Source organism: Zophobas morio, unplaced genomic scaffold (genome assembly GCF_036711695.1).
Source record: "Zophobas morio isolate AGI-343-1 ecotype UQ-CSIRO unplaced genomic scaffold, CSIRO_AGI_Zmor_V1 ptg000021l, whole genome shotgun sequence".
Classification (NCBI taxonomy): Eukaryota; Metazoa; Arthropoda; class Insecta; order Coleoptera; family Tenebrionidae; genus Zophobas; species Zophobas morio.
In genome coordinates, this window is record NW_026972126.1 from 2,347,425 (window position 1) to 2,491,603 (window position 144,179).

General features: G+C 32.4%; 3 protein-coding genes and 3 long non-coding RNA genes across 7 annotated transcripts; 4 read left to right on the top strand and 2 right to left on the bottom strand.

Annotated features, from left to right (window-relative positions):
• The first annotated feature begins 2,795 nt into the window (after positions 1 to 2,795).
• LOC135132607 (uncharacterized) lies at positions 2,796 to 3,997 on the top strand. The gene is made up of 2 exons (XR_010281057.1): positions 2,796 to 3,321; positions 3,371 to 3,997. It is a non-coding gene; the product is annotated as an uncharacterized LOC135132607 (long non-coding RNA).
• A 5,237-nt stretch (positions 3,998 to 9,234) lies between these two features.
• Positions 9,235 to 10,659, bottom strand: LOC135131983 (uncharacterized). Its single transcript, XR_010280961.1, has 3 exons — positions 10,487 to 10,659; positions 10,029 to 10,175; positions 9,235 to 9,316 (listed from the first exon to the last, which is right to left on the bottom strand). It is a non-coding gene; the product is annotated as an uncharacterized LOC135131983 (long non-coding RNA).
• Positions 10,660 to 34,193: 23,534 nt separating this feature from the next.
• Positions 34,194 to 36,093, top strand: LOC135132890 (uncharacterized). The gene is made up of 4 exons (XR_010281104.1): positions 34,194 to 34,591; positions 34,642 to 34,780; positions 34,832 to 35,266; positions 35,317 to 36,093. It is a non-coding gene; the product is annotated as an uncharacterized LOC135132890 (long non-coding RNA).
• A 10,454-nt stretch (positions 36,094 to 46,547) lies between these two features.
• Positions 46,548 to 49,693, bottom strand: LOC135132208 (general vesicular transport factor p115). Its single transcript, XM_064060218.1, has 3 exons — positions 49,541 to 49,693; positions 47,504 to 49,486; positions 46,548 to 46,918 (listed from the first exon to the last, which is right to left on the bottom strand). Exons 1-3 carry the CDS (start codon positions 49,616 to 49,618, stop codon positions 46,598 to 46,600), a joined length of 2,382 nt encoding a protein of 793 aa, XP_063916288.1. The 5' UTR covers positions 49,619 to 49,693; the 3' UTR covers positions 46,548 to 46,597.
• Positions 49,550 to 51,414, top strand: LOC135132209 (uncharacterized). The gene is made up of 3 exons (XM_064060219.1): positions 49,550 to 49,772; positions 49,883 to 50,400; positions 50,453 to 51,414. Exons 2-3 carry the CDS (start codon positions 49,983 to 49,985, stop codon positions 50,983 to 50,985), a joined length of 951 nt encoding a protein of 316 aa, XP_063916289.1. The 5' UTR covers positions 49,550 to 49,772; positions 49,883 to 49,982; the 3' UTR covers positions 50,986 to 51,414.
• A 9,885-nt stretch (positions 51,415 to 61,299) lies between these two features.
• Positions 61,300 to 95,105, top strand: LOC135133284 (protein bowel-like). Of its 2 annotated transcripts, none has more exons than XM_064061636.1 (3): positions 61,300 to 61,651; positions 71,527 to 72,310; positions 91,914 to 95,105. In XM_064061636.1, exons 2-3 carry the CDS (start codon positions 71,532 to 71,534, stop codon positions 92,869 to 92,871), a joined length of 1,737 nt encoding a protein of 578 aa, XP_063917706.1. In that variant the 5' UTR covers positions 61,300 to 61,651; positions 71,527 to 71,531; the 3' UTR covers positions 92,872 to 95,105. The 2 variants fall into 2 exon arrangements, with proteins under 2 accessions (XP_063917706.1, XP_063917707.1); XM_064061637.1 differs by lacking the exon at positions 61,300 to 61,651 and adding an exon at positions 67,146 to 67,282.
• The last annotated feature ends 49,074 nt before the right edge of the window (positions 95,106 to 144,179 follow it).

Below are 144,179 nucleotides of genomic sequence, written 5' to 3' on the forward strand. Positions count from 1 at the left end.
ATTTTTTACAGGCTATAGCCAGTTAAGTGACATTTTCATGGTGAATACAGTGACTTGGTAAATTGATGTTTACAAGTGAGGAACAAGTAAAAGAAAATTAAAGTGATTTTTTCTTTTCAAAGCAGAAGAGAGGACTGATTAATTAATTAATCACATTCAGTTTTTTCCCAAAAACACTCATAAATTTGAAAAACATTTATCCTGCAAGATTATAAGATCATGGACAAAGTCTGATTGACGATAACCATGCTTCCAATAAACTTAAGATATTTGCAAGATTTCACAGCATTCAGCTTTTACAATTTGGAAGTTAATTTGTATAATATTGTTAGACAATTTTGATTTATTTTTTCAAATATCTAGGTAAATCAAGGGTAAAGACTCAACACAGATTTATAAATAACACATGCAGCTGTATGTCATTTTAGGTGATAAATAAGTAAATTTTGAGTAATCATTTATTAGGCTTTTTATAACCTTAAAACGTTTGCAAGTTTTCAGCGCATTCGGTTTTGCAATTTCAAAGTTAAACTGTAAAATACAATTTTTAATTTTTCACAAAAATGTGGAGCGTAAAAAGTCAACATGGATTCTTAAATTACACATGCAGGAATATGTCTCTGCCTGGTGTCCCGATTTTTATTAGACAGGTAATCTCCGAAAGTACTGGGCCAATTGTTGTCAAATTTTGTATTTACATTAGGAAATCATGTGGATGGTAAAACGCTAACCAAAATCATCCCCACCACAATTGTGTGATGACGTCGTTTCAAAATTGCACATAGTAAATGGGTTTTAAATTGTATTAAATAACAATGGTTTATGACTTCGTCCTGAATTTTTATCCAAAACGTCCAGATTTTTGGAAAAAAAATCACAATTATAAGACAACATTTTGCAATTTAATTTTGAATTTGCAAAACCGAATGCTTTGAAATCTTGCAGATGTTTTAAAGTTATGATAAGCATAATAAACTTTGTAATTGATGACGTCGGCTCAAGATTTTGCTGAATAAATTCTATCTAAAATGTCCAAATATAATGAGTCTATACTTGTGATTTATCATTCCATTAATATTTTTTGGATTTGATTATACAGGCTAACTGAAAATATGATAAGCATGATAAATATAATACATAGTATATATAAACAAAATCTATTTATTATCCCCTGAAAAAAATGATGTCAGCTCAAAATTTTGCCGAATAAATACTATCTAAATTGTACAAAATATGATGAGTCTGTCATTGTAATTTATCATTTCTGGCATATTTTTTGGATTTGCGGATACAGGGTGACTCAAAAGAATTAATGAATGCATGAATTTATTTTATTGATTTAATCAGGAACTGCTAAACCCAATCCTTTGAAATCTTGGAGATATTTTAAAGTTATCAACAGCATGGTAATTTTTTATCAAAATGTATTTGCTCATCACCCCGAAAAAATTTATGACGTCACCTCAAAATAGTGTTGAATAAATCCTTCTTAGATGTGGAAAATATACTATATCTTGTGATTTATGACTGCATGAATATTTTTTAGACTTGCTTAAGCGGGGTGTCTCAAAAAAATTAATGAATGAGTCAGTTTATTTTATTGATTAAATCAGGAACGGCTCACTCCATTTTCTCAGAAAATTTTAGGAATTCAATACAGTTTTTTTTTAGTATTACATTCCACCAATCCAAGTTGATGTACGTCTCGCTGTTTTTTCTTGCACTGGTAATACGCTGTGACTACTTTTCTTTTGTGCTGTGACAAGTATTATCCATGTTAATGACTTCATTACAAATTTTTATTGGTCAAATTAAGAACCAGTCATCCCATTTCCTCGAAAATTTGAAAAACATGTCTTTATAATAATAATAATAATAATAATAATGTTAAAATAAGAATTATACGGAATGTTATTGAAAGGTACATACAAAATAAAATCGGCAATTGGTCTGGACGGATGAATCGATTAGGCACTAATTTGAACAGGTACAGGTAGAAAAGTTCACTATGACAGAGAAACGATGACGGACGCCTCTGAGGGTGCGCCCATTCGAATATGCTCGATATGTTTCATTGTACTTCAGGAGCAAGGGACGTTCTGTCGAAAAAACTTTTGACCAATTTTTTTATAGGATTTTAAATGTCTTTCCTTTTGAAATCATGCTTAAAATTAAAACTATGCTGAATTAAAAAAACTATATCAACGCAGGCATGCTGTTTTACACAACCTGTTTCTCATATTATTTTTCGCAATTTAATTAAGATTTGCTTATCAAATTTTTATGCCAGCATTAGACAATTGTCAACAATAGTCTCTTACGGTAAAATGTACTAAATTTACGATAAGTGGGTACGAAGCACCTAAGGTATTGGAATATGTTTGTTTGGATGAACATAAAAAAGTGGCAACAACGCAAGGTGCCACAAAAGCATTGATTGTCTCAATTTATATACAGATGGGTGCCTTATTACTATTGATTTTGATTGTGCTTCTTTTACATTATTTATCAAATCAGTATATACACCGGGCGTCACAATTACATTCATCCTACAGGGTGCCACTTAATACAAAACTTATGTATATATATATACAAACTTTGCTCGTTTAATAGTATTAGAACACAGAACACCCTAAATTAAGAACACTGGCTCATTGAAAAATTACGAATTGTAAAACGTGGCGCCATCTCGTTTCGACGGATGAACTAATTACACTATATCGAGGTTGGGGGAGGGGGATCCAGGGATCATTGACATCGACACATTGATTTGATTTGTAGGTTAATGGTACCGAAATTCACTTAAATAAATAATTTAACAAGAAAAACAACATTGTGCTATAAAAATTTATTTTATTGTTAAGAAGCCTACTAACAATATAACTGAAGTGAAAACATCAGTTTGTTAATAACTAATCAATGCACAAAATCTGAAAATTCTAACAATTTTAAAAACAGTCAGAGGAGAAAATTACATAATAATTTTCGTTGATACATGCAGTTAAATGTGTATATAGGGTAACATAATAGAAACGAATTCATGTTTTTACAGCTACAATGGTTACGATTATAAACAGAGCCCAGGCAGGAGTTGGTAACTTGCAATTGATTCCTTACTGCATATAGTAAGGATTTGCGTGCAGACTGAAAAACTAATTCAGAGTTAAGGGTTTATGCGTTAACCAAATTTGTGGTGGTGTAAAACTGAGTTTGTAATGGAGTGATCGTTGCCTTTTGTCCCCAATTGGACACCCGTGAATTTGAATGAAAACTACAAATTTTTGCTTGTTCAGTCATTCCTGTTTAGACTCTGGTTATGCGGTATGTGTCAATAAACAAATGTTCATAATACAAATAATATAAGTTACAGGTAATGTGAGTAAGTGTAAAAGGAGACAGGAAAAAAGGAAACTGAGAATGATTTGGAGTTAAAGTGTGCAACTTTTTCAAAAGATAACATCGAATCCTGTGTGAGCACAAACTCAACAGCATAATTGTCATAATTAAGATAATGTAGTACTGTATTAAAATGAGGTAAATGCAGTGGTATTATTAGTATTACCTATTGGGAAGAATTACTATATCAATGTTGTATCATACAATACCTAGGGATTTGAATTTTCCCTGTAACAACAAATTTATAATTGAATGCAAGTATTTTAGTCAACTGTGCATATAGAAACTATATGCACAGTTATATATTGCATATATAAAAATATATATTAACAATTTAAACCTGTACTTCACCAAACTAAACAGAGTAAAAACTGTGCCAAACAACAAGTTTTAAATTTGATACAAAAAAAAAGTAACGCTATTTGGAAAGACCTTCATATGTATAGCGCCATTAAGGTAGTCCAGTTCCTTACATTTCAAAAGTTGGTGTTGCCAATTGAATTTTTTTATATTGTTATATGTATATTAAAATAAGAAATTAAGCTCTGGTCTTCCCATTTTGTTAAAATTAAATAAATCATTTTTTATTTTATTAATGCAATTGAATGATTTATTAATTCTTTTACACATGGTGTATCAACATTTCTAAAAAATGAAAATTTACTACTAAAGCGGAAACAACGATGCATCTCGATGAGGAATTTTTAATAAATAAAATTAATAGCATATACTTGTGTAAAGTCGTTAGCTCCAGTATGACTACAGTGATTAAATGCTGTGCGCTTTTAAAGGCAAACGGTGATGCATTGAATGATGAAGTTTTAGATGGGTGACTTTTTGAACAAAAATATAATTAAACAAACACAACCGGACCTTTGACGAAATATAACAGTATGAATGGCGGTATGAATTCCCCCAGAAAGGAGAAAAAAAGTACACAAATGTATACTAGTGATTCATATCATAAAGAGTTTTGGATGAGAGCAGAGCATATATTTAAATCTATGGAATCTAAGAAAACGTCTCGCAGTTTTAACAGGTTGGATAACAACTATAAACGGTTTCCTTCAAGTTGCTAGTACTTTACAAAACCTAGGTTATGACAAATTTCCAACCAGGCCATTTAATCAGGATAATTGAAAATTTTTTGGTCAATTGAGACAGTATGGTGGTAGAACTAATAATCCTATGTGTGTTGCTTTCGTGCCATATTTCAAATTATCGATAAAAAAAATCTAAAAACATTTGTAGTAGTTCCAACTGTAAGCACGATAGTGATGAAGTACTGTTAATTAACATTAAATCACTTTTTAAAACCAAACAAAAAAAATAGACAACCGGACATTTAGCAATATAGTGAGATACCAGATGTAGATACATTAGAAACACTGACAATTAATGAAGTTCAAACACTGGTGCAATTTTAAATAGCATTGTGCCCGAATGTGAATAATATTGTGAGAATCTGTTGCACAAAGGTGAGGCGACAGATATACTGAATAAACTAGAACGAGGTGTAAAATGTTCCTACTAAAAATAGTTATTTGATGCAAAAGAAGAATTTAGAAACTATTGATGCGTTTATAAAAACGAAAACATTTTTAGTTTTTCACTTGAGATGCATGTTGTTTGTGCTTCGGCAATAATTCTATTTTTTAGAACACTTCATATTGAATATCTAATTAGAATTACTGAATAAAATGATTTATTGTAGGACTGAAATCATAAGCGCCTTAATTGATTTTTTTGGGGACCGATATAAAAAGAGCTACTTTACGATTCGATTTGCGGCCCTAAAGTTTTATTTTTTCAGACTGAACTGTCAAAATTACTTTTTTGGACGGAAGTGTCATATTTACTAACTTTTCTTTGAAGTCCTTGCATGTTTACCTTACATATTTTTTAATCAAGCACTTTTAGCTAATGGAATTTTTCTTGTATCTTACCAAATTACCTTAACAATAAGATGAGATCTATTTCTATTTATTATATTATAAAAATCACTGAAGCATGAGGGATCAAATATTTGAAACATTTATGAAGTGAGATGAGATTGGTTCCCAAATGTTTGTTGCAAAATAGCCTTTCTTCTCTTAATTGAAAGGAAAAGTAGGCTTCCGATTTTGTTGCAAATCCTTCAAGGTTTTTGTCCAACAAGAAAAGCAACAGTTTTCTAATCTCAAAAACGTAAATAACTATATACCTACGAAACAAGTACCATTACAGCAGTGGGGTGTAAGTAATACAACTTACATTTTTGTTGATGAGTACGTGATTGCCGTTGATTAGAAGTTGTATTATTAATTCCGCAAAAATTAGCAAATATTAAAATATGGAAATCCTTCTGTGTATGCTAGCAAAAATACATAGGTACATGCCAAGCGTGGTTTAGATTTGAAATTCTAGTGTATTTTGCTTGTTTCTATAAACTTGTTTTTCAAATTTAACTAGGAATTTTTACATGTGGTGTTCTAAAAAATGTTGCATACACCACGTCCAAAGAGAACTTTTTCAAACTTTAGATGGGCCGAAAAACTTCCTCTTTATAGCCTTGGTACATAAATAACTAAAATCTTGAGATGACGTTCTAAAATTTTTGGTGGCGATGATTAGACATATTTTGGCTAGCATTTTACACAATATTCTTAAAATACATTTAAAATTCCATAACAATTAGTTGAGTATTATCTATTAAAAAAAAAAAACGACGACGGCAACCGACAGTTGGATTCTGAATACCTACCTTTATAAATTCTGAAAGGTATGAGAAAAACCTTGAAATCAACAGTTCATCAAATAGACCCCTCTCTTGTTTGCTGTTGGAAAGTAAAAGTATATATAATTAGATTAGATTAAATTTTATGTTGTAAGCGTCAAAAATAAACAATGTGGAGTCACATTTAGTGATGAAGCCAAATATTGAAAACCTGATGACTTTGGGAGGTAAATGTTATGATGTATTCACATCTGACAAGGAATAGAACCACAGATTCATTTTAAAGTGAAACTTTTTGTTTATAAAATTCAATTCTATCCTTATTTTTGTATTATTAATAATAATAATAATTGTTTTGTTAATCTAATCAATGCATATCATTACTTGGTCTTAGTACCCGTAATGATAGAAGTCTTGCTTGAATGCCGGTCATTTCCGGGTCAGTGGTGGGTCTTAATAATATTATTCTTTTTAGCAACATTAAAGTGGCACTTTTTAAGCAAACAGTTGTTATTGCTTTCAGTGTTAAGTGATAGAAATTGATCTAATGTTATTTAAATAGAATCAGTAAAATTAACTGATCTATTCATTTTTTTTAAGGTTCCTTGAAACAGTTCTAAGAGCGTATGAATAAATAAATTTAATTGTTCAGTATCTTGCCAAAAACTCAAAATGGTTCGCAATTTTTTTTACAAATTTATTTTTTAATTCCCGAGCGTAAGCTAAGGAAGTATAGTAATCGCGTCCATCGGCCGAATTGCCACTTTTTTTACGGTAACATTTATCATTAAATATACAGTAATACATTATTAAACTACACAGAAAGGAGCATGTCGTAATAAATTTCACGAAAGATTTACCTAATAAAACTTTAGATAAAATTAAATTGAATAAAATTTATCAAAAACAATAATAAGAAAAAATGTTTTTATGGATGCTTCAATTAATTCTTTTTCTTTCGCATCGAGTAAATATTTTTGGTACATTTTGCTGCGCGTTCCAGTTTATTTAGTGAATCGTCTGGTAGTTGCAATTTCCCGTTCATGATGTTAACTAGTTTTTTTGTGTATGTAAACAAGAATAATTCTGTAAATTTTGTGATAATGCTGTCCGATATTGTTTCAGAATGTGGACATTTTTTAAATTTAAAGTTAACCCATAGTTTCAACACTTGAGTGATTCTATTTTGTAAATTATTTTTATAGAAAACACTTTCTATAATTTTGTTCAAAATGTAATAAGTTATTATTAAGTTATTTATTAGGTCAGTATTTGCATAGCACAAACTTTTCTTGGTGTCAGTATATTCTTTTAATAAATTGTACTTGTGGTGTATATCTGTCGCCTCACCTTGATGCAACAGATTCGCACAACACGATTCACATTCGGGAACTTCAATGCTATTTAAAATTGCACCGGCAACATAACCAATAGCAGTGGTTTCTACATGAGAAATATTTGTTTGAACTTCGTTAATTGTCAGTGTTTCGAATGTATCTACATCTGGTATCTCACTATATCGCCAAATGTCCGGTTGTCTTTTTTTAATTAAATTTTTGTTTGGTTTTAAAAAGTGATTTAATGTTAACAGTACTTCATCACTATCGTGCTCACAGTTGGAACTACTACTAATGTTTTTAGAGAAATTTTTTATTAGTAATGATTTGAAATATGGCACGAAAGCAACACATGTAGGGTTATTATTTCTACCACCATACTGCCTCAATTGGCCAAAAAAATTTTCAATTGGATCCTGATTAAATGCCCTGGTTGGAAATTTGTCATAACCTAGGTTTTGTAGAGTACTAGCAATTTGAAGGAAACCGTTTATAGTTGTTATCCAACCTGTTAAAACTGGAGGACGTTTTCTTTGATTCGCTTTTTTTGGAATAAATTCCATAGATTTAAAAATATGCTTTGCTCTCATCCAAAACTCTTTATGATATGAATCACTAGTATACATTTGTCTACTTTTTTTCTCCTTTCTGGGGGAATTCATACCGCCATTCATACTGTCAAATAATTTATCAAAAAATTTTATAATAGTTACCGTATCTAAAGCTTCGTCATTCAGTGCATAATCACCGTTTTTGCTGTTTGCGTTAAAAAGTGCACAGCATTTAATTGCTGCAGCAGTGCTAGAACTAAAGACTTTTACACAATTTGAGACTTTCATTTTTTTCACTTTTGAGGGATTGACGTGATGTTCAGTTATACCTTTTAGCAACCCAATATTATGACTTTTACAGATATTATAAGCACTCCATATGTGATCCCACTTAGCTACTTGAGACTTACTACACATTGAAAATTTTAAATCTTTATCTAATAGATTATTTCTTATACTTTTCAACAGATGAGGAGGGTCGTAAATATGAATTACATGGATTTTTTTGTTAATTACTATAACTTCTTCTTCAATGTCAGGATTTTCCTCTTTGCTTTTTTTTAATAATGTGTTTATGGCACGAACATTTGTTGTCCCTTGATCGCAAATAGATGCAATCACTTTTAAGCCTATTGCTTCAGCGCGTACTACAATATCTTTGTAAAAACTGACAATTTTATCTGCTGACATTGAGTCTTTACAGAATGAAAATGCAACGGGCTGTTTCCATCTTTTGAAAATGCCACGCAACATAAATACCATTACATGGTCGGCAATTTTCTCAGTTCTTTGGCTGCCGTCATCCTCTAAACCTACCACGTAGTCCTGGTGTTTATTATAATCTAAATGAGGCTGAATAGCCATTTCATCAAATATCAAAGTACAAAGCTTATCTCTATGTTCAAAATTTTCAATTTTCTTTTCCAAAGCGTGAAATATGGTGTCATTAATACCAGGTTCAATACTAACAGCGCTTAACACTTGTTGCAGCGTACTTACAGAGGGAAGACATAGCAGTTTATACAGTAGGCGATACAATTTGGGACTAGTCTTCCACATAATAATACAATTAATTTTTTCTTCGTCTGTGAAGGTCCTGCCGTACTTCTTCTTCCCGTAGTTTCGAAATTGACACTTTAAAAGAGTCTGCTGAAATGGTGTCATATTATTCAGCATTTCTTCAAGTTTTCTGTTTTCTTTCAAAATTTTGGAAGTTTCTTTCACCAACTTCTTACTTGTCAAAATTTTTTTTTCCAAACCACGCACCTTTCTTTTCAAACGTTTAACTTCATTCTTTAATTCATTGCTCTGAAGAGCTATCAAAAAAAAAAGATGTTTAAAAAAAATGTTCGCTCGACATGAAAAAATTAAATATTGGTACCTACTAAGGTTGGGTATAATAACACTAACAAAATTATTTTTAATCTTTATTCTTTTTTAAAGAAAACTATTTATAAATAATGTAAATATGTACTACCAACGAAAGGAATCAGGTATCTAATGTGTCTACCAAAAATTTGGTAAACTACTAGGTAATGGAAGCAGTTATGAAAGGAATAGTTTAAAGAAACTCAAAAAATAAATAAGGGTGGATGTTTAAAGAGAAAAGAATAATATCAGCATTCAAATGAACATCACAGTGAGTTAACAAGAAAATTGGAAAACAAGATGAAAACAGGAATTTGAGAGCATGTTTTCAACACACTGCTGGGTTTATTGCAGGAAATTTAGGAGAAAACAAACATCTGCAGGAGATTCTAAGTTAAAAAAAATTGCATGCTGATTTTATAATCTACATAATATTTACACGTAAGTTGTGAAGGTAGAATCTTCTTTTAACTTACAGACAGTAGCCATCTTTACCTATGGTGAAGGATGAGACAAAAAAGTGTATGAACCTATCTGAAACTTATCAACAAAAGTAAGAAAAACCACCAGACGCAATCGTAGTCATTAATAGTACCTAAATGTAGTTTGGTGTGTTTAAATTTCTTATAAAAAAAAAAGAAACAATAATTGCAAACGTACCAATAATTTGCCTTTCATGTGGTGCCTCGTCTTTTTCTAAAATGTCCACATCATCTTCTTTATCAAAATCATCAGTGACGTCATGTTCCCGTTCTTCGCAAGGATCATTTGCAACAATTGTAGGTGTTTTTGCCACGATGCGAGCAACTAAAAAATAATACAGTATATAAGTCAGTGTCATATTTAAGAGTTTTAACGTATATAGCCATATTTTTTTGTATGTGCATAGTAGACAGTATAATCAAAATAATAATACTCGATGCCCTTTTTCATTTTTCAACCACAAGACCACAGATTTGTGATCTTGAAATGTTATATTATGTTGATATAGTCCAAAAGAAAAATATATTTATACTCAAACTATCACCGCGACAGCACGGGATGTAGCGTATGAGATACAATTCCGGGCGTTGCTAATAAGTATAAAATAAATTAAGGGAGTAAAGATATATCATCACCTTTAACATTTCTATCAGAGTCATGATCGAGTGTACCAGAACGTTTCCTTTCAAATGTGTGAAGTCCACTTGTAGAGGGTACTTCCTGCAAATCTTGGTAAAAGTCGAGCTCAATTGTAGTACTTGTCTCATAATTATTTGGGCAATCAATCAAGTTGAGATCGCAGTCATTGTTTGAAGCAACCGCTAGAAAATTGTTACCTTATTAGAATTATTGTAAAAATGTTCACAGAGTAATGCGAATAAGTCGTTTTTAATGTTTCTCAATATCATGCAACATGCAACCCAAATTGTGACCCTGTGTGTAATGTATAGTAATACCGTATCATAACAAAATAGCAATTTAAATAGCTCTACAAAAGTTTATTTATACCTGTAGGTAAACCCAAAGATGGTAAGATATCCTTCTTTAGACGATGGTTTATTAGGATATTCTCTGGAAAATGTCTTCCACAGATTCTAAAGTGTTTATGAACATCTTCCGGTTTGCGATTTTTCAAATGTTCGTTTCCGCAAAGGTTTATCCATTTTTTAAAACGTGTGATTTCCTTTTTTGGATCCGGAAAGCGCAACACGGGCACTCCTTTGGGGATTCTACCACAAAGTGGAACACAGCAGCTAACGTGTTGATATTCCATTATTACCTGTTAAAAAAGTGTTGTAAATAATGTAACGCATTTAACTAATATAGGCTTCTATAATATGTATTTTTAAATTTGAAACTTCAAAATTGTCAGAGTTCAAACAATATTTTCTTCATTTAAAAACATTTCACATTGATAAGCTAAGGAAAAACAATATTTTGAAATTATATCCAAAAGTTTTATAACTACAGAAATGCCTATAAATATCGGAGCTTAGCCCTTATGACTTTCTTAGGAAGTCTGCAAGGCACTAGAGCCTCACGATTCTAAAACATATATGAATGTGACTTGGAGTAAACTATTTCTGCCAACAAAGCCACAGAAGAAACATTCTAAACATATAAACTACCGCCCTTACCTGCTGCACTTTAAAGGCAAACTGCTTTCTAGTAACAAAAAAGTCTCTTAAAATGGTGAAAAGTTTCTAAACTAATAAACAAAAATGCGAAAGAACGGAACGAGAACACAAAAACGAACAGTAACACAAACGCAAACAATAACACTATAAACTACAACGAAGAACGAAAACGAGGAACGAAGAACGAAAACGAGGAACGAAGAACGAAAACGAGGAACAAATAACTCAAAATAACAACAAAACGCAAAAGGAAACCACTAAAACACCAGAAAAAATCACTTCGATACGCTAAACGAGCTCGCTCAGAAAATCAAATAAATTGACATAAAAAACACACTCTTGATTCAAATTTCAATTTTCATTGCGCTGCAGTAGCGCCATCTGCTTTCGACGGAGTGAACTATCTGTCAGTTTATGAATGAAATCTTTTTACTACGATTTTTACAAATGACATGACAAAACCCACTGAGCTGAAGGGCCCTGGTATTAGAATATCTGGTTGACCGAGCTTCACTCGGCTCGTTTGGTAGTATTAGATCAGATTAGGACAGATAAATATGCGTATAGTATGCATTTTGAAGTACACGCGCTAGTTAAAAATACACATTAAAAAAGAAATTCCATAAGCAGTCTTTGTTTTAAATAGTGATGAGTGACATGTAGAGATTAAAGAATGGAAAACTGGAATTATTGCTTGACATTTTTATTAAAATCTCATTTGTTACCCAAGTTCTCTCTCTGTCGTTCTCTTTTTTTCCTAGTTCTCTCTCTCGACTCTAGAAAAAGGTCACAACCACTTTCTTACTGCCAGAATGGTTTCGCCTCTGGTGTGATTAACATACTGAGTTACCGTGCTCTTTTGCGTTATTCCTAATTTCTCAATCTCAACCCTGCTCCCGAAGATGCCACTTACGAAAGTGTGCGAAAAGTTGAGCCCAAAAACTGAAATAATACGGTCCCATCCCGGAAAACGATCACATATTGACCCTGACCGTCGAACCTCTGAAATGAATGCTTGACAACATAACCTTAACTCAACGCACTTTCGTGTGCCTTTTATCCGCTCACTGTTTAGTTTTCCGTAAATTTTGTCACCTCAGAGGGTGAATTTTAACGTCCTCTATACAGTGGAGTATGTTTCGGTACGTACAATTGAAGATAAAAAGGTACGTCAAACGTACTGTCAGACTGTCACCCAAACTTCTCTTATAAAACAATCTCGTGTTCGTGTAGTGTCATCCGATGTTACCTAGCAACGAATATAATTCACTGCCTGAAAATTGCTGAAAATGTATGAAGCTGTAATTTTCAGAAGTTAAAACTATGATGAATCGATTTCTTGACCCAAAAAAACCCCAACCTGTAAATTTCATCGAAATCGTTAGAGCCGTTTTCGAGAAACCCATTATATATATAGATATATATTTATATATATGTTAATGATAACTTTCGACCTCAAATTCTCTCACGTATATATACTTTTGGGCTCAAATTGGAAGTTTCGGCCTCGCCGTAGCTTTTGAGGCCGAAGTGACTCACACATTCAACGTAACATTTGGACTCACGCACATCCAGTGACATCTTTTAACAGTAATTTTAACAATTTTGGTTTGAGAAAAGATTGTTAAGTATAAAAGTTGGTTGCATAGATGATTTACTTAACAAAGCTAATATTATGACTAGGTTTTATATAAATACGGGAAGTTGTTTGAAGGTAGTAATTTCCAGAAGAATGTTGGAAATTTATCTAAAATTAAAGAAAATATAAAGCAACTGAAAACAATTGGACAGTAGAAGAGCCAAAAATTCAGAAAGAAGTTAGAGAGTAAGAAAGAAAAAAAAAGATACACAACAGCTATAGAATGTAAGAAACGGAAAGTTGAGGACATGGAATGAAGACAGGGAAATTTGGATGAAAAATTTTACAAAGAGAGTTGGAATTAACTGAGCAAGGAAGCATAAAGAGAAGGGGTAATAATTATAAAAAAAAATAGAGAGGGAATGGAAAAGAAAAGCGGGGAGGACAAATGGGGTTTAAAATTGCTTGTTTGAAATATTGCATTATTAAGAAAAATAAACAGAATTTATTTAATGAGTACATAAAATTTTGATTTTGTGTGATTAACAGAAACATGGATACTAAAGAGTAAGGGGAATAAATTGAACAAGGAAAAAGGAAAAGTTGAGGGTGAAGCAAGTGGGGGATCCATAACAGGGGTGACAAAAGATATAAAACAAATCGAAGAGCGGGTAATAGAAGTGGAACGCATAGTGGAAAGAAAGATAAAAGAAAAAAAGAATTTGCATATTGTATTGCATTGCAATTAAAAAAAAATTTGAAGAAAAAAATTTAAGAAAAAATTGAAGAGTCTAACGAAGAATTTCTTCTGATAGGAGATGGTTTTAACGCCAAAATAGGCAACAAAAGCAGGGAATATAGCGGAGAACGCACAGAAAAATCTAAAGATAAAATTTTAAATAAAGACAGAAAATTTCTATGGAAATTAATTGAAGAAGCCGAAACATTTAAATTAGGAGAAAGAATTGATTCCGACCACATGCTATAAGAAGTAAAATTGAGGGATAGAAGTAAGGAAGTAGATAAAAAGGAGAAGGGAACTGAGCATTATAAAAGATGTTGGAAATTGAATTCAAAAGAAGTAAGCTAAAATAAAATAGAAGAATTAAAAACAACAACTGAAAAAGCAGCAATAAGAAAAGGATTTATAACGAAGAAATCAGAAAAGAGAAACAAATGGCGGGTTAATAGATGCAGAGATTTAAAAACATAAGAAAGAAAATGTTTACGAAGGTGTAAAAAGGGAAAGATAAAAAAGAAGAGTACTGTCCAGCAAGAAATAATAACAGGTCGGTGTGAAGAAAAAAAAGAAGAGATTCCGAAAGAAGAAATAAAATAAAAGCCATAAAATCAGAGCAAGAACCAAAATAAGGAAAAACAAAAACATGATCAGTGAAGAAATGCTAATAATACAATGGAAGTACCATTTCATGAAACTAATGAGTGGAAATGAGAGTATTGTAGCGCAAAAGAGTTAAACCGAGAATGCTGAGAGAGAAAGAATGGCCGAACATTACAGTGGAAAAAATATGGAAACAAGTTGGAGGGTCGAAAAGAGGGAAAAGACCAGGGAGGAATGGATTGGTAAATGATGTATGGACGTTTAGAACGGATGATTTGATTGAAAGACTGTGTGAAATAATGAATGAGATGTGGAAAAGTAAAGGTCTCCTCGAAAGTGGCGACAAGGACAAATACGTCCAATGGCGAGTATAAAGGAACCTAGGTACAATGGGGGTTATACTCGTCTAAAGATAATATCAGAAACAACGCCAAGGTACCTAGAGAGAGAAAGAACGAAGGAGAAAAAGTAATTGCTAGACAGAGGGGTGGACATGAAGAAAGAAACAATAACTTTTGCTTAAGCGAAAGCAGAAGAATATATAGGATGTGTGGAGAAGTGCAAGAGACTTTAGAATACATGCTACAAGACTAGGGCGAAATTAAAGAAAAAAGGAAAGTATAACAGAAATATTGAATGAAGATGGAAGAGAAGCTGGGTGGATGAAAGGAGTGGAAAAGAGCGGAGTAAGGCTGGAGCAAAGGGGATGCGATAAAGGAAGTAAATTGTAAAATCCTTGATTGTTGACCATTATTATTGCTATACCACACCAAAATAGTATAAATAAAAATAAATAATTGGCAGAGTGGTGAACTATCTAGCCTAAAATTATTTTCATCTTTTGTACAATTCGGCCTCACAGAATCGTAGAAAACAACTTTCAAACTTACAACCCAAGCTAAAATTAACTTAATAGCAGTTATTTTAATAACAAATAAGAGAAATAAACCTACAAGAAAAAGTCATAATTGTGTTATTAATTATGAAGTGACTATTAAAAAAATCTAAAGATTGTGATGCCAAAAGTTACTTTAAATCAAATAATGGCTTTCATCCATAGAAACTTTTGGCCTCATAATTACATGACGAATGACTTTCGGACTCATGTGCTAACATACATTAAAGTATAAGGTACATGAATAAATCTAAAATCGGAAACCCAAAATTTGGTCAAATCGAGGCAGAAAAATTCATGTGAATCAATATTCGGTGCTATATATTCAGGCACACCCCCAAGTGTAAAGATTCAGATTATTTCCATAATACGAAACATTTTGTATGAAGTTAAAACAAAATTAGACTGTGGATGGTAGAAGTATCTGTAGACGCATTCATAAAAATATTTTTTATTCAAAGTTAAAGTGATAATTTAAATTTTTTAAATACTTGCTACTTAACCAAATATAAAGGAAGATAGGTCCAAAGTTGCTATAAATGAGCTAATTATTTTGATATGTTTGTTTCCATATTAGCGTGGGTATAAATTTGGGTTAGGTAGTTCTGCAATCAACCAATTATTTATTTTTATTTATACTATTTTGGTGATACCAGTTTCAGGGTTCATCCCCTTTCTCAGCCACCTCGTCAGTAAACCTATGACACTTTAAAAAAGTCAATATTTGGTTAGATTTTTGGACTTATTAGTGTTAATATTATCTGGAAATTGATGTGCCGTTTTTTGATCCTAAAATACTTGATTTTTGACCATTATTCTTGCTATACCACACGAAAATATTATAAATAAAAATAAATAATTGGCTGAATGTTGAACTATCTAACCTAAAATTATTTTCATATTTTGTAGACTTTGGCCTCACAGAATCGTAGAGAACAACTTTCAAACATACAACCCAAGCTAAAATTAACTTAATAGCAGTTATTTTAATAACAAATAAGAGAAATAAACCTACAAGAAAAAGTCATAATTGTGTTATTAATTATGAAGTAACTATTAAAAAAATCTAAAGATTGTGATGCCAAAAGTTACTTTAAATCAAATAATGGCTTTCATCCATAGAAACTTTTGGCCTCATAATTACATGACGAATAACTTTCGGACTCATGTGCTAACATACATTAAAGTACAAGGTACATGAATAAATCTAAAATCGGAAACCCAAAATTTGGTCAAATCGAGGCAGTAAAATTCATGTGAATCAATATTCGGTGCTATATATTCAGGCACACCCCCAAGTGTAAAGATTCAGATTTTTTCCATTATACGAAACATTTTGTATGAAGTTAAAACAAAATTAGACTGTGAATGGTAGAAGTATCTGTAGACGCATTCATAAAAATATTTTTTATTCAAAGTTAAAGTGATAATTTACATTTTTTAAGTACTTGCTACTTAGACAAATATAAAATACGAGAGTTCGAAAGTTGCTATAAATGAGCTAATTATTTTGATATTTGTGTTTCCATATTAGCGTGGGTATAAAGTTGGGTTATGTAGTTCTGCAATCAACCAATTATTTATTTTTATTTATACTATTTTGGTGATACCAGTTTCAGGGTTCATCCCCTTCCTCAGCCACCTCGTCAGTAAACCTATAACACTTTAAAAAGTCAATATTTGGTTAAATTTTTAGACTTATTAGTGTTAATATTATCAGGAATTTGATCTGCCGTTTTTTGAGCCTAAAATACTTGATTGTTGACCATTATTCTTGCTAAACCACACGAAAATAGTTTAAATAAAAATAAATAATTGGCAGAGTGTTGAACTATCTAACCTAAAATTATTTTCATCTTTTGTAGACTTTGGCCTCACAGAATCGTAGAAAACAACTTTCAAACTTACAACCCAAGCTAAAATTAACTTAACAGCAGTTATTTTAATAACAAATAAGAGAAATAAACCTACAAGAAAAAGTCATAATTGTATTATTAATTGTGAAGTGACTATTAAAAAAATCTAAAGATTGTGATGCCAAAAGTTACTTTAAATCAAATAATGGCTTTCATCCATAGAAACTTTTGGCCTCATAATTACATGACGAATGACTTTCGGACTCATGTGCTAACATACATTAAAGTATAAGGTACATGAATAAATCTAAAATCGGAAACCCAAAATTTGGTCAAATCGAGGCAGAAAAATTCATGTGAATCAATATTCGGTGCTATATATTCAGGCACACCCCCAAGTGTAAAGATTCAGATTATTTCCATAATACGAAACATTTTGTATGAAGTTAAAACAAAATTAGACTGTGGATGGTAGAAGTATCTGTAGACGCATTCATAAAAATATTTTTTATTCAAAGTTAAAGTGATAATTTAAATTTTTTAAATACTTGCTACTTAGCCAAATATAAAGGAAGATAGGTCCAAAGTTGCTATAAATGAGCTAATTATTTTGATATGTTTGTTTCCATATTAGCGTGGGTATAAATTTGGGTTAGGTAGTTCTGCAACCAACCAATTATTTATTTTTATTTATACTATTTTGGTGATACCAGTTTCAGGGTTCATCCCCTTTCTCAGCCACCTCGACAGTAAACTTATGACACTTTAAAAAAGTCAATATTTGGTTAGATTTTTAGACTTATTAGTGTTAATATTATCTGGAAATTGATGTGCCGTTTGTTGATCCTAAAATACTTGATTTTTGACCATTATTCTTGCTATACCACACGAAAATAGTATAAATAAAAATAAATAATTGGCTGAATGTTGAACTATCTAACCTAAAATTATTTTTATCTTTTGTAGATTTTGGCCTCACAGAATCGTAGAGAACAACTTTCAAACATACAACCCAAGCTAAAATTAACTTAATAGCAGTTATTTTAATAACAAATAAGAGAAATAAACCTACAAGAAAAAGTCATAATTGTGTTATTAATTATGAAGTAACTATTAAAAAAATCTAAAGATTGTGATGCCAAAAGTTACTTTAAATCAAATAATGGCTTTCATCCATAGAAACTTTTGGCCTCATAATTACATGACGAATAACTTTCGGACTCATGTGCTAACATACCATAAAGTACAAGGTACATGAATAAATCTAAAATCGGAAACCCAAAATTTGGTCAAATCGAGGCAGTAAAATTCATGTGAATCAATATTCGGTGCTATATATTCAGGCACACCCCCAAGTGTAAAGATTCAGATTTTTTCCATAATACGAAACATTGTGTATGAAGTTAAAAAAAAATTAGACTGTGAATGGTAGAAGTATCTGTAGACGCATTCATAAAAATATTTTTTATTCAAAGTTAAAGTGATAATTTACATTTTTTAAGTACTTGCTACTTAGACAAATATAAAATACGAGAGTTCGAAAGTTGCTATAAATGAGCTAATTATTTTGATATTTGTGTTTCCATATTAGCGTGGGTATAAAGTTGGGTTATGTAGTTCTGCAATCAACCAATTATTTATTTTTATTTATACTATTTTGGTGATACCAGTTTCAGGGTTCATCCCCTTCCTCAGCCACCTCGTCAGTAAACCTATAACACTTTAAAAAGTCAATATTTGGTTAAATTTTTAGACTTATTAGTGTTAATATTATCAGGAATTTGATCTGCCGTTTTTTGATCCTAAAATACTTGATTGTTGACCATTATTCTTGTTAAACCACACGAAAATAGTATAAATAAAAATAAATAATTGGCAGAGTGTTGAACTATCTAACCTAAAATTATTTTCATCTTTTGTAGACTTTGGCCTCACAGAATCGTAGAAAACAACTTTCAAACTAACAACCCAAGCTAAAATTAACTTAACAGAAGTTATTTTAATAACAATGTAATAACCCAAACCTCCCGCCTTTTATTTGACATTGAACAAAATTTGAAAAAGCCCGCTAAAATTTAAAATTTGACCTTGGCTGTGATCGTCTACAAAAGTGGGACCCTACATTGTGTTTTGAAAACTGGCGGGAGGCGTTCGTTCATACAAATTGGCGCACTGCGGAGCGGGAAGAGTGACGGATTTAAAAAACTTATATTTGGAAAAAAAAAACTATGAAAAATAAATCCAATAAGAGCTCAAGAGACCTTGGCCAAGGGCCCCAGAAGAGCTTAAAGAATTTATTCCTCAGAGAAAAAAAAACCTTTATTTTCACTCGAACCTGAGAACATAGAATAAATATTAGCAACCTTACAAGTACAACAAAAAAAAAGCAAAATAAAAAGTCGCGGAACTCTCAGAAAGTAAATGGATGGCAACGTTACAGATATTATGGCAGTGTGGCCTCTACAAACAAAATGGGGGGCGCACAGCGGGGGCAGGGCGAAGGCCCCACACCCCGTGAAGGTCCACATAGTCCTACCTCACCACTTCACGCGCGTGGTCTTACGCACCCACCTGACATAGGTTGACCTTCCTGTTTCCCGCGTACAAGGTAATTCGGTAAAACTCCGAGTCCGCTAGGGCCGGAAGTCTAGCAAGACCCGCAGACACTCGCACGGAGACGCCGACGCCACCGCGTCCACGCCACACGACCCCCGAGTTAACTAGCGTTATCAAAATGAGTATTTGGATTTCAGACAAGCAATAAGCGTAATTTAATTGGCCACACTCCATCAACACTTGTTTTAAATAACAAAGAAATTGAAATGAGATTAAATTATGCACGTGTGATCAACAATCTTATGCAATAAAGAAAATGAAGTGAGAAATTATTCATGTTTTTATCAATAACTTTAAAGAACAAGAATTTTTGAAAGAGATTAAATTATTCACATTTTGGCAATGATTTTAATGAAATATTTATCTGACATTAAACAACGAAGTTACGACTGCATTAAAATGATCTGGGCAAAGTTACGTTATTGACCGAATTAAACAAACAAACCCCCCTCCCTTCAACACATCCCCAAACAAAAGACACATAAATAAAAACACATACGAAATAAACAGAACAACACATAAAAATGCGACACATAAAATATGCAAAATAAATAAAATATAGGTAATCGTAGGTGCACATTCAATTTGAATTGTACCTTTCTTTCAATAACATTCATTTTCAAATTCATCAACAGTTTTCGGTCAACAACAAATCCCCAATGACTAATACAAAAATTCACAAAGGTTGCCCTTGAAATTCCCCGGTCAACACCCCGTACCTGCACCCTACCACTTTCTCTTTCTATTTTGAACGGCTGAATATTTGAAAACTACATGAAATTTTCAGGCATTAGAGTTTACAACAACCGGATAATAAATCGAGGAAAAGCCATTCAAATATCTTAGATCTTATAATGTCAGCCAAATTGATGTGCCTAATTAATCCATGTTATTAACACAAAGGAAAAAAAATCCCCCGTCCCCCAGACTCTAATATTATTAATTTTCTAATGCCTTTCTCAGCGTTAATTTTAGTTAAAGATTCGCTTGTTCAGATCATGTTTGAATTTACTTTACTCACACGTGCTCAAATTATGCAACGCAAAATAATAACTCGAAAATCGCCATCCAACTTTCCGCATAACATTCGCTAAATAAAACTGCCCTAGCTAACGTAATTCCCTGAAAGGCCCTACTAAAACGGATTGAAATTATGTTGAAAAGATTAGTACGAAAATTATCGGCCATGGCGTCATCCGGAAGTGCCGCCATTTTTGGTAGCGTCCGTTCGCGTATGTGACGCCCGCGAAGCTCACAGGTGTGGTTCCCGCGTCTCACCTACTCCGTAACCATCGAGAAGCAACGCCGCTTCTTCCACCAGCACACACGGAATCACGTGGAAAACATACCTCTCGGATCTTCAAACCAAATACGTGCTCACCACCGAAATAACCTCTCTGTGTTCGAACGTAGCAGAGAATTCTTACGTTCGCTGGTTCGTCAGGGGGGTGGAACTCCGTTAGAAGAAACCAGCACTAGAACAGGAAACAAACAGCGCACAGACATTTGAAAAAAACACAGAGAGCACCAACCTGACGTCTTACTCGAAAGAAAGACCAAGTCGAACTGACCGCGACTCACCCCGCTCAAACACACCCTTCTGCGCATCTCTCTCTTAGTGGTTTTCGTTTCTTTCCATTTCCATCCCTTTTCTTACCAAAAGTTTGGCGCGCGGAAATTTGGTTCGAAACGGCTTACTACAGACGTCCCCCAGCGTCTTCGGAGTGGAGTGTCAGCGCAACGAGCGGAGACGCTTACTTAAATGGTAGGCCGTTGAGATTTGGATGCGTCCCCCCGTTTCTTGTGTACCTGTTGGTAGGAAGCGGCAGTGCCACTGGTGGCTAGCTGGTTACCACCTATTGGATGAGAAAAAAAACAAATAAGTACATATACAACAGAAAATACACTCTTCCGGGGCAGTGCATCGACATTGCATGCTGGTCACGCGGCACCAATTCTGTAATAACCCAAACCTCCCGCCTTTTATTTGACATTGAACAAAATTTGAAAAAGCCCGCTAAAATTTAAAATTTGACCTTGGCTGTGATCGTCTACAAAAGTGGGACCCTACATTGTGTTTTGAAAACTGGCGGGAGGCGTTCGTTCATACAAATTGGCGCACTGCGGAGCGGGAAGAGTGACGGATTTAAAAAACTTATATTTGGAAAAAAAAAACTATGAAAAATAAATCCAATAAGAGCTCAAGAGACCTTGGCCAAGGGCCCCAGAAGAGCTTAAAGAATTTATTCCTCAGAGAAAAAAAAACCTTTATTTTCACTCGAACCTGAGAACATAGAATAAATATTAGCAACCTTACAAGTACAACAAAAAAAAAGCAAAATAAAAAGTCGCGGAACTCTCAGAAAGTAAATGGATGGCAACGTTACAGATATTATGGCAGTGTGGCCTCTACAAACAAAATGGGGGGCGCACAGCGGGGGCAGGGCGAAGGCCCCACACCCCGTGAAGGTCCACATAGTCCTACCTCACCACTTCACGCGCGTGGTCTTACGCACCCACCTGACATAGGTTGACCTTCCTGTTTCCCGCGTACAAGGTAATTCGGTAAAACTCCGAGTCCGCTAGGGCCGGAAGTCTAGCAAGACCCGCAGACACTCGCACGGAGACGCCGACGCCACCGCGTCCACGCCACACGACCCCCGAGTTAACTAGCGTTATCAAAATGAGTATTTGGATTTCAGACAAGCAATAAGCGTAATTTAATTGGCCACACTCCATCAACACTTGTTTTAAATAACAAAGAAATTGAAATGAGATTAAATTATGCACGTGTGATCAACAATCTTATGCAATAAAGAAAATGAAGTGAGAAATTATTCATGTTTTTATCAATAACTTTAAAGAACAAGAATTTTTGAAAGAGATTAAATTATTCACATTTTGGCAATGATTTTAATGAAATATTTATCTGACATTAAACAACGAAGTTACGACTGCATTAAAATGATCTGGGCAAAGTTACGTTATTGACCGAATTAAACAAACAAACCCCCCTCCCTTCAACACATCCCCAAACAAAAGACACATAAATAAAAACACATACGAAATAAACAGAACAACACATAAAAATGCGACACATAAAATATGCAAAATAAATAAAATATAGGTAATCGTAGGTGCACATTCAATTTGAATTGTACCTTTCTTTCAATAACATTCATTTTCAAATTCATCAACAGTTTTCGGTCAACAACAAATCCCCAATGACTAATACAAAAATTCACAAAGGTTGCCCTTGAAATTCCCCGGTCAACACCCCGTACCTGCACCCTACCACTTTCTCTTTCTATTTTGAACGGCTGAATATTTGAAAACTACATGAAATTTTCAGGCATTAGAGTTTACAACAACCGGATAATAAATCGAGGAAAAGCCATTCAAATATCTTAGATCTTATAATGTCAGCCAAATTGATGTGCCTAATTAATCCATGTTATTAACACAAAGGAAAAAAAATCCCCCGTCCCCCAGACTCTAATATTATTAATTTTCTAATGCCTTTCTCAGCGTTAATTTTAGTTAAAGATTCGCTTGTTCAGATCATGTTTGAATTTACTTTACTCACACGTGCTCAAATTATGCAACGCAAAATAATAACTCGAAAATCGCCATCCAACTTTCCGCATAACATTCGCTAAATAAAACTGCCCTAGCTAACGTAATTCCCTGAAAGGCCCTACTAAAACGGATTGAAATTATGTTGAAAAGATTAGTACGAAAATTATCGGCCATGGCGTCATCCGGAAGTGCCGCCATTTTTGGTAGCGTCCGTTCGCGTATGTGACGCCCGCGAAGCTCACAGGTGTGGTTCCCGCGTCTCACCTACTCCGTAACCATCGAGAAGCAACGCCGCTTCTTCCACCAGCACACACGGAATCACGTGGAAAACATACCTCTCGGATCTTCAAACCAAATACGTGCTCACCACCGAAATAACCTCTCTGTGTTCGAACGTAGCAGAGAATTCTTACGTTCGCTGGTTCGTCAGGGGGGTGGAACTCCGTTAGAAGAAACCAGCACTAGAACAGGAAACAAACAGCGCACAGACATTTGAAAAAAACACAGAGAGCACCAACCTGACGTCTTACTCGAAAGAAAGACCAAGTCGAACTGACCGCGACTCACCCCGCTCAAACACACCCTTCTGCGCATCTCTCTCTTAGTGGTTTTCGTTTCTTTCCATTTCCATCCCTTTTCTTACCAAAAGTTTGGCGCGCGGAAATTTGGTTCGAAACGGCTTACTACAACAAATAAGAGAAATAAACTTACAAGAAAAAGTCATAATTGTATTATTAATTGTGAAGTGACTATTAAAAAAATCTAAAGATTGTGATGCCAAAAGTTATTTTAAATCAAATAATGGCTTTCATCCATAGAAACTTTTGGCCTCAAAATTACATGACGAATGACTTTCGGACTCATGTGCTAACATACATTAAAGTATAAGGTACATGAATAAATCTAAAATCGGAAACCCAAAATTTGGTCAAATCGAGGCAGAAAAATTCATGTGAATCAATATTCGGTGCTATATATTCAGGCACACCCCCAAGTGTAAAGAATCAGATTATTTCCATAATACGAAACATTTTGTATGAAGTTAAAACCAAATTAGACTGTGGATGGTAGAAGTATCTGTAGACGCATTCATAAAAATATTTTTTTATTCAAAGTTAAAGTGATTATTTAAATTTTTTAAGTACTTCCTACTTAGACAAATATAAAATACGAGAGTTCGAAAGTTGCTATAAATGGGCTAATTATTTTGATATGTGTGTTTCCATATTAGCGCGGGTATAAAGTTGGGTTAGGTAGTTCTGCAATCAACCAATTATTTATTTTTATTTATACTATTTTGGTGATACCAGTTTCAGGGTTCATCCCCTTTCTCAGCCACCTCGTCAGTAAACTTATGACACTTTAAAAAAGTCAATATTTGGTTAGATTTTTAGACTTATTAGTGTTAATATTATCTGGAAATTGATGTGCCGTCTTTTGATCCTGAAATACTTGATTTTTGACCATTATTCTTGCTATACCACACGAAAATATTATAAATAAAAATAAATAATTGGCTGAATGTTGAACTATCTAACCTAAAATTATTTTCATCTTTTGTAGACTTTGGCCTCACAGAATCGTAGAGAACAACTTTCAAACTTACAACCCAAGCTAAAATTAACTTAATAGCAGTTATTTTAATAACAAATAAGAGAAATAAACCTACAAGAAAAAGTCATAATTGTGTTATTAATTATGAAGTAACTATTAAAAAAATCTAAAGATTGTGATGCCAAAAGTTACTTTAAATCAAATAATGGCTTTCATCCACAGAAACTTTTGGCCTCATAATTACATGACGAATAACTTTCGGACTCATGTGCTAACATATATTAAAGTACAAGGTACATGAATAAATCTAAAATCGGAAACCCAAAATTTGGTCAAATCGAGGCAGTAAAATTCATGTGAATCAATATTCGGTGCTATATATTCAGGCACACCCCCAAGTGTAAAGATTCAGATTTTTTCCATAATACGAAACATTTTGTATGAAGTTAAAACAAAATTAGACTGTGGATGGTAGAAGAATCTGTAGACGCATACATAAAAATATTTTTTATTCAAAGTTAAAGTGATAATTAAAATTTTTTAAATACTTGCTACTTAGCCAAATATAAAGGACGACAGGTCCAAAGTTGCTATAAATGAGCTAATTATTTTGAAATGTTTGTTTCCATATTAGCGTGGGTATAAATTTGGGTTAGGTAGTTCTGCAATCAACCAATTATTTATTTTTATTTATACTATTTTGGTGATACCAGTTTCAGGGTTCATCCCCTTCCTCAGCCACCTCGTCAGTAAACCTATGACACTTTAAAAAAGTCAATATTTGGTTAAATTTTTAGACTTATTAGTGTTAATATTATCAGGAATTTGATCTGCCGTTTTTTGAGCCTAAAATACTTGATTGTTGACCATTATTCTTGCTAAACCACACGAAAATAGTATAAATAAAAATAAATAATTGGCAGAGTGTTGAACTATCTAACCTAAAATTATTTTCATCTTTTGTAGACTTTGGCCTCACAGAATCGTAGAACACAACTTTCAAACTTACAACCCAAGCTAAAATTAACTTAACAGCAGTTATTTTAATAACAAATAAGAGAAATAAACCTACAAGAAAAAGTCATAATTGTATTATTAATTGTGAAGTGACTATTAAAAAAATCTAAAGATTGTGATGCCAAAAGTTACTTTAAATCAAATAATGGCTTTCATCCATAGAAACTTTTGGCCTCATAATTACATGACGAATGACTTTCGGACTCATGTGCTAACATACATTAAAGTATAAGGTACATGAATAAACCTAAAATCGGAAACCCAAAATTTGGTCAAATCGAGGCAGAAAAATTCATGTGAATCAATATTCGGTGCTATATATTCAGGCACACCCCCAAGTGTAAAGATTCAGATTATTTCCATAATACGAAACATTTTGTATGAAGTTAAAACAAAATTAGACTGTGGATGGTAGAAGTATCTGTAGACGCATTCATAAAAATATTTTTTATTCAAAGTTAAAGTGATAATTTAAATTTTTTAAATACTTGCTACTTAGCCAAATATAAAGGAAGATAGGTCCAAAGTTGCTATAAATGAGCTAATTATTTTGATATGTTTGTTTCCATATTAGCGTGGGTATAAATTTGGGTTAGGTAGTACTGCAATCAACCAATTATTTATTTTTATTTATACTATTTTGGTGATACCAGTTTCAGGGTTCATCCCCTTTCTCAGCCACCTCGTCAGTAAACCTATGACACTTTAAAAAAGTCAATATTTGGTTAGATTTTTAGACTTATTAGTGTTAATATTTTCTGGAAATTGATGTGCCGTTTTTTGATCCTAAAATACTTGATTTTTGACCATTATTCTTGCTATACCACACGAAAATAGTATAAATAAAAATAAATAATTGGCTGAATGTTGAACTATCTAACCTAAAATTATTTTCATCTTTTGTAGACTTTGGCCTCACAGAATCGTAGAGAACAACTTTCAAACATACAACCCAAGCTAAAATTAACTTAATAGCAGTTATTTTAATAACAAATAAGAGAAATAAACCTACAAGCAAAAGTCATAATTGTGTTATTAATTATGAAGTACGAGGTAAGCGCCAAATATTCTCGGCCTAACAAAGAAAGAGACCTGATAGAAAAAAATTAAATATTTATATTTCAACATAGTCTTTGTTAACTTCAATACATTCAAAACTACGTTTAACTAACTGCTCTATCCGTTTAAAAAAATTATTTGAATCTTTATCACTAAAATGATGTAGTACTGCCGTTTGCACTTCTTTATCCGTCCCAAACGTTTTCCCTGCAAGTCGTTTTTTAACTTAGAGAACAGTTAATAATCGTTCGAAGCTAAGTCAGTACTGTAGGGTGGGTGCTCAAGTTACTCGAAGTCACAGGCCCCTATAGCAGCTTGAGAAAGACATGCGGTATGAACGGGCGCGTTGTCATGAAGCAATCGAACGCCTCTTGCTAATTTTCTCGGCCTTTTTTCCCAAATACGTTCTCCTAATTTATGCAATAAGTAACACTAATATGTAGCGTTGACAGTGGTATTTCATCCTTTAAAATTAATCAACAACATGCCTTTACAGTCCCAAAAAATTGTGGCCATGATTTTTTTGGAAGATTGATTCGTCTTCAAGGGTTTCTTACCCCATGCGAAATAACTGTAATCATTTTTTTTAGTAAAATGTGAAGGGCAAGCTTCAGCAAACACAAAAACCATCCTGCCCTTAATACCTTTTAGAGCAATTCCATCTTTTGCTAAGAATTTTATTGCCGTTCGATTTTCAATTTTAAACAGGCATGATGAGTCCATAATTTTTCAAAGATTACTCCTCAAATGTGTCAAAACTGATGGGCAGTAGGGCTTGAAATTTTACACACATACTGCGGGGACCCTCTAGTCTTCTATGGGTTGTACAAATTTCCCGATGAGCAATCGCAAATATATCAGGCCGAGAATATTTGGCGCTTACCTCGTAACTATTAAAAAAATCTAAAGATTGTGATGCCAAAAGTTACTTTAAATCAAATAATGGCTTTCATCCATAGAAACTTTTGGCCTCATAATTACATGACGAGTAACTTTCGGACTCATGTGCTAACATACATTAAAGTACAAGGTACATGAATAAATCTAAAATCGGAAACCCAAAATTTGGTCAAATTGAGGCAGTAAAATTCATGTGAATCAATATTCGGTGCTATATATTCAGGCACACCCCCAAGTGTAAAGATTCAGATTTTTTCCATAATACGAAACATTTTGTATGGAGTTAAAACAAAATTAGACTGTGGATGGTAGAAGTATCTGTAGACGCATTCATAAAAATATTTTTTATTCAAAGTTAAAGTGATAATTTACATTTTTTAAATACTTGCTACTTAGCCAAATATAAAGGACGATAGGTCCAAAGTTGCTATTAATGAGCCAATTATTTTGATATGTTTGTTTCCATATTAGCGCGGGTATAAAGTTGGGTTAGGTAGTTCTGCAATCAACCAATTATTTATTTTTATTTATACTATTTTGGTGATACCAGTTTCAGGGTTCATCCCCTTTCTCAGCCACCTCGTCAGTAAACTTATAACACTTTAAAAAAGTCAATATTTGGTTAGATTTTTAGACTTTTTAGTGTTAATATTATCTGGAAATTGATGTGCCGTTTTTTGATCCTAAAATACTTGATTTTTGACCATTATTCTTGCTATACCACACGAAAATATTATAAATAAAAATAAATAATTGGCTGAATGTTGAACTATCTAACCTAAAATTATTTTCATATTTTGTAGACTTTGGCCTCACAGAATCGTAGAGAACAACTTTCAAACATACAACCCAAGCTAAAATTAACTTAATAGCAGTTATTTTAATAACAAATAAGAGAAATAAACCTACAAGAAAAAGTCATAATTGTGTTATTAATTATGAAGTAACTATTAAAAAAATCTAAAGATTGTGATGCCAAAAGTTACTTTAAATCAAATAATGGCTTTCATCCATAGAAACTTTTGGCCTCATAATTACATGACGAATAACTTTCGGACTCATGTGCTAACATACATTAAAGTACAAGGTACATGAATAAATCTAAAATCGGAAACCCAAAATTTGGTCAAATCGAGGCAGTAAAATTCATGTGAATCAATATTCGGTGCTATATATTCAGGCACACCCCCAAGTGTAAAGATTCAGATTTTTTCCATAATACGAAACATTGTGTATGAAGTTAAAAAAAAATTAGACTGTGAATGGTAGAAGTATCTGTAGACGCATTCATAAAAATATTTTTTATTCAAAGTTAAAGTGATAATTTACATTTTTTAAGTACTTGCTACTTAGACAAATATAAAATACGAGAGTTCGAAAGTTGCTATAAATGAGCTAATTATTTTGATATTTGTGTTTCCATATTAGCGTGGGTATAAAGTTGGGTTATGTAGTTCTGCAATCAACCAATTATTTATTTTTATTTATACTATTTTGGTGATACCAGTTTCAGGGTTCATCCCCTTCCTCAGCCACCTCGTCAGTAAACCTATAACACTTTAAAAAGTCAATATTTGGTTAAATTTTTAGACTTATTAGTGTTAATATTATCAGGAATTTGATCTGCCGTTTTTTGATCCTAAAATACTTGATTGTTGACCATTATTCTTGCTAAACCACACGAAAATAGTATAAATAAAAATAAATAATTGGCAGAGTGTTGAACTATCTAACCTAAAATTATTTTCATCTTTTGTAGACTTTGGCCTCACAGAATCGTAGAAAACAACTTTCAAACTAACAACCCAAGCTAAAATTAACTTAACAGCAGTTATTTTAATAACAAATAAGAGAAATAAACCTACAAGAAAAAGTCATAATTGTATTATTAATTGTGAAGTTACTATTAAAAAAATCTAAAAATTGTGATGCCAAAAGTTACTTTAAATCAAATAATGGCTTTCATCCATAGAAACTTTTGGCCTCATAATTACATGACGAATGACTTTCGGACTCATGTGCTAACATACATTAAAGTATAAGGTACATGAATGAATCTAAAATCGGAAACCCAAAATTTGGTCAAATCGAGGCAGAAAAATTCATGTGAATCAATATTCGGTGCTATATATTCAGGCACACCCCCAAGTGTAAAGATTCAGATTATTTCCATAATACGAAACATTTTGTATGAAGTTAAAACCAAATTAGACTGTGGATGGTAGAAGTATCTGTAGACGCATTCATAAAAATATTTTTTTATTCAAAGTTAAAGTGATAATTTAAATTTTTTAAGTACTTCCTACTTAGACAAATATAAAATACGAGAGTTCGAAAGTTGCTATAAATGGGCTAATTATTTTGATATGTGTGTTTCCATATTAGCGCGGGTATAAAGTTGGGTTAGGTAGTTCTGCAATCAACCAATTATTTATTTTTATTTATACTATTTTGGTGATACCAGTTTCAGGGTTCATCCCCTTTCTCAGCCACCTCGTCAGTAAACTTATAACACTTTAAAAAAGTCAATATTTGGTTAGATTTTTAGACTTATTAGTGTTAATATTATCAGGAATTTGATCTGCCGTTTTTTGATCCTAAAATACTTGATTGTTGACCATTATTCTTGCTAAACCACACGAAAATAGTATAAATAAAAATAAATAATTGGCAGAGTGTTGAACTATCTAACCTAAAATTATTTTCATCTTTTGTAGACTTTGGCCTCACAGAATCGTAGAAAACAACTTTCAAACTAACAACCCAAGCTAAAATTAACTTAACAGCAGTTATTTTAATAACAAATAAGAGAAATAAACCTACAAGAAAAAGTCATAATTGTATTATTAATTGTGAAGTGACTATTAGAAAAATCTAAAGATTGTGATGCCAAAAGTTACTTTAAATCAAATAATGGCTTTCATCCATAGAAACTTTTGGCCTCATAATTACATGACGAATGACTTTCGGACTCATGTGCTAACATACATTAAAGTATAAGGTACATGAATAAATCTAAAATCGGAAACCCAAAATTTGGTCAAATCGAGGCAGAAAAATTCATGTGAATCAATATTCGGTGCTATATATTCAGGCACACCCCCAAGTGTAAAGATTCAGATTTTTTCAATAATACGAAACATTTTGTATGAAGTTAAGGCAAAATTAGACTGTGAATGGTAGAAGTATCTGTAGACGCATTCATAAAAATATTTTTTATTCAAAGTTAAAGTGATAATTTAAATTTTTTAAGTACTTGCTACTTAGCCAAATATAAAATACCAGAGTTCGAAAGTTGCTATAAATGAGCTAACTATTTTGATATGTGTGTTTCCATATTAGCGTGGGTATAAAGTTGGGTTAGGTAGTTCTGCAAACAACCAATTATTTATTTTTATTTATACTATTTTGGTGATACCAGTTTCAGGGTTCATCCCCTTTCTCAGCCACCTCGTCAGTAAACTTATAACACTTTAAAAAAGTCAATATTTGGTTAGATTTTTAGACTTATTAGTGTTAATATTATCTGGAAAATGATGTGCCGTTTTTTGATCCTAAAATACTTGATTTTTGACCATTATTCTTGCTATACCACACGAAAATAGTATAAATAAAAATAAATAATTGGCTGAGTGTTGAACTATCTGGCCTAAAATTATTTTCATCTTTTGTAGACTTTGGCCTCACAGAATCGTAGAAAACAACTTTCAAACTTACAACCCAGGCTAAAATTAACTTAATAGCAGTTATTTTAATAACAGATAAGAGAAATAAACCTAAAAGAAAAAGTCATAATTATGTTATTAATTGTGAAGTAACTATTAAAAAAATCTAAAGAATGTGATGCCAAAAGTTACTTTAAATCAAATAATGGCTTTCATCCATAGAAACTTTTGGCCTCATAATTTCGTACTCATGTGCTAACATATCTTAAAGTACTAGGTACATGATTAAATCTAAAATCGGAAACCCAAAATTTGGTCAAATCGAGGCAGTAAAATTCATGTGAGGCAATATTCGGTGCTATATATTCAGGCACACCCCCAAGTGTAAAGATTCAGATTTTTTCCATAAGACGAAACATTTTCTATGAGGTTAAGACAAATATTGGTGGATTGAGAAATAAATCTAAGAAATAAATTCATAATGATGTTGTTAAGTGTAAAATACCTATGAAAAAAGATCTAAAGACTGTGATGCCAAAAGTTACTTTAATTCAAATAATTGTTTTCATCCATAGCAACATTTAGCCTCATAATTGCATGTTAGGTAACTTTGGGACTCGTGCGCTTCGTATATGTGAAAACAGGTAATTAACCCATCATTCCGGGCACAATTTTGTTTTTGGAACGAAGTACTAGATTAATAAATTTAAAATTGGAAACCCGAAATTTCAACACAAGCCAGTGAAATTCATGAGGTGTATTATTTCACGATATGGATTCGTAAAATTTAAGGCACAATCTCAACATTCAAATTGTAATTGATAGACTCCGGCTTTATCTAGTTAAGTAATTTTATCTTTGTTGTTCAGTAACTGATTTCTGGTTGAATTAATTTTTCTAAATGAAATATTAACATTTTTATTCACTCTATTTAGTATGTTTTTAATTTTGTAAGATAATGTTTCAATAAAATCCAGAAAATAATATCTACCTATGTCTTCCTTAGTATCATGGTCCGTTTTGAACAACGAGCAACATTGTTTTTTTTTTTTAATTTTGTATCTTATTTTGTCAATTAGATTGTGGATTAATTTTACTTTAAAGTCATTATTTATTGCAATTTGTTTTATGGACTGAAGTTCTTTATTATAGTTTTCATGGTTTAGATTAGAATTGAACAATATTTCAATTAAAGATGCAAAAGTTGATATTTTATGAATTCATAGGTGGTTGAAAGAATTGCAAATAATGTTGTCGGTGTATGTTTTATTGGCCCAATATCTTACAAAATTAAAAACATTCTTGGAGAAATATTAAACACGAGAGGCCAAAAGTTGCTATAAACGAAGTCATTCTTTTCATCTTTAGTACACTTTGACCCCATATGGATTCATACAAAACAACTTTCAGGCTCACAGTCCAAGGAAACATTAAATTAGTAACCCTTGTTTTAAGAATACCAAATCGTCTTTCAAATATCGGCGGATTGAGAAATTAATAAATCAAAGGGACAGATTTATAATTATGTTGTTTACTGTGGAGTATCTACGAAAAAAATCCAAAGACTGTGATTCCAAAAGTTAATTTAAGTCAAATAATAGTTTTTATCCATAGCAACATTTGGGTTCATAATTACTGCTCCATTAAAATATTAAACTGGTTTTTCAAATTTCGCTTGTTTCTTGGATAAAATAATATAAAATACGAGAGGCCAAAAATTGCTACAAATGTAATTAATGATTATAAAAGAGTATAAGTAATTATTTTCATCTTTAGTACACTTTTGTCACACAAATTCATACAAAACAACTTTCAGGTTCACAACTCAAGCTAAAGTTAAATTAATTGTCGTTGTTTTAAGATTATCAAATTGTGATTCAAATACCGGAAGAAAGAAAAACAAATCTAAGAGACAATTTCATGGTGATACTATTAACTGTAAAGTACCCATGAAAAAAATCTAAAGAATGCGATATCAAAAGTTACTTTATATCAAATAATACATTTCATGCATAGTAACATTTGATCTTATAATTACATGTTTCGGAATAATGAGCTTCATATCTATCATTTCAAGTACAATTTTTGTTTTTGGAAATGAAATTCCAAGTGATTAGAAAATAAAACAGAAGCTCAAAAATGTATGGAAACGATGCATGACGTTCCAAGATATTAATTCCTAAAATTTAAAGCACACCCTTAAGCAAATATCCAGATTGGCTCCATAAGTAGAAAAATAATTTAAGAGATTAACAAAAACTTGTACTGCTAATTGTAGAAGTGCCTGTACACACAACCATAAAAGTAAATTTCTTACTCCAACTTAAACTGGTATTTTAAAATTGACATGTACGCCTTTCTTGGAGAAATATAAAAAGAGAGGTTAAAAGCTGCTAAAAAATAGTAATGTTTCTTTTTTCGAAATCGCGCAGTAATGTGCTTTTTCTATGTTCAAAAATCGGCACAGAAATTAAATGCGGTGTTGTCATATTAGTATTATCTACCTCCACAATTACATTTTACAAGGTTATAAATTGTTTTTCGGTTTAGCAGTAATTCTATACTCTTTGTTAACCCTTTTTATTAGTTATTAGAAACACATCCGGTTTATTAATTTTATAAATATAATTTATTAACTAAATTTGCGCGTAATCTCGCAACGTCGCAACCTTGCATGGCAACAGTGGATTTCTTGAAGTGCAGCGACATTCTATGGCAGCGAACAATGTGTATCCACATAACCTGTAATAAGTTTTTGTTCGGTGCAGAAACAACCATGGAAAACATTATATGGAGAATATCTCATTTTGCATACGAGTATTTCGCTGAAAAAGAAAATTCTGTGAAATCAACATTTTGGGCTACATAGTCGTTGTTAAAGTCAACTCTGTTAATATAAAACAGCATAGATATAATCTAAGTACACCAAGTTCTCAAGCAAAAAATATAGGTTATGTTTCCCAGAAATCAAATATATTTACAAGAGAAAACTTACGAAAATTTTTAACAGAGGCCCGTGATTAATGTACCTAATGTCAAAGGTAATCTCAAAGAAGGTCAATCACATTGTCTATAAAACATAATGTTTTAGGTATATTTTTTATTCGAAGTTGTAGGAGTATGCGGAATGGAAGAATTTGAACAATTTTCTTGTATCTACATAACCTATAATAAGCTTTTATTATTATTACAGAACAGATTATTAGCTTACATGCCCATTTTAAATGAAAGTATGAAGCATACCTCTTATTTTTCGGCACTTTTAATATTTTTGCTTGCAGAAAGATCTGTAGCAATTGCAAAATAGAGATGGATAGCAATAATAACAAGCAGTTTACATGCATTCGACCGAACTTGCAAAAACTGGCAGATAATATATCAAATTTATTACCTAAAAACTCAGCCACAGTTTATGAAAAGCGGTATGAATTTTTTTTTTGCGCAGAAACAACCATGCAAAATATATGGAGAACACCTCATTGCATACGAGTATTTCGCTGAAAAAGCAAATTCTGTGAAATCTTTAACACTTTGGGCTGCATAGTCGTAGTTAAAGTCAACTCTGTTAATAAGAAACAGCATAGATATATCTAAGTACACCAAGTTTTCAAGCAAAAAATATAGGTTACATTGCCAAGAAATCAAATATATTTACAAGAGAAGACTTACCAAAATTTTTAACAGAAGCCCGTGATTAAATGTACCTGATGTTAAAGGTGATCTCAAACAAGGTCAATCACATTGTCTATAAATCATTATGTTTTAGGTTTATTTTTTATTAGAAGTTGTAGGAGCATGTGGAATGGATAAATTGAAAAATAATGACGGCATTCAAGACAAAAACGATACGCTAATAATTAAAATTCCAACGTCTAAAACTGGCAAAGCACGAGAATTTACAAATATGTGTAAAAATATTTATCCAATTGAAATATAGTAAAAATACCTAATTTTAAGACTGCACCATACACCAGACAAATCATTATTTATACATTACATTTGGATAGTCAATGCAGCAGCTGCTGCATTGTACAAATATACCTGCAAACACACTGTAACAAATTATGCAGACACCTCTTTTGACTAAAAGATATATATTTAACTTTATCCATACGTTGTCAACTTTGTTAATAATTGCAATCTCTAACTTCATAAGAAATATGAATAATCTACTTTGGTGTTTTATAGTAGTATTAAATGTTCATAGAATATAATTGCACTTACTACGAAGTAAGCTTTCCTAGTTTTAAGTTGTTTTCTTTTCTCTTTGATTATCTTAATTTCTTCAGCCTCTATGTGGCTGTTTTAATTCCAAAAAATTATTTCTGAATAAACTGATTCATACCACCTTTTCTTTCTTTTACTCGAAAACAGTTTAAACTATAACTCCAAATATTTACCTACTTTAAAACGTGTCAAGCATTCGCTTGTTGTAAATGATGCAACCATAAATACAAATTTGAACACTGATATGACAGGTTTGAGGCTAGGATGTGGTTTTCATATTCTCCCATTACTTGTTGCCTAAATCTGGCGCGAGGCCAAAAGTTATTATTGACGTATATATATATATATATATATACAAACTTTGCTCGTTTAATAGTATAAGATATTTAATATGTAAACGAATCATGCTAATTAAAAATGAATACAGCTATAAAATAAATTGCATATTTGCATATATGCAATTTTGTGTTGCATATTTCACGTAACGGGTGCATATTTTGCATTTTTATCAATTTTTGTGATAATTTGAAAAAAAAAGATTGCCATTCTATCCACATTTATCTAGAAAGACGAAATTTCATGAATCATATTTATTGTCCTGAGCTTCAAATAACTAGGAAAGATTTGGGTTTTATGGTAGTTTGGAGGAACCACTGGGTGTTAAGCCATCCTTCCAGGTAAATTCGGGTTCTAATTACTTTTGGAAATACCGTTCATTCCCAATACTTTTGTTCGTTATTTAAGTGTGTTAATGGTATGTTTTATGGTGGTCGAAGGGACGTTATACAATTGTTTTTCATCGTGTGTTTGCATTCAAAGCATTTATTAAAGCGACACAGGTGTGTCAATATGTAGATAACTCAAATTAATTTATGGATTAAACCTTTTCCTGAACTTATTCTTCAAGAAGAAACTGTGTTTTGTCGGGCCTGCTCTAAACCGGTAAGTATTTTCACATCTGTGGACGCAGTACCCAGTTTTTCTATTTACAAATACATACTTTAGAATCACTGGAAAAACTTTTTGTTAGAATATTTCGAAAAATATTCAAAATTAATTGTTATCAAAATAGTAATTAAATAGTCGATTACTACTATTTTTTAATTCATTCTGTTTACCCATATTTATTTTTTAATATAAGAATTTTTTTTTTTTTTTTTGTAATAAAAGGTAAGTACGGGAAACCTGTTGGGTTATTAAGTTTTTTTTAATTTTTGGAGCATATGCAACTGCATATATGCGCGAAAAAAAGTGTACCATCCGCGCGAAATTTAAAATTTCAAAATCATTCTAATCTTAAGCGCTACAAAACATAAGTGTAAGTACGTGTCCACTGGAGAGCAACTCTCACGAGAGTTCTGGTTTTGATTTTATACCATCTTTAGTCTTAAGTTGTCATTTCAAATTTCAGAAGTCTATTATTGCAATAAATTAAGTTATTACCAAAAAAATATACGTAAAATAGACTTATCGGAGATCATTGTCGTACTACGAAACGTGTTCGTATTGTGCGAGTCGCTCACAAACTCGGAGAAACCAGGTAGAAACCCTGGGCAAGCGATACGCTTACTCAGTTGAGGGCCGGCCCGAGCATGGCCTTACGAGCTGATCTTGGAATTATTTTTCGCAAGCGCCCTCTCAAATGGACACGTATGTACTTTAAAGAAGCACTGGAGATGAGAGTCAGAAAAGTGGCCTAACCTTAGTAATGGAACTTTCAGTAGCTTTACATTTGTAACAGAGAGAGTGACAGCCAGCTGTGAGTGACAGCGTAGGAATTTCAGTGTATTTTATAGTATTAGGTTGCTGCCAACTTACATGTCAACTGTCAAAATATCCTAATCTCTCGCCGGAACCACTATATCTGCATATATTAAGAAAATTACTGCATATTTGCATAAATTTGATGCATATCATATGATCATATTTTCCAAAATTTTGCTGCATATTTTCCGGTCTCTAGTAATATGCTATTGAAATCGTATTTGCTTTAAAATATTAAAAATTGAAAAAAATTACTAATATATTTACATATTTATTTCTATATTTTTATTTTATATACCTACTGATTCATTACAATTGTATGTTTGTTAATAAAAAGTAAATATGTCTCTACAAAAATACGAGTATGTTATTACAAAATTTTATTAGTTTTTTTTTTACTATAATTTTTTACAGGGCGTTGAGCAGTAAGTTGCATCGGGGCACCTGGTTCCTTAGAGCCGGCCCTGGTCCCAACCCTGGTAATTGGTTTGAAACCACGTAGGTATATCAAATTTATTTCCAGACTTAGGCACATGAGAGATTTGAGATTTTGCCATTTTAGTAGGTATATGTTACAATAAATAAATTAAAGATATACAGTAAATGTACAACAAAACAACTAATACATCGGTCCACAATATTTAATGCTGGTATATTATCCGGATCACATATGCACTTCGCTTTGATCATCTTAACAAAACATAAGATTTACAAAAATCACACTGCATTCGGTTAGCTTCCTTAATATATAGTTCCATTACATACAAGGTACAAGGTATTATTATGCATTATTACGATCACTACTTCACTCAAAAATGACACTATCACACAATTAACACAATTATTATGATTATGACTATTAACACGGAGGACTATGCACACCACAATTATGGGAGTTGTTTTCAAGACATCAAGTGATGCTCTGATACGTGCTTTGGAAATGGAGGCTGTTTACAATGCCACAAATACTTACAAAATCAGCGTAGCATAACTAGAGAACGAAGAAAACAGCAAGATAGAAACTTGTTGAACAAATTGTTACGGGAAACGGAATGCATTGAACCAAAAAGAACGTTTCAAGCTGATGGTAGGCCGTGAAGCACAAGTACGGTGGAAACTGAGGAACAAGTTATTGACTACATGGAAAAATCTCCTCCTATTAGAGGTATTGCCCTAATAATTAGAATGAATTCAACACAGTATACGAAATAATTAAAGAAAATATATATTACCCCTGGCGATACACAAAGATTCAATTCAGGCTTGACAAGAAGGTGACCATGCACCAATAGTAATTTACACAACTTGTTCGGCATAGCCTCCTTCATGCATGAACGTAATGTGTACAATAATTTTTGCAACGAATAAACTTTTAAACTGAAGAGATTCACTGTGAGTTATTGGTTGTTGACGCTTCTCGGCGACTTTAAGGTTACCGTGGCAACGGAAAGCAAAAAGCACACGTGCGGGAAGTTCGACCTCCCGCACCTGATGAATGCGCGAAAGTCGTCTAAAAAGGTCATGAATATATTTCTGTCGATTGGTAGATTTGAGCAGGGATCATACTTTACCCAACATGTACCTATTATGAATGATACAAGACGAGAATTTCAACAACAATTTTCAAACCAAACCGGGTAAGCCATAACACAATTTTGAACTTGTTTCAAAATCAAGTGCAAGATGTGTTGGGTCTATCAGAATATGTGGTTACGGTTGGACGGTGCGTCAGTATATATGTATTTTGCGGGTCTAGTCAGAGGTTGGAGGAACATTATCCTAAAAAATGAATTGGCCTGCCAGGTTCCCAGATTTAACTCCTGGACATCCTTAATCATAAATACTAACATTCTATAATGATTAATGGTACACTACATAATCTATATACCTAACTTACACTTATTCTGGATTTGAATTTCGTTCTATTACAATCAAGTAATAAAAATATTGAATTTTCTGCCATCCTATTCGTTGTTTCCATCATGGTTCTTCTATTTACTATTTGAAGGAAGTATTAGAAATGTTAATCGATTTAATAAGTTGCGATTATGTATATAATATAACTATTAACGAGTCCATGAAGAACAAAAAAAAACAAACATCATACATTTTTTGTTGATTTGTTGACGGCAATATCATAAAATTGTACCTACATAATCCAGCAAATTTGTATCATTATAAAAGGTCTATGCGATGGCAACCTCACATTTTTATTATTACTTCTAGTAGAACCGGAAATGACGTCAACTTTATTTTTTTTAATGGAACACTAGGTATATCTTTTCATAAATAGAAGGATTATTTTTTTCTAAAAAATCAAAAGCAAGCAATATTCGAAAACCAATACTTAAAAAAGTTATTCAATAAAATAGACGAAAAATTCACATTTTTAGTGATGACAATCTATTAGCTTGTAAAATTGACACTCATGTCATATATTTACATTAGCGATCTTTTAAAATGATACAAATTTGCTGAAAGAACTATATGTTTACTAGAGATGTACCGACTGTAGGTCTGGCCGGCTAACCGACTAGCCGATTGTTCGGCCAGTAAAAACCGACTAGTCGGCCGACTGTTCGGCTTTGCTAAAACCGGTTTATAAATGCCACAGACAGTGTGTTTTTTTTCTATTTCTCTGACTATCTAGAAAATTTGTTTTATTTTAATAAAAGGAATCACTAAAGTTCCTTTGTTTTCCAAAAAATGTATTAAATTTGTTTAAATAATTTTAACATTTAATTTTTTTGTAGTAACTCAGTACAAAACTTGAAAAATTGGAAAATCACAACGTTAAAAAACCTAAAAATTGAAAAAATAAAGAAACTAAAAACTCAAAACGAAAAATTCAAAAATTAAAAATCGAAAAATTCAAAAATGGAAAAATTCTAGCATCGTAGAATTGAAAAAGTGAAAAATTTTAAGTCATAATTATTATTATTATGCAAATCAAAAATTGAAGAAATAAAAATTGAAAATCGAGAAACTGAAAAATCTAAGGGCCACTTTATACAATATTTTAACTGAGATTAAGTTGATCGCGCATTTAACAAGGCCATTAGCGACGTTTGATTGGCGTCGAGTCGGTCACATGGTAGTTTAACGCGGTGTTAAAAATTAAATCGCAATTAAATATTTAATTGAGGTTCTGTAAACCGGGCTTAATTGTTTTATACTCGTATACTATTTTAATTTTAATAAAAAAAGCCGACCGATCGGCTGTTTAGCCGACCAGTCGCCGACTGCCAGCCGACGATGAAAAACGGCCGAATAGTCGGCTTATCCGACCGGTCGGCCACTAATCGGTACATCCCTAATGTTTACCTTTAAAAATAAAAAAATTACAGAGGTTGTATCAAATAAAAGAAACACATGATATACGACACTAACGCCAGTAAGTCTAGCATGCTTGATTTATTAAAAATATAATAAAAATGCTCCTTGAACATAAGTTTTGAGTCAAAAATCTTTCCTAAATTTTTTACTTCACTTACACGAATTACTGATGATTTCTCTAATCAAAATACAAGACCGATTTGATATATATTAAAAAATCGGGACAGCAGATGGACAGACGGACGGACGGAAAGAGGGACAGACGGACAGACGGTAACGGAACGTATTTTAGGAGTCGCAGAAGGTCGAGAAAACGTAAAAGTAGAGAGTCGACCGACGGACTCGATTACAATACTTCCTTCGCTTAGACATTTTTTAAAATTCAACAGAAAGAAATTGCTCACTAATCATTTATATAAAGTGTCTAGGTCTAGTTGAAATTCTAAATCATCATCAACAGATTGAATAGTCTTGACTAATTTCAGATCGTCAACATAAAGTAAGAAAGTAGAGTGCTGAAATCCAAATATCAAATCGTTAATGAAAATTCGAGGTAAGTCTGCAGTCTGGGCCTTGTGATACACTGGAAAATGCAAAGTATTGAGAAGACAATAAATGATTAGTGATTACTTATTTAAACCTGCTGAGATCTATTAGATAAAATCGATATTAACGAATTGATAGTCTAGCCGCTGAAACAATTTACTGAAACTCATCTTAAAAATAAGTAACTTACGGTTGACTTTGTAGAATAGCTTCGAGAAATCTGTGTAAAGTGAATCAATTTTTAGTTTTTGAGATTTTGAGGGAAAGCTTCATTCGGATGACAGTAGTAATTCATCAAATTATCTGTTCTTATAAAAACCATTCTGTTTTTCAGAAACAACAGACGAAGAAATCCACTGTAATTGTTTGGCAACAGTAAAATTTAATATTTTTCGTATCACTGATTCATTACACCTGCCCCTATAATAATTATCAATTTTACTCCGATCGCCTGAAATGAAGAAGACATGGTTGTTTTTGCAAATTGTTGGAAATTTGCCTACAGATAATGAATTCTTAAATAACAGAAACAATGGTAATTAGAGACCCTAGATATACTTTGGAAAAGAGTTGTGACACGGACATTTTCTGTCTCTATCTTTATTACATGACGGTCAGTTATGAAATAGCTATAGTGATTGCTGTCTTTATCTAATTTAGTGATTTAGTTTCAGAAACTTCAAAAGAAATTTATAGGTTAAGTTACATTTTCAAGCAGTGGCGTAGTGCTCCAAATAGTTTCTTTGAAATTTTGTTAACAGTACTGACACTGACAGTACCTTATATTTAAGAAGAAGTGTTATGCGGTTAAGTACTTCTTACAATTTGCAACCGGCATCGCTGGTAAAACAGAAAAATGCGGAATACCTAATCATACTGATTAGGTAATCTTTATAAGATTACTTATATCACAATTTGCAGTTAAGTTTAAACACCATTCTGTACTTAGGTACTATCGTTGTTCCCAGCTAAGATTTGGAGAGTGTATCACATTGTCAGTATCTAATCGTTTTGCTTCTGGTCAAAACAACATTTTGTAATTTAACGAACGGCACCGTGGTAAGAAATTTGAAGCATGTTTAGTAGGTTCTCTATCTACTACTCTATGATAAACAGTGTTTTTACAACGTCCTCACATTTCCATCATGAATATTTGCTCTGATATGTAGAAAAATCTCAGTAGAAATATATAGATTCATGTACCTCTATATTAAATAAAACTTACAAGTTAAAATTTGTTACATCTTTTAATTAAAATAACAATGAAAAAAAAATACAAAAACAAGCATGGTCATCGAATTTCTGTAACTCGAAATAATTAAGAAATGTTCCACAAACAATTAATTAAATTGCCGAAGAACACATGAGGTTGGATTGAACATTTTTAGATAAAGGTGGAGCGTTAGCAGCAAAATCAACATTCCTACTTTTGTTATTTGGGTTAACTATTGAATTTTGGAACTGCGTTTTTGTACTTTTGATTTTAATTTCTTTTGCAATTCTAGATAATGTGTCTCCGCGTGTGGAATTCCCAGTAAAATGATAACATACGATTTGCTTCCATCGTAAGCTTACACCTCCTAACATAAAAAACAAAACATAGATAGCGACTTCATTTAAATTTGTTAATGTTGTTTCCCAAAAGTAATGAGGAACGTCGACAGTATTCTTTACCTGGATTGATTGCTGCTTCGCCTAAAAATAAACAATAATCTCTTTCCTAATCGTTAAAATTTTGAATTTTGATTGTTAAATAGGTAAAAATTTCATGTAAAATTCCTGGTAAAAACGGTATGTGCTGAATTTTACGGCATAGGGTTCCACTTTGAAGGTATCGGAAAATTTATATTCAAAAGATATACTTATGTCCTGATGTTCCACAGACAAATTTTTGTTTTAATGGCTTCTTCTATTGTTTTATTGTTCCAGCGTTTTGGTAGTTTACATTTCACACTTCAATTTTGAATTTGCTTTTCGTTGAGAATCCCTTTTATAGTTCTGTTTTATGCATCGTCCTTATTTTTGTAATTTATTACTTGCCCTTCTAAACTTGAAATTTTTGCTTTCAAAACATTAATTTCTTCTTCAGCACCCCGCGTTATTTTTTCTTGTAACATTTTTTCATTTGCAGTTTTTTGATGAAGTTGTCTTTTTAGAAAATAGTCTGCTGAACTTCATCAATAACATTTTTTTTTTGCCAAGTCATTTTGAGGTAAATACAGCCACATTATAAATTGTTGGAATTGCGTTCTCACATAGGTATTTTGCATTCACTTGAAATATAAAATTCTCTTTTTTGAAGTGAACCTGTTGACCAAGGATTAGATGGAAAATACAATTTCGGACAACAACCTCGCAAATGTAAGCCCTTTTGCCAATTTTTCAAGATGGATATTGCATCTCTTCTTTCCATTTGTTAAGTAATATCTTGTTTTCGGGGCCTTTAAACAATGAGAAACCATTTGCTTCTGTATTTCTACAGTTTCGTACACAACAGACGACGACTATTCTCTTCCACGTCTATGTACTAAATGACAATTACAAACTGTCAAAACATGACTCAAAAAAGGCATCCGTAGCCAGCATAGTAAAATAAAATTTACCATTAATTTTGACGTTTCGTGTCACAACTCTTTTCCAAAGTATATCTAGGGTCTCTAATGGTAATGAGTATGACCAATAACTTAATGAGATTGAAAAAACACAGTTCTTTAGTACAATACTCGGCACTCTGTCAGGTCAGGATTGCAAGAAAACTTTAACTGAAAAATATATCAAATATTTCAGCAAGTTTTACATTTAATCCGATATCGTTTACTTCTCCGTAGACGGTGTAGATCAGAAAAAAATCTTTAAAAACTGAATACGTGAACAATTAACTGATTAAGTATACAAGTTCTGTTTCCGATTTTGTGCACATGAATTTTCGGAAAAGAATTAAAAATAGTGTACACAATAGTAACATTAACATTTTGCAGTTGATCTTAGAAACCACACAATCTGTTATTAAATATAAATGTTAAATAAGTAATGAATGTAAAAATTAAAACTATTTATCGAGAAAAGTTCTGATCAGATAATTTTTTGTTACGTGCTATAATATATTTGTATAGTGTGTTCCTTATTTTTATATTTAATTTTACCACAACAATAGAATTATATACGTTTTCATTATTTATTTCATAATCGCCGTTGTTGTCTGTTTGCGATGAATTTTTATACAAAAAAGGTGTTATGTGTATGCCAATCTTTTCCGAGAATTCCACAAACAAGATAGAAAAAAGGGGTACCCTGTTGAAATTCAGATTTAGCTCCGCTTCTTGGATGAGTTTTATTAATTTATTTTTTACGTCTAAATGGCCGTAAAATTCGCCGTTGTTAGAAAACGCTAACACATATTTTTTTTACAAAAAACTAAAAAATAGTAAGCAATGGTCTCATCAAAACATGAAATAGTTATTATTTTTGCAACTAGATTGCGAAATGCTACATTTCCATTCGAGAATAATTTTTTTCTGCGAGCATCGCGAGCAAAAAAAAACATTCGAGAATGCAAATTTATTTTATTTTTTATTTATTTATATATACCTATTTATTATTTTATTTGATACATTACCTAATTAATAACAATCACCATTTATTACAAGGTTGGTAGAGCTGAGCTCGATTCCCAAATTGTAATGTTGTATCCCATTCTCACTTTATTACTTACCACCAATGGAAGACAAAATTTCTCTATTAGTATAAACGCTGGGAAGCATGAATGATTCCAACAAAACATAAACCAAGTAATAAATTGTAAATTTACTCATGGGTGTGGTAATTGAACCTATTACCAAAATTTTGTTCTTCGTGCAGTTTCGAAGCGTCGTTTTTTTTTTCTTGGCGCAAAATTTAAGTTTGAACTGCGACACCTCAATTTATCACAAATAAGGCAGTCGAAGAATTTTAGAAAAATTTCTCGTTACAAGCATTCTGAAAATGTATTCTGAAAGGTTATTTTGTGCTGAATAACTATCTAATAAGACATTATGCCTACGTCGCCAAAAAAATTTTTTTTTTGAGATTGTTCACAGATAATTCCAGTTAAAGGTGTACTATTGCATAATAGGAATAAATATCTAGTACTGCCGACTGCATACTCCATACAAACTGCAGAAACATATGAGAATATTCAACACTTGTTAAACTGTATTAACGACAAAAAGTTTTAGTGCAATTTGATAGGCGATTTAAAAATTGTAGCTTTAGTAACTGGCTTCCAATCTGGATATACCAAGCATAGGTATATGCTTCTTATGCAAGTGAAATACAAGAGAGAAAGCATTTCAACATCTGAAAACAGTATTTCCTAAGCTTTCTGTTGCTAACATAAACCAAGGTAAAAACTAAAATATTACAGTGAATTTCCGTTTTCATATTATCTACGTTTTCTATATTTAGGAATTTTCATTCGAATTTCAGGCCATATCATTTTTCCCTATCATTCAAATACAATGATAGGGAAAAATTTACTTGGGAATCAATTAGCTTAGTGATCAGTGAATTTTTAGGAAACAAACGTTCCACAAATTATGTCTCATTTAAATTTCTTTGTTGATAATCTTTTCATCGAGAAATCAAGAAAGTCGAAGAAAGATTTAAGAGAAAGACCCAAGTACACATTCTTTCCGAATACATGAGGCTTTTATAAAGAGTTAGATCCTTCAACATATTCTAGGTAGGTTAAATATTCGTAGACGTAATTAAATATCTGTCGACAGAAATCTGTGGAACATTTTTTTAGTGCTTCTTGCGCGTTTTTCTATGTAAAATTAAATTCACTTCATTTCTTCTAATTGTTCACTGGACGACAATAAAAATTTGAATATTTTTTTTTTTGACGACATGGGTATATTAGGCACAAAATTACCTTTCTGACCATGTTTAGAAAATATATGTAACAAAAACACTGTTCTACTGTGTAATCAGACTATTGGATACGAATAAAACAAAGATACTAGTACCTTTCTCGTACTTTTGTTAGTAGGACGTTTGTTGATGAATTGCACAACAGTGAAAAACTGTATTTTTATATTACAATGGGTTTATTAGTTTTCCATTCAATTAAATAAAAAATGATACTACCAATGCAATTCTTTTTATATCTTAATAAATAAGTGCAGTTTAAATATTTACATTTCATTATCCGAACCAAGCGAATTATTATCCTCAGAATCAGCATCTTCAATGGTTTCACCCAACTCCTTTAGCCTATTCTTAAATGCATTTAATTTAGTGTCTTGATCTGTCAATAATTCTAATAAATCATCTTGATCTTTTCTTATCCTCTCCAATTCTGCATCCTTGTCAAGTAATTCAGCTTCGAGCTGTTTAACTTTATCTGGTGATTCAGTTAGTGGAGCTGTACCCGCGGATAACTGCATCTGTGCTTTCAATAGCGTGTTTTGATCATGAAGTTGTGAATTAGTTTGGCGAAGTTCCTCAATCTGTGCCTGTAAACAAATACGTATTACCCCTTAAACTACCTCAAAATAACACATTCTTTTATTGACATATCGAAAAAACTAATGCACCGATTTTTTAGGCAAATCGTATCAGGTGATTCATTTTGACATTAGCACCTGTAAAACTACTAATACAAATATCTCTATCAAATTTTTCCAAGACTTTATCAACCTCATAAAAATATCTTTAGCATTATTTCGCTATACATACTTTGAAAATTATTAAAAAATTCATGCTCTTTCACGTCCACCTGCTTTTTTCAATTTCAACCTCATATGAAAATTTGAAACTTACAACACTGTAAAGACAAAAAACAGTTGCTAATACGCTACTCCACAGAAAAAAAAATATATTGTCACCGGAAAAACTTTGTAGTTGCAATAATTTTTATACATCTGAGTAGATATGGTTTTTAAATCATTTATTAATATGACGTTTTTGTGTTGATAGTTATAGAGATAAATGGGTGTGAATACCTAACTGAATCATCTGGTACATAAAAAAATTAAAATTAAAACATCAAAAATGATCACGATTTTTTTAATGTAATATTTATATATAAAGTTAATTACCTTCAAATCCTGATTTTCCCTGTGCAGGTTATTAATGTTCTTCTGCAAATCTTGCAATTTTTTATCTTGATCCCTAATCAATTCTTTATACTGCAGCAGTAAAGCATTTTCATGTTCACTCAAACTAAGCTCTGACATGCCATTTGATAAATCCCTCTGCACACCCAGTGCCTTTATAATAACTGGTTCCAAAGCCTTGAACAATTTACAAAATTCAAATTCTAGTAGTAATTCACTGGAATGTTTGGCTCTGATTTGGGGTTGTTTTGCCGCTTTTGCATAAACTTCATGTCTGGAAATCTCTCCTAATTTTTTACAATAGGTCTCTGTTCCCACTCTCTTCTCAATTAATTGAGACAAATTTTCTTTAGAATAATTCTGAACCGAATTATCATTAAAAGCTACACATAAACCCATAAGAAAGGCACATAATCCTTGTAATATTTCTTCATTGTTATCATATTCACTTGCACTGGTTTGCGCTGTTAAAAATGCCATTGCTCCAGGAACGTTAAGAAAGACTTGAACAGCTTGAGGGCAGTGACTCATCCACATGGCGAGTAGCATTAAAATTCCGATTTTGGCTTGCAATTTTGAAGTCTGTTGCAAATATACTGCACACTGATGAAGTAAACTAACAGGTTGGGTGCCTAAATTTGTTGAAAGTAATACTCTTAATAACTGCTCTCTTTGTGCAGGATTTTCTATCAAAGTGTGAGAAAGAGCAACAGATGAAAACCAGTTACTTAGCGAGTCACTGCTAAATAGACCACCACATAGAAGTTGGCCTGTCGTCAGTGTAGAATTTGTAGAACTGGGCAATAAAGTCTGCACCACTTGCTCCTGTCCAATTTCATTTTTAAACAAAAAACATTGAAAGCAATATAAAACAGCGCATCTGAGTGAAAATGGTTGTTTTTCATTTACCATTGACATCAGTAAAACCACAATTGCTGGTCTTGGAGGATTGGAAGGTGCCATGACGTTCGCAAAATACTCCTGGTTTGTCAAATTCCCACGAATTACTTCCCCTACTGTATTAATTGTTTCTGTTAAAATGTCAACAGGAACCCCACTAGCCATTAAAATATTGCACAAAGCTTCCAATAAATTCGCATTTCTCATGGTTTTTTGGCATGAAGTTACTATCTGAACAGGATTATTTGGAGATACCAACGTACGGACTAGCTGAAGAACACAGTGCATATTTGAAACCTTTTGGGGACTCCACCCAATTTCCTCAATATTTTCTGGGAGGATGAACATTGGTGCCAATTTCTGAACATACGAACCTTCTTTGAAAAAATTTATGTTGCTTGTGTTATTTTTCAATAAATTCAGCATCAACAGCATGCAATCTTCAACAACTATGCCGCCATCAGTAAACCCCTCTTCTTTGATAACATCAAACAGACGATCAAACGCGTTTTCAAATGCTACGATTTTCTGAATGTTGGCATTAGATTTAGTCAAATTGATCAACAACAAAAGAGCATCATTTCTGATCACCTCACGACTCTCTACTAACAAATCCATAAGTTTCGAGACCCCCATGGGGCTCACTAAAATTATGTCTTGTATTTCTTTAGGCTTACTAGCTAGTAATGAAGTCAACAATTTAACAGCGGGCCACCTTACTCGAAAATCATACTCTTCGAGAAAACTTAGAACCAAAGTAACATTCTCAGTATTTTTTATAAACATCTCTGTAAACTGTTCACCGACGTTCACTTTTATATTAATATTAGACTCATTTTCCTCTTCAAAAACTTCTTTAGAAGTAATGTTGCACAAGGTATCCAAGCAATAACCAATTATTTCACAGTCTGATCGATCCAATTCTAGGACTTGTCGTAATACATCCATACCTTGTGCCCCCACTTCAAGACGGTACTTTCGCGATAACGCTTTAAGGGCGCGGCAAGCATCTCTACGATCTTCTAGCAATGTTGATGTACTGACTCTGCTAACAAGTCTCTCCACCTTAAAAATTGAGGTTAGAACAGATGTTTTGGATTTTTAATGAAATTAACACACAGTTTCAGCTCCTGTAGGTTGAGTTCCAGGCGCTGGAGCGCCTAAAACCGATTTTAAGCCACTACGGAAGTATTCCATGGCACAAACAGATAAAAAGGTAATAAATAAAATTTAAATTATCGACATTTCTTTGACATGTATACAAATACACGTCATACGTCAATTGGAAAATAAATGATGCGATGAGCGCTAGATGGCACTGTAGATTTTGCAACCAGTTCTAAAATTTAAGGTATTTATTATCAACATAGCACTAATTGTTTAGTTATAAGATTTATGCACTTGTTAGTTAACTCATTTAAAAATTCATTAAACTATTAAAAATTTAATTCATCTTTACAGGTTTCTCTATCTGTGGCAAACATTTTTTTTAATGTGGTTAGATAGCGCTTGTTACATTGCCGCTGTTAGTAACGTCAAATTTTAAAAATTTGAAGCGGGAATGGCAAAAGGTAAAAAAAGTAGCAGTACTAAGAAAAGCAAGAAAAGCAAAAATAATCAACGCGAAGCATTAAAAGAGGGTGAATGGGAATTCGTATTTCCCAACCAAGACAAATACGAAGGACACTATTCTGCTCATGTCAGTGGATTGGCTTGGAGGCAAGGTGCTGGTGTATATACAACCCATGATGGGCAAGTGTATGAAAGTCAGTGGAAGGATGATAAACTAAATGAAGCTGAAAACGTTAAAATCACTTTTCCGGACAAAGAAGAATACTGTGGAATAATCCATAAATACAAATACGACGGTCCGGGAACATACTCATTTCCAAATTCAAGTCGTTTAACATGCAATTTTAGCAACAATAAACCTGTTGGGGATGTAATATATATTGATTGTTATGATGACCTCTGGTATGGTTAGTTCAAAATCAGTTTAAAAAATATCTGAAGACTAAACACACTTTTTAGGTAAAGCTGAGGAGGAAAGTGCATTGCTTTCCAGAGAGCACGTGTTTTCATCCGAGCTGGACAGTGAAAGAGGGAAAGGTAAACCAAAATACAACGTAGAAGGAAACGAAGAGGAAGAAATTGCTGAAAAAACCAGTGAAGAAGAATCTGTCGATATGAAAGAACTCGAAAGAGTGATTTTTGCTAAGAGCTTCCAAACTCCTTCTGGGGTTGACTTTGGGGAATCTAAATGGATTAAAGAATTTGAACAATACGAACAAAGAAAGGAAACAATTCTTAAAAAATTAGGGTCTCGTAGCTCCGGTAAACTAACGGAAAACGAAAAGATTTGGTATCAACAATATTGTGAAAACATGAAATCCTTAAAAAAGGTTAAAAAACCGAAGGTCCATCCACTTCTTTTGAAGCAACACTTTGATGAAGAGGCGAAGAATACTTGTCCTCCAGTCAGTGTATTTTACGCAAGGCCGTATGAAATAGTTGAAGGAGAAGGAGAAGGAGAAGGAGAACTGTATAAAATGTTAACTGCTTAAATGCGTATTTCTCATCACGCAGATAGATATCTTAGTACATATATCTATTCAGATGTTCTAACAAGTAGTACAAATATTACCAGAAGGTAATAATAAACTATTCAGTAATATTTTTTTTTAATTAGGAGAAATTAATTTGGCTGATCTGCATCGAATGTCACTAATCTTGAAACACCTGCATTGATAGTTAAGTCTGGCACCTATAAACATATATATACAATCATGCACGCAAGACATACCTACCTTAAATGTCTTGTCTGAAAACGTCAATTAAAATTTCAACTTTTTCTTATCTCTTTATGAGATGCGCGTGGTTAAAGTTATTCTCTCGGATTCTTTTTCGAGACACTAAGATTTTAGACACAGATAGAATAAACTATTTAATAATTATTATGTTGTTGAGTCTATTAATATTTAGTTACACCATTATCATGATGATTTGGAAAGAACATATCTTCCTATAAAATTACATTGTGTTTATTCGATAATTTGCAGCAAATACATATCGTGCGTAACAACTGTTATTACTTATTATTATGTTGTATACATTTATTTTCTACAAAATGTTAAATATTATTGACATCTGCGACATAGGGTGTTTCATTTCAATCCATTGTAACAAAAAAATCTATAAACTAGTGTCAACTTACAACACAATCTTACTTTTTTTGTTGAAAACATTATTGTTTTGTTAGTAAGATGGTATCATCACATAATTACATAAGATTTTTTTTTTTTAATAAATTGTTAACTATAGGCACATAAAATTAATAATTTTTATCCAGGTCTCTATCCTGGATAGATTAAAACACAGATTAAGATGCAGCGATAAAATACATTGATCTGAAAAAACTGAAATATCGATATTTAATTTCCAACACTGTCCCAGTGTTTTATTTCATTTAACTTTCATTTCTGTCTAATAAAAATCGACATGCACGGTGGACAGATAGATAGATAGATAGACAGACGGAAACAGGTGACCTATTATTTTGTATTCTAGGGGTCAGGACAAGTTCGGAAAACACGGAAGTAACCATTTGTGCTAAGTGTTACAATATTTAATTAGTTTAAGCTCGGGAAGTAAAAAACAACCAGCTTAAGCCAAGGAAGTATTGTAATAGAGTCCATTGGACGAATGGTTATTTTCATGTTTTTTGAATGTTTCATGACCCCTAAAAAAATTGATCTCCCGTTTACTTCTGTCTGTATGTCTGTCTGTCCGCCGACTCTGTCGATTTTTATTACACAGATCATCTCCGAAATTACTGGACCGATTCTTGTCAGATCTTATATGAATGTTGGGAATATCTTGTAAATGGTAAAACGTTAACCAAAATTTGTCTGATCATTTCCCCCAACAGTGAGATCACGTTATCTCCAAAATTTACAATAGTAAATAAGTATTATTGAAATTTTATAGAATAACATACTCCTGTACTTGTCGCTTATGAATCAGTATTGCGTTTTCCGTTAGACGTCCAGATTTGTGAAAAAAATCAAAATTTTATGTAACAACAATTTACAATTTTATTTTGAATCTACTAAACCGAATGCTTTGAAATCTTGCAACTTTTTAAGGTTATCAGTGTTATCACAAATACTGTAAATCATTAATAAAAATTTATCCGTTTATTTCCTCCCAAAAAATTGATGACGCCATCGCAAAATTTTTCCCAAAAAATCCTATTTAAAATATGCAAAATATTGTGACTCTATAGCTGCATAGTTTTTAAAATTACTTACACAGGGTGATTAAAAAAATTGTGAATGACGCAATCTATTTTATTCATCAAATCCAAAACGACTCACCCCATTTCCCCAAAAATTTGTTTTTTGTCTAAAGTTTTCGATTAAATTTACGCCACCCGTGTTCTTGTAAAATGTTGATGATGTTATCACAAAATTTTGTTGTGTCTCTAGGGTTAAAACTCAACACGGATTCATACATAACAGGAGCAGGAGTATCTTATTATATGTATAAAATTTAAAAGATATTTACTATTGTGGCGATTCGTCCTATCACAATACTTTTTTAGCTTATTAGTCGTGCCAATGAAGCGTTAAAGCCCCATAACTCTCAGAAACAAATGCGATTTTGATGAAACTTTTTTAAAATGTTTGTATTGTAATACCGGGTGTCTGGAAAATTAGCTCTTCAGTACGTTATGTACGGGGATTTCGGAAGTCCCAAAAAAATAATAAAAAAAGTCTTTATGATGTAGATTACGAAAAAACGTAATTTTACGAGTATAAAAGTAAAATTGGCAACACTGCACGTACCTAATGCGTCAATACCTCCGGCTTACTTTTTGATTTCTTAATAACGATGGTGACTGAAATCCACGTTTTACTTTGTTTAGGACAAAAACCATACCAGTCAGTAGTCATCAATTGTTGTGCATTATTATTAATAAAACAAGCTGTTATTTTTCATTAATAAATAAACCAAAAAAAAACAATTAATAAAATATATATAAATTACAAACGGAAACAAAACCAACAAAAGAAAAATCCATTAGCATAACCAACTAAACACTAGAGATGTTCAAAATTCCTGCCTTGTGCATATAAGTAAGCTCGTAATGTTTCCAAATTTTTATCATGTTTTGTAAAAGTTAGTCATTACTACTTGCTAAGATAAAACTGATTTTGGCAATGACATACCCTCCAAGAAAAGAGAGGGTGGGTGGGCGGTTGGGCAGGGCTAGTACCTGCTAAGATAAGACTGATTTTGGCAAATGACATACCCTACAAGAAAAGAGAGGGCGGGTGGGCGGGGCTAGTACCTGCTAAAATAAGACCGATTTTGGCAAATGACATACCCTCTAAGAAAATAGAGGGCGGTCGGCTGGGTCTAGTACCTGTTAAGATAAGGCTAATTTTAGCAAATGACGTATCCTCTATGAAATTTAATTGAATTATTATAAGAAAAAGACATTAGAGGCTCGAAAGCACTATAACATTCTTTCCAAACAGGAATACCTGGAACCTCAAGATTGTTTTAAATATTTCCAAAAAAAAAAAACGGAGTCCCAAAATTAACTGAAAAACAAGTCAGGCCAAAATTTTCCAAAAACAAAACATCAAAGTCCCCTAAAATTGTTTTAAATAATATACAAAAAAAATCTCCATGGGTTCCCAAAATTATACACCATGGGTACCCAAGAGTCTCTCGAATTAAAAAAACAGCACTACGGCACTCAAAACTTTCAAATTCATAAAAAATAAAACACTAAAAGTTCAAAAGATTTTTTCAAGTTCATCTAGCAACAAAACATCAGATTCCTTGAAACTTGTTAATAACACACCAGGGGACCTAAAATTAACTGCGAACATTTTAAACGTAGGGTTCTGAAAACTTTTTGACAATTTTTGATACGTCAAATGTTTTTAACTGCTTGCTCGATTTTTGCTGATTTGTACCTTCGCTTTATATCAGACAAACATTGTTGTCACACATGGAATTTTATCAAATTATTACAAAAATAACGCAACCAAATTTTTGTACATTCTAACTGAAATGGTAATTAAACATCGTCATGGGCAAAAGAAATATTAACTGAAAGTTTTTTGTGATAGTGAACGTGTTGTTTCTGTCTGTCGGCCTGTCCGTCCATCCGTCGGTCCGTCCGCCGTCTGTGTCGATATTTGTTCAACAGATACCTAATCTTCGAAACTGACGGAGCGATTGTTGTGAAATTTTATATGTGCATCGTGTAGATGGCATAACGCTAACCAAACTTTGTCTAATCATCCCCACCAACAATATGATAACGTCACCTCAATTATTATTTTTTTTTTGTTAATTGTACCTTGCTATATACAGCTTGTTTTAATATGTATTTAGTTTAATACACAATGTTCGCATCGACTACATTCTCTCAAAATTATTTACAATTTAGTTTGACGAGTATGCTGCATAAACTGTCGACTACATTTACAACGTACATAAAGACGTTATACATTAGGTACATGAAAGAATAATATGCTAACTGGCAATTTGTATTCATAAAACTATTTTGAGTTTAATTGTTAAATATAAATAATGGTTTTAAAGTAAAACATGTTCTTGTTTGTTGCATTTTATCTTAGGTTCACTATTTAAATGAAATTACATTTACAAGCGGTATTTGAGCAGGACAAAGAAAAGAAAAATAATAAATGACGAAATCGTTAATAATGTGTAAATAAATAAAGAATGATCCGACAAAGGAATACATAGTTTTTAAATTAATTACTGGAAGTGTAAATCTAACAAACCCACTTAAAACGACGCCGCTTTATAATCCGACTCGTCATTTCATCCAATTTACTAAATATTATTGTTTACTTACGAGTGTTTTACGGTATAAATGAGAACAAACTTAAATGTACACAGCACTATAATGCTTAAGTAACAGGAGCATTTCTTACTAAGGAAAAAATGTTTTTAATTTATTACACAACAGTTGCATGTAACCCCCTATAACCTTATTTTAAGCATAAAGAAATAGAAAGTACAAAATCATTAATTGGTGTTTTAATACCACTCGTTTTATTGTATAATATTACTGTGCAAATTCAAAATTTCGTCAATTTGTTTAGAATTTTTGGAAAATGATAAAATAAGTATTTGTAAGGCAATAAATAAAATAAATCTGTTTATGGAATAAACTTTTAGAGGCAACGATATAACCACTTCTATAACCAAAGCACAAACCAAGCAATGCCGCATTTCTGCGGAATTCTTTTGGTAAAGATTTATGTTCTAATATTTCTGTAAAATCAAATTTTCAGTGATAAATATTATCCTTTGTACTAATTATTCGACTAATTATAAATTAAAAATTAAAATGGACAGAAAATGTACAAGATTTTTACCGTTGTAGAAACTTTAACAGTAACCTCGAAGTTTGAAACTAAAACAAATTAATGTGCGAATGAAATTTAAAGCTTAGAATATTAATATAACAAACCAGCAATTACAAACCAATTACGAGGAAAATTTGTTACTACTATTACGTGTTATAATATGTTATTGATTAAATTAACGAATACAATAATTTTGAATAGGTACAAAATGTCAGTTATATGGAGTAAGTAGACGATTTGTTCAATAGGATGGCCTATATTTTGGACACATCAGAGTAATATCATACAACACAGTGAAATGAATTTTATTTTTTCCATACTCCTAGATAACTATCCAGTTAAATAATCATGATTAAATCAGAAGGGATTAGAAAATCTATGAAGCTTTTAGTATTTATGTTACTTCATAAACAATCATTTTTGAAAATTAAATACATACATATATCACAGTTTGGCAAAGGGTTAGTACCGTCAAAACGCAAATTATTAACAATTAGAAAAAAAACTCGTAACTAATATTTAAGTATGCTAAAAAGCCATTGATGTTGCAAAGACTACACAAAAGTGCCATTTTTAGTTTTCAGTTTTGAAACACGAAAGCAAAATCATGAACCTTATAAAAACAAGTCACCAGTAGAGAGCTTCATTAATCCTGCTGGAGTTGATTTGATATTGAGAAAATCAGGAAATAAATAAGATTCGTTTTACCTTATTGCTCAGACTCCGTTTACTTATCTTGTTACTACTTATAATCAAAAGAGTTTTCAAAGAATATGCAATAACGTTTATTGTCCAAAACTTCGAAAACACAAACATGTTGTCGACGCGTTTTGCCAACGACGTCGACATTATCCAGATAAAACTAAATTGAAAAATTAAAGATTATTAAAGATTAAACTTTGACCAATCTTACAGAACGATTTTTTTACTATATTCAAAACGGCTCCAAAATTTAATAATATGGATCGGATTTCAGTTGTACTGGACGCCAAAAATCTTTAGCAGTAAACTGTGTACTAGGCTGTAGACTAACTTTATCATAAATGATATGTTTTGAACAGATTTGGTGTTACTTTGGCTACATGAATATGAACAATATTCACAGTTACGAAGTACATTATGTAGTTATGTACTATAGAATAAGAGAAAAATAAACTGCGAAACAGAAATATGCTACATATATTCTTATTTTATGATGGAGGAAATAACTTCAGATAATACCTTTAATTCTAATATTTACGATAGCAAAGTAAACAAGCAACTGACAAAAAATCATGTTAAAAAATAAAATGTTGTTTTGCATATAGTCAAAGAGAACGTATAAAGTTAATCAGTCAGTAGTGGCATGGACATCGACCAACTTGTATTTTCATTGGTAGAAGTCATATTTGTCGTAGCTTGGTCTCTTGAAATCAGAAAAAGTGGATTTTTAAAATGTTCAATGGACGTTAACTGTGGCCGGAAAATAAAAAAAATGCTTTAATATCTTACTAATATGTATTTATAAACGTACATACATATTTTTACTTCAACATACATTGTCAAAACAAATCTTGTTACATCATAAAACTTTACACCCTTGATAAATGTAGTTAGCAATAACGCAATCTTTTCTGACAAATAAGAGTTAACTTTATCGAAGTTTTACTGTATCTTTTTTTAAAAGATATATTATTTATACTTTTCCAGGGTAAGCTAAGGTAGTTTTGTAAAACGGTCCATCGGACGAATGACCACATTCACGTTTTCTCGACATTTCATGACTCCTAGAGTACGAAAAATGTGGTCCCCCGTTTCAGTCTGTCTGTTGTCTGTCGTATGTTTCAATTTTTATTATACAGATTATCTCCAAAACTACTCGACCGATTAATTATTGTAAGATTTGATAGGTAAATTTGGAATATCACGTGTCAAATTTTGCTAATATCCCACCACCAATGGAATGACCTCATCTCCAAGATTTACAATAATAAATCTGTACCTGAGACAGGCGCGGATACAGGATTTCGTTCAGGGGGGGGCATTTTTTGTGCAATTTTACCTATCTACCAGAAATTCGTTTTAAACAAAAAAATTTATAAAATTTTAGCTAGTATACTCTTTTTCACATAACATGGGTGACATTTAGTTCTTTTCATTACACGTATAGTGTACAGTAATAATCCTAATTAATTGGGAAAAAAGTGTGTTCGGATTAACGATTTGTTCGGATCAGCAATTTTTCCAAAAATCTGAAAGGGAATTGAATAACAACTTCATACACAACTGAAAACAAACTTCAAGAAATAAACCAAAATTTTATTAAACAAAAATTAAAGAATTCTTAAGCAACAATGGATAATAATAGATACATTCTAAAAAAATATTACTCTGTGACCATAAACACGCTATCTTTTGGAATAAACACCCCGGGATCTATACCCTGAAATTTTTCAGAATTTTTAGATGAATTTTTCAAAAATGAAATTTTATGTATTCGTATTACCTCCATTATGCAAATTTCGACCCGTTCTCGACGATTTTCGAAATTTAGCTAAATATTTTCTTGTAGATTTTGGACCTCAGAAGTCACTTCTGGCTTCATTTCTTCGATAACTTAAACCATTTTTCCAGAATCGTTGAAATATCGCAATTTTTAAAAATTTCGAAAAATTCGAATTTCACAGCGAATTTTCCGAAAATATTGCTCCGTTACCATAAACATGGTATATTTTTGGAATCAGCACGTCGGGATTATATCTCTGAATTTTTTCAGAATTTTTAGGAAATTTTTTCGAAAATTAAATTTTTCTCATGCAAATTTCGACCCATTTTCGACGATTTTCGAAATTTAACCAAATACTTTCTCTTGTAGATTTTGGGTCTCCGATAACTTCATCCGTTTTTCCAGAATTAGTTAATTAATTCAGTGCTTTGAAATATCGCAATTTTAAAAAAATTCAAAATATCCCATACAACATATGCAGAAAGATCTTGCGTCATTTTTGGAAGTAGATACATGTTTTCAAGTTCAGGTCGGATTGCAAAGTTTTTGTTCGGATTAAAGAGGCATCGACTTCAAATAGCCTCTGTCCGGATTGTTGGATGTTGAGACAATCGTGAGTTCGGATTACAGAGGTTGTACTGTATTTACAAAATGAAATATGATTTCAAAATTTTGAAATTGGTCAAAATAAAGTACCTCGGTCGTGTGTCAGGGGGGGGGCAATTGCACCCATTGCCCCCCCTCCCCCTGGATCCGCGCCTGACCTGAGAGCGCAAAGTGCATAACTCCATTTTTACATAAAATTGGATAAACGGGTATTTTTTACTAAAAAATGTTGGCGCTTCTTTGTCTAATTCAGGTATTTACAGTTTTTTTATTTGTTATATTCAATATTTTGTATTATATATTTAGAATAAGCTAATAATTTGTCTGGTATGTAAAACGAGCCACAAATAATTGCTCTCACTGAAAACTGACAATTTGGAGTTACGCACTTTGCGCTCGCAGGTACAGAAATGTTATTTAAATTTCATAAAATAAGATACTCCTGCATTTGCGGTGTACCTATAGGTAAGTCTGTGTATTCACCCTACACATCCAATTTTTGGAAAAAAATCAAAATTGTATAACAACATTTTCCACTTTAACTTTGAAACTGCAAAACCGAGTATCTACTTTCAAAATTTTGTTTTTTAAGCTTATTGTAGTCATGGTAAATTGTTAATAAAAATGTATGCATTTATCCCCTCCTAAAAAAGTGATGACGTGTGATCTCAAACTTTTACTGAATAAATCCTCTGTGATATTAGATTATAACTCTATAGTTGTGTTGTATCAATGCACTCATATTTTTTGAAATTTTTGAACGAGGCAATTTATTTTATTGATTAAATCAAAAACAACTCACGCCATTTACCCGTAAATTTGGGATTACAGTACTGTTATTATTAGTATGATGTATGTATCCTTGCAAAAATGTTGATGACGTCATTACAAAATTTTGTAATGGCAAAACTCACTTGAAACATACGCTTCTTTACCGTTACTTTAACATTACATACATATTTATATTTTAACTTATAAGAGTTGTCATAAAAAAATAAAATTCGCAAACTGAAATCTTATCATTTTTCAAAAAAGCAGCATCTGTTGTACTGGACTTCAGGGGAGACGTAAGTTGTGTCGAAATAACATTAGACCAATTGTTAGTCACGTGTGGTGCACTATATATATTACATACATAATGCATACTTTTGATTTTTCAAACAGATATTCAATAAAACCTTTAATAATTAGAATTTTTACGTTTGCGTATAGAATTAGATATAGTACGAAGAATATTACGGACCGTATTTTTTAATTAGTCTACTTACGTACTTACTAATCATTGAATTTACTACCATAATTACTAGAATAATACATTTTTATTCAATGTACTCAGTTTACGAAATTACGATTACTGCTGAAACCTCGCTTTTGAGCAGTGGTTTTATTATAAAATTCTACTTTAAAGATTGTTGTCGTAGTAACGAAACACTAATGTAATAAAAAAAAGTTTACATCACCTCTGGTGAAAATAGAAGTGGTGTAAAAAGTTCTATAATGTCTTTAGATCACACTCGAATTTTTGCAAAAACGCAGTTTGGCGCCTGGGCTGTGAGATGTCATCCAGAGGACCACAAGCCTATTTTATACAAAAACTTATTTGCTTAACGAATGGGAATGGATTGGAGTCGTTTAGAATCGCATAATTTTTAAATCGGTTCCTACTCTACACATTATTTTATTTTATATTTTTTGTTACTTAATTTATTTTCTATACCGGTAATATTTTGACAGTAAGTAACTTTACCATTCCGTCAGAATGAAAAATTAAACACCTCGTATATTGAAACTATGTTAAAAATAATAATTTTAAAAAAGGTGAATCCCTAGTTTCGGTGAACTTATATATTTGCGACATCCAGAGATTTAAAATATTTTTTTATACTTCAGAATTCGAAGCCACCAAAGAACTGAAGGTAACATGGTGAGTGATTTGTTTTACATTTTAAAACGTATTTTCACTGTTTAATAAGTGTACGTAATTTAAAAGTGATTCCTTACAGCTACGGGTGGCAGCGTAATAAATGAAGCAAACCAGTCTCTTGCCACACACTGAGAAGTGCATATTTTACGCATTTTATAAAATTTTATTGTAGTAGAATTTTATTTCAGAAATGCACACTTTCAGCCTGCAACGATGTGCACATTATTTTCGTTACAATAAAGAAAGAGATAACACTACATCAATTTTGAACGAATTAAATTCGAAACTTGATCCTCATATTTCGAGGCTGCATAATAGGATAGAAAAGGGGCGTCAGCCCGCCTAATAAATCCGGGAAGAACCGCGCGTCCGTCGAATTCCCATTAATACACGCCGCCAAACGCCTACAGGCCCGTAACAGGGGGAGAAAGGGGGGCCCACACGGCGGCCGAACATAGAACAGTTGAATGCGCCACCGCTGCCGTAGTGGCGAGGCCTTCTACTACCGTAACTTCTACACGGAGCCCCCTTCCAGACCAGCAGGTTCACCTGAGCCAAAGCCAAGCATACCTTAGTCGAGATCAGAGTTGGTCCGAGTGACGCGACTTCTCTCTACCTGCTCCCGTTCCGTTTATCGCTTTATAGAGCCCTTTGTGCCTTTGTCGGACCTTTGTCACCCCTTGGCACCTGTGGATTTGCGGAAAATGTGACAATTGTTCGGTGGTTCAAGTGGTTTCGTTCTTGACAATAAGTGTACTATAATGTGATTTATTATGGACAACAGTGGATACGACTAGGTAAGAATTGGTCCTCCAGTTCACGTTTTTTTTTTTTTTTTGTTTACTCTTAGGGGCATGTTGTAACCCATTATCTCAACATTGCGCGGAAATGTTTTGAAATAAGAGATATGGCCAGATAAACATGCATAACTCACGTTCTTCACCATAATACTCCATCTATACTCGGCACGGACCAACTCTAACCTTACTAGTTTGCGGCACTTTCTACTCGTAAAACGGCAAAAGCTTTCTACGTTAAACAATAAGTCGTGCCTTGAATGGACGCAAAACAAAAAAGTGCATTACCCATTCATTGCTTAGCGCCGGCTAGCGCGCAGGTTAATCTTATTTGTAGTAGACCAGGCTTTAATCCGCGCTAACACTTGTTTAAAAACCATAAAACTAGTGGCTTAGAAGAAAATTTAATATTTGCCCCTTATCTTGTCCACGGTAAGTAGGCTATCGCGCGTTGTTGCCACGTGCGTCGCCGCACGATGCGGGCGCTCGGAGCGGCCATCTTGTGTGCCCGCGCTCCTTATTTTGTACTATAAATGGCGCTTTTTTGTTTGGCTGCGGTTACGTGTTTGAATTAATTGAGCGTTTTTGCGGGGTCATGCTCACGTTGGGAAAGTGGCTGTGCATGCTTATAATGGTAGTAGACAATATGTCATGTGTCACTTGGTATACACTGGAATAAATTTGATTTACATATTTTACTGCTACTCTTTGCGACTGGGCGTTTGTTTCTATGTTACGTATTTGCCTAACTGATTGACATTATCATAACGCAGCCGCATTTACGCCGAGCAGTAGCCCATTTGGCAACGCTGTCGAATCATATCAGCTCGGTTCCGAGTTGGAAGAGTTCGAGGAGTTCTACTGTATCAAAATGTGTACTGGAATGTTATTTTCGTTGGTGTGCTGTTGCTTTCATTTTGAGCAAAGTGATCTAAATTTTGGGTGCCCGCGGCGTTCACGTTCGAACTGAAATGCAGAAAAAGTATCGGGCAATAAGCGTTAGGGTGTTCACCTTTCAACATAGATATTAGAAATTTACTGTGTTCCTGAATAATGACTATATTTTGAAATACAACAAAGGAAAACACAAATCTTGTAGAGAAAGGTGTTTAAAACGATGACGCATGCAGTCCGAATGTTTTTTTTTTTCTAAGGAAGTAGCAGTAGTGTTTTATTAAAATTTAGAATAATATTTGGTTTTCAGCTGAAAATCTCTGTGCAGTTGACGTGATGTTAAGACGGTATGTATGACTAGATTTGGACTCTTCATCGTCATCATGCTATATCAACTTCCAAATATATATCTACTGAATTAAAGTTGAAAATGCCCTATTAAATATACTTTGGGTCTAATTCACGGTATTTTAAGTCTCTAGTAATAAGAATTTAATAAATTCTTTAATGGTATTAGCATATTAAACTTGTAAGTGAATTTATTTTTCAACCGACAAGGAAACAAAATTGTGATTTCTAAGCATATTTTGTTGTCTGTATTATTTTTAGGTAATATTTTAACGCAGACACTCAAGCAGATATTGACTTTAATGATAAAAAAACATTGTTTGCTTTTATAAAACATTCACTTGGTCGAAAGAAATAATTTAACTTTCCATTTTCAATGACTTAACATTTATACACTCATTATCAAAATTATTGCACCACTCAGAAGGTATGGCAGAAATATCTGAGGATTATTGTCTGGAAGAACTAAGCGATCTGATTTTGAAAGAAGAAAATACACGTTAAGTTTCCTCATATATGATATTATACTACTTGAATACTAATTGAATAACTGATGCAATAGTCCTACAGAGTATTTTTTATGCAGATCTGCTAATAAGGAGCTGATACAATTGTATCGAATCGTGTAGGTAATGATCTCTTATCCAAGAAGGCAGCAACATACTTACAGTTAAACTGGGTTAAAATGGGTTACATAATACAGAATACAATTTTTGAGAAAATATGGATAACATTTTCCAGCTTTTTTCACAACTGTATTCACATCTAAACGAACTATGTAGTTGGGCGAAAAATTATATATAGGTATACAACCATAGTTGGAAGGTTGTATCCACGGGCGTTTAAAAAATTATTTGGCTAAATTTCTGGAATGTAATCTCAATAAATTTTGCAGCGAATACTATGATGAAATACTTGCCGTTTCAAGAAGAAATTGCCGATTGTTTTAAAATTATGACAATCTATTGCGTCGTATTGTTAGATAGGTATATATATATATAGTTCTACAACAATCAATTGAAAGATCCATGTATTTTTAATACACCTGTCGTTAATTTTATTGCATGTGAAATATGTGTCAGAATATGTAAAAACTATCGTTAAATGGTGTTGATCTTAAAACTAAAGAACCAGATGTCTACAAACATCCATTTAACGTGTGTGTATTTAGTTATACTTGAGTTCTAAATTCACTGTGTTTTCGATTAGGTTTATGGAATTGTATTTCAGTAATTAAAATTATTTATTTTATTTTTGGTCAGTTCATTTAGGTAGGTAGCTATCACAAATTCTCAAACATACAAAAAAGATTTAGATATTTATAATATGGCAATACATAAAAAATTTAAAATCAATCATTTAGATGTTTGAAAACAGAGACAATAAAGTCAAGCGGTTCTTTAACATACGCGTGCATTTAAATAACTATAATTAAGACTATAACTCTATGTCGTACAGCTACATAAGCAAAGTTGCTCTCAAAGTTGCTACACTTGCTCTGGAAATAAATTCCGAGAGCAGGTTAGCCAATCAAGCAAGGCGACATTTCTGAAAAAGATCATTAGTTTATTCAAAAGAAGAATTAATTAAATTAAATTTACATAACTTGCTTTAATCTGCATAGTTATTTCAACTACATTATGACTCTCATAAACAAAGTTTCCTCGGTGAAACTTAAAATTTCTTGTAATGGACGCTTCTAGCGCCAGAAATGTAAAGAATTTTTCTCATTCTCGATAAAAAATGATTTATATTTAAATCTCCAGTGATCTTTATGTGACACGTGCTGTCAGCTACAAATCAGATTTCACTTTTCTTAGAAAATTTTACGCTCGTTATTATCGTCCGAGCTATTATCCGCATAAATTTTGAAGCTTACAAATAAGGTCACGCTATTGTTTAAAATAGCTAGGTTTGACTATCGAACTTGTCAATTTTTTATTGTGCTCTCACATCTGTTATGTTAATAACATCTTTAGTTTATCGCTTCGCCTTTTATTTGGAACAATTTCATAACCATCTCTAAAGAATTTCTTCAAAAGCAAATCTGGTTTTTGAATAGGTGATGAAATCATCGAAATAAAATGAATGATCATTGAGTTCAGATTGCTCAAGTGGCGCTTTGATGAGAGCAATAAAATCCTTTTAAGGATCAGGAAGTCATAATTTTATTAAATTGCACTCATGTAAATGGTTTGCTCTCGCAATTAAATGGTAATTTTGGCTACTGGTTTGGTAATTTGTGAAATGCAGATTTTGGAAAGGTCACTGCAGATTTTGTCAACCTGTTACACTCCGTGATAATAAATTACCATATCATTTCTTTCGGAATTTACAATTTTGTAAGAGCTTTGCCTTAGTCGGTGTGTTTATCTGAAGCCCACGCATGCAGATTTTAGAATTTCACACTACGGCTGTGTTAATTAAAGAAACTTTTTTAGCATAAACAATGACAGTTACACACCTAATAAATTGGGCAGTTATTGTTTCAAGGTTGTTTTGAATTTAAATTTTCTTTTTAATAAAAATATCCTGTTATTCTGATTAAAACGTCCTTTTATTTGCGTAGACGTTGCATAGCTAATGTTACACGTTACACTGTGATTCGTGCATCTATTTTTTTAACGACATAAAATTGTTGTACTTGGGAGTCGAAACTTTGTCGATAATCGAAACAATAATGGAATTTTTCTAACAACGCTCAAAACAGTTAAACTAATTTTATTTCATTCATTTGTTACCTCATTAGCTTTTTAACTACAAAAGTGTATCTAGGGAACTTTCAGAAACTAGTTTGTTCTGTTTGAAGGTGATATATGTAACACCGGTACCATTTGTTCAAGAACTTATTGATATTCTTAAAATGAGAAGACAGTATAGTCGTTTCAAATTAATAAAATGGAATCCAAAAATTTAACCCAGAAATATGCAAGTCGTTAATTTTTTTTCGGTTAACTAATTGAAAAAGTCTTTGAAGTAGTTCAATATTGCTTATTATTTTCCTGATACGCTTTTCTTTTGACACTGGAGGAGAGTTTTGTTGAATTATAAAATAACGGGTGTTCAATAAATCATCAAGTTAGCTTTGATTTTTTGTAAAAATTGTGACGTATGTCGACAATTAACCTCAAATTTAATCGATGACAACTGACAACACGGAAATGTCAATTATATAGAGCAGTATGAATTAATAAAACACTCTACCTTTTCTTCTAACAAAAAAGCAACGCCAACTTGATGACTTTTTTAATTGAACACCCGATATATTTTTACGCCATTGCTATATACTCAAATGTATAAAGTAGATATCAAATACGCAATAGAGCAATGTGAAGTTATAAGTGTTATTATAATAACAAACGATTAAAACTGCATTATCATGACGAATACACAAAGATAAAAAAATTAAAATAGAGTTATGCTTCATCGCACGTATTATGGTGGGTTTTAACTATCATATTTAACAGAAACCCGGAATGTTTCTGACGAAAAACTTCTTTTTAACACGAACTGATAAAACAAACTTTGGGTGTGAATCCCACCTGATTGTACGTACTAGAACTTTACGAACACAATGTAATTATAAATATGTAACACCCAACCACAATAAAATTTTTGTATGAAAAGTTAATAACAAAAACCTAAAATGGCAAAATAAGATATCTGCGGCTTCGTCTTTCATTGATTAGACTACATATATGGTAGTTGTGTCAGACGATATGACGTTATAAAATATTTTGTCGAAATTGTATTATTTGTTTTCGTAAGTGTAAAACTTGTGGTTTAATATTTACGAAAATATCAACAATATATCGGTAGAGGTTCGACTGTAAGCTCTAAAATTAAAAATGGAAAATTAATGGATAGAAATAGGAAAATGCAGCTTTCAATATTCCCTATAGAGCTGCTTTTAGGTTTTGTCTTTATCTTTACGCATGAAGATTTTATTGCCGAGTTACTTTATCATAACCCTGTTTACCTTTGTATTAATATTTTATAAAATTATGAGTACAAACAGCAGTAGCAAAACCTTAATTTACATTTTTATCTCAACCTCTAAGATTAAGAGTTTAACTTTGGTCAAATCCAGGAAACTATGAAATAATCCGTATTTTTACTTCACAACAGTAGTCAGTAGAAAATTTAGAAAAGCGATAAATCCACCACAAACAGTGACGCGTGACGGATCTTTTGATTAGAACTGCGGTTATTTCTGGTGGGTAAATGGGGTTTTTAGTACTTCTTTCTTTTATCAGTCGTGTTACTGTGCAAGGTGCACGTTTCATTTTTAGTAATTTTTGTCGATGTATGTGAACGTACAAGTTGTAAGTGGAATGAAAAGTTCACCGAGTCTCTTACCCGTGACACGCAAGAGCTCCTGAATCTTTGGTATGTGGCACGCAATAATTACTTTTGAAATTTTCTCATGGGGAAGTTGCTTAAAGTTCTCAGAAATCGTACACCAAGAAGCCGTGTCAAATAAACGTATCTTTAATCATATCACGAACTCGGTGGTGTCGGAATCTATTTTTACATTTCTTTTGTTGTAACCACAAATTTCCTGATAAATAATGCTCCATCATTCGCAAGACTTAATTAATATTAATAAACAAGTAATCTGAATTCTGCGAAGTTGTCGGTTAGGAAATCGTGACAAAAGCGTTATAGACAATCTCTCTATAAAACTCCTGCTGAATTCTAGGCGTCGCCCTGATTGAGGTTGAACAAGCGTAAAGAACGTGCAGAGATATGGTTAAGCACGACTTACCAGGGGTTGCAATGTAGAGTTAATCGTGTGAATGTAGCTTAATTGGATTTTTTCTTAAACTAATTATCCAGCGAGCTGGGAGGTATAATTAAGGTTCCATGGCAATAAATTAAATCTATATGTTAATCATTCTCGGTAAGATAAAGTAAACCGATGACTTAATTGGTTTCTTCATGCATTTACAATTATGGAAGACATACTTGCGTTGATCAAAACATGCATCGATCGGCATTCCCCTTTTCCCAGCTAAATCGAAGATATGTCGAAGACAAATAAGCCAAAAAAATTTCTACAACTTCTTAGAACGTAAAAGTCAACAGTGCGGTATAATAGTAAAGTAAATAGGTCCGACTGAGCAAATATAGTCATGTTCTAACCAACCTTGGTATATGGATACCTGCACCAGTGTCTGTAGTGGCAGGACATCCACACTATTTAAATTATTCCAATACAAGAACTCTACAAAACGATTTGCCTTCAGCAACTTTTACCTAATAAGTTAGTGTGGCTTTCGAAAATACAATACGGAAAATATACACTAATGTGTCACTCCATAACAACTTACTCACCCTGTTTGCGTAAAAACCACACCACATTTTCATACAATGGTAGACTATAAAGAACCAATGTAACTTGGTGGTTAGGATGGACAGATTAATCAGTTTTCCCATAAGTACAAGTTTAATTTAAAGTTTGCTCATGTCTTCGAAATGGAAACCTTCAAATTTTACTGTCTTCGTATTTATACTTAATCATCATATTACAAGAATACGTGACATATTTTGAAGAGTTATACCAAACTTAAACACAATATGTAGTGTATTGAACAACAACCTAAACGAAATAAAATTTGCATACGTACAGATATTGTACAGACTCCAAAGGTTTCTTCTAAAACATAATTATATGTACTTAGAGTGTTTTATTTTTTACTATTTCAAAAACCGACATAGGTAATGGAATCAGTAGAAACTAAAACTTGTATTCTATACGTTTTTTCTTTTACGATCTTGTGGTGCATTATTTTATCACCACTCTGTATAGAACAATTTGGTAGTTAATTCGACAACATTACTACGTGCTGTTGATTTATAATTATGCGTAACTATTCATTTGTTTATATTATGTATTTTAATGAAAAAATGTTTCAGTTCAGTATAACTTTTCCTATTAAAAATTAATTAGTTTGAAATGTCAAAAATGTCTGTTATCAATAATCCTGCACATAAATACCGGAAAAATGTCTATCTTCGTTACATTACCAATGTAACAGGAAGTAAGTAGGTAGTAAGATAAATAAAATTTTACAAATTTGGGAAAACTTGTGTCGTTTAGTACGAAATCATTTAAAACATGAAATTGATTAAAAATTAAATTAGAAGAGTTAGATGTCGTTCATTCAAAACACAATGATAGCTGCTTTATAGACTAGTAATTAAATCCAAAATGAAAACGTGTAGAAATTTTAACAAACCTTGAAAACTACTGCAGGCAAATTCAGAAGTTATTGCATAGCGTAAGCGACATGGGTAACTAGAGCAGAAATTTAAAAAAACATCCACTATCAGGTAAGCACAATAGACTTTAACAGACTAAATCAATGCCATGCAAAAAATAACAATATGTATCATTAATGCGTAATGAAATACGAACGTAAAACTAAAACATGTTGAAGAAATTCAACCGTATATTAAAGAGGCGGCGAACTGCCTTTTTAGAAATGTTTTTTGAAAAATTTTGTTAAAACTTATTGATTTTTGTTGTCGAATATGTGAATATCGCATTAGTTTTTAATTTTTTATTGCCAAAAAGAGTTTTTTTTTAAGACTAGAAATCTACTCGTACGATACATTATTTTAATTGAAATAGGTCAAGCAGTATCTGATTAACTTACATTTCCGTCAAGAATAATCGGAAAATAGCGAAATTCAAAATAGTACAAAATGTTACAATCATCCAAGTGTATATACTAAACTCACTTCAGATACATCTAGTAAAACTTTTATGACTTAAGCGGCTTAAGCCAAACCACCCTTAGAAGTCAAACGGGCTATTGTAAGCTTTGTGGATCCGAACCGCAAGGATTATAGTAATAATCATAATAGACAACAATGGACAGAATGGACAGTACTCCATTGTTGTCATAATGGAGTTGCAAAGTTTTACTACGTATATGTCAACTGAGTTAAGTTATACAATAGTCAGTTTGACTTATAAGGGTGGTTTGGCTTACGCCGCTTGTGCCATAAAAGTTTTACTAGGTGTATGTCAAGTGAGTTTAGTATACTTTACTTTTTCAAAATCTTAGTAAGTACCTGTGCTTGTCAAAATGGGATAAACTTCCTCCTTAGATACTCATTCATTCAACCTGATTCACCGATTTAAAAGTTTGCATGACCTGTATATAAAAATCTGCAAATTTATTTAAATAGCTTCTAAATAACAACCAGTACTGCATATACATATCAGGATCTATTGTCCAACAGATTTTATTTTGAGATAACGCCATCAATTTTTTGAGTTGCTTCTGAGATAATAATCTAGAAAACAAATCTGTTCATGTCTACCTACATTAATGCATTTGAAACAATGTAGATGAATAATTTTCAAAAAATAATGTACATATAGTATAACACTAAAACAACATATTACATTAGCAGAATTTAAGAAAATTAGATAAGTCAATTTATTTAATTAGTATGTATGATCATGTATATTGATATAAATACAGGCACGTTTTTAAACTGTAAATCGTATGTATTCAATTCTAATTCTTATTATGATTGTTGATATTTATTTTAACTCAACATTACTCGTAGAGCTGAGGAAGAATTTGAACAGCCTTAAATGTAACTAGTAATAAATATCTAAAACATAACAAAACTTACTGATTTATTTAGTATCTTTTTAAGGATTCTAATTTGTGACACAAAAATCTTGACTTCACACTTGTTAATGGTCAGTCATACTAACGAGTATTTGACCTGTTTGTACGTTTTTGCACAATATATTTGTACAAAAACCCACAAAAAAGAAAAGCATTATAAATAATTTGGTGGAGTTAGATGATGGAGTCTATGATCGTTTACATTTCTAAAAAAATGGGTCTAAGGTCCTTTAGACAGAACTTATCATGCTCCTTAAATAAATACAATCGAATAAGTAAGTCCAGTTTTTTCGAAAAATTACAAATTGGATTTTGCAAAATGTGTATACATATTTTATGATAACTTCTATAAGTAAAAAATATATGTATAGATAAGAGCACAAGTTCAAGAATTCGTCACCTAGCCAACTCAACCACAAGGTATTTGATGCATGAGCAAAAGGATAGACGAAAAACGTGGAAAATATTGTACAAAAAAAAACATGCAAAACGATTGCGATTAAAGTGAAGGCGGATTCATAAACCACGAGTACAGGAGTATTACAGTATTATTTTATAAAATTTAGATAACCTTTGCTACGCAAATTGATGAGGGGACGTCTTCAAATTATTGGTGAGGATGATGAGACAAATTTTGGATAGCGTTTTACGATCAGTACGATATTTTTAAATCACATATAAAATTTGACAACAATTGATAGTGTCGTAGATTATCTGTCTAATGAAAATCGACACAGGCAGATGACAGACGACAGACAGATATACAGAAACGGGAGATCTATTTTTTCGTACCCATGAAGCATGAGAAAACATAAAAAAACATTTTTGTTGTTTAAAACTGTCGTTCTGTCGTGACAAAACATTTTCATGCATCGCATACAGACTTTTTATTTGCTCATTAGTCATTACATGCACTATCCTTAGCCTTTTTTAAACTTGTAGCGATATTCAAAAATAACAATTTTAATTTTGTTCTAGGCGCAATGGCCGAAGCAGCAGCCACCACCCAAGCCGAAGACCGCCCTCTGGCCCTATCCCGTCGAGAATTCCCCGTTCCTTCCACGGGCCGAAGCTCTTCAGGGAGTCGTGCCTCCAGTTATGACCCTCAGTTAGCCTACCACCATCAGCTACCTTTACCAGCCACCATGAGCCACCACCGCGAATCTTCCGCTTTCGTACCTGTAGTCCCTTCCCGAAACATGCACCCGATGCTCTACCCCAGTGAAATGCACCCTCTGCTCCTAGACGAAAGAACCGAAACCAGTAAAAGCAGCGACGGCTCTTCGTCTCTCTACTTGCGGAAGTCCACCAGCTTCGAGCTCATGGTCATGATGAACGACAAAAAAAAGGAACTGCAAATGCAGAGGGAAGCGGCTGCACATGCAGCCGCCTTGATGCTACCTCACCGTCCAGGACCTCCTCCTGGGCTTCTGGAAGGATCATCTTCCTCTCAAAGCCATCCCGGTTACCCCGGTTTCCTGCCCAACAATCCCGGAACTGCCTCCTTTCCTTTCCCCAGCAACAGTGGGCTTTTCCAGCCTGGTCCTCCGCAGATGCACGCACACTTGGACCGGAGGCTGTTAAGGGCTCCCGGTAGGGCTTCACGGCCGAAGAAACAGTTCATTTGTAAATTCTGTAATAGACAATTTACGAAAAGTTATAATTTACTGATTCACGAACGCACGCACACCGATGAAAGACCGTACTCGTGTGATATCTGTGGTAAAGCCTTCAGGAGACAGGATCATCTAAGGGACCATAGGTGAGTTATGATAAATCAGTGATCTGACATTTAAGCGTTGAAAAGTTGTGGCCCAATTAAATTTCAATATCTGTACGCGCTGTTAAGGCTATCGCCGAGTAGGAGACACTCCCATAAACATGCCGAATAAAATTAATTTTATTGCTGTGATCTCATTTTTTTCTTAATTCACATGTGGCAGGTGGTCTTGATACAAACGGAACTTAACAGACACAGTTGGTGTATTATCGCGGCTGCATGTACTTGTTTTAATGAAGAGGAAATAGCGTTAGATTAGGCACTTCATAGTGATAAAATAGAGAAAGTGTACAAGACGGGTTACTTTTAAAAATGTTCCTTTATTCTGTGCTAACTGGAAAGAGACGAAAATGTGCGTAAGAAAAATTTCGAATACTTCACGCCAAATATTGTGCTATTATTGAAAAGCTCCTGGTGGTATTTTTAGAATACTTATCAACAGAATTTTAAAATAAAACATTAGTAAATATTGCGTGCAACTATTGCTTTGTTTGGTACCAGTGGAACACTGGCAATAATGTTAGCGCGACATTTATTACTGCTTGTTTAGATAATTATCTTTAAAGGGAAAATATCAGCGCATCTGTTGAAACGAAAATTGTGGCTACGACATGATGTACAATTGGAGTTGGATGCCTGCTGCACGAATTGTTGTCGAAAGCATTATTAGTAACTTAATCGTACAATATGAAAAAAGTAAATAAGGTATCAATTTTTTTAGACGAAACTTGAATTTTTAAATTTTAAATTTTCGGCTTTTTGAATTTTGGGACCTTCACATTGTAAGTACCGTATGGTGTTTTAATAAAACACTAAAATGACACAATTAACAGAAACTGAACGAACAGAAATCTTGATGATGGTTGGCTATGGTGCCAGACGTCCAAGCAATACTGAAGTAGCAGCACTTTTTAATGAAACTCATCCCAATCGAGAACAAGTCTCTAGGTCGACGGTTTCAAAAACATTGCACATAGTTAACGAAACTGGTAATGTTAGAAATCGTCAAAACACTAGAAGCGAAAATCAAAAAATGTTACAAATAACGAGAAATCTTTTAATACCATGTTAAATGTAAATGAAAATCCAAAAACTTCACGGAAACAATTGTATGGGTAGAGGCTCAGTTCAAAAAATTCTCAAACGGGAAAAATATCCATATTAAATTCATCTACTACAAGAATTGAGTGAGGATGACTTTGACCGCAGAATCGAATTTTGCGAAATAATGGCAGATAGACTAGATCAGGATGGCAACTTCATAAACCAATTATTATTTTATGATGAGTCTACTTTTTGTTCGAATGGGCATGTTAATTACCATAACTGTAGACACTGGTCCAATACAAATCCACACTGGATGGAGTACTACCAAAAAATTAATGTATTAGCATCGAAGAACTTCGAGAAAGAATATTAAATGTTATTGCTGATATTCTTCCTAATTTTCTAACAGATTCATTTGAAAAGTTTGTGCAATGTATTTACTATTGCCAGGAAGTAAATAGAGAATATTTCGAACGTTTGCTGTAAAATTATTGCTTTTTAAATGTTAATTTGATATTTTTTCAATAATGTAATTTTTGATTTAAATTTTTGAAAAAGCTCTTATAACAATGTATTCTTTATTTACATCATGAAATCGGAGTATTCTTATTTCTAGAATATTTTGTAAATTATTATTTGCAAACAGCATTTAAATCAATATGTTACGGTGATACCGTTATTTCAGTTAATGTACCAGTTCTATAATTTTTACAATGATTGGGCACTAGTATAATTTTTGATTAAAGTGTCCTACACCAGGCAGGTCATAGTATTGTCAAGGCTAGCTACGATTTTCTGATTTTGAGTATTTTTATACTGACAATTTATTTTCCATGTTGGGAAAAAATAAAGTAATATGCGTTACATTTCTGAATTCGGAAAAAATGTACTATTTAAAAACGGAATATTTGACTACTAGTGCTATTTAAAAAAAATCAAGTTAGATCTGCATCTCAAGAACAAATGAAGTACAAAATTTTTAAAAATTGCAAAAAGTAGAAGCACAGCCCAAATTTCAAACAGAGTCAACAAGCCATTCTTGCGATACTCAACTCCTTCCTTCCTTTTTAGCGACCCTGTATATAATCATAATCAAAAAAGGCGTTAGGTAATTAGTGTTACAAATGAAGTCTTAACGTTTTTGAAATTTACAAAATAACGTTGTGTCGTATATCCTTATTGGTAAATTCAACTTCGTAAAAATCGTTCAAATTTAGTAAACAAAGAACTTTTCAAATGTACATTTTGTTTTGACAATTTCTGGTGTTCTATTAACATTACGTAAAAATTTGTAAAGTTACTTGCATAAACTTTTCTCGCCTCTAAAGCATAATAAATGTCGTCTACATGTTAAATCTTATTTTTAGATAATATTTATTTCTTTATTTATTTTTTGTAACAACACATTTATTTCGGTAGGGTAAATTCATCTTCATACTTATAATGTAGTATTGTCTTCCCAGTTTAAAGTGGTTTTTAGGATAGGTCTATTGTGTCGAAGTTGATGATGGGGACAATGGAGTAAATCCCTTAAAGTGGTCGGTTTCTTGCAGCGCCGTACTTTGTTATTCAACTCATGTATTGTCTGTCGTGGGGTGAGGTGATAATGTTAATTATTTTCTCACAAAAACCACTTTAAACTGGGAGTACAATACTACAGGTAATCAGTCAGTACCTAGTGTGTTAATAGATTTATGTTTTTTCTGAGATACTGAGATATATGTACCTTATAACAAATACGTAAAGTATAGTAAAGTACATACGTAAAGTTACCAGGCTGTCAGGAAAGTACATTTCATTTTTAATATGCCCCTTTTTAGCATTTTGCGTAAGTAATTCATGGCATATTTTTAGTAAGCATTTATTTAATAACATTTTGTGGAAAAGTCATCAACTTTTTGGAGAAAATAAACAAATATAATTTAGCTAATGTTTTTTAGAGTAAAGCGTCTAGGTTTAGTTACAAACATGGGTGGATTATTGCAGTACAGATAAAAAAGCTTTCAACCAATTCCACTTTTTTCTTTAGATCACTACATTATTTTAACAATTACTTATCGAGTATATTGAAAATTAAGTGAACAGATGTCACTTTTGAAATTCGCCATATACAAACTTCATTTAGTAATCTGATACCGTCATGTAGTGACGTACGCTTCATAAATTGTCAAAAGTAGAAAGTGTTTATGAACAACGCCTGACGTTAATTATTACTTACCATATATATCGCCTGCATAAGAGTAAAACAAAACTTTGATCATTTTTATCGTCTTATCTATACCATTCGAAACTTTTCAATTTCAGAAATGTACAGTGATAAAATTAAAAAACTGTAAAAAATTCAAGTATTGAAGAACTTTGTTACAAGTGCACGTTAAAAATAACATTATCACAGTGAGAGAATATAACAGAAATATATTTAATATGTTGAGACAACTTTTTGATTTTAGTTTTCAACGAAACGATTTTGCTTATATTTCGTTAATTATGTTTGCGATTTATTTGCTTTTACGAATGATATCATTATAACATCAAGACTATTTTTTGCTTTTAAAAAATATTTTTAAACTAGACTAGACGTTTTTAATAAATTACTACAATACTTAGTTTTAGACTGTCTAATATTACAGAAGTGTTAACTAATCTTACTCTGAAATTTTAACCCTTTCTTTGATTATTTTAAGCACAGCTTTTTAAAAAATCGGACGCGCTTACTAAGGCCCGAATTAAAATTTACATGCCCCATGAGGCGGACCCATAATTATGACTTCAAAAACGTAATCATTTTTTAGATCTCCCCAATTATTGAATAAATTGATCGCCGATTAAAAGTAATTACAAGCAATCAACATTTTTGAAGATGGTGGCCTTGAATCCACATTTCTCAACATCAGCCACACAATTTTTATTATAATTGCTACGGACTTTGACGGCCATCGCGATAATGACGGCCCAAGAATCCTCGACTTTTAATTCTTCACGAGATGGAAGAAGCGATTAGTCGAAAACCGACCCGACTCGACAAAAATAATTAACAAATTGAATTTTTCGATCAAATTACGGATACAGGGTTGTTTGTTGAATTCTGACCGAGGTCGCTCTCCAGGGGGCGAATTAAAAATTCCCAGTAGCTTCGGCCTCTAAAATATTGATCATAAATGCCAAGTCCGTCCACTGCTTAAGTCGTATTTATAACGACATTTTCGGATTATGGATTCAAAACAGGTTCGGCCTCTCGGCTTTGATTCGCCTTTCTTCAAACGCCCAGGGACGAGTTCAAAATTCTGTGCACCGTATAAAATTAGGAAAAAAGAAAAAAATCTTCAAAGCAGTAGTTTCCTACACCATAATATTAACATATTCATTTTGTTATATTATTTGCATATATCATTATGTTTGAAAATTACGAAATTTACCAAAAATTATGCAGAAAGATTAGTTAATAATTTCTTCTTTATAAACTAAAGCGATAACTTTGTGGTTAACAGATGTAAGCACTGTATGTATCCAAATTAACAATTGAAACTTAAAAAAAAAAACTGATCAGGTTTCTATAGTAGATATCAAAATTGTTCTAATTTAGAGCTACTATTTTTTGAAGAGATTTCAAACTTTCTAACATAGCGTGTTTCAATGCAACTAGGGGAAATGTTTTGTTAATTGCTTGTTCGTTGTATTAAATTCAGTGGAAGACAGATCTAGACGATGTTAGCCGCGTGCTCTAAAATTCTCGTCAGGGATACAATGGTAGTATGTCAATCTCTTCTGACAATTTCATGGTCGCAAATGGATTTTTTGTGTGTTAGAAAAATTATTTTGTGAATAAATAATAGTCTAATTTAACATTAGCAAAAATAAAAGCAAACTAATTTGAACACGAAATGTAAATACGTTTTTTGTTTTGTTTATCTTCGTCAAATGATTTTCGAGACGAAAACTTTTGTAAACAAGATCATGAAAATTTACAATACTTCCATCCACATAAAGTATTTTTATATTGTTTCAAAATTTATAAAAATCAATGCAGTGTAACAGTTATAAAGATTTTAAATACAAATTCCCTTCAATATTTTTAATATAATCTAATCTTGTAAGTCTTAATTTATTTTTTCTTCAAATGTAGGTATACACTGTCATGTATAAAAATAAATGGATTGTTTAAGCGACAGGGAGCATGTAAATTTTGAATACTTATTTTTGAAAACTCTTCACAGATGCGTTTGTGATATATATCTTATAGTGCTCTCAATTTGGGAATTAAATTACATAAATTTTATATTAAATTTCAAGGAAAATTTCAACTTTGTTAAATATCACTGTTGACGATGTTGTTTTTAAAACAAATTTACGTCACATTTGATATTTTCTTGTCTTATTAATTTTTAAGAATTTTAAAATGAGTTTTTTCTTATAATTCTATGCGTGCTAAGCATGAGATTTACTTGGTTGTTCATAGAATGAGTGTTGAGGCATTTTTCATTTTGATGCTTTAAAAAATAGAATAATTGTGATTGTTGATTGTCGAAATAATCCACAAAATAAAAGAAAGAAATCTTTTACTGTCTAAGCCGACCCTGCAAACACTGAAATTTTGGAAAGACGAATTAATCATTTTTTCCACGAGAGAGGCCAGACAGGTAACGGCCAGGTAAAATCGGAGGTGGAAAAAATCGACTTTGTTTAGGAAGACCGACCTTCCTAACCCCAGATTTTATCTAATGTTTGTGACTCCTGGCTTCGGTGGTACAGTTTCGTCAAAAGCCCTTATATAATTCGATTAAAATCGAACTTTCTTGTAGATCGAGTTATGGAGCGACGCGTTTTATGATCAAGTTGTGTTGTACGTTTTGTAAACATCCTTGTCTCACAGTTGGTACGCCTGCGGCAACAAACTGGTTTCTAGATCCATCTCTTGAAATTACTAGAGCACTTCGCGGGACATAAAATTTCTATACGAATAGCTTGTACAAGAAAAAATACATGATTATATTGCAGCCTCAACTTTTAATAAGGCTCCGCTTAATTAAATCCGGTGTATCTATTGTCGGAAAAAAATCAATACACCTGCAACAATTAAATCGATCGCCATGTTCGTATGCTATTTCTAGCCATAACTGTTTTTTCGAAAGTCAGAAGCAGGGGAGCCAACTTGGCGAGATAAAGTTTTACGGCATGAATGCATTTTATTGACATAATTAGGCAAACACTAATAAAACCTTATTATTTTACGGTACTGCGGCCATATTATTAAAACACCGTCATTCTCGCCGTAACGCCTCTTGAATTTCACACGTTTTTTACTGTGAATCATCAAAGTGGGTAAAAATTTTCACATTTCACACATCGAGGTTTAAAAACTTTATTGCTTTATGAAGATGTAGATAATTACCCATTTGGTGATCGTTTGTATGCAACGAAGGTAAATTTAGACGAAGATTGACTAATCTGGTGTCACGTTTAACGTGGTTCGGTTCGATTACCTACCTGTCTTTCAGAACCGTCACTTGCAAAATCTGTGGGTTTGAATTAGATGATGTCTGGCACGAACTAGTTTACAGTTCGTATGCATATGTATTATGCATTTGGAAATTTATTGCCCAAAAGAGAACAGAAGTAACCTTTTTTGGGTTTAAAAGTTTTCCACTCACAGGTTTTATTCTTTTTAATGGGAGGAATATTTTAGCATAGTGGTCGTTTTATGTCTACATTTTTTATCAGTTTTATGAATATGCGGAACTGGTGTTATTATTTATGTTATAAAATTAAAGGTGTGAATTGGAAAGGTTAAGTCGGAGCTAAATTTTCTTGTAATGGTTGAGTCGCCCAAGAAATTGAGTAATTATGTGTAGTGAATGTGAAATTTTGCTTCGTTAATATTCTCTCATACCTTTGTTCTAACGAAGTGGTGCATAATTGTAGATGTTTTTTAATTTTTCTGTTCCACACTAAACAAATCATATCGCGGTGAATTTGTAAAAAATTTTTAATCTGTATTTACTTAGACCTTTTGTTTTGTAATCTGCTGTACATTTCATATTGCATTTAGAGTCTTCAGTAATAGACATTATGTTATTCGTGTCATCGTGTCTATCAGAACAGAGTTTTCAGTTATAATTCCACACTTTCAAATTATTTAAATGTTACCATCCTTTATGTTGTTGAATCTTTTTTCATTATTAAAATTCTTATTTGGTAGTTACTCATAGTTTCTCATTCTCTCGTTCTTTTATTATGTAGATTTTAAAAAGTTTGCTTACAAAATCTACTATTTATAATTGGGTACAGTTTTCAAGGATGTTTTATATGCACATATTACATTTGTAAAACGCAAAGTGAACTAAATACATAAATCTTTTATTATTACTGCCCACAGATAAGTACTTTTAAAACGCATTGTAATTATAATAGTTGTTTGGAATCACTTTTCTAATATGTAAGATCTATGGTAAAAAACGTGTATAATATTAATGTAAATCGTTAAAGAACATATATTAAACAACTAAGAAGTTAATTTGCATGTGAATAAGAAGATTTATTTCGTTCTGGTTTACTAGGGTAATCTATTAAACACGGATATTTTCATGTCAGAGTTTATTTGTATAAATATTAATGTGTCACTGCTGTTGTATCGGACACTGTTTTTGAAAGATAGTTTTGTACAGAGTGCCCTGTGATAAAATGGTGAAACCTCAGTGCCACATTTTCTAGCCGAAAATAAACCAAAGATTCTCAAATCTATATTCTATTTTGTTTGGTAAAAAATAATTTTGCAGATACAACACCAAAAAGAAAATTCTCAAGTTTGTAACATCTAATCCTGTACCTATTTATATGAACAAGTGCCAAAATGTAAATAAATGCGCGTGCATTTGATCCTTGTGAAACTATTGAACTACTGGTTGTAACATACGATGTAGTTTAATTCATTTAACTTCAAATTGTGTTAATGTCAATGACATTTAAATAAAAAATTTTGTTTCCAGAGTCCCCCCTTGTGTCATATATTAAAAAAATACTCTACATATAAAGAATAATTGACATTTTACCTCCTCAAATTCTTTCTAAAAATATACTTTTGGTAATTATGCTTCAGAGACGAAAAAAGTTTAGTGCTAATAAACTGATGGTCGAATTACAACCTTACAGTTATTATAAAATTTTTCTTATCACTAAAAAAGTCACTCCTGTATGTTGTAAATAAATATAAATAGATGTTACTTTTTTTAATTAATTCATTTTTTTACACTGACAGAAAATCTTAAAATAACAGTCTTTACATGTCTTAATACTTTTGTAATGATATATCCAGTTGTAATTTTGTCACGCAACATTATATCAACTGAAATTCAGTTTAATGGCCTTAGAAGGCCACATTTACGATGAAATAGTTTTTTACTTCCCGAGCGTACGCTAAGGAAGTATTGTAATAGGGTCCATCAAACGAATGGCTAATTTCGTGTTTTCCTACGTTTTATGACGCCTAGAGTACGAAAACATAGGTCTCCCATTTCTGTCTGCCGTTTGCCGTCTGTCGTCTGTGTTGATTTTTATTAGACAGATGATCTTCGAAACTACCGCACCAATTGTTGTCAAACTTTATATGTATGTTAGGAATATCACCACTAACAATTGGATTACCTCGTCTCCAAAATGTATAGTAGTACCTAATTGTTATTTAAATGCTATAAAATAACATATTGTTGCACTGAGTTTTTACCCCAGACATCTAGATTTTTGGAAAAAAACAAAATTATATAACAACAATTTGCTATTTAATTTGGAACTAAAATACCCAATGCTCTCACATCTTTAAAATATTTTAATATTTGTCGTAAATTGATGACGTCATCTCAAACGTTTGCTGAATAAATCTTATCTAAAATATGCAAAATATTATGACTCTATACATATGGTTTATCAATGCATTTACAGTTTTTAAATTTACTTATACATAGTGTATTAAAAAAGTTAATGAATGATCAATCTGTTTTATTGATCAGATCAAAAACGGTTCTCCCCATTTTTCCCAAAATGTGAGTATACAGTATTGTTATTATTAGTATTACATTGGACTTATTCAAATTGGTATGTGTCCTTGCTAATATGTTGATGACGTCATTACAGCACTTCGTTATGGGAAAAATCTTTTCAAACAGCATGGCATGCTTCTTTACCTGTATTTTAACAGTTCACACATATTCCTATTTAAACTTATTGAGGTTAAAAAAAATTAAATTCGCAAAATTTAATTTTGAAATTTTTTGAAGAAGCTGTAGTGTGTCGTCTGGACTTCAGGGGCGCGGGAAGTTCTGTATAAATAACGTTAGAACATTTCTTTCGAGTTTCCACTAAAATTGTATAGATATGTAAAAAAAAATTATAATGACTATATTTATGCAACTTGCTTTGTCTTTGGTGACGAGATATACTTTTCGGAATAATGTCTTCAAATCTTTATTACTTTTAATATATACTTACTACTTACAATCTAATATTAAATGTAAGATCACTGGGTTCTCTTCTCCAAAAAATCTGTTGTTTTTAAGATTACTTCAAGAGAACTTTACTTTCATACAACTCGGTCGCATTTGAGAACTTAAAATAAAACTACTAAATAATTTTTGAGATGAGTCCGTCAGTATTCTTAAGGAAATGAATAAATAAATTTTAGTTAATATTTTGTAAGCGTTAAATAGCCTTATGGCTGTTGTGAGATAGCTTCAAATACTGACTTGACGGTTAATTTTTTTTTAGAACAACTCGTATTCGTAAAGATAAAAATAGGATGGAGTATTAGATCACGAGCAAAAGAGCTGAGCATGCTAAATGTTTAATTTACTTAAAAATATTTTGAAATGACGTCAGATATTTTGATAATACTTTCACAAAAATATTAACACAACAAAACAACAAAAATTACAAAATAATTGAATCGGTAGTTGCAGAGATTATTAGAATGTAAAACACAAGGACATTGATAATTACCAAATAATTTTTCAACTTAACATTCGATCATTAATCATTATGTTACATTCATTGCAGTTTTCGTGTAAAAAAACTATTTACGTTATTATATTCCTGTTACAAAACTGAGAAAGTACCAGTAGTAAGATTCTTTTAAACTAATTTTATTTTAATTGATTAATTTTGTTCATGTTATTAACAATAGATTGATCCTACTGCACGATTAAAACGACCAGTAAAAGGTAAAATTTTACTTTAGTCAAAATTACAGTAGTAATAATAGATATGTATAGGCAATTCTGGTAGTAAAATTATATCTTTCGTTGGGAGATCACAAATTATTGTTTTAGTTTCAGTTTTAAAGTATACGTGAGGGTTCTCATTTTAAATTCTAGAAGGAAGCAGCAGGATATGTTTTAATTAAGTATGAACTAGTATCCTACAACTACTAATTTTCACAAGACTTGCGTTAAAATACCATTTCCCCCTGATGACTATAATTACATTGTTATAGTAATACTGATTTTTAAATTTAAACAACTGTTGCTAAAAAAATGGTAATATAATCCAACCGCTCTTTTTTGGTAGTCAACAAACGTGCCAGACGCCAGACGCTCGACCCCAGGTCGATTAAAATCTAAAAGTACAAAACGTATAATTCAAGAAGCAGGATGTATTCTTCCGGTACTCGTTAAGATGTTTGATTGAGGAGCTTCCGTGGTTTACACTCTTATTATTATAAAGATAAGCACAACAAAAACATAATTAAAATGTAAATTGGTTTAATTGCGCACAACTTCCACACACTGTTCGAGCAAAGACAAATTACAAAAGTGCGAAACCGAACAAAAATTTGGGTCAAAAATCGGCGAATGCTTGTGGTTAGAAGTCGATCAAGTTCTTGTGGTCAGCGAGAAGGAGGGAAGAACCCGAGGCGGATTGAATGCAACCAAAGTCGTCGAACTCGTTATTTTGACGCACGAATGATTTCCAATGATAAAATTCTCATTGCCGACGTTAGAACGGCCTACCACAGGAGCGTAGAGTAAATGTAGTGTAAGTAATTACAAGCTACAAGTAGTATGTCCGTGGTTATGGACGCGTAAGATCTAGAATCATGAAGTAATTAGTTTTAATTGGATATCGGATGAGCAGTTGAGATTCTTTCCAGATGCCACCAAAGTGGAATGCAGATCGTCAAATTGGTAATTAAGGGTACTGCAGGATGCAACTCTTGAGTACCGTTGCCGCTCTGCTGCGCAGAAAATGCGTTCGGGTTACCAAGGCACGCAAACGTGCCGCAAAGATTTTCGTGGGATATTTAAAGGGAAGCTGAAGTAAATTTGCTTTTGTTTTGTATTTATTCCGTCGAAATGGTTGGTAGTTCAAAATAAATTTCGTAAGTAAATTTTACAGTGTCCTGGGATCTGCGGAATTTTTTTGAAACAGTGAGTAAAGATGTCGTAAAAATGTGGTAAATCTCTGGGTAGCTAGTAAATTTGTTTGCATAAAGTCGTATTTTATGTGACTCGCAATATACATATTTTCTACAATCTACATACTTTGAAGGTTATTGCATTATGAAATTTTCTGTAGAAAAAAATACTTTTGAATCATGTTTAAAAAAAGTCCATAAAAGTAAAAATAAATTCATTCCCAAAACAAAATATTGTACATTATTTGGCAAGACGATGCTTTTATGTTATAGAAGTTACATCATAACTACTCAATAATGAAAGTTTGTATAAAGTTACTAATTAAAACGTTGTCAAATTTCGACCACCATCGCGGCGTGACGGTTTTAACCATCTACATCCAGAATCCGATGCCAATCGGAATGACTCTTCGAAAGATTTGATTAGCGAGTATTGATGCATGATTAAAGATGAATTGATTGATTTAAAAGTAGAGAATGCTTAGAAATGAGAACATGGTCTTGTCGGTTGCCATCGAAAAAAGTGGGGGCGGACGGGTACAAGCACTCCCTTTTGTTCCTGTGAGCGAATTTCGTGCTTTTCTACTGCATTCATAATGAATGATTGGAGTTTCGTGGGAGTTGACAGAAACGAGTTAACAACGAAAAATTAAGACAAGAAAGGTCACAGCCAACAACAAATTGAGTAATGATAATGAAAAGATATTTGAATAATTTTACGATTTCCTGTTGCCTTGTTGGATTTTCCAAAGTGGTACTTTTTATAATGGAAATTGTATGTTCATTCATGGTTATTAGGTAAACATGTCAACTTAAAAATAACGACAATACTACGAATATTTTACGCTTTAGATGTTGGCGGCATGTCTTTTGCTGAAACAGATTTGTTGTATTAAGTACAAGTGCTACGGGTAAAAATAAGTATGTTGTCAGTATGTAGTTGCAAAGTAATTAGTATAAACTTGTGCATATTCATTGCAATGTTCTAGAAAATATAATAAAAAACTCGCAATGCAGTTCCGTCTCATCCAAGCCAATATTGTTAGATTGGTTTTTTTCTGACATATTAGTATAATTTTAAGCTTAAGGAATTACATTATCATTTTTACATAATAAATATAAAATCATTAACGACTGAAATTAAAACCAATACAAAATTTCTTACAATTTGGAAGTTCCTAAAACGTTGGCTGCATTTCCTCTTTGGATGGTACTTAAACGCTGTTGTAAAGGATAATTTCGTCAGCAGTAAACCAGTTCTGGTGATTAAAAGGTGTCCAATCTCTTCTAAAAAAGACTTGCGTCTACAATCCAAGAAAGAATCCGTGGTCTCAACAGCAAAAGCAACAGAAGGGTAACATTCTTTGATGACATTATATTTGTTGTTCTTAAGACGAACCACCGTAGAAGCAGCAAAACCAGCTAGTTTGCTCGAACCATCTAGATGGGTTGCAGCTAAGGTGTCGACGCAAGTTACATCCTGAACCAGACATTTGCCCTTTTGCTACGGAAGCAAAAAGATAAATAAGCCAGCACTGTTGTGAAATACTGAGAAAATGTTTTACTTTTAAATGCCATATCATGGGTTTGTGTTCATATGAGAATTCATATACTCGTATATTCATGCTACAAATTACATGTGGAAAAAAATTGTTAATTATGAAAATATTCTTCCTTGAAACACTACACAATTACAACAGAGTTAATTTAATTGCAAATAACTTCTTTAGTTGTTAATCGAAGATTTAGACTGGTAACATTTTTTAAACCTTTTTGTAACACCTTCCTACATAACAGTTTTGAATCTAGTATAGATTTTATATGATACGTCTTAGATTAAATCTAAAAAGATCTAATCGATTGTTCCTCAGGCACTGAAAAATAGTTCTCATTAGTAGAACCTTATCCAAACTTTTTCAAACGCAGTTCTTGTGACAAAACTCCTCTCTTAAAACTGTAATATAATCACATCGTAATTATCACGGTCCTTGGACTGTTAACTAAGTAAAACTGCAAATTTAGGTTTTGATTGCTCTTCCAGTTTATGCAGGTACTACGATTTGAGGTGGACCTTGAAGGAGTACGATTTCTGTTCACTGGCCATCAATTTTCTTGTAGCGTAGTACGAAAATCCTCGTGAACGGCTTCAATTCACACCTGACGCTGTGCGGTGGTCTCTTTCATGAGATACGTGCAGGTTATTTGGTCTTCGGTCTTTGGCCGCGCTCTCCAAGGCTAACCGGCTAACAGACGCTTCTTGAGGAACGAACGTCCAGCTGCCATTTTACTCTCCGCTCCGGTGTGACATAATTTTCCGGGTTTGTCTACGAATGTCCGGCCAATTCGGAGCTGGTCTGGCCGCAGGGGTGATCATATTTATGATACTGTTCTTCAATTAACAGGTGGAGTTTTCGTATCGCTCTTGCCCTTCTATTTTTATGCCAAGACAGATGATAGCTTTGGGCTAAATATTATCTCGTTTATGCATATAACCTGAAATTATGGGCTTTATATTTTAATTCCCTTTGATTTATTTTCGAGATGGGCATGGGTGGAAGAACGACGGGCCGAGTTGTGGTGCAGAGACCAACGGTTACTCGCGGTAGAAATTTTCGTGTTTAGAACGTCTTAACTTTGACCATGTTTGTGTCTGTGAAACAAGTTATTTAATATAACATATTGAACTATAACTAAACACATAGATGTTATTTATGGTTCGTCTTCATTATTATTAACACTAATAAGAAACAAGCAAAAAAAGCAACATTTAAGTCGTTCTAGCAAATAGTGTATTTTACAACTCAACTTTTATGGTGACATTTATTTATTATTTGACAATTTTATTATAATCCACGTTTCGACAAGGCGGGAAAAAATTGGTGGCCCACTGGTTTCATTCTAAAATTTATTTCAGTTGTACTCTAGTTCAGCATATTAATACAACATTGTAAATAATATTATTCACTTCTCTTTCTCAAATACTACAAATAACTCAGGAAAACATAGTACAAACATAAGACAAGAAACTGTAAACATTGAGGCAACTGAACTTCATTCCTTATTCATGATGATGTAGTAGTTTTGATAATGTGTACAAATTTTATGTTTTATAGTTGTACCACCACAAAATTTGTATCTTTAGAGAGGACATTAAAAGCTTGCTTAAAAATATAAATTTTGTAAAAGAAGGAATTTTTCTGCAGTTAACGCTGTTTTTAAGTATCTTCACTTGTTCATGAGGTCATCTACTTTTAAGTTATGTCGTCACGCCCATTTTTTATGAAATGCTATATGAATACACATTTTATCTAACTAAGGAATATTGTAAGTACATAAACATCACACAAATGTGTGAAATTTCTTAAATAATAACAAAACTGAAAATTGGTCCAAATTGTATTGTAATAATCTGAAATATCTTGAAAATAGAGGTGACCAGTTTAGATTCCTTGAAGAGGTCTTTGAAAGTACAACTTACTTTATCCACAAATAACATGAAAAATATAGCATTCTATTTAAACAAAACGCATATGACGTAATAGCTGGAAAACGGACGACGTCACAAATAGGCATAACAACTTAAAATGAGAGTAAATAGAAATACAAATTGACTTTTCAGGGTTTTGATAAATACCGTCAGTTTTGAATTTATTGAACTTATTCCATAAGCAGTTTCTACACTGTGTATCATGTTAAAATGCACGGCAAAAATCAGATGATATAACATATAATGACAATGAAAATCACTTTCATGAACATGTAATGTAAAAAAGTTATTTAATAAAGCTTTTATTCTTTATAGTATTAGATGGAAGTTGTTTTACACTTTTAAGAGTTTAAATTCTACCGTACTCTTCATGAAATAACTAAAGTGTTACCACCAGGATTACAAATAGATTTTATCCTTCCAAGAATAAAAAAAAAACAGTGTTCCACAGAGCAGTACAAAAGAAAAAATTGTACAAAACCTTACAACTTACTTGCATATTTCCTACAAAGTAACGCTGCTGCTATAAAAATAACAGTATGTAAATGTAGACTAATCTGGTTGGTAGCATCAAGTTATTCTAAATGGACGATGTAATTTAATACAGCAGCAAGTCATGTTTTTAGATATGTACGTGTTTTGCAGTCCACTAAACATTCCATTTTAAACAAAAATTTAGAAGTCCTAAAATGGAGCCTTGAGGTACATACCACAGACATAATGAACGATCTTTCAACGCCGCATATTCATAAAGTTAATAAAACTACTCATTTTTGTAAACATCTCTTGTGGGAGGATCACAAACAATCCCGAAATTGTTCCAGAAATAGTCGCGCCACGATATTCGTCCAACACTTTTATTGGTCGCCGAAGACAGCTGGTTCTGAAAACCATTAATTAGCAACGTACGCATAATTCGCGAATTTAGCCCTACGGGGCCGTCGCATAACTTACGGCATTGGCTGTATACGCGACTGGATTCTCAAGGGATTAATGTAAAAATTTATGGATTTATTCATAGGTGGATTTAGTCATTTCTACTTAAGTCACAGCATGTCCACTGCGTATATTACGGATTGCTCCGGTTAATACGCCGAGGAATGCGGAGTCCATGTTCTTGTGTGCGCTGGCCGGCGGAGTTATTAAATTTTTTTCTAAAGATGGGTTTATGCCTTTCTGCATTACGTTGCGATTACGTAAGCGTACGTGGTGTACTATCGAGGTGACGCAACGTGTCCATCTCCAACCGAAGATATGCAGCTTCTTTCAGGGCCAACTTGATTTCTGATCTAGATAAAAGGCTCGCTCTGTATTACCAGCAGAATACTATATTGGCTTCTATATCTTTTTAATTAGTCACACATATGGCGCGTTTCATGTAACGAATGGTTTTTTTTTCTGATTAAACAAACCGTCATAACTTAAATAAAGTGACATAAATGCTGTCGTATGGTGTACGAGTAATTGGAGAACTTGTCTGAGATTCTCGTGTGGTTAATGGACCGGACAAGATAATTCTACCTCACAGAAAAATCAACTAAAACACAATACACACCTATACGTTAATAGGTATATACAATGGTGGAAACTGCTTGAACAATGAAACGACCTTATTCCCGAACGTATTACAAAATCTAATTACAATCCGGTCGCTACTTTCCTGGAATATAAACTTCAATAATAACTATATTTCCAGTAATCTACCACAATGGAAGGAACAATAATGTTTAATTTAGCAAAAGAATCTAAATGCATGTATGCGCCAGCAATCTTAAGCTATTGTTGTTTGCCTTTGTGAATAGCTAATGTTTGAAAAATTATAAACTACTTACCAATAGACATGCATGCGGTAAACACGTTTGCACATTATCAAACGATTATAATAAGCATATGTATAGGTATAATGGAGGTATACATGACATTTAGATTGCAATTTTTGAATACCGTCACATCATACGTACATGATACTTAACGTAGTTGCTAAGTAATAAGGAAAAATCTATTTAGTGTAACACCAATTTAAATTGACAGAGATACAAATTAATCTTTTTGTATTTACCGTTCAAACATTCTAAAACAAAAAGTAAAATTCTAGTCAATAAATTTCAACCGATCTTTGATTAAAACGTGGGTTAGAAGAAAATTTATAGTGTTAGTTCCAGTAAACACTTTTACATGTATTTTAATAGCTACTTCCTGAATATCTTCATATTCATAGCTATCCGTCGAAGCACAGATTGAGATACAGATTTTACGACAAGAACTAATGCCACTGTAGTTTGAATATTTAAATAAATTAGTAGATATATTTTTTAGATTCCTCAATGTAGTGCAGTAATATTAATTAATACAAAGACAGAGAACATAGACTTGAATAAGAAGTAGCACCGGTACAGTTCTGTAGTTGTGGACACTGTTTAAAGAAACTAAATTGCTGTCACTGATATATTTATACCAAAATTTACCTTTATCGACTTGCGAGAAAATAAATTAATGTATTTCAACTCAATCAGTTGTTTCATATCAACGGTATCTACAGCCCATGATGCATAAAGTAAATTTCCTAGCATTGTCGGACTTGCAATAATTCTTAATTCTATATTCTCTTCTACTCAAGTGTTACCTATATGCTTCCTATAATATAATGAAAAGTAACACCACAGCTCTTTTTGCCAAGAGTTGACAAACAATTTTCAAAATCTTTGATACTAAGCGAAAACATTTCTTCTTTAAAATGATATAAATTAATTGCAACATTGTTAAATATACCTACGTTTCTCTTTAGCCAGTTTTAATGTGGGTTTATATTTGATAGATTTATCTTTTTACTCCAAAAAACCTGTGCCTATACACTTTTAACGCACCACTTATCTTCCATGCAATTTACGAATCTAGTTTGCGTACCTCTAGCATCTCGTCATAAAGGCATTGTCTCACTTTATTTTGTAAATCTAGTTTTACAAGTACCTACATATGTATTTAATAACAATAATAACCTTTAACACAAAATCGTTGAATCTAATCAATAAATTGATATACAAAAATACCACTAACTACTAGTACGCATCATTGAATATAAACCTTTTCTGTTTCACTTACATTTTTATTTGTCAACTACCACAGGAGTTTATTAGATTTACTTTATTTGCGCTTGACAATAATAAAGTGCCGATTATACGAGTATTTAAAAAAATATGTCGTAAAGTCACGTTTATAACATACATTATGTAGATTTATGACAACAGTAATAAAAGTTATATTTATAGAAAGTTTTTATTTAAATACAGAAATCATTTATGTCATTCATTATTTGTCTTACGGGAAATTAGATGTAGATTGCGCACATTTTCTGTTTTTTATTAATAAAAAAAAAAAATACACAACAGAAATTCAAAAAACCAGTTTGTTATTGTGTTTATTTTTATATAATGTTCACTGGTGATAATAATGATAATCTGGAAAATTAAGTTATTGTCCTTGCTATTTATGTAAAATCATAACGTATCACCTACTTAATATGCATGATTTGTAAACCTTTTGGTGAATTTGCATAAATAGGTAAAATGATTTCATTTGTCATATGTCAATTTAATTGGTACTTAATTATTTCGCTCTTACGATAAACCATTATTTTAACATAAATTGATTTTTTTTCACGTTTTGCAATTTTAAAGTTATGATCAGCGCATGCATACAGGTGAACGTACCTACATTTACACAGCTTGTTACTAGTTGTTACCAAGTAACATGGACTAGGACGTTGCGAACTCTCTAAAACGCTTTTGTGTTTCATATTGATTTAGGTGTATGTACTAGTAGCAAGCAATGAATTTAATTGACTCCAAAACCACTTCAAACTTTTATGTAAGTTAAATGAATTCTTGAGTAAAATATAGGAACAAATACCTCAAAATTAATAACCACAACTGCCTTATATTCATAATGAATTATTATTTATATTAATAAGGACCATTATAATAGTCCTTTACGTAAACGAGTTACTCGTAAATATATTGTCTAAAGAGTACAGTATCTATATATTGTTTATCATATTCAATTGAGACTGAAAAGTCTTCCACCTTACACTGGTGATCATTTGAGAGAGCACTGTTGGTTTGATGATCTTTAGTGTATGAAGAAACTGTTCAAAGCTTCGAACTTTGACAGTCGTCAATTAATGTCCCGACGTTTGTTTATTTGTTTCACATATACAATAATAGTTTAACCATTTTTGACTAATGGTGTTCTCCTGAATGAGCGTAAGTGTGAAATGACCACGATAATTTAATCACAATTCCTGTTTCGACAAGGCGGCAAAATTTAATAGCGACTTTGAAACAGCACTCACTACATTGTTGTCTCTTGAGAATAGCTGTAATTAAGTGCGTTACCAATGTAATTACGAAAATTTAAAATTAATAAATTCGCCTATAAAATTTATTATTGCATTTAAAATTTATGTAGTTGTCTTTTTAACTGCCTGCCTTCCTTTGTATTGTCCACTCACCGCTCAACTTCAGTTCTCGTATGCACGGCACGCGAGATTTTTATCGTTTAAATGGATCTCATCCCGTGTAACGAGGCGAATTCCATCCCAACCACTATAACTATGCAAATGGCGTTCGCAATGCATCTTTTTTTCTTAATTGCAGATACATCCACAGCAAAGAGAAGCCGTTCAAATGTGGAGAATGCGGCAAGGGATTCTGTCAAAGTCGGACTCTCGCCGTCCACAAGATCCTTCACATGGAGGAGTCTCCACACAAGTGCCCCGTCTGCAGTCGCTCCTTCAACCAGCGCTCCAACCTGAAGACGCACCTGTTGACGCACACCGACCATAAACCCTATGAATGTAACTCCTGCGGAAAGGTCTTCCGCCGCAACTGCGACCTGCGGAGACACGCTCTGACTCACGCCGTAGGCGACGTCCCGGCCGACGGACTGGGCGATGGGTACATGCCCAGCGATATGGAAAGCGTGTCCCCGAGACCCAGAAGCCCATCGTTGGATACCCAACGCGAAGACGGAATCTCCGAAAGGACGCAGTGCCACGAGCCTTGCTCCTCTTCGAGTCCTTACACCATGAGGCCTCACCATGACCGTAGCGAATTTAGGCACGAGATAGATGATGACGACGAGCTAGAAGAAGATCCAGAAATTGACCCCGGCCAAGAAGATCAGCCTGAGGTGGAGGTAGAGAAGGCGGAACCCGTGCCTGAGCCTCCTCCCCAGCACCATCCGCAGCTGCAAATTAGAAGGGATTTGCACGCGGTGAAGTCTTCCACGATCACTAGTGGAGCTTTGGAACACAATTTTTTGGACAACTTCCGGAAAAGGCACTTGGATGCGGAGAGACCGAGTTATAGTCAGCAGATCAAGTTGAGGTTGATGCATCAGCCTCCGATACCCCACAATATAATGCCTCAAAGTATACCGATACCGCCGTCAACGATGAAACCACCTGATGTTGGGTTGAAAATGGACACTCCGGGTTCGAGTAATATGGCAAGTGATTTGTCTATGAAGAAAGACGAATTGCCGCCTCCGAGGCCGCCTCAGAATCCTCCCAAGAAGACTGGTTTTACTATAGAAGATATAATGAGAAGGTAATGATGACTTTGTCAAGTTTAGTTCCTTTTGTAAATATTGTGATTTGTTTTGTAAATAAAAGGAAGGGACTATTTGCTCGCAATTGTTTTACGTTTAGTTGATTGTAAATTGTTTTGGGGCGTGTTTTTCGTACGTGGTTCACTGTATATAAACGTTAGACGCACCCAAAAAGAGTTACGGTACAAACTTAATTAAGTTGTTTAGGGCCGGATTGACTGGAGGGTTCGGAGCGTTTTTTGGACGACAGTTGATGATAAGAACTGAACGCACTTCTAATGTGGATTCAGAATAATTACTGCTGGTTATGAGGCAAGAAAAAAATTGAGAATTTCTATTCCATTATTAATTCAGATTTTAGATTTCATAGTTTACCAAGTAAACGTTTTAAGACATTCATCTAATAGGCAAGCTTTGTCCTCTAAAATTTACGTTGATTTTTTTTATTTATTAAAATAAAGTGGAGAAATACGAACACCTAATATATTTTGCTTTACAAATGTGTATACAGTTCGCAAGAAGAAATTGATTCTGCTACATATAAAACGCGTTAAAACACGTAGAACTATAATATTTAAACAATTAAAATAGTGTTTATTTTTTGCATTAATGAAAGTTAAACAACTTCTTTGCAAATAGTTCATAGAATCTTGACGGCATTGAAGTGAGTCTTAATTTAGAAATAATAACACATGACTGATATAAAATGCTCTGTTGAAACTTCGAATACCTAGTTAAAGAGTTTGTTATAATCTGGTAAAATTACTTGTTTATGATGGACAGTGTACATTATACATACGTACATACTTAATACGTAATATATCGAATTCCATTCAAAAAGTCATAAAGTTAGCCTTGATTTTTTATAAACATTGTGAAGTATGTCTACAATAAACCTAAAATTTAATCGATGACAGCTGACAAGGCGGAAATGTAAGTTATACACATGCGTTTTATACAATTTTCTTAATCCCATAAGTACACTAAGAGTAAACACTGTTTAACCAACACATTAAAATTTAGATACTTTTTTGTTTTTTTTATCAATTTTTTTTTATTTCATATTTTCGTAACGAAACATAAAATTGTTTATTTTTAAAATGTTTAATGTTGTTCTTTGTACGTTTAAAAACAATGCAAAAATAGTATTATTGACATCAAACTTTTGTATAAATGATCATCAGAACGCTTATTTAGTTTTCTGACATATATTATAATGTTGAAGTTTGTGTATATTTAAATTTAAGATTTCTAAAGACACCATGATTTTTATGGCCAGTATAAGACATTTTCCTTACACATGGGACAAGTTTTTTTAAATTCATTCAGTTGATGTAGTCTGATTATAGCGCAATTAAGAAACGACGACATGTATATTTTTAAGATAGGTTTTATGGTTCTAATTAATTGTGATGATTAACTTTGCTTTCTAAAGTTCTTTAATTTTTATTTTGATTGATTCTCAATGGCTTGGAATTTTTTTGTGAACGAATAAATGATATAAGTTTTTTCATTTATTTATTTATTTGTTATACATGTCCCTATTTAAAAATGGTGAAATTATTAAAATAGTTTATTAGAAAATATATACAGGATATATTTTACTATCCGAATGCATGTAATGTTGTTTTTGCTAGACGCTCAAAATAATCAAATCGTTTGTTAATTTAAGCAATTGCGGGATAACAATTCGAGAACTTACAACCTGAGGTTACGCTTCGTCGAAATTATTATATCTTAGCTGTCAGATTTAGATCGGGAAGTGGTTGACTGATGCGACCAGTTCTCCTCCAAACTGTAACTGAAAGTCTCGTAACGCGATCAGCGTGTGGAAAACAATTCGAAGTTTTGCTCGGATCACTCAATACGTTATGTAAATACGTGAATTCATTAAAAACTTATACATATTTATCGCTCATTATTTACAAAATTTACAGTTTTTATTGTGAAACTGTCATTAATGTCCATTAATATAAAGTTTAATATAAATCGACACACCGGCCCCAAAGCGTTAATCCGGCCCTGAATTTTAAGTTATTTTGGGTAACTTGATGAGATCAAGAACCCTTGTTCAGCGTATTATTTAGAACAAATCGATCTCAGACACAAACAGATTGAGGTTACGATATTAATGTAAATTTAAAATAAATTTTGTATAAGGTTTCCCTTTTTAGTTTAGTGTAGTTTTTGAAAACGTGATGTATATTTGGAAATTTTGAATAAAGTATTTTATTATACTGGCGTTTTTGATGGAGTGAATGTGAATGGAATGTGTCGATCGGGTTAGGTAGTTGTGGACCCGGATTTAATTCATAAAAAATCCCAGCTTGAAAGTGGTCGAGATTGTCAAGCCTCTAATGAAAAGTAATGGGTCTTCTTTTCAAACCTGGCCTCTCTCGCTCTCTGTCCTTTTCTCATCTGATTATGAATAACGGATACATAACGAGTTGGCTTGTGTAGCCGTCATTAGGCAGCACCGCCATAATTCTTGCGTTCCGAGGAGAAAAATTTTCCTATTTTTGCCGTCCCAAAGTGGGCCAAGCCCAAACCATGTAAGTAAATCGCACGAGACAGATTATTGATTTGTTTTTTAAGAACGTTGCTGGAAAATGTAACACGTCAATAAAACGGTACGTATTGTAAAAGGCATTTGACGAACTTTATGGGTTTGCATTTAACAAAATGTAAAATCTGAAAATGCATGATTCCCATTATCTACCATTTGTTGGTATTTTTATGAAACAAATAATCTCCGAATTAAACCGATTGCTTTGAAATTTCAACTGTAGTTTGTGAAGATGGTAAAACCAAAATTTGTTTCTTCATTCATCAAAAAAATGAATGTGAGCCCTCTTCGAAATTTTGACAGAACACTGACATTAATTTAAATTTCACAGAATTTTCAGTAAAGTCGATTTATTCAGTGAGTGACGTCATGAAAGGACAATGAACTTTTTATTTTTTATGTATATGCCGACCATACTAGTAATCCAAATACTGATAATGATGTCATTATAAATGCTGTAGACCCCAGTCCTCCAGATAAAAATTATGACCCTTTGTTGTAAGTGTTAAATAGGTGCCCAAAACATGCAGTTTTGTGTGTGCTTTAATATTCTTAAAGTTGGATTTGGATTTCGAAAACAGGTGTAAAATTCGTTGTCATGAATGGTAAAATTGACTTTAATTCTCAAAACATTTTTATAAATAGCTACAATAAAGTTATGCTTTAAGTTTCAGTATTTTCCACCGATTATATTGATTTTGTCGGTTTTTGCTAGACATTTCCTCTTTTAATTAGTTTTTTCTATTATTTGATAAGAAAAATACAATCCTTCCGAATCGAGGTCATTACCTCCAACAGTGAGGGTACAGTTCGTACAAAACATTTAGCTATTACTGACTCGTAGTCTGAATTTAAAAGGTTCCCTAACGTGACTTGTAGTTTATGTTGAATTCTGTAGGTTTCAAATGTTAGACATTGTAGTAATGTACGTACGTTTAACTACGAGGACGGATTTTCATTTTACATCGAATGCTAGTTCTTTTCACTTGGGGAACTGGTTCTGGATTCGAAAACTGGGTCCACTTGAATTTAGTAAGAAACTTTTTATGTTACTTTGAAAGAGCAACTGTTGTTAATTAGGTGGATGATGGTTCCATTGTTCTATTAATTTTACAAATATGAATTTTTTGACACTGGTAATGACATCAGGACGACAGTAATCTGTCAATAATCGAATTGTAAAGCTGCCGCATCTGCGTCTACCACAGAGGGAAGGAGTCCATGGGCGCCCATAGGGGGGGGCCAGGGGGGGCCATGGCCCCCCCTGAGATTCTGCGTCAATTTCCTTTTTATTTGTCAAAATTAAACTTTAGCACATTTATAAGAGTAGGTACATGCCCTACACTTTCAGTTTTATTGCCACACAAACACAGAAATGTGACAAACTTAGACCATTTGGTTTTGAAACCCTCTGTTCGGCCCAGATTTGCCTGGAAACATCATAAATCTATCCTTTTTAACCGGTACTGAATTATGGGTTGTTTCGTTATTTGCTTTTTACAGTTATTACAAGAGCAAATATTTTATTGCTAACGTTTACGTCCAAAAATTCATTCCGTTTTCACTTTTTATCTGTGGTGAAGTGACATGTAAAGACGAACAGTTGTTAAACCGGCGTTTTGTTGACTATAATTTTTATTATTTATTTATTTCAAAATTCAAGCGTAAGTACTCTTGATTAAATTTTAAATTTAATATTTATTTAAAAACAGAGAAATATGGATATCTGAAATTTCTTCAAGAAAAAAATTACAAATACTGATGATGATACTTCAGCTAATAAGAAGTATAAAATAAGTGGTGTTATTTATTACTACTGATGGCGGTTTTTCAGAGTAGCCATCGACTTCGAGTGGAAATTTCGGTTGCTCCAGAACTGTTTCACGAGTGGGCGTGCGAACTACAACACAGATAGCATAGAAAATTATTTTGACACTTTTATTCCATACCTGGATCATTTCATTCTTTCCTTAACGACACGATTTTCCGAAACAAAAGTGTCATCATGCTCATTATTTTCTTTACATCCAAAGAATATACATAACTTAAAACCAAGTTGCCTTAAAGGGTTGGGCGAATTTTACACCACTGACAATTTTTATCGGACGAAATCCAAAATTGGCAGGATTTTGTAAAAATAAAAAACCTTGACAGTAGTATTTCAGAGAGAGAGTTAATGCCGAAGAAATATCTGTTGGTAGAGTAACTGACGATTTTGGCCAAGAAAAAAGGGATTAGCAATTTGTTTTTGATGAATTTTATATTTTTATAACTTTTTAATTTTAATATTTTACACTGTTTTGCTAATAATAAGAATAATGATGTTGTAGGGTTATTTGCGATAGATTTGATTAACGTAGTTGATGATTAAAATATATATTTATAATAGTAAAGATTTCTATCATTATATTATTTATATATACAAGAACAGAGTATATTACAAAAATTTCAGGGTGGCCCCCCCTGAGAAAGGTTTCTATGGGCGCCCATGAAGGAGTCAGATGACGACTTGTTGATGGTGAAATACGTACTGTGTATTAAAGTATATATTTTTTTGGTGAAATCGCTTGTTCATCGAACCTAACAAAGTATAAATCGTAGAAAAAATAAAATTAAGGATATATCGACCACCTAAATCACATAACTACATAACTATCGCTTTTGTAGAACAACGTGACGATTTCACTTGAGAATCTAGGTGTGCTACCGAGCGAAACGATTCACAGATCGCGTATACGAAGTAGTTAACATGTTTGTAAAACAAATTTAATGCAACAAGGTAAATTAAGTACATTAAGTAAGTGAAGTTTATGAAGCGAAAGAAGTTCGCAGCCCCCTCATGTAAATTAAGTGATTACAATAACAACATACACGTGGTTGCGCGTGTATAAACAATCATTTGTAAGAAACGGAGATTGTTCAAGAATAGGATGTTTAAGATACTATAGCTTTTATATTATTTTTGCTTAGAGAATATGCTGATCAATTTTAAAATATGTATATTGTATTGATCCGTATGTAAAAATATGTCCTGAGGTCACAGCTCTGTTTCAAAGATAATGACAGCTAGTTGTTAATAACTACAATTTTATACAAACACTTGTTAATTGAGGTGGAAGAGTTCTATCATTTTGGAGATTATTTCCTACTACTGAATTAAACACGGTATATACCGGACGATTTTTTTTAGTTTCTGATGACCCATTAACTTGTTCACAAAACAATTCGGCCAAAAAGTAGCTTGACTAACGAAAATAAAAACAAAGCACAATTTAGGTTATGTCACAACACAAGTTGGATGTTTTGAGATACAATCTACATGCTTTGATGACGTAATGAGAAGCGAAAACTAGATCAGAAATTTAAAAATCACCCGGTATATTATGGTATAAGTTTACACAATGTTCGTAAGTATACCAGACAAATCTATGCTAATAATTATTAATAAATTTCCTCCTAGCGACAGACCCGAGACACCCTGAAGTTACATTTTCATACAATGCATGTTGTGGAAACAAAATTAAACCCTCATCAAACTGACCTTATCATAATATTTATTTTACGAAACTGTATGTAACTCAGACTTCACATAATCGACGGTTTTAGGATAAAATTCATCGCCAAAGAATTAGGAAAACTCATTTATTTGCTGCAATAGCAAGCCAGTTCGTGTAGCCGCCATTAGGTAGCAGCGCCATAATTCTTCAATTTCAAGATAAAATTTTTTCCAATTTTTGCCGTCTCAAATTGGGCCAAGCCCAAGCCATGTAAATCGCGCGAGACTGACGAGTGTCAGCCATAAAACCATTGTTCTACAATTAGGTTGTCACCGTGTTCAGGTGACAGAGACACTCCTTCGGTAGCTTTTATATGTTTATGCAAAAGCGTGTGGGAAACGTAGTAGAATTGTGGGTGTAGGTTATCAAAGGTGTGCGATGACGTCGTCCACCTGCTCTTCCTAACCCCCTAATCTTCAGGTAGTAGATGATGGGAGATTTCACTTAACACCCTTGAATTTATTTACATAAACCACCTGCTTTTGCAGAAGCCGTACGATAAATTTTAATACACCTGCAAATGTGAACTATATGTTAATTTGGGAAATAAGTAGCGGTATGCAGTTCTGGAAGAAAGCAGACGCACCTGTTTGTATGTTGTGACAACATAGTTATTTTTATTCAGAAGAAAAGCATACAGTACTCAGTGCGACTTTGTAATTTGGTACTGATTAATTCAGATTAACTTTTTTCTCTAATTTTATCTAGTGTTGTGTATATTCGAAGTAAAAATTGTCTGAATAACTTCTTTATTTCTTGACGTTTTGTGCAATAAACTTAATTCGCTTTAGAAGATGAAGAAGATACAGGTATACTTTTTAGGCATTCCGCCAGTAATGACAACAATCTCAGTAATGAGATTTACACACAGGTTATTGGGTAAGATGTTAATCAAGAAGCTTCGAGCAAACGTAGTTTTAAATAAAAACTCGTTAAAATTGTGCAAAATAATGTTTTTAAAAGACCCACCACTGCCCGTAAATGACCGCGTTCAGGCAAGATTATTATGATTACGGGTACTAAGACCAAGGAATGATACATACGTTGATTAGATAAATAAAAAACTTTTGAGATCTGCTATTTTTTTTTGTAGTCTGACCCCTTTCCCAAAACCCTAGATCATTTATCAACGCATCACTTGAATGGTGACCTACACTACTCTGACCTAGTGGTGCTAACCTATTCTGACTGACATAATACTGGTCGAGAAATTTACGAACAATATAACATGTTCTTAACAAAACAGCTTTTTGCATTTTGATAATTATTGATCATTTAAGTGTAAATATTTCAAATTCTCCATTAAACTATTCGGTACTAGACCTACACTGGAGATAACTAAACGTAGAATTGAAATTTTCTCAAGATTTAGCATTACCTTCATTTCTATTGATAACTGTAGATATTTTGAAATTTTGGTGTATTATGTTTATATTATGTTGTACGTGTTAGGAACAGCAATATCAATGAGAATTAAATTGTTATTATATTATTATGTTGTTGTTATGTTATTGTAATAGGGTTCATGTAGCGAGTAACTACTTTTATGTTTTCTCGACGTTTTATATATTCTAAAATATAAAAAAACTAGGCCCCCGTTTCCGTCTGGCGATTTTATTACAGTTCCATCACTTGAACAGTATCTAATAAAATTTTATTGGTATTTCAAAGTTAACCATGAAGGTTGGACCCACAAAACCATAAATCACAAATTCAATGCAACCCTGGATGTTTCTAGCCCACTATACACTGGCGGCACTCTCCTTTTATTGGCGTCATTATCCCCCTGCATTGTCGGACAATCCCTCAAAGTAGCGGTTGTAAAATTTTACTAGGTACTGATGTAGTGTAGGAACTGTACACAGATAATCTCCGACTGAATGTTTTAGATGTATTTTCAGAATACTGTGTACATAGGAAAATGCTAACCAAACTTTGTCCCCACCAGTGACGTTTGGGTAAGTAACTTCTACATAAAACATGCAAATGATGAGGTTCTGCACCTCTGGTTAATTAATGCATCTCCATTTTGTGAATCATAATGCATGTACCTTCGTTTTCGTAAAAAATTTGAAAATAGAACAACACAATTTTACAATTTAAATTAGAAATTCCAAAACCCTTGCTTTAAAATTTTGCATTCTCTTTGAGGTTACCGTTGAATATGGTGAACTGCTAATTCGAAGTAATCTCTTCATGTCTTGAATACATAATCTCAAAATTTTGTTGAATAAAATTAATTCTGCTTGGAATTTATGACTGATATCTTTATGGTTAAAAAAGAATTAAAGAATCAACTTTTATAACTTATATAAGAAACTGAACCTGTTTGACTGCGCTTCAAGGGCGAGGAAGGTTCTGTCTTAATAACTTTAAAACATTTTTTTTTTCAGTTGGCATATAAATTCGTATATCTTAGGTATTTTAGAATATGCTTTGCAAGCAATAATAGTTTCATTAATTGTTTTATTAGTTGAAATTACATGTCTTTTTAAGAAAACGTAGAATTTTGAATATTAATTATGCCACATATATGTGTCATGTCATTGTATAGACAATTTCTGACATAACGTTCAATAATTTTTCACTTGTTGGTATCCATAACACCTGCGATTCTAGTTTTGTATAGTACTAAAAGGCTCATTAAAGTAAGTTTTACTACTTGTCAATATTTCAACTTATAAAATGATGTATTACCTAAGAAATAAAATTTGAGATGTGCGATTACTTAATCTGGTAAAAATTTACAAACATGTCATTCATTTTATAAGGCAAAATTGTGTCCCAATAAATTGAATCCACTAATTTTTATGAATCGATAGATAGAAATCGAAGTAACGTTTTATTGTTTAAATAAAATTTTTAACTCGAAAAAATAGTGCAGCAAACGAAGTTCTTGCTTCGTTTAATCAAATGACCACAATTTCATTTTATTAAAAATAGATATGTAGTCCTTTACTGAAAACATAACAATTAAAGATCTCACTTCTGATTTCGCTGAAAATGATTTCAGCTGTTTATATGGCAACACCAAACACATTTTTAAATGTGTTTCATTAAAAGAATTCATTACTTGGAAAGCACAGACCGTCGAAATTAGGTCAAAAATTTCTAATCCGCTAACGCCTAGTTTGTCTTAAATTTTCAAACCGCAAACTGTACTAATGACCTATTAAAATTCGTTTTGCCACAAGCTATGCGAGCTATCGTGGATTTTAATTTTTAAATGTCCTGATGATGCTGACTTGGTTAGCATTCTGAAAACGTTCCTATAGTTACAACTCTCTAGGTAACTTATTATGTAACTTGTAATGTGTTGCTTTATTGAAGAAAGAGTACCTTCCACATAAAAATAAATAAAAAAGTGGTTTCTAGTGAAACCAAAAAAAGTGCACAAACGCTCTTATTAATTATTATGTTTCTAAGTAGATAGTATTTTACAGGTTGTCTAATATATAATTTATGTTAAATGCAAGTGAAATTTTTTAAATAATTTAACAAATTATTTCATGATTTGGATATAATAATAATAATTATTTGGTTAAATAACGGAGTTAAATTACTCAGACTGCGTGTACAGCACATTACAAAAAATGTAGTGTTTAGTAGAAATACGTAGAACTAATTATTATCTAATTTTAGTTTGAAATGTTAAACCGGAGAAAGCAGAATTAGACAAAAACTAAAATATGTAACATTATTAGAGATTGTGAAATTTAATATAACTACAACAGTAAAAATACTTGTTCAGTGTATGAACAGAATCCAATTTATCGTTAATATTTAAAAACTTGCAGATTATAAGAACTATAGGATCAGTATAATTTATAAATAGAGTACCTTAATAAAAAATAATAATTGATTGGCGATTGATTCAAACTGTTATAGAAACCTTAGATTCCATATTAATATCATAACATTACAAGAAGGTTGATTTAGTTTTTACAAGAAATTTGGAGCAAGAAAATCTTTTTTCCAATAGTATTCGATTTTTAAAAGTGAAATTTCTAGATGAACGAAGTAGACAAACATCATATCATTATATTAAATAATAGACGTAAATATGAACAAAATTTTACCATTTCTTTCCATTAGTATGCAAAATATTTAGAGTTAAAAACTATAATCCAGAAATACAACCCTATATCTAATCAAATTCCTACAATGAAATAATGAATGGAGGTATGTTTTCAAACAACAAATTTCCCTGTGTTTTTTCCAGTCAGCCGCAATAAATTCTGTACAATGTTTAAAAAAAAATCTAAATTTCTGGAGTATATTTGAAAAGAGCCTCAAGCTATAAATTCTCGAACTTATTTTTGGATAAAGATCGAAAAGTGATGTGCTTGTTATAGTAGGACTTAAAAACCCTCACGAAATTTCAGTAGGCTTGTATGGGGGTAATTTACGGACCACTTTCCCGTAATGTTTCGTATCTCAAAAATCGTTTCTTTGGTGTTCAATTCTGTGATAACTGCAGTGTCCCGTCCATCGTTTCGTGGGACTCTGCTGTTATTTTTCGAATTTAATAAAAATTGTAATGTGTAATTTTGCTAGGGCTAATTCTCAAATCTAAACCGTGTACCCAACGACGAATGGAAGAACCGAGGTATGTCTTCACTAGAATTTAGAATTTAAAGAAATTTTCTTAAAAAAGTAATTCTAACTGCAACGACATTTTTTCGTTTATGTAAGAGTTTGTGACCTTATGTTTAAAAGATCCGATAATTTTGAAAATTGTTCTCTCTCCCTGAAATTTTAATTGTTTCTGTGCATCAGGTGTGGTATCAATTTCTTTCATTATATTGCTAAATGAGTCGTTGCAAATCTTTTCTAAATACAAAATCATCCAAATTTTGCCAGAAATTAAGGGTTGATAAATTTTTGTCTTTGGTCACAAGGGTTTTTGGGAAAATTGCATGACTCATATATTTTGAAAGCAAACATCTGCCAGGTGTTTTTGTAAGTGACAGAAAATATGCCAGTAGATCGTATATCCCGTAACTTGCAACTGCAAGTAGAATTTCTTGATCACATGTTTTATTTGCAACAAAATAACTTTTGGCATTTTGAATTAATTTTTTGACATTAATTAATCTCTTTAAAATGTTACTTGAAAAAAAAGAAAAATACAATTTTTTTGTCATGTGACATTAAAAAGGGAAAATTATCAAAGCTATACAGAGAATATGTTTATAAAGTTGAAGATCAGATTTCCAGTGACCCTAATAAATTTTGGCAATTCCTTAAATATAAAAAAACATTTAACATGAATTGCAATATGGAGAGTTATTCAGGACCTAAGGAAATAGTCGGTGCGTTTTCGGAAATGTTTCAGTCAGTTTTTAATTTTACTTCAAGAGGAGTAATGAATTGTGACTCTTCTGAAGCTTCTAATAGGCCATCGCAACTTGTGACTTTGGATCCTGTTTCAGAAAGAGACGTTATTGAGGCGATCTATCAACTTAAACCTAAATACACTGCGGGTCCTGATAAAATACCTTCAATTGTAATTAGAGATTGTGCCCCGTGTCTGGCTGTGCCATTGAAGGTGTTGTTTAATTTGTCTTTGAGATGTGCATATTTTCCGGACATGTGGAAAGAATCTAAAGTGGTTCCGGTATTTAAATCAGGTGACAAGTCATCAATTGAGAATTATCGTCCGGTTGCCCTAATTAATAATTTTTCTAAAGTGTTTGAATTTTTGATATATAAGCAGCTCTTTTTCCAGGTTAAAAGTTTTTTAACGGAACAACAGCATGGGTTTTTTAGGGGTCGGTCAACAGTAACTAATTTGTGTACTATCACACAATACATCTCAAATTCTATTGACTTGAACTGTCAAACTGATGTCCTTTATCTTGACTTGTCTAAGGCATTCGATAAACTGGATCACGGTATCATTTTAACTAAACTCAGTAGTATGGGTTGTACTCCGAAAGTGGTTGAATTTTTCTCGTCTTACCTATCTAATCGTAAGCAGTTTGTCTTCGTTCATGGTCATTCATCTGATGAGTATATGGCGTTATCGGGGGTACCACAGGGTTCGGTGCTTGGACCGCTGCTTTTCAATATTGTTATTAATGATCTTGTAGCAGAACTAAATGTGCCATGTTTGCTTTACGCTGATGATATTAAAATATATTCTATAATTCGTACAAGGCAGGACTGTGAAGTGATTCAAAAAAATCTCAACCAAGTCATCAAGTGGTGTAACATGAACAAGCTAATTGTCAATAAAAAGAAATGTGTGGCAATGTCATTTGGACTGAAATCTTCGGAAATAGAGTGGAATTATAGAATAAATGAGTATTTACTGAGTAGACCACAGACTGTGACTGACTTGGGCGTTATATTTGATTAGAAATTATCCTTTTCGGAACATGTTGAGATGAAGGTGAACACAGCACTGAAAGTCTATGGATATATAGTTCGCAATGCAAGGGAATTTTCCAATTTATCGACTTTGTTAAATATTTTTAATGCGTTTGTCAGGAGTAAACTTGAATATGCGTCCGTTGTTTGGTTTCCTCATTGCAAAAATCGTGTTGACATACTGGAAAGAGTTCTCCGTAGATTTCTCAAATTTCTATCATTTAGAGCTGATGGAATATATCCTCCGATTGGATATTCTCAATTCAAACTTTTAGAAAGGTTTTCGGTTCTGAGTCTTTCTGAAAGAAGTAAAACAGCTAAGGTAATATTCCTGTTTAAATTATTAAATTCAAATTTTGATTGTCCAAGCTTGCTTTCGCAGATAAAATTCCATATCAAATACAGATCATATGGTCCTAGATATAAATCTTTGCTATATCTACAGACACCGCGTACGGAAATTTTAAAATACTCACCACTGCAGATGATGTGTAGGATAGGTAATTATGCAAGTCAACATGTAGATCTATTTGACACCACGATCAACGAGCTCAAGAGGCTTAGTTTTTCTGACATATCCTGAAGTTTTATGGAGAGTTGTTTTGTATATGTATTATCTTAAGTTTTCTATATCCATTTGTATAACGGTTGTATGTTCTGTAAATGGAGGTAACTCTGTTGAACATACTGAATAAAAAAAAAAAAAAACACGCCAATCAATTGTGGTGGCCAACAAAAACAAAAACGTGGCCTACTAACATCTAAAACGGTCGTCAATATAATATTATAATTCAGTATTTTTCTCAGGTACTGCGATCATAGATGTTATTGATCATATGGCATATGTTTACAGAAAGAAGAATATTACATTTATTAGATGCCTTAACTTGGATGTTCTTGCGTGAATTCCTTGCGTGATAACCAGTGAATGAAAATATTTATTTATGGTACAAGTTAATAAAGATCCGTGAGTGGAAAGTTCGTTGTTTACACGAGGCTTGTAATTTTTTTTTCAGCGGATTCACTAACGTATTGTTATTAATTATTATGATTTAACTGCCCACACATATTGTATTCATAGTTGCTTTATGTCGCTTGTAGGTAATAATTAATAGCACTTGATTTTCATTTAACAATGTTGCAAACTAGGCGATGAAATTGATTCATACGATAATGTTTAAATGCAATGATTACAGCTACGCTGTAGCTTTAAACTTCCTGCTCGAAAAATCTAGAGTAGTTCTATTTGAATCAAGTTTCCAATTAGCAACGCGCGACTAAAATCCTTTCCAGTCCTCGATATTCCATTACAACAAAAACTGCATAAGAGTATATGCAATGGAAAAAACATTTTTTTAATCATGTGCTTGGCCAGTCGATAAAACGCCATATGACGTCATACCAATGAATTATATCGGCCTGAAAAGGATGCACTAAAGGCGTTAAAGATGTTACGAATTTTACAATTTATGAATTGACTTTTTAACAGCTTGGTCACAACGAGTACTGCACGCTATAAAACATTTATATTCAAATCGGAGCGTGTTACTTTAAGCTTAAGGGGAGTGAAACAATACGGATCAAACCCACGTAGAAAAATTTGCAAAGCACATCCACATCCATACATGACGTATCTTCTTCTTCTATTAAACCTTTATGTAATCATTCGTTGAAATAAAGCTTCTATAGCCTGTTAGTTAGACAAACGCATACATAAGTAGATTTTGTGTTAATCTTTATTTATTTTTTAGAAAGTCTCTCTAAAATCTCTAGAGTTGCCAAAATATCAGGAATTGATCATTTTGATACATTTTTTATCTGATTGAACCGAATGTTGCGTGTGTTGAATCCGTCTCGAAACGATTCAGGTCAATAATGTTAATAAGTATACAGATTGTGTTTCGAATACAATCTGTCTATTGTAACAAAGAACTGAATGTGTATGTTATTGTATTCCAACACTACCATTGATCTCAGCAGGGGGCTTTAGATCGAGATATGGGGGTAGACGCTTAAACGGGGTAGAAAATTCAATTTTCTTTTTCAGACATACATAACTGCATACAGTAGCTTGAATAAACAAAAGAAAAATGAGAATCATTGCTATTAATAAAAATTTTAATCAGCGATTATGTCACTGAAATTACATTTTACATATTTACATCAATGAATGGGATTACAGTTTACCTGTGGGAAATTAAATTACGTGCAACTGTTTCTTTGAATAATAATGAATTCATAATGTTTACGTCACTTCTCTACTTCTGAATTCGCGTACGTAGTAACTGGGTAACAAGTTTTTTTGTTTAAAATTCTGCTGTACTAAGGAAAATGTTATTTTGTTATTTCCAGGTTATCACGAAAACCACATGAAATACTACCAGTGACTTACGAAAAATAAGTTAAAGACATGGATCTGTTATGTGGAATACATTTTTATATGTATGTACTAAAGTGGATTAGAAAACAAACATTTTAATGGAATTGATTGAATTCTCATATTTTCTAATTTAAATTTTTTAGTAATAGCAAAGGAATATAACACCTACTTATCACCGCATGGCATCAGCTTTTAAGATTGACTTTTTAACATTAGATTTAACATTGGGCAAGAATAAATGCGAGTTTGTGAATGATAAATAAGGCTATCAACAAAGTGAAGAAAACATTTTAAACAGTCACTGACTGAGAAAAGTGAAAGGGGGATGACTCAAAAATTCATAACTAAAGTATGTACACAACCGTATATAATTACAAGTTTTGCATGGATAATTTTCAAAGTTTAATGTCAATGTGATAACTATAAATTCCATTTTTGAGTATAATAACACTATATAAAATTTTTTAAAAGAAATACCACGAACAAGGTTTACTCGTCTAAATTTTCACAGTTTCAATGTGAAAACTTCGGGGTTGTAACTGTAACTGTCATAAGAATCGTTTTTATAATTTGTTATTACTTTAGTGCATTTTTTTTAGTTTGCAATTAATTAAAAAGTTTAATTAACTGGCATACCATCACTTTATCAATAAAATCTATAAATCTGTGTATAATGAAGAGGCTGATGACGCTGGTTACAGTCTTATTAGTGAAAAATATGTTAAGTATCAAGAAACCTCTACATACTTTGGAGGATCTACATTCCAAATAATCCTGAACTTGATTTAAAATACAAGATTTGCTGTAGAAACTCAGTTATAGTGACTAATAATTTAACGACGAAAAGAATTTTAGCGCCTTTGATATAATTTTAAGTAGTGATACTTCCATTGTGCAAATCTTTGGTGACAAATTAACTGGTAAAACATCTAAACTCGTAATGTTATGCCCGTGGACGACACTTTCAAATTTTTAATTTCCCATAATAAATGCCTCTCATATCCACTTTACATCATAATGTAAGATGATATACCACCTATATCTAGGTTCTCTGTTATTTTTCAAAGCTTTTATCTTTATCACATTCAACACTCACTCGTCAGTTCTGCAATCTAAAGTGACCATAAAATTTGCATAAATAATTAATAATGAATTAAGCTAAAACATTTCACAATCTCTACGATATGGATGACCAGCAAAATAAATGTGTGTCCTAAATTTGCCGTTTATTAAGAGTGGTTCATTTGGAGCAGGATATATTTTTTGCAAAGTAAAATGATGTCAAAATTAATTTTCTTGAAAGTTTCAGGGAAAGAATTACTTACTTTAAAACATGAACAATAAGTATCATGATGATGAACAGGACTATTTTACAAATTGTAAGCAAATGAGGAACATTTTTTCTCCTTCCATTAGCACCCTATTTTACTGGAATCTCTTCCAAATTTGGACATCTAATTAAAGTATTAACAAATAATACTCACATTTTCCACGTCGTTAAAAATTCCGTTAAGTATGTGCTAATTCAACTCATCTGGTTACGAGAATCACTTATTCGCATCGGTCGGTTGTAAATTTGCATATACATTTTTCTACTTTTGTTCAAATTAATTTATTATAAAAAAATATTACATCTTGCTTTCGAGTTAAGTCTACACAATCAACAAAGAGCTAAAAGAAAATGTGTATAATTTTCAAAGAATGATCATTTTCACTCCACTATGATAAATCTGTATTCAAGCATGATAAGTATACTTTTGAGTTAATAATTCTTTAGTAATATTATGTAGGTAATCGAAAAAAAATGAATGTGCCATACACCTCTCCTTGAGCTCTTTACTAAAACTTTCTGTTAGAACCAAAAAACAAGAAAAAACGAAATATAATGAATGAAACACAAATACTTAGAACCTTTGTAAGTAAAAGAATACTAAGCCGAATATTAAAATTATATAAGAAAATTCAGTTATTAGTTTATTATAAAAACAGGTATAAACAACCTGTGCTGGTTAGCATTCAGTGAAAATATAACGAAAATTATTTAGACAGAATTTCCCTCAAACAAATTCGGTGTTAGAAAAGAAATTGGTCCAAGGTTACTTACACAGAACTTCCCTCGCCCTTGAATAGTTATAGAAAATTTGTGGTTTCTGATAAGCGATAACCTTTATATAGTAAAAACCAGTGGTGTAAATGACACCTCGAACCCCCTGCGCCGCGGGAATGCAATTTCCAAGAAGGTGTCGTCCGCAGATATACAGACAATATGAAATGTATTCAAAGCAAATAACCAACGCAATAGAGTGTATAAGTGCACACGCCTTAACTTCGATTGTTTATGTTTATACATCGAAAGGTTGTCACGTAGAAATTAGTTTGATTTAAATAAATGTATCTTCTCAAAACAGGACTAAAATTATTAATTAAACCAAAATCGAAAAACTACTCTGAATATTATAATTCTTATTTTATAATTATATAAAGACGTGTGTATTCTTCACATTTTGGAGAAAATGGGGTGACTCGTTCTTAATTTGACCAATAAAAATTTGTGGTGACGTCATCAACGTGGATAATTCTAGTCACAGCACAAAAGAAAAGTAGTCACAGCGTTATTCCAATGCAAGAAAAAAAATTGGTTGAAAGTTGTTTCAACAGAACTTCCCTCGCTTCGGAAGTAGAATGAAACATAAAAAATGAACACCCTATCAGATTTAGGAATTTAACTCGTTACTATGGAAATTTGCAAATTAACACCTTTAATTAATTTAACAAGTTTTTATAAGATTAATAGAGGCAAAATCAATCTTTATCTTAGCAAGCACTAGCCCCGCCCATCCGCCCCCTATTTTCTGAGAGGATGTTATTTGCCAAAATAAATCTTATCTCAGCAAGTACTAGCCTCGTTCACCCGTCCTCTATTTTCTTAAAAGGTATGTCATTTGCCAAAATGCTAGTATTTGCTAAGATAAGACTGATTTTGCCAAACGATATAATTCTCTGAGAAAATAGGCGATGGGTGGGCGGGGCTAGTACCTGCTAAGATAAGACTGATTTTGGCAAATGCCATACCCTTTAAGAAAAAAAGTATTCATTTTTGCAATTCTTGATTTAATTACTATATTGTCTCAGTCATCAATTTTGCACATTTAAGATAGTATTTATTCAGCAGTATTTTGAGGTGACGTCATCAATATTTTAGGGAGGATGAGCTAATACATTTTAATTAAGTATTTAGTTTTGCAGTTCCTGATTAAATCAATAAAATAAATTGACGCATTCATTAATTTGTTCGGCTCACCTTGTACCAACAAATGCAAAAAATGTGAATGCAATGATAAATCACAGACATAAACTCATCATACGTGGACATTTTAGGTAGGATTTATTCAGAAAAATTTTAAGCTGACGTCATGAATTTTTTGGAGGGGATAAATAAATATATTTTGAAGAAAAATTTATCATGCTTATCATAACTTTAAAACATCTGCAATATTTCAAAGTATTCGGTTTTGCAGATTCAAATTTTTTTCCAAAAATCTGTACGTTTCCAGTAAAAACACAACACGGTGTCATAAACTACATGTGTAGGACTATGTTATTTTATATAATTTAAACAGACGGACGGACGGACGGACAGACGAGCAGACGGACAGACGGGCAGACGGACAGACAGACAAACAGACAGACGGAAACGTACTGTAGGGGTCATTAAAGGTCGAAAAAATGTAAAAGTAGAGAATCGGCCGACGGACTCGATTACAATACTTCCTTCGCTTACGCTCGGGAAGTAAAAAGGAAATTTGAACGTTTAGCGAAAAAAGTGGAAGTGGATTCGTATATTTTCATGTAACATTCCAATCATTTTGAAAAGCCATTCCTCGAAATGACGTCATTAATTTCTTGGTGGGGATGATTAGTCAAATTTTAGTTGGCATGCTACATGATATTTCTAATATACAGCTGGTTTAAAAAAAAAGCGGGACAAATGACAGCGACATGAACGTCATATTCCGATTGCTTTTCATTGATCTATGAGAACCTGATTTGCTCATCTTGTCCCGTTTTTTGTGAAACCAGCTGTACATACAAAATTTGACAACAATCGATACAGCAGTTTCGGAGATTACGTGTCTAATATAAATGGATAGAGACACCAGACAAACAGACGGACAGACAGACAAACACACAAACGGAAACGGGAGACTACTTTTTTCGTACTGTAGGGGCCATGAAACGTCGAGAAAACATCAAAGTGGCCATCCGCTTACGCTCGTGAAGTAAAAAATGACGATGACAGGATTTGGACTTACGAAGATATAGTTCAAGTCCACACGGCTTGTGGGAGTCAGTCGTTGCACACAAATTTTGTAAAGTAATTGTAATAAAAACCAAGGCGGATTCTTAAACCACAAGTAGGTACACGAATATGACATGTTATACAATTTAAGTAGCATATACCAGCAAACATTTTGAGTGGACGGTCATCACATTGTTGGTGGAGATGATTAGACAAATTTTTATTATCTAGACCCTTTGGGGGCGCTGGAAGGTTTGGTAGGAGGAGGGGAAGATAATCAATCTAAGGGATGGTAGAAGAAAATATCTGAATATTTTCTGCACGGTGATAGCCTCATTTTAACAAAAACGAAAACTGTAATTTCTGGTTTTGTGGCAAAACTTTTTCTCTACAAGAGAAATTTAGGATTATTCTTAAGACGAGTTTTGGACATTTTTTCATGTGCAGGCGCAGAAGACGCTGCAAATTACAAGAGGAATTGATAGAAGTAACATTTTATCCAAACATTTTTAATAGCATTTCCTCCGTCATACATACAACGCGGGTTTAGTACAGTTATAAATTTGTTAACTAAAAAAATAAATTTATTACAAATAGCTAATGGCGGTTATTTATAGAAACACTTAACAAAAATTCACCCTAATAATTACTTACATTAACATGTTTCCTTTTTGTACGCTAAAAATATAAGGGTGGGGGGTAAAGTTGTTTTTTTTTTGAAAAGGAAGCGGTGTATCACATAAGTCTGGGAATCATAGAGCTAAACTATATTCCCAATAGTTAGGTACATAAAATGTGACAATAATCGGTCCGGTAGTTTCGCATCTACGGACTGTCGAATAAAAATATGTCTAATAAGAATCAACACAAACGACGAAGGACGGTGACAGATGGTGAACAGACAGGCCGGAATGGAAAACATATATTTTCGTACCCTAGGAGTCATGAAACGTTTAGAAAACATGAAAGTAGCTATTCATTACTATTATTACTATTACAATACTTCTATACCTTACGCTTGGGAAAACAGTTTGAGAAAAAAATTTGTTTCCAAAATTCAAAATTTCACATTTATTCAAATAATTTCAACAAATCGGGCGCTCGTTTAAATAAAGATAGACGGAGAGTGATGATGATAGAGTTAACTGCTACACACGTCTAACAATGTGATTTTAGGTGATTATGTAGTGAGTTTCATTTCGATCGATTAGTAAATACTAATTATTATTATCAACATAGAAAGGAATGGGTCCGTTTCGAAAAACTTTTCCCACTTTCTGTCACTATAATGTATAGATCAAAACAACCGCAGAAATTTCCTTAATTACAAGATGACACTGTGTTCAAATGTCCGTTTACACTCTTATTTTAATGGTGGCCATAAAATGCAACTTTGCAAGCAATAAAATTCGCGGACCCGACGCGACGCACCTGTAAAATCATGAAACAAATCTAGACTCTATTTCGGACAACCATCAATTTAGCTGGAAACTATTAAGCCAAAATTAAAATACGACTCGACCACTTCTATTGTGTTTGTAGTAATGACCTCCTCTCCATCGTACATTGTAGCACCGATTAGATGCCGCCTTGTAATTTAAAATTATTGTGACTCTGAAGCAGATGTGTGGTGGGGGCACGCCGAAACCGAATCGTTACGGTTCAAAAATGACCACTTTCCGTGCTACTGCGAAAAAGGGTTGCGGCTGGCGCCAGGACCAAGGACAATAAATTTTTCCTCGGACAAACACTCGGTGGAGGGCTGATATTATGACACCAAAGCTCCATTGTTGTCGTCATGTTCCACAAACAACATAACTCCTGCAGATTGGCAATAGTTGGCTCCTTATTAGCTGCCCGGGCTTTGATTAAAAGCTTTATGTCCTTCAGGAAACGGTGCTTCATTTACGGCTTATTCTATTAGTTTGTTTAATGTCCCCGATTTATGGTGTTTGATCAACTGATTGGAAAGGCGATTGTTTACCGCTGTTTGCGTCATTAAGATTTTTTTTATTCAGTCGTAATTAAACTCTGTGACGCAAGATGGAAATATTAGAAAGAGGATAAATTTCAGCGAGAAAATTGCAAAACATCACACAGTAATAACTATTTTCTTACGCTTCTTTTACGTGCGTTTTGTTTAAAATTGTAACTTTCTCCCTAATGTTACCGTAAATCCATGGTTTTTTAATAAATGATAAAGGTCAAATATTTTTCGATTGACCACCCAATGCGTATATTCCTCGTAAGTTTGCAAAAAACTCTCCCTTGGGATTTTTCATGTCACCGAAAAATATTTATCTTTTTGATCAAATAAACAACTAATAATTTTTTTGTAGCCAACTGATCAAGTTTCAGTCAGTCTATTTAACATTTCTTAACTATCCTAAATGGTTGTATGTAAAAACCAAAATGAAAACTAAGAAAAACTCATGAAAGGAAGTAATACCTTGTATATTGTCTTATTGCTACCAGAACATATTCATTTTTGTTAATTACAAATTTATTAGAGCAAAACGGAGATGCGTATCAAAGATATGCAGCATGCAGCCGAAATTATGTTGTACGGTTTCCATGAAATAACAACGTCATTAATCATTATAAATCAAATAAATTGTTGTGGTATGATAATTTTCTTTCGCAGAAAAATGATATTAATTTTGCTGTTTTCGGAATAAAATAACATAAAACGATATTAGAGAATGTGCAACGTGCATGTGTTTTTTTTAGAGTTTATATTTTTGTAACTCTGGCTTTCGTTTCTTACTTAAATTAGCATCTGGGTAAATATTTAATTTTTAGTAATACAGCACTAACCAAACACTATTGATTCTGTTTAATATTTGCAATGCTATATTAATGAGTCGAATTTAATTTGTTTTTTGAGTAACAAGTACCTACTTCAGTCTGTTTTTATATCTTTATATATTTTTGAGTTTTTCCAATTTGTCAGTTCAGTAATTAATCCGTTACACTGTAAGTTTTTTATACTCCACGTTAAAAAAAAAAAAATTAAAACAAGATAAATAATGCATGTGACTTATTTTAAAACTGTATATCCAATCAAAATACGAAACTACACACTTCGCGTACTTCTTGTAAGTTATTTCATACATTTTTGCTTACATAATTCTTCAAGTCGACAAACTTTTTTTTAATGCTACACATTTTATTATCCGAATGTTTTTTTCACATTTTAGTGAAACTTAAAAAAAATGTTTTAAATGCACTTTTTAAAGGGAAACGTTTCATTTACTAAAATTAATCTTAAAAGTGTAAATAAAGCTTCGTTGAGACTCATCCAGAGTCCGGACTAGTGCGAGTTAACGTTCATGTAACCCAGAAGCTCGCATCTTTGCTGCATTTAGCGAGGGTTAGTTAGGTTAAGCCTGATAAATATATGTTAACAATAATTATTATTATTGTTTTCTCAAAATTTTTCTTCGTAAAACTGAGTTTGTAATGTAATGATCTTTGCATCGCTGAAGATGCTTGCATTCGAAGGATAAACTAACTCTTTTTTGCACAGTTAGCCATCTAAAGGCTAGTCGCTCCGACTGGCGGTTTACCCCTTTGATCATACCCTTCCGGGCTATGCTTTTAATAAAGATAATTTGTATATATGGCTACTGATTTCTGTATTAAGTACGTAAGCAGTTAAACATAAACTCTCTTTTAATCAATAGATGTAATTTGAAGGAGAAAGATAGCATTTGTTTAATAATTAACGATTATGACAGTAAATATATCAGCTGTATTGTGTGAAAGACATTTTGATTCCAACTATGTATTAAATATTTACAAGATCGCCAACTAACGTCGCATTCTTTCGAAACAAAGAGACTTCCATACTGTGTCGGTATTATTTATAACAATATGTTTCTGCTGTGCTTATTAACAAGCTATCATACATCAAGTAGGTACACATTAGAAATATGTTACTGCATATTTAATAAGATTTTGCCGCTTCCATGAGCTAGATAGCAATCTATCATTCGATCTAAATTATTGGTTGCCTATCTGGGCAGTAATCACTGAAAAAGCTTAAGAAATTAGTTTATGATTGACATCTATAGTAGGAGACAACGAGTAGTCATCAATCATCGAAATGAGGCGGCAAAATTTAGGAAATTTCAAAGCCCACTCGAAGTACAATCTTTTATAATAACCTTGTATTTTAAAATCTGTCGACTGTTGTAAAAAAAGCTGTCATAATTAGGGTCAATTTGTTCATTGTTGTCTCTATTTGGGATTACTTCATTAATTAGGCCAATTTATTTTTAATGATCATGTAGAAGTTCAGAAATTATCATTTCTTCAACTTTTGTGATTACTGATTACTTTCACTGTATAAAACGTCTCAGTTTAAAAAGTAGGTATATCAAAAACTTACTTTTGAAATTCAGTCACTGAACTTTGAGAAAACATGTTTGGGTAATACGTTTTGTTTATTATTAAAAAATTATGATTGGTAATTGTCAACACGTGTTTCCTAAAAATTTTGATAAATCTTTGTTGAAGCAGAAGATTGAAATTATATGTTAAAAAAAAACTATACTACAGCAAAAAAGTTACTTAAAATACTTTGTTTACAAAAAAAAGGTATTTGCTATATTAATATAGTGTTTACTATTACATATTTTCATTTTCTGCTTGTAAGAAACATTAATTTCAAAATTTTTAATGTACAAATATTTCCTAACTTACCAAAATTTAGATTTCGTATTGATTTTATTGAAAATGCTCTGTAATTCTTATTACAGCGGTTACAAGCTTCTTAATGCATTTTTAAAATGTACCTAATCCGCTGTTATTAAAAAAGATATGAATTTTGAATTTATTATGTCCACAAAATTTTTAATTTTTATGTTTTTCGATTTTATATTAAAGGAATGTGATATTTTTAACTTTCTAAAAATGAAGTAGAAATAGTTGTAGAAGCATAAAGTATGTAAATATCGCATATTTTGACAGCGCTGGCAAAAAAAGTAAATAAAAAGTCTTACAAAGCTAATGAACAAAATGCTAAAATTACAAGTACATTATGATCATCCTAATTTTCAGATCAGTATTTTCTTCATGAAAAAGTTATTACGTTTTAAAAATATCTCAGTATTCCTACACAGGAGTTGCAGCTAGCGAGTCCTTTGAAGGTTTTTACATTTATGTAAGAAACAACTCCACTTTTAAATGTATAGCATTGTATAAAAAATTTGTAAGTTGTATATAAATTCTAGATTTAGGTGAATTATTTAAAAATTATCGATACATTTCCTAGAATGAAGTTTCTTAGTACATTGCAACGAACTTGAATATTATTGTTGCAATAGACCAGCTAAATAATATTTTCTTTTATACATCTGGTTTAAAAATTAAATGAATATTTATTATTAAAGCGATAATAATTAATTGTTATTTGTTCGGTGTAATGTAGACAATAACAAATCTCAAGCCGTTTTCTTCGTAATCACACATCTCTAAATTATTTGCTTGCGCAATTACTCAAAATTCAACAAAATGTTATAAAGCATTACCTAGTAATTAAATCCAACCTTTGAAATTCTCGTGAAACCGTCGACAAACTGAAAACCAATATGTAAAGTAATTCTCGCTAGTGATCCGGCAACACCGCTCTCTGGTACCGGTTCTTATTTTTTACCGCGTCCAAGTCATCGAAGAAAGACGGACAGAGGAAAACCCAACTGATCCGACAAAGACGCCGTCACTGCTCGCATTCTTCAGCGTTTCATGACAAAAAGACAATATCTCAGCACAGCTTGCTTTGATATAAACCCATTCTGCTCTCGTGTTGGCTGCACGTTAGCCTAACGTGAGACGGAGAGTTCTTCAATCTAAGACGACGAAGAAAGACCCCAACAGATTTATTCTTCTACTCTGTACATACATCTTGTTCTGGTGTAATTTATTTTTTATGCCGACTAATGAACTACATTTTTTGTGTTGGGTATGTGGAGTATTCTGTGGAATTATTCCAGATTTCTTGTGTCATTAGCGATACCGTGTTCGTGGGCAAGTGCTCGAAAATAGTTTTTTTGGAAAATGGAGTCGTAAAGCAACGAATTTAAAGCGCAACGTCCGGATTCAACTGTAAAACAACTTTTTTGGGTTGGCTATAGAATATTCGAATCGGACTAAAACGCAATTAAGAGCTTAATTAAATTAGAGGATTAGAAATCTCCTAATTTGGGCGGCCGCATGCAAATGGAGCGAAGCTTTTAGAGAGCTATTAGAATAAAGTGACGATAAATTTATGCGCCAGTTACTTCTCATATTTATTCACGGAAATGTTTAAGGAATTTTTACTGTTTTTATTATTTTTTTTTTAATATCACCTCATTGTAACCTATATTCTAGTACAAAAGGAAGTCATTAAATTCAACAAAAAGGCGAACGTTGCAGGAAACGTACAGACTTGAATTTATACGAAGCTTGCGACTAGCTATCTGAGTAATTAGATTAAAATTTTCTTGTGGAACAGGTCAGTCAACCCTCTGCAAAGAGGAAGTCTTCAGATATTAAAAATTAAAGCCCCACAGGTAAAAAGCTCTACACTGCTGACATCTATTCAACCGTGGTCAAAGTTAAACAGTTGTTCAGGTGAAAAGCAGGTGCTTCGGCAGGTATCTTATACAGATGAAGAACAGGCCTACCTGTACAAGAGGCGACATCTTTATTCGACCTTCATAACAACGTGCTTGTAAAGAATTGTGTTAGATGGCGAAGTTCGTTAAATTTTTCACCTCGTTTGATTCGAGGTCATCCTTTGAAATTTTTATTGTCGTTCCTGGTAGCAAAGCAATTGACAAAAACGTAAAAATGAGAAAAAGACCCATAAAACGCTGTTTGTTTATTATCACAAGACATTAAAATTGGAACTCTTCTTTTCAATTCGAAGCTTTACTGCTAAAAGTTGTGTCGTCCATCGCAGCTTTACTCACAGATTAAAAGTGTTATTTGGAAAACGCAGCTGGGCGATTTCTAATTTTTCGTTAAATAATAGGTAGGCTAGGTGTAAAAATTTATGCGACATAAAACCGAAGAGTTTCATGCCGGAATTGGAAGCTTTGCAACAAAGCGTTAAATTACAAGCGACCAGAATGAGAGCAATAAATCGTGGGATTTCTGGCGGCTGATAGTAAAAAATAATTTGGGGACTACCCATAAAGTGCATAAGTGGCAGTATTTTACCGGTTGGTAATTTCGATGCAGACGTTTTATGTTTTCTGTTGCCGTATCGGGGGTCAAGTGTCGTGCTCAAGTAAATAGAACTTCCTCGCTTTTCTGTTTGTTGGTTTTTCGGTTTAAATTATGATTATAACTTATTTACGTTACAAGTTGCGATTTGATGATTTAGTATTGATGGTGGGAATGGTGGGATCTTGAGAGAGCTGTGATAATAAAAATATAAACTGTTTTGCTTACGGAGACAGCTCGGATTGATTTACAAATGCTCGCTTGTGGCTCTCACAGTGGCCCTATAAAAGTGGGATTAATGATTGTAGGTGATCACGATATGTGCTTCTGCATGATTATTATCGATAAATTAGGCGTTTATTGTGTTGCTTGTCATACTACCAAAACATGGACCGACTCGTGAAAACATCTAGTTTAACATTTCATGTACTCAGCATGTTCTCATATTTATGATCGAAAGGAAATCGATATATGAATCTTATTTATTACACTATTCTCTGTAGTGGGTCCCAGTAAACCTTTTGATAAAAGAAAACGAATGCAAAAACTGCAAGTTCGCGGTGTATTTGTTAATTATGTACACAGACAGTATTTTCTTGATAAGCTGATGTTTACAAATTTTATAATCGTACTACGCAAAATTCACTGATTTTTTATAAGAAATAGAGAAATACTAATATATATTTTGTGAAAGCTCAGTTACTAAAGTTCAAATTATTTAGATCCGATTTAATTTTCGTTAATTGATTTAAGTTGATTAACAATTATTTCCGCTTTTTTATAAGATCATACTGTATTCTAAATTTCACTACTCATTATTATTTTCTTGATTTAATATTTAAAGTATATTTTAGATTATCTAAAAAATTGGTCGAACGCTGTTTTGACGGAACTTCCCTCGCTCTTGAAGTACAATGCAACATATACAGCTTTTTCAAGTTGAGTTTTTTCTTTACGCAATGGGAACATCAACATTTTTGCAAGGGAATATCAACTTGGATTAGTGCAGTGTAATACTAAAAATAACAGTATTGGAAAATGGAGTGAGCCGTTCTTGATTTAATCAATAAAATAAATTGACTCGTTCATTAATTATTTTGAGGCACCTGTTTAAGCAAATCTAAAAGATATGAATGCAGTGATAATTCACAATCAAAAATTCATCAGATTTTGCACTTTTGGGCAGAATTTATTCGGGAAAATTTTGAGATGACGTGATCAAATTTTTGGGGGAATAAATATATTTTGGGGGAAGAAACTATTTTGATTAACAATTTATCGTGCTTACAATGACTTTAACACGTCTGTAAGATTTCAAAGTATGTATTCAGTTTTGTAATTCTTGATTTATCCAATAAAATAGATTGACTGATTTATTAATCTTTTTGAGTCACCCTGTATAAGCAAATTTAAAAAATAATGTCACGTAGAAATTTGTTTAATTTGAATGAGTTGCGTCCTTAAAACAGAAGAGTAAAATTATTAATTAAGTCACAATAGTACAAACATGTTTTGAATATGAATATGATTATTATTCTTATTTAATCATAATTAAATAAAAACGTGGGTATTCTCACATTTTATAGAAAATGCGGTTCTTTTAATTTGATCAATAAAAAATTGGTCGAAGGTTCTAGGGCTAGGCGGTTGAAATTTAAGCGCTGCATACCTATTGACTCCTTCTACGGCAGACCAGTGGCTCGCAGCCGATGTTACGTATCGCGAAGAAAATTATGAGAAAACTACTATTAATTGAACGTCAGTTGATAATTTTAAAATCCACATCCATAAAATAATAATAATAATTTTAATAAGTTGCAAGTGTCGGTCTCGCTGAAAATAAAACAATTTGTGTAAATTATTAAAAATAATGCACAATTGGAAAGCGAGAAGCGAGTAAGGCAAGGCTGAAGCGGCCTGTACTGCAGGCGGGTAGTGGGGATAAATAAATTTCGATCGCCTAGCTCTAGCTATAAGTAAAATCCGACAAATCCAGCTCTTTAAAAAAATTATAAAATTTGATTTTATGTTTTTTTTCATTTTGGGTAGAATTTATTCGGCAAAATTTTTAGATGACGTCATCAATTTTTGTGGGGGGGAATAAACAGATAAATTTTGATTAACAATTTACTATGCTTACAATAACTTTAAAACGTCTGCGACAATTCAGAGTATTCGGTTTTGCAATTCTTGATTTATTCAGTAAAATGAAATTGACTGATTCATTAATTTTTTTGAGTGACCCTGTTTAAGCAAATCTAAAAAATGAGGTTCTTAATTTGATCAATAAAAATTGGTTGAAGGCTGTAAGTATAATCCGACAAATCCAGCTCTTTAAAAAAATATATAATTTGATTTTATGAGTTTCGTGATAACCGCTGTAAAATAAAAACCAGAGGCAATAAATAACACCCCTTGTCCTTCAGCACTAAGTAATATCAATCTGAAGCTTAAGTGTTTATTTATGTTTATACATCGAAAGAATGTCACGCAGAAATTAGTTTCATTTGAATGAGTTTGTCTTCTCAAAATAGAGGACCCCAAAATTATTAATTAGATCAAAATCGAACAAAATCTTATGAACATTATAATTCTTATTTGATCATTATTGTATAAAGACGTGCGTATTCTTCACATTTTCGAGAAAATGGGGTGACTCGTTCTTAATTTGACCAATAAAAAATTTGTGATGGTGTCATCAACAAGGATAATTCTAGTTACTGCACAAAAGAAAAGTAGTCACAGCGTAATATCAATGCAAAAAAAAGACAGGGTCAACTTCTTCATCGAACCAACGATCGTATGTCGCCGGTTTGCTCAGAAAGTCTGCTCTGTGTTGGTAATATAACGTTCTTATACCGTGCAGGTGTTTTTGAGAAAATTTTAACGTTTAGCGGAAAAACTGAAGGCGGATTCGTATACCTACTACAAGTATAGCAGTATATTTTTGTATACCATTCAAATCATTTTAAAACATGGTACGTTTTCTAATTAAAATTGATACAGACAAACAAACAGATAGACAGACAAACCGACGGTAACGGGAGATTACTTTTTTCGTACTGTAGGGGTCATGAAACATCGAGAAAATATAAAAGTGGCCATTTGTCCGGTGAACTCGATTACAATACTTCCTTCGCTTACGCTCGAGAAGTAATAATCTGATTGGAGGAGTAAACGAACGCTATACCTACATATAAGCAATAACATGCTAAAAGTGGTAAAAAAAAATCACTAAACACTTTAAGAACGTTGAAATAACTTTGTGAAAACACCCCCAAAAGACATAATTACGATTGATTATAATAATAATTATTCAACTTATTCGCGAAAGTCTTCTTATAATAGTGAGAGTTATTGGATTATTATTGTTTTACTTTATTTCTTATTGTGTTATCTTATATGTCAGTTAGGCATAGTGCATTTTTTAGTAACTTCAGATGTATTTTATAATAAAAAATTGGTCGAAGGTTATTTCGACAGAACTTCCCTCGCTATAGGAATTTTATTTTTTTATGAGACCCTTTTAAGTTAAAATAAAGATAGGTATGTAACGTTAAAGTTAATGTAAAAACCCCTGCTGGGCCTAGATTCCAAATGAGGTTTCCCTTAACAAAATTTTGTGATGACATCTTCAACATTTTTGCAAATACACTTATATCACTGTGGATTGGTGAAGTGTAATACTAATGATAACAGGCATTGTATTCCCAAACTTTTGGGAAACAGAGTGAGCCATTCCCGATTTAACCATTAAAATATATTGACTCATTCATTAATTTATAGGAGTCCCTCTGTCTAAGAAATTTAAAAACTTTCAATGCAATGATAAATTACAAGTATAGACTCATCATATTTTGCACATTTTGGATAGGATTTAGGTATTCCGCAAAATTTTAAGACGACGTCATCAATTTTTTCTTGGGGGGGGGGGAGGGGAGGGGCATAAATGAATCAATTTTGCTTAACGATTTACCATGATTACGATAACCTTAAAATATTTACAAGATTTCAGAACATCAGAACAATCGGTTTTGCAGTTTAAAGTTATATTGCAAAATATTGATATTCAATTTTGAATTTTTTCCAAAAATTCTGAATGTCAAGATGAAAATTCGACACGGATTCACACACCACAAGTGAAGGAGTATCTTATTTTATAACATTAAAAAAATATTTTTATCATAAATTTAGGAGATGACGTCATCCCCTTGGTGGTGGAGATGATTAGACAAATTTTAGTTAGTATTTAACCGTCTGCTTGATATTGCTAATGTGACAACAATCGGTCCAGTAGTTTCGGAGATTAGTTGTCCATTATATAGCTGATTTAAAAAAAACGGGAATTATGACAGTGACATGAACGTCATATTCCCGTTACTTTTCATTGATCTAGGAGAACCTGATTTGCTCTTCTTTTCCCGTTTTTTGTGAAATCAGCTGTAAATGGATGCAGACACCAGACAAACAAACAGACAGACAGACGGAAAGTGAGACCATTTTTTTCGATTTGTTTTGTAAACAATTTTTGCCATTTCTTTTGTGTATAATATTCTGAACTTCAAATCCTGTGTTTTCACCAAGAGCTAACAGACATGGCTCTGCTATTGTGTCAACTAACCCCTCGTAATCAGGATATTAAATTTTAGTGGATTCATAAGTAACGTTCTGAGTATACCGATCATACTAAATGAGAAAAAACAGTTTAATGCTACTTTATAAAGACAGAAACACAGAGCACATAAAAAGTAAACACCCAGTTTTATGAAATGGAATACATATTATTGAAAATATTACAGTTTTTTACAATTAATTAATAATATCAGTGTAGTACGTTGCACTTGCTAAGAGTACGGAGAAATTACTTGAATAAAACACACGATTAAATACAGCATTGATTTTTGAAAATCTTCAGTTTGAAATTTTGCGTTAAAATTCAAAGCTCAAAAACAAACTTTCAAAAATCCATGGCGGTCTTTGATCATGTACTTACTGATCTCTCGTATAATAAGTAGATAGATCTGATAATTTGTGATGGAATAATATTAATTTTGATAAATAAATACATAACTTTGCGGTAAGTACAATTTACAAGTAACAACAATGAAGTAATGTAAAGTGACACATGTAATTATATTTTGATATCTTTAGCAAAGAAAACAAATCAAAAATACCTTTGAAACAGAAGCAGAAACACTGCAAAAATCGTTTTTACTTCCTGAGCGTATGCAAAGTAGGTATATTGTGTCCATCAGCCAACTCTCCACTTTTACGTTTTCTCGACTTTTCATGACCCCCTAGAGTACGAAGAAATAGATCTCCCGTTTCCGTCTGTCTGTCCGTCTGTCTGCCCTCACGGATTTTTATTAGACAGATAATCTCCGAAAGTACTGGGTCAAATTTTTTAATAAAGGTTCATTGTCATCAATATTTTTTTAAAAGTAAATAAATTCATTTTCATATGTATTCATTTCATATAATTTTACTAAAAGTACAGTTGCGGCCCCCCAAAAGTGCACGATTTTTCGTTGTCATGGAATTTTTTGAATTTTTAAATTAATGTAAGTCTGGCTATTACCAGTGGGGCAGCATTCTTGAATAAACAAAATGTCAAATTTGACAAATTTTGTTATTCGAGCGCCCATGATTTGAAGATACATTTACAATAGAGAAAATTATCGTGCACTTTTGGGGGCCGCAACTGTGTATACATCGTCGTTCCATCAGTTTTATTCGGAGAATTAAAAAAAAATATATCAATGACCCCAAAAAAATTGAGGCATTTATTTAGAAGTGACGTCGATTTCTTTGTGGGTATAAATTTATTAATTAAAATATCGTAACGTCACTATTTTCCTAAAATTCTAGAGAAATTATAGTTAGCTGAGATAATCAACAAAATATACTGTTCACTTTAGTCTTCAAGCAATTGTGTTACACTGACTCAGATAAATTGTAAAATTCTTATTATACAAACTTTTTTTAGAATATGGGAGTATCACAACGGGTAGATAAAGAAGTGCTAAGCAAAATTTTGAGATGAGTTCATCATCTATTAAAAAGAATAAAGTTACGTAGGTATTTACCGAACATCACTTCGGTGCTTTCTTCGTCGTTTCGCAACGTGTGTGGTTGCTGTGCGGAAATTTCATCAGGTAACGAATTGTTAACGTCATTTTATTATAGTTTTCTAGCTCAGATTAATAGACTAATTTATTAATAGTCAATCAACTTTATTAGTTAAATGTTTGTTAAATTAACTATACGTTGTTTGTCAAGTGCCCTAGATGCACAAGCAACAAATTCAAACATGCGCATGCGTTGCATATAGCGACCTTTAAATGAAGCTTTTAAAATTCTTTACCATATTTACGATAATCATACATTTAAAATTTTAGCTTAATAGGTACGGTAGTTTTGGAAGTTATAACAAAGCTGATAGACCGACGAAAATGAAACGCATGCATTGTCTTAATTTACGAGCTGTTATAATAAATGCCATTTAATACTTTGTTCAGACATCGTTGTGGACTTTACGAAGGGGAGAAATACATAAATTTATATTAAATCAGTATGACTTATATTTTACAAAAATTTTAGAAACACATCTCTTGAGGTAAACTGTAAAATGTGATCGTAAAAAACTCAGTTTTTATGAATGATCCTTAGCTATCTATAACGACTTCATAAATACAAGACATACAAGATTTCAGTAAAATTAAGCACACTATAATATTTTCGTTAGCTTCTCCTACATATATACATAATATAATAAATACATATGTATAACACTGCTACCAGTTACTAAACTGCTTCTTACAATTTTTACAGATTCTTTACTACAATATGTTTGTAATAAATACACTGAACTTTCTTAATAAATTTTCCAAAAGTTTGGAATTATTCAATTTTGTTTTATACAAATACCTATGGATTTTTTGTTTAGCATATTGAAATTTTAAAGAATGTGGCTACTAAAATTGTAATTGGGATTGTTTAAAAAGTTAAATATTTGTTATGTATTTTATTTTGTAATGTAACGTTGGCAAAACACGCCAGCGGCAGTAATGAATAATACGTTTCAAAGAACTGTTTTCCGTTTCACTGTTTACTTACACATGTGACATTTAAGTTACTATTAGTTGTTCCAGTATCCAAAAACTTTTCGTATTCGTGCTTCCAGCGATTCGTTTCACATAAATGGAGACAAACTTATGCAGTCTGTGTCGGCTTTTGGATCAATTGGCTTTCCGTTCTTAGAAATATTTATTATTATAATTTTTACAGCCACCAAAAATATTTACAGGAGGTTATAAATCTTTCGGTTAGATTTTGCAGAGGTTTGCTATTATTACTTTATTTTCTCCGAACAAGGGTCGCGCAAAATTTGTTGACCACATTTTCAATTAGTATCAAATAAGCATTAGACAAATTTGAAAAAAAAAATTTCTTTCAAATAGTTCACTTCATAACAATTGCCACAGTAAACTATGAACTTTAACCCTTCAATCCAAAAATTAGTCTTCCGTTTCTTTCAAGTTGTTATACATAGAAAACACGCTCCGTAGATAGTTTCCACGTTTTAATATAAGTTGGTCTTTTCTGACAAGAACACGGTATTACAGGGTATACCTATAATAACGATTCTAAGAAAAAATCGGTCACCGTTTGGCGAAATGATGCATTTCGAAAACATTTCTTTTGAAGAATACAGTGGTACCTACCCATAATTAGGTAGTAAAAGTAAATCCATGACTACTTCGTCAGATCTTTTCTATTCAGTTTGAAAAAGTCTGTTCCCGTTGCCCTTGGCCCGAATTGCACTATTTATATTTTTATTACTCTTACTTTCCTTATTTATGAGGGTCCCACGCGACAGTCTCGGGGCTCCTTCGTAGGACATCGTGAACATTTACTGTCACTTTTGTTCAAAACACTGGCACTGCAGCTTTGAAAATTTCTGGTAACTGGCCTTCAAAATAAACATCTCAAAAGAATTTGCAGCACGAGGAGGTTTGAACATAACGGCTAAGGAAGCGAAAACCTGTTTTTTTACAAATAAAAAACTAACAATAGTTACTGATTAGTTGAAAACGAAATGCGAAAAGAAAAATTAAAAAAAAAAATTAAAAGGAGTAAAACTAAATGGTGTATAATAATTCTGATTGACTTAGAATTAATTAATATAATAACTGTAAGCGATAAAATTTTTCTAATAAATGTTAATAATAATAATTAGTCAGTGTTATTTAAATCACATATCCGAATATGAGCACGCTTAATCAGTACAATTAAATAAAAATTTTTGACACAAATATTTCCTCGGCGGCATTGTATTTTTAACATATTTTATAATTAATTAAGTATTTGTTGAACAACTTTGACAATTGTCATTTAATTTATGGTTGTAAAAGAAAAACGTTTTTTTTACTAAACAACCATTTTTTGTTTCAACAAAAAAAAAAGATTAAAATATTTCAACTTTTTTTTCACTATTTTTTTTGACCCATGATATAACTTCATTCTTAATTGTAGTTTATTAAATTTTTAAAAATATATTTTTATGTAAATGAAGTAAAAACACTAGTTATATGTAATATACGAATTCATGCTTTGTTTTTAAAAATTAAAGGTGAAGTACGTAAGATCAGAGGTCTTTCATTTTCGTTTACTTTTTTTACTTTCTTTTTGTGTTACGTACCTGTAGCTAAAACACAGCAGAAAAATATTCTGTGTTAGATCTATCAGATTTAAAAATGAACGTATTTACTGAAACACCTTCTAAATATATTTAAAATGTTTTTGAAATTTTTCGTTCATTTGTTTCAGTTACGACGTTATTTTCATTGTTATCATGATAACAGTTTAAGGGCTTGTTTTAAATTATTTGGATTGGAAGCAATTAATTACTATTCTAAAATTTATTTTGGCTAATAATTTCTGAATCATCTTGGCCGTTTTTTTGGAATTTGATAATTTTTTTTACTCAGCAACAATGGTTTATTGTTCTTCAAAAAATGTTATCATATAAATATAAAATAATATTAAATAAAATTTGTTTTGTGCGACCTTATTTGAAATCTGGTTATATTTTTATGTTGTATTCAAAAATACTGGATTTATTTTACATGCATTTGGCAAACTAGTATTATGTAAAATTTTTACATTACATACTGGGTGTATTTTTTTGATTTTTTAAGCTTTTGGTACAATTATATTATACTGCCACTATAAAACTTTACCTCAGTTTAAAGACATTTATAACTTTTTATTGTAAAATAAAGGAGTACTTACCTTAGTTCTTAGTTTCTAGTCATTTATTAAACTTTAAACTACAATTTCTATCTAGCGTAAGCCGTGATTAATACACGTAAGGTTCTCTTATTTGTTTCAAATAAACAACATACCCTAAATAAAAATTTTGTGAATCATATTAGTACTATATACCTGAACGTTTCATAAGATTAATTTACTATTAAGTGCGAAACGTTTTATGTTCATAAATTAATTATAAACAAAATAATTTAAATGAAAATCTCAAAATGTAATCTGTCATTAATAAAACCGTATGTAATAAGATTATATAAATAAAAGGTTTGTATGAAAGAAGTATAAAACAAAATTGTAAGTTGTGGGTATGTGCATGCTTGAATCAAGATTTTTCTGCCAGTTGTAAGGAAGGATACAGTTTCTGTGCCTCCAGTCGTGTTAACTGTACGCATAATTAGAAACGGTTTCCTTTTCTTGTGAAACCCTTGAAAATGCATGGCCCTGGACCCCATAAAAGAATCGTCACGGATAAGTAGCGTCACCCCATTGTTTACTTTATGGCAATTTGTACAAGGGCAAAACATATTTGTGTTTTGAATACAAGAACCATACCGTTCCCAATAAATCTTCGGGAATTATCTGATAATGTGCCCATCGGTATCGCTGCACGACACACGCGAGGATCAGGTCTAAATCTCCAATACTGTACAGTTAAATTCCCAAATCCAGCATAAGTACTTGATAACGAGTACAAAATTAGAGGGCATTTATGGAATAGTGAAAAAATCCATTTAGAATTATTGCTTATGGAAAACGTAATCGCATCACTCGAATTGTTGCAATTAAAAGCAAAATATGATACGGACAGTTTGTATAAATTGCAAAGCTGTGTCCTCTACCTCTACGACATATGGTTGAGATAAGGAGCTTAATCCTAATTTCGCTCGTGTACAACATTTCTCTATTAGGAGGCTAATTTATAAGCACTGTATTACAGGATTTGTTGCAGAGATAACTGGGAATTTTATTATTTACCACAATGATAACGACCCATTTTTCCGAATCCTACTCCAATTTGTAATGCGACAGTTTCATATGCACAAATTAACCGAATAAAAATAGGTCTGAAAAGGTTCCATCTGCATTACTTTGAAATTTGTTCAGATAACAAAGGAATGTTCTTCACCCGATATATTCCGCATTTGGTGCAAAATAAGCGTGGGTTGATAAGATGTCTGTAAATCTTTTTAAAGTAAACATTTATTGCGATGCTACCTATAAATACGAAAAAAACATCAATAGCACCCTTTTATCTGCAGTATCTGGTATCATTTTATAAATAACAATAAACTTCAACCATTAATAATTACAATGTATAATCTTTATTACTTACCACTCTTACATGGTACACCACATTACATTTAAATCATTTGCTACGTATGGTAAGTCATAAACGAGATAAGTTTATATTGCCTTTTATTACAACTTGATGTGATATAAAGCATGCCACAACGCTTTTTTTTACAAAAGCGCTTGGCGGCTAAACAGGAGGAAGAGATTAATTGTTTGTGCACTGCTTTGTCTAATATGTGTACATTTTTAAGCTACACTTTTCGCGGCTTTTATTTTCCCCACGGAAATTAACAATGCTTTGCACTGTTGTGGTACGATAAATGTTTTTATTTACTTTCGTAGTTTCGGTTAGTCATGTTCGTTATCTAGCTGTTAATATGACATTTAACATTAAAGAAATTATACCAAGTTCTCTGTTATAAACTATATACATACTAATTAATTTTTAATTAAATTAATTAATTAATAGATTAAATACTCGAGTTTTTTGAAAAACATTGCTTGGAATATAAAAGTATTTTGCTTTAAGAAACAACATCAAAGAAAACAAAATTACTGTCAAATTATTTTTTTCACAGAAATTTGTTATCGAGTGCAAATGTTAATCTTCTGTGATTTACGCATGCTAGTTGAATCGAGTGATTTTTATAATTTCTGCTCTAGTTGGCCATGACACTTACCATCAACCGTTTCAACTACATTGCTGACCTATGCGTCATGATCAACTAGAGCAGAAATTCCCTCGCCTCTGAACTACAGTCCAGTACATCCCGCTTCATTGAAATATTAAAAAACATGGTTTTGCGAACTTTTACTTGTGATAATTTCTATACATTAAAACACGTAGAATTAGATATAATTACATCCTATAAATGTGTTCTGATACTCTTGAATTTTTTTGTTTGTCTACGACATGCCACTTTTGGTTTAATGACACCCTTTATATTTTTTTAGCAATTCTTGTAGAGCTTGTTTTTTTGAATTCATTAATCTATCATATTTTAATCACCCATACTCCGCCACTGTCTATGATTCGAACGCATTATGTTACGAAAATATACTTATTTTTATTTCATCTGGAGTGTCCTTCTCCTCAATCCATGATAGGAAACGAATTAACAATTGCTCCAATAATATGAATGTACCTGGTGATGCCTTGGAGAAAATCTAAAGACGTATTCATAAATAACAAGTACAGGAGTACGTTATTTTATAAAATTTAAAAGCTACTTACCAAGAACAATATTGAGCAGAGGTCATTACATTGATGGTAGAAAATTTGGTTAGCTGCACGATATTTCGAACATTGGACAACAGTCGGTCCGGCAGTTTCGGAAATATCTGCCTAATAATAAAAACCTGGACAGACAGCAGGCAGGGAGGCAGGTAGATGGAAACACAGACCTAATTTTTCGTACTCTATGGGTCATGAAAAATCGAGAAAACATAAAAATAGCCAGTCGGTCGATGGACTCAATTACAATAGCTCCTTAGCTTACGTTCAGGAAGTAAAAATATCATTCATAACATTCAATTTTATAATTTTTCGAACAATGTATTTGTTCGACTGTATTTCAGGGGCGAGTGAAGTAAGTAACCTTAGACCAAATTTTTTTTTTGTTTTACATTCACTGATGTATCAAACCTTGCTTTAAAATGACACTTTCATCCATGCTCCGCCGCTGCTTGTTCCTATTCGAGCGAATTGTTTCAGTATAACATTTTTTGCAATTTAATTTTGAAACTGTAAAGCCAAATATTTGAAATTCTCAGACGGTTTAAATTTATCATCAGCATGCTAAATTTTTAGTCAAAATATATATTTGTTTATCCTAACCCCCCCCCCCCCCCTTCAAAATTGCACAGAATAAATGGGTTTTAAATTAATTAAATTGTATAAAAGAACATAGTCCTACATGTGTAGTTTATGAATCCGTGTTGAGTTTTTATCCGAAACGTCCACATATTTTTGGAAAAAACAAATAACAACTATATAACAACATTTTGCAAATTAATTTTGAATCAGCAAAACCAACTGCTTTAAAATCTTGCAGATGTATAGAATTATCATAAGCGTCATAATTTTTTAATCAAAATATATTTGCTTATCCTCCAAAAAATTGATGACGTCATCCCAAAATTTTGTCGAATAAATCCTATCTAAAATATGCAACATACCTATGATGAGTCTGTGCTTGTGACTGTGATCATTGCATTCATATCGTTTAGAATTGCTTATACAAGGTGACTCAACAAAAATTAATGAATGAGTCAATTTATTTTATTGACTGAATCAGGAACTGCAAAACCGAATGCTTTGAAATCTTGCGGACGTTTTAAAATTATCGTTAGCATAGTAAATTTTTAATCAAAAGATGTATATTTATTTCTCAAACTTTACCGAATAAATCCTATCTAAAATGTCCCATACATAATGTTGAGAGTAATTGTGGTTTACTATTATATTAATACTTTTAGAATTGTTTATACAAGGTGACTCAAAAAAATTAATGAACGAGTCTATTTATTTTATTGATTAAATTAGGAACGGCTCAATCCATTTTCCTGAAAATTTGAAAATACAGTACAGTTTCTAGTATTATAATACTTCTATCTAAATTGATATACATGTACCACGCTTCTTTACATTTATTTTAACATTATATACATATTTTTATATTAACTTCTAGGGGTTCTCATAAAAAATAAAATTCCCAAATCAAATTTTGTAATTTTTCGAAAACACTGGATACTGTACTTCAGGGGCGAGGCAAGGAAGGGAAAGGAAATAAACTTCGACAATTTTTTTCTAATTCGAATCGTTTTTACCTTTTGAAGTTAAAATTTGAATTTTTTAAATTCTGGGGAGTTTCGTTATAGTTGGTAAGGCAAATGTCATTTTGTAAAATTTGAAGTTTGAATTTTCACAATAATAAAATATTATTAACAAGATTTGAAGCCAAAGAAAATGCTGCGCCCCCAGAAACAGGGGAATTTGTTTTTAAGTAGCATCCTATATAATACATTTGAGCTCAGCAGTGTCTAAATCTAAACTTATCCAGCTGCCCAGAGCTCCACATTGCAGTAAAACAGTATAAAAGGCATTTTTAGTCTAATATTAGGACAAACACCTTACGTGACATTATTCCGAGTACCCAATCCAATGTTGGGTACACCATGTGTAATAACTAAAGATAGGTGGAAGTAAGTTTTTGACTCCCACCACTAGTCTACAGAGCCGTGCAGTCGAACATAATGTTGCCAATGAAGCAGGACTCCGAAAAACTAGTTTACGACAATTTTGTAATTACCTAGTAGTTCTAACGAAGGCAGTCAATCAAAGATGAATCCAATATACTAAGTATCTAAAAACGGAGCTCTAATAAATATCTTTACAGCTGATTAGCTTTATGCTCACTTCACAAGTGCTCCACAAGTTCTTACTTTTTCTTAATTGGACAAGATTACAAATTTCTAAAAATTTCAGACTAAGTCATTATGGTTTTATGTTTTTATTTCCTCAGCATAAGCTAAGGAAGTATAGCAGTCGAGTAGGACGAATACCAGTTTTTTTACCCACGGACGGTTCTTAATTATATTTTACAATTGAAAGCTACTCATACTTACAACTTCAATAGTCGAACCATTATCGTTTTTTAGTTAATAATGATAATAATAAATGCCTAAAAGAAGCTGTTTTCCTTGGTAGCCTAAAGATTGGGAAGGTTATTGGAATTCATAAAAAATTGGTCCAAGGGTATTTCGACAGAACTTCCCTCGCCCCTGAAGTACAATAAAACATATCCAACTTCTTCAAAAAATTATAAAATTTGATTCTGCGAATTTAATCGGCCCGGTAGTTTTGGTGATTACCTGTCTAATAAAAATCCGGACAGACGGCAGAGAGACAGACAGACAGACAGATGGAAACGGAAAACCTATGTCTTCGTACTATAGGGGTTATGAAAGGTCGGGAAAACATAATAATAGGGAATCCGCCACTGGACTCAATTACAATACTTTCTTAGATTACGCTCAGGAAGTGAAAAGGAGATACTAAAAACATTGATAGTTACCGTCCCACAGCCATTCTGCCTGTGCTGTAAAATATTCGAAAAAGTAATTAGAACAGCTTAGTTAATTTCCTTGAATCAAATAAGCTGTTTACACCACAGCAATTTAGTTCTTGGGAAAAAGGTTCACTAAACAAGCAATTTTAAAAATGGTAACATCCTCAACTCTTACGAACACAGCGATCTGTGTCACTTTGTTAGATTTAACTAGAACATTCGATGTCGTAAATCACGAGATGCGATTGGTAAAATAACAATGCGATGATGTATTATAAAAGGTAATCCACATAGTCTTTTGAGATCTTATAAGTAGTTTTGAAAAAATAAATTGTCAAAATCGATGCCAGTTAATGTTGGAGTTTCACAATGTTCTATTGTGGCCCCTATTTTCTTATTGCTATTTATTAATGATCTTCGAACGAATGTTAACGTCGGTAATAGTATATTAAAGAACAAGTTTCATAAGGCAAATATTGAGGCACGAACCCAAGTTTATAGAACTAGCGGCGAAGCCGCGAGTTATATAAAGGATGAGTGCCACAATGGCCTTATGAACGAGTTGTTTATACTATTTTTTCTACCGCGCACGTTTTTTCGCAAAATTTAATTGAAATTTGCGTTTTTCAAATCTGAGGAATTTTATCGTGGTTGGTGATGGGTTGGTCTGACACGAACCACGAAATATTTGAAGCTCGAATTTTCACAACAACAACTGTAATTCGAATCAATTCGAGTTTTTGCAAGTTAAAATTGGTTACAATGTTTTGTGAAGAAGTTAGTGAAGTCCTTACGTCTCCCGAAATACGGGAAATTTTAATTTGACATTTGCCACTGACATTCACCTGACATTTCTCGTCATAGCTACCAATCTTACCGATCTAAATTCTATTCATTCTACATACATATTTCAGGATATAACCATATGCAACAGAACTTACCACCGGAACTATTGTAGTTGAGAACTTGGTAAATAAATCAGGCACTGAACCGAGCTTCAGAGTGGTTTTAATCCAATAAACTAACAATGAACCGAAAAATTCAGATAATAAAATTTTCTTTAAGAGATGAAGTGGGAACAAACTGCGATTATGTTAAATAATTAGGTATACCTAATATTTAATAAAAAGTTAGACTGTTCTGCCCACATTGACTATGTACCATCAGAATTAAATAAATATTGTCGTATTTAGTTAAACAACCTGGCAACATATTACACTTTAGATGAAACAATAACATTTAATCATTCCAACTTCCCTAGTATTATAATTTAATGATTCACAGGCCTGCGATGGTCAAATTGTCTGAAATGTATTTAGTGACTTGAATAGAGTTTTTGGGATTGAAAAAGGGAAAATATTTAAAAAATCCATCACGTAGTAAAGTTTTAAAAATTAATCTTGTGACAACTTCTTTCATTTAGTTTATTCTTTTTGTCGTATTTATATCTTACTGTGTGTTTTCATTAGCTTTAAGCATATTTTAGAATAATTTTTTGTGAAAAATCCTTCCGTGATGGAGAAAAATGGAGTTCATATTTGGATTCCACACTTAAAAATATATAAGAATCATTTATCAAATGGAAAACAATTTTCAAAGGTTAGAAATTACAGGCTTTTGATAAGGATTACCAATGTGGGGAAATTCCAACTACGCTTCTCGAATTTTTTGTGTACAGAAAAAGGCAATTCATTCAAGTCTTAACATCTGTGATCAAACCGTTATTTAAAAAAATAATAGATATTTATTGTATTAGGAGTTTAAGTGATACTTTATGTGTCGAGTATGGACGATTAAACGCCGAGCGATAGCGAGGCGAATTAAGTCCATACGAGTCACATGAAGTCACTTAAACTCCGAATGAAATACAATATTTTATTTTCAAACGATTATTCTTCTTTTGAAGTAATTATTTCCTATCTTCTTGCTTCATTAAGGAATTGCCTTGATTTCACTTACCATGGTTACTATGGTTGACAACCACTACGATTTTCACATATTTATACTCCGGCGGAGTATAAATGTTTTATTTATACGCCGGCAGAGTATAAGTAGTACATATACGCCGCTCAAACACGGTGTCATAGAAATGACACTTAAACCCCGGTAAGAGCGTCATATAAGTGTCAGTTATATGACGTTTGAAAATAAAAACTTTTATTAACTAACACAAATACCTATGAAATTGGAAACAATTGGTCTGGTAGTTTCGTAGATTATCTGTGTAATATAAATTGGCACAGACGGCGACGAACGCGACAAACAGCAGACAGACAGATGGAAAGGGGAGACCTACGTGTTCGTACTCTAGGGTTCATGAAAGTCGAAAAAACCTGAAAGTAGCCATTCACCTGATGGATCTTCTTACAACACTTTCTTCGCTCAGGAAGTAAAAATCGAAAAAAGAACAAGAAAATATTTGAAAGGGTTTAGATTTGGTTTTAAGGTTAAAATACCTACCTATATCATCTAGAATAGAAATTTCAAGTTTATTTTTTGCTTAAAAAGATTTATTAATTGTTACAATGTGGCCAGAGAGAAAGATAAAGAGTGAGAGAGAGACAGAAAGTAAGAGAGGCACCCAAAGAGAAACAGTTTTTATAAAAATGAATGTAGGTATATTAAGAACCCAACATGTATTTGTCACTATATTTTATTATACGTATCTAAACAAAAGATTTCAAAATTCAAAATCCTCAGTAAAGTCTATTTGCATAGTTTAATAGCTTGTTACATCGTCATACATAATAACAATACAGTATCTGCAAATCTCCACAATCGAATCACGCAACCTTTGACTGTGCCAAATCTGATTAAATACGAGATATCTTTCAATCTCAGCTCCGCGCTTAGACTGTGATAAACTTATCAGTTGATCTGTTATTTATCATCACAATCTAGATGCAAAAGATGCTGATCGCGTAGGCGGTACTCTAGCAGCCATTTGCATGCGGAGCGGCAGCCATTACACCTCAGATCAAAGCATGCCCTGAAACAAAACAAGCGCGGTGTATCAAAATCCGGTAACTAGATTTAGGACCGGTGGATGAGTTTTCCTCGCTTCCACGGCGTTTCCGCTTCGGGGCATCAACTCGAATGCAGAACACGTCGCACAGGATGAGTTCATGGCGAAAATTTGAATAAAAATCAAAACTGGAAATTGATAAAACTTAAACTGTTTTGGGATACAACGTATAATTAGGCGGTGAGAGTATGCGGAAAATATTATTTATTTCAAGAATATTTTGCCTGGATGATTATATCTTAAAATTAAATCCGGTTGAAGCTTCTCAATGAAATTATTGAGTCGTTGAGTTTTATCGATATTTCTCCATCGATTGCTGAAATTTTCATGTAACTACTGATGATTAAAATGACGATATTCCCAAATTCACTTAGGAATACTAAACTTATACATTTGATCAGCTTCAGATGATCCAACTTTACACACAGTTTTGTCATTCTAAGTGGAATTTCCTTTTATTAGTATGATACCAGAATTATTTTGTGTAAAATATTTAATAATGAATTGAATTTAGTGATCGTTTCTTGTATTAATTTCTTAGTGTCTACAATGATGACTAAGTATGATATGCGATGATAAGATGATGATGAATGATGACAAAATGACCTGCAGCAAACTGATTTGTCTGCAATCAGTTTCAAATTTCCTCACAAGCCTTTAGTGTCTGTACTTACTCTCATCGAACCCATCTGGAATTAAGCAATCCTGACCAACATAATCTACCTATTCGAGATACTAGGAAATAGTGTGATACTCTGTACTTGTCATAATTAGTGTTAGTAGAAATAATAATTAGTCTATATTAAATTTATGTAGTTCATTCTCTGTAGTACCTATTCAAACTATTCATCTCGTCTAATGTAGTCTTCTAACGGATATAATTGTTTTGTGATATTACTAATTTTGTGATATTGTGGTTTAATCGTATTTTTTGGTATTGAATATCTGTTAATGCAAATTAAATTAGCATGATCTGTTATAAAAAGACAGAATGTGTGAGGTATTTGCACAGAATAGAAGAATTTAGTCTTTCTGTAACTGCTATTTTTTTTAAATAACGTTACCTTGGAAATATAAAGCTGTTGCTACAATAATGGATAAGAAATAGTATCTACCTATAGTGTTTGCGAACTTTATTTTTTATGCGAACAAGTATAAGTTAAAATAATGTAATGTTGAAGTAAATGTAAAGAAGCGTATTACGCGTATGTTTCAAATGAGTTTTTGCTTTACAAAATTTTGTGATGACATAATTAACATTTTTGCAAGACACGTATATGGATAGGTGCAGCGCAATACTAATAGTAACAGCATTGCATTTTCAAATTTTCACAAAAATTCAGTTCCTGATTTAATTCAATAAAATAAATTGACTCATTCATTAATTGTTTTATCTAGAAGCAATTCTAGACAATATGAATGGAATTCACAAGTACCTATAAACCCATCTTTTTTTACACATTTTCGATTGGATTTATTTGGCAAAATTTGGATATGACGTCATCAGTTTTTAGGGGTGTCGTAAACAAATAAATTGACTACTGATTTACCATGCTTCCAATAACCTTAAAAGGATTAGAAGATTTCAGAACATTCGGTTTTGTAATTTCAAAGCTAAACTGTAAAATACATAATTATTATTATATAATTAATATCACCATATCATCGTTGGTGGAGATGAACACACAAATTTTAATTCGCGTTTTATTATCTACACGATATTCCTAATATATTTAGATACAAAAATTTACAACAATCGGTAGGGTAGTTTAGAAGATTATCTGTATAATCAAAATCAACACAGACACGGACAGATGGCAGATCTATGTTTTCGTATTCTAGGTGTCATAAAACGTCGAGAAAACATACTAAGTGACAAAAGTAAAGGAACGCCAAGAAGGAATCGTGATTTTTTGTAATGAAATTTTATATACAGGGTAAGGGTTATCAAAATACGAAATTCAGTGTTATTGATCCAGCAAGTTTAAGAAAAACAATCTTTTCTTGTACACTGAAGGAGTACAATTACAGTCCCTGACACGTCAAGACATTGACTTAATGATGTCATCAAAACCATTCTGGGGTATTTCATCTTATGCCATCTATACTTGGTGTCGAAATTCTTCCAAAGACTCTGAAGGGTGAGATAAATTGGGTAGCCTCATGCCTATCACATCCCAAACATTTTCGATCAGGGATATGTCAGAAGATTTTGGTGAGAACATTGACTTCAACTTTTTCAAAACGTTCGATGATACTAGCAATACGTGTTTGAGCATTGTCTTGTTGAAAAACAGTGTTTTGAAGGGCTTGAAGATATGAAAGAAGAAGGGTATGTACATTATCCACGAAGTATTGTAGTGCATTTTGTATGATTGTATGTTGAAAGAAGAATGATTAGACAGGTTTATATAGCAGAAACTTTAGTTTAGTGTTACCTTTTAGACAAATATTTTGACCAATTTATTTTTGTCATTACTAAAAATAACATCTTACAGACACATTTTGATGAAACAGCAACAGTGTCGGAACGCCTTATTTTATCATTGATTCTTATGGAGGATCAGTCAGCACTATCTCTTAGGGTAAATGTGTACAAGAGTACGCACTTAGTGGAAAACTGTCAACAACTTTTTAATTTTTTTGGATAGACAAATTTTATGATATAGGTTCGTTATATACATGTTTAGAGATCAGATATATTTAATTGTACGTCCCAACACCACTATATTTTAAGAGTAATTTCAATTTTTGTCAAGATGTGTAAATGCGCGCTCTTAGACAGTTCATTGCACAAGAGTGCGCATTTCAACGCTTATGAGTACGCATTACATTTTATGAAAAAATATTTGTTTCTAAGGTGAAAATAAATGGGAATAAGTGACTACAGACTACACATAAAACGGGGGACCTATTTCTTCGTACTCTAGGGGTCTTGAAAAGACGAGAAAACGTAAAAATAAAGAGTCAGTCGACGGACTCGATTACAACACGCTCAGGAAGTAAAAATAAAAAAAAAATCACCATAACCACCACTACACAACTTGAGAAGCAGTACAAAGTAGTAGAGTTAAATAATGCAGTATCGTATGATATGTATCTCCAAGACTATTAGACTACGTATTGCAAGCAATGCGCACTCTTATACAATACCTCGCTGCGCACTCTTGTACATTTGTACATAACCTAATGTTTTCAAAGTTAAAAGCTTTTGATTGACAGAAAGTGTAAAACTGTTAGTGTATAACGACACCTTAAAAGTTACAACTAATGACAATTATTACTGTAAAATAAAAGAACTGGTACGTACCTTACAAAAAACTAAAACTATGAGCGGTAAAAATTACATCCACACAACGTGTGAACATAAAATCGTCAGTACGACCAAACTATAAACTATATTCAGGTCACTTTTGCACCTTTATCTCAGGTTTAGCACTAAATTCTAAATGGTATAACTTCATCTTACCCAGATGGCACTAATAAGCAGAAATCATCAGTGCGTACTCTTATACATATTCGCACTCTTGTACACATTTACCCTATCGATTTTAGGGTGGGTTTCGGTTTAGAAATTTATGTGGGCTACTTCGATATTGTTGTTTACCAGGGGCGGCTGGTGCCAAGTGGCACAAGGGCACGTGCCTGCCCAAAATTCGTCTACAAACACACTGGACATAGCAAACTAGTAATTTTCAATATTTAAAACATTATTCGGAAATTTGTGTCATAATTATCAAAACTAATTTTTTTATCTGCTCCACTTGTATAGAATGTATCAAAACTTACATCTAAAGATGCTGTGTCTTGGATATATGATATGTTATTGCTGATGAAGTGCTGATAAAAGTGAAGACGGAGACCAAATCATGCCTTTTTTAGACGTTTTGTTTACACTGTTGTCATGGAAACCGTGCGTCTACTCGCGGTATTGGACTGGAATCGGGTCCTGTTCCGACAGTGCCCAACAGCAGTAACTCAATTGCGGGTTTTAATTTTCATGCTGCGCGAGTGAAATTGTTTGATTTTAAATAAAAATAATGAATTATATTGAATATTTAATAAAAAATCGTCCTCTGTCTCACGATGGTAAAATTTTAGTAACACACTGTAGGGAGCGTCACCGCTCGAGAGACTTTTATAGATACTTTAATAGACGCAACACGTATAATAAATATCCGTAGATGTGCGGTTGTAAAAAAATAATAAATTGTTGTGTTTTTGTGTTTCCTCAGTAATGAGTTAAAACCATCGCCTTGGATTAATACTGGCGTAGATGATCTATGACACGAAGGTATGTGGACAAATACTTTTTTACTTTTATTGAATGTATTTTTGTATTTATTTCCATCACACAATTTCGTCTATTAATTGGTAAAAGCAACTTGTTTTATATCCCCCCACTTCAAAAGGTCACGAGCCGCCACTGTTGTTTGCTACTGGCGTTGTCTTTGCTAAAGTCATATTTTCCCTAGAAAGTGAGAAGCCTGTAATGATTTATGATCAAGCTAAGATCTTATTTTGAATTTATAAATATACAGGGTTGAATCTACTCGTATATAGAGGAAAAGTTCAATAAGGATTCATGAATCACAACTCCAGGTCCACGTTATTTTATAAAATTTAAATAACATTTATTCGGCATCAATGTCTGAGAAGGGGTATGGATTTTGATCGACTATTTACCATGATTCCGATAAACTTAAAACGTTTGCCAGGTTTCAGAACATTTCGTCTTGCAGTTTCAAAGTTAAATTGAAAAATGTTGTTGTACAATTTTTGATTTTTTTTTTTCAAAAGTCTGAATGTCTAGGGTAAAAACTCGACGCGGAGTCATAAACCACAACTGCAGGAATATTTTATTTTGTAAAATTTAAACAAGAATTACTATTGTAAATTTTGGAGAGTGTGTTATGAGGATCATCAACAATGCGATGACATACTCTCGAAAATTAATAATTATTCCGATTAGCCAAATTGTGGTTAGCGTTTTACCATCTGCACAATACATATTGCGACAAAATTTACAAAAGTCAGGTAGTTTCGAAGATTATCTGTCTATTAATGTCTAAGAATAAACATCGACACCAGACAGACAAACGGGCAGACGAGAGACAACAGACACAGGCAGATGGAAACAAACGTAGAGAAAACATGAAAGTAGCCACTCGCCCGATGGACTCGATTAAAATAATGTCTAACGAGCCAACAAATCGCGAATCGCAACAACTGTCATCGCAATTACCATAGCATCGGCACTTGCGATTTCGCAAATCCAACTTGAAATTGCCCCCTTAGCTTATGCTCGGAAAATAACAAGGAAGGATCGTCTTAACTTAGTGCTGGGATGCAATTGATTTATGTTGGTACACAAACAATTTGTTGGTTTTTGAGTTCGAAATAATTTTACTGTAATAGCAAGGAGGACAATCAACAATATCAAATTTTAAATGTTAGTTTCAAAAAGATTCAGTTATTTATTTCCATCAGTTCCATGTTGTTTCAAAATATTACTTCAATTTAAAACTTCTCGAGAGTAAGTGAAGAAAGTATTGTGGTAGAGTTCAGTGAGCGACTTCCTACTTTTATGGTTTGTCGACGTTTCATGATCCTTAGAATACGAAAAAAATGGTCTCTCATTTCCATTTATCTGTCGTCGGTGTGTCGCTTGTCTGATTTGTTTGTCTTATTTGTCTAATCATCTCCATCAATAATGGGATAACTTCATCTCCAAAATTTGCGGTTAAAAATGTAATTTCAATGTTTTAAAAAACAAAACTTGTATTTGTGGTTTATAATATAATTCGTCTCGAAGTTTTTCTCTAGGCATCCAGATTTTTGTAAAAAAATCAAAATTTTGTAATATCATTTTGTAATTTAACTTTGAAAACCAAGTGCTCTGAAACCTTGCAAAGGTTTCAAGGTTATCGTAAACATGGTAAATCGTTATTCAAAATGCATCCATTTATCCCCTCTCGAAAAATTGATGCCGTCATCTGAAAATTTCGCCTAATAAATTCTATTTAAAATATGTAAAATATTATAAATATATAAGTACTTGGGGTTTATGAATTGATTAGAGATGTACCGACTGTAGGTCTGGCCGACTAACCGACTAGCCGATTGTTGGGCCAGTAAAAGCTGACTAGCCGGCCGACTGTTCGGCTTTGGTAAAACCGGTTTATAAATGCGACAGACAGTGTGTTTTTTTACTATTTCTCTGACTACCTTAAAAATTTGTTTTATTTTAATAAAAGGAATAACTAGAATTCCTTTGTTTTCCAAAAAATGTGTTAAATTTGTTCGGACAATTTTAATATTTATTTTTTTTTAGTAACTCAGTACAAAAATAAAGAATAACACATTTTATGGCCAGTTTATACAATATTTTAACTGAGATTAAGTTGATCGCGCATTCTGATTGGCGTAGAGTCGGTCACATGGTACTTTAACGCGGGGTTAAAAATTAAATCGCAATTAAATATTTAATTGAGGTTCTGTAAACCGGGTTTAATTGTTTTATAAACTATAGCCGACCAGTCACCGACTGCCAACCGACGATGAAAAACGTCCGAATAGTCGGCTTATCCGACCGGTCGGCCACTAGTCGGTACATCCCTAGAATTGATTAATATTTTTTAGGATTACTTGTACAAGGGACTCAAAAAATTCACCCCATTTTTCCACAAACTTTTATATATATAGTATACAATATTATTATTGTTACTACTGCACCGATTCAAAGTGATGAGTCGTTGCTAAAATAATGATGATGTTATAACAAAATTTTGTTATGGAAAAAGTTACTTAAAACATATAGGTACATAGCATGCTTCTTTACTTGTGCTTTGATATTTCACGTATATCGTAAATTTCACTTAACGTGGTTATCCTAAAAATAGATAAATTTCGGAAAATGTAATTATAATTTTTGGAAGAAACTGTATTTTTTCACTTATACTTTGTGGTCGAGAGAAATTCTGTACACATAACTTTAGACCAATTTTTTTATCAATTCAAGAATGGTTCACCTCATTGTCTCGAAAATGTAAGAATATAGTAATGTCATGATTTAATAACAATAAAGTAATAATTATATCCCCATACCAGTTCGCCCAAAATTATATCGGCCCGGTTTGCTCCATTATAGCTTAATTAATTAAATTACTCATCTCCCCTGTTTTAACGAAATAAAATCAA

What these genes read in the sequence shown, in the direction of transcription:
- LOC135132208 (XM_064060218.1), bottom strand. Translation starts at nt 49,618, where the DNA reads ATGGAATACTTCCGTAGTGGCTTAAAATCGGTTTTAGGCGCTCCAGCG. An exon ending in AACCTACAGGAGCTGAAACT is followed by an intron (nt 49,487 to 49,540) that starts GTGTGTTAATTT and finishes TCAATTTTTAAG; the next exon opens with GTGGAGAGACTTGTTAGCAG. An exon ending in GGGAAAATCAGGATTTGAAG is followed by an intron (nt 46,919 to 47,503) that starts GTAATTAACTTT and finishes ATTTGTTTACAG; the next exon opens with GCACAGATTGAGGAACTTCG.
- LOC135132209 (XM_064060219.1), top strand. Translation starts at nt 49,983, where the DNA reads ATGGCAAAAGGTAAAAAAAGTAGCAGTACTAAGAAAAGCAAGAAAAGC. An exon ending in TTATGATGACCTCTGGTATG is followed by an intron (nt 50,401 to 50,452) that starts GTTAGTTCAAAA and finishes CACACTTTTTAG; the next exon opens with GTAAAGCTGAGGAGGAAAGT.
- LOC135133284 (XM_064061636.1), top strand. Translation starts at nt 71,532, where the DNA reads ATGGCCGAAGCAGCAGCCACCACCCAAGCCGAAGACCGCCCTCTGGCC. An exon ending in GATCATCTAAGGGACCATAG is followed by an intron (nt 72,311 to 91,913) that starts GTGAGTTATGAT and finishes TCTTAATTGCAG; the next exon opens with ATACATCCACAGCAAAGAGA.